Raw genomic sequence first — 137,000 nt, forward strand, 5'->3', positions numbered from 1 at the left:
TCACAGATGGCACTAAGGGTGTATGTTGATTCCTGGATCTGACTCTAAGGGAGTGTGAATTCAATGCTGAGAGTACTAAAAGAAGGTGCAAGTTATTTCAGCTTCCCTTAGATTCAATCAAACTAGCCTCTGAATTTGGTCCTCAGTGTATTCTTACCTAACATGTTGGGGACAACACACAACAAAATGAATGAGTGATGAACAAAACTTCCATGTTCCCAAGGAGAAACACTGACATCTGAAAGACAAACTAACACAGTGGGAGATTATATTGTGGGTTTATGATTTGAAGAACAAATCCAAACCCTGCTTGATGTTCATAAAAGTCACTTTATTTCTATTTTACATAGCACTTTGAGCTGAATATGCTGCTTGATGGTGGTGCATAATGTGAAATATGTCTCAGCCCCAGTTGCATAGCATAGACTGCTCTTAGACTAAGTTAATTAAAAAGGCTTCTTGTTCCTAAAAATGTAAACAGCCGATGGTTTCCTGATGTCACTTACATTTGGAGATGGCAGTGTAAAAGAGTCTTAAAGTGGGTCCAGATGTAATCAGGCCAAGTAGGTAAAACTCTAGTCTTTTGAGTTCTCATGAAGAATTCCAATAACCTGAGATTCAATCATTGTTTTTGTTGCTAACTTTTGAGTTTCACTTATAGAACCAGATGTAGTATCTTGGATTTCCTCTAGACATGTTTGAGGAAGAAGACATTTATTTTTAAGTTGAACATTTAACTGCACTGTTAACCCAACTTCAATGAAGTTGTAAACATATTGGACAAGCAATTTTGTTTAAGAAATAACAGTGAAAAAATTAATTGTGAAAATACTGCCAACGATTTCATGATATAGACATTTTTAATATTAAAAGTAAATTGTAAATGTGTCTTTATAAACAATATGCATAAAATACATCTACTATACTAAAGCTTTCTCTCTTTTTTAAATGGTATTTCACAGTAATTTCTTCGGTATGTAATGTTTTCCCTCAAAGAAATAGTGCAATTTGAAGAACGTACATTATGTCAGCAGATTAGAATTTTTGTGGTCATTAATATAAGTCTTTGTAGATTTCTTGTAGGAGTGGATGAAGACTCATATCTGTCTCAGTTTTCCTTATTATTTGCAACAGCTGCACATGTTCTGTTACAATCTGTCTGAGGTCCGTCATTTTCTGAAGCAACTTTGCAAACAGCTGTGATGATTCTGGGTGATTCAACTTTAGTTGGAGCTCCAAAGCTTGCAGCAAATTGTCTTGTATATCTTCAATGGGTTTCACATTCAACAAACCAGGACGATCTAGGAAAAATAAGTGTGGGGGAAGGAACTAGTGAATAAAATAGTAACTTTGGTTTGGAGAAGAACACCTCAGTCATTTGCTTTCTCAAAGGTTTCTCCAACACACTATCTAAAAGGGGCACTTTTTGAATGCTGTTTGATGATTTCCTATGTTTTTTTTAACAGACTCAGCCTTTTATTAGAGCATTCACAAGGAAAAATAGTCTTAGAAAGGGTACAAGCATTGGTTAGTTACAGATATAAAGGTATGTATGTTGTACACTGCAATGCATAGTCTACTCCAGATTCCCTTGTTGAAGGAACAGTAAGTAAATAAGATACACTTGAAGGACATCAAAGCCTTCACTAGGTAATTCATCAATGGATATCAACATACAGATAACTGGATCTACTAGTGCTTGATACCTCTTTAAAATCTGCAAATGATTCTTCCTATGATGAGGGTAATATAAAAACTTGGATGGGTGCTGAAAAAGCAAACTAATCAAGCCACAAATGTGACTTCACTGGGAGACATGACTGAGGGCCACAGATTTTGGGCCACAGTGTCTTCATAATTCTAACTTGCTGGACTTAAAGATTTTGTGCTTACTTCTCCCCCAAGTCCATACTCCACTTGGTTTTCAAAGAGCTGTTTATGGTTCCCTGGTTCTGCCCCAGCATCAGTTAGAGGGGATCTCAGGAACCTTATGCCAATGGAGGATTGTTGCATCAGTGACACTGCTTCCTTAGAGATGGTGGGGGGGCTGGTGCTGGAGCTGCCTGTATCATGATAGCAGAGAGTTCTCCTCGATGAGGGGAATTCTGTTTTAGATATTTACAACCAGAATTTGAACCCTTTCAGCATATGAGCTATGCAAAGGAACCACAAGAAACTGGAGAATCTGGCCCTTCTTTTTGTTTCAGGCTTTTAATACTGAGACCAATTTTCCATTTTCCCTTCCAATATGCTGTGTCCATCTGGGCTGAAATACTTGAATACATGATTTTTTATTTAGTAATAGCATTCCATTGCGGTGCAATGCTGCTTTCAGACTCACTGTTATCTTGTTCTTTAAAAATAGCTTTGCTTAGATCTCTTATTTCACGTAAAACCATTTGGCAGATTAAATCTTTAATAGAAACATTTGTTCTGCTAATGCCTCCCTCCTCCAGCTCCTTTTATTAGGTGGCGGCCATTATTATTTAACATGACTCATGGCCTTCATGTAATAAAAAATTTGATTCTATGGCCACAGAAGTTAAGGTCATGGCCGAACACTATTGTAATTGCACTAGATTGTCACATTTGATAATGATTGTCAATGACTTGTTACTGCTTAGGTTGCTAATATGTAACCAACTAAACCCACTTTACATGGGGTATGGCCTACATGTGCCCATGACAAAGCAGAAGTTAATAATTTTACTGCTTAGCCAACAGATTAGTCTCACAAATCGATCAATAAAAAGCAGTGCATACATCTGGGCATAATGGAGGTATTTTCTTCTATATGGAGACCTGTCCAGTGTGGAAAGGAGAAGGGGTGTTCTAAATACATTACTGATTAGGCACTCTGTAGGATGTGTGTCATAATGGATAAAGCACTAGACTGGGACCCAGGAGACCTTGATTCTATTCCCAGCTTGGCCCCTGGCCTATAGGGTAATCTAGGGCAAGTTATGTCACTGCTCTGTGTCAATTTCCCCATCTGTAAAATGGGGATAATGATGCTTACCTCCTTTATAAAACACTACTGATGAAAAGCACTAGGTGGTATTATTGCCCGGCAGAAGTTGGGGTTGATAGATGAAGTACCTGTTCTCCAGTCACCAGATTAACTCGGCACTAGCTTTACAGGAATCTCACTTCATTTTCACTTTGCTTTTACAATGTTGCCATATTTTAGGCCTTCTCTAGACTGAGGTTTTTAGCCACCAGTGAAACTAGAACTGATGTAGCTTCCCCCAGTGCAAACCCTTACAGGAGATGCATCACACTGCTATGAAACTCCACTTGTACTGGTGCAATCTGAACCAGGATAAGAAGCATAGCATATATCAGGGGTCGGCAACCTATGGCACACGTGCCAAAGACGGCACGCGAGCCAATTTTTAATGGCGTGCTGCTGTCTGTCATGGACAGCAGCGTGCAATTAAAAATCCTGCCCAGCCTGGCCCACTCTTCTCCGCCCACCGCTCTCTCCTTCCCCCTCTCCCGGCCTCTTCCCCCAGCGTGCAGGGTTCCTGCCCCTCCTCCTCTCCCTCCCTGCGGCCGATCAGCTGATGGCTCTTGCTACGGAGTGGGAGAGGGAAAAGCGGAGCCGCAGGACACTCTCTGCTCCGGGGACCTTGGGGAAGGGGGTGGAATCGGCATATCCCCTCCAGCCTCCTGCCATTAGCCACTCAGGGCAGGGGGCTGGGAGCACCCCCACGACCCCAGCCCACACCCCCAGCCCTCTGCCCTGACCTCTGCACCCCACCAACAACCCCAGCCCTGACTCCGGCACCCCCCACACATATCCAGCCACCCCCTGACGTCTGCACCCTCCTCACACACCCCCAGCCCTGACTCCTGCACCCCCAACACATACGCAGCCTCCCCACACCCCATGCCCTGACTCTTGCACCCCTCCACATCCCCACCACCACCCTGAGCACCAAACGGGAACTCCTGCACACACACACCCACATTCCCACCTGCACTCTCACACCAAATGGCAGCTGCCCAGGTAAGCGCTCCACACCCAAACCTCCTGCCCCAACCCTGAGCCCCCTCCCTCATTCTAGCTCCTGGCCAGACCCTGCACCCCAATCTCCAGCCTGCTCCTTCACCCCCAACTCTGTTCTCAGTGCACTCTCACCCTCATCTCAGTGCAGAGAGAGGAAGAGAATGGGCCAGAACCAGGGAGAAAGTAGGTACCTACTCTGTGTGGACAGGGCCGGGACCCCAGACCGGCAGCGGGCTGAGTGGGGCCGGCAGCCGGGACCCTGGCTGGCAGGAGCCAGCGGACAGAACCCCAGACCGGCAGCGGGTTGAGCCGCTCAGCCCACTGTTGGTTTGGGGTCCCAGCCGCCAGCCCCGCTTAGCCCGCTGCCAGTCTGGGGTTCTGGCTGCCAGCCTCTTACCAGCCGGGGTCCCAGCTGCAGGCCCCACTCAGTCTGCTGCCGGCCTAGGTGAACAGAACCCCAGGCCGGCAGCGGGCTGAGCGGGCCAGCGGCGTAAGATGAGCATTTTAATTTAATTTTAAATGAAGCTTCTTAAACATTTTGAAAACCTTGTTTACATACGACAATAGTTTAGTTATATAATATATAGACTTATAGAGAGAGACCTTCTAAAAAATGTTAAAATGTAGTATTGGCACACGAAAACTTAAATCAAAGTGAATAAATGAAAACTTGGCACACCACTTCTAAAAGGTTGCCGACCCCTGGCATATACTGTGGTTTACACAGATGTAATGTGTCTACATTAGGGGTTTGCACCAGGGCAACTACAGCTACACCAATGTTAGAAATGCCAAGTGCAGACAAGCCAAGAAACTATAGGCCCCGGGAAGCAGAAAATAGTTGGAGTGCACCCTACTCTGGCTGCATTTCCTCTCTGCCTCTGGCCTGTCACCTGGGAGCAGGGTCAGTGTATAGGTCTTAAACCAGCTCTATGCCAGATGGGGAGATTCCCTTTACAGTGCATATAGCCAAGGGGTCATCTTTGCCCCTTTTATTTTACTAGGGTGACCTAAAAGGACCTTAGTCCACTGGAGAATCAGGCCTGGACATTATAAAGGGCTAGATTAGTAGTCCTATGGTTACTACTCTGCAGAACAACCTCGGATTTAGTTACCAAAACTAGTGGCTTGTTATTTTGGTGGATATGGATATGGAAAGGAGAAAGCAATTTTCATCATAATGCAACGATCTCTCCTATATAAGAGCAGTGTTTAATGTGTCATCCCAGTTCTTCTCAAACAGAATCTGAGTATGATGCAGCTGCAGATCAAAATCTGAGCTTTGAAATTCAGGGGCACTTGGATTTGGGGTTTTGTCTCAAGCTCATTTCTAGCATTTACAAGTATATATTTAACACAGCAATTACAAAATCATAAAGAGAGGAAATCATTACTTAAACTGAAGCAAAAATATGTATTATGTAGAGGAAAGTGAAGATTTATCGGCATGGATGTTCTAGAAACTAGCTATTCCTCTTCACTCAGTGTACTACTCACAATAGTAATCTTTTCCCAGAAATCATTATCCCAAATGTTTTAGTACATTTTTAAAGACTGTCTTCCTTTGTTGCAAAACTATAAATCCTGATTTAATTATTAACCTGTGCTTGGCTGGCAGAGGTCACTTACATAAACATATTTTATAAACAAATACCAGTTTACTGGCAATATTAGACTTTTATAACCAAAAATATCTTGTAGTGTAAATATCTGCAAACAGAAAATGAACAATACCTTCTTATTGATTTCCTAGAGGACTTTAGAAATATCATCAAGACTTATTTTTAAAACTACCTACCAGACTTTGGATAAATTGTTAAGACTTATTTTCAGACTACCTGGGTACATTAAAGTCAGCACTATATACATTTGCTCATATCAATCCTTCATAAACCTCCCAACTGGATATTTCTAAGCTGTTAATAATTTTGTCTTTTGGGATGCTATAGCTTTAAATTTCACTGCCTTGCTGAAGAGGAACACTGAACCAGCTGGATATGACTCAGTGCACAGCGAAATACAAGTCAAACAAGCATGAAGACCATAGCTTCTATTTCCCTTGGGATTAGCCTCCATTTTCCCCATCTCTCTTAATGCTGGGAATTATCAAGGTGTGAGATTTTCAGATGTAAAACCCAAATCTAGGCAAATCTCATGATCCCCAAATCTGACTTGCAGGACCTCTGAAGCAAACCCAGAATGTCAGCATCTAGGCTGGGATTTACTAAGGGGCCTAAGTGAATTCAGCATTCAAATTCCACTGAAGTTCAGTGGGAGTTAAGTGCCTGATTTCCTTAGGCTCCTTTATAAAACCTTTATAAAGCATGGCTTTATAATGAAGCACTGGAACTAGGATCAGTGAAACTGGAGATGACAAAGGCCTATCGGATCATAAAATGTTATTTTTCAATAAGCCAGATCCCGAGAAAGGAAAAGTCCTATTGAAGGCAGTACAGATTTTGCCTGAGTAAGGACTTCAGGATATGAGCCATTATTTTGTGTGCTATGCTCTTCTACAAACAGAGGATGACACGATCTCTGTCTCAAGAAGCTTATTTAGATCAGACACAAGACAATACTGTTCAAACCTATGAGACACGAGGGTTGAAGCTGCAAGCTTTACCTGTACAGCTTGAAGTTAACCACACTCACTGTGGTAGAAGAAGATGTGTTTTTTGTGCAGGGATTAGTATGGGAAGGGAGGTGATTCAGGGCACAAAGAGAGGGAGCTCCAGGCAGAGGTGGCACTACAGAAGAAGATATAAGAGTGGGAAATACATATGGAGTCTTTAGTTGGGAGCCTTGGGAAGAGCATAGATCAGTGGTTCTGAACCAGAAGTATGAGTACCCCAGGGGTACACAGAGGTCTTCCAGGGGCACATCAACTCATCTAAGTATTTGCCTAGTTTTACAACAGGCTACATAAAAACCAGGAATGTCAGTACAAACTAAGGCCATGCCTACACGTACATGCTTACAGCAGCACTGCTGTACCGATACAGCAGTGCTGCTGTAAGAGTACTTGTGTAGCTGCGTTATGCCTATGGGAGTGAACTCTCCCGTTGACCTACTAAAACCCGCTCAAAGAGTGGTGGTAGCTGTGTCAGTTGGAGAGCGTCTCCAGCCGACATAGTGCTGTGCACACTGGCGCGTATGCCACTCAGGCACAGATAGTTAGAGGGGGGTAGATAGAAATAAGAAGCAAAGATATGGGCAGGGACAACATTGACATGGCAAGTGAGATGAAGCCAGCATATAGATTTGAAGAGAGGATAGACTAAGCAGTGGGAGAGGTGGATCAGTCCTAGCCACAGCATTTTCACAGACCATAGTAGAAAGAAAGGAGGTGAAAGGGGGGCAAGGATGAATAGGTGGCAATCGTTAAGGTGAGAGAAGATCAGGATGAGAGAGTGGTGACAGGATATTATCTTTAAGCTTATGTGAGTGGGAGGATGGTGTAACTGTCAATGTTACTGGAGAACAGAGCACATTGAGTCCATTCCCTGCAAGCACAGAGTGCAGTGCTATGGAAGAGTTATTAAAGGGCTATCATCCTGGTAACCATCAGTGTTTCCTCTAATTTTTCACACCCATGTGCGGAATTAATTTTGTTATGTGCACCGATATGGAGATCACATCACCTCCATATTGGTGCACATAACAAAATTCATATGGTGGGGTGGGGCTGAGGGGTTCAGAGAGTGGAGGGGGCTCAGGACTGGGGAAAAAGGTTGGGGAGTGGGGGTGTGTGTGAAGCCTCTGGCTGGGGGTGCAGGATGTAGGGTGGGGCCAGAGATGGGGGCTCAGGGTTGGGGTGTGGACGGTGAGGGCTCTGGCTGGTGGTTTGGGCTCTGGGGTGGTGCTGGGGATGACGGGTTCAGGGCTGGGGCAGAGGTTTGGGGTGTGGGGGTGGGCTCTGGCTGGGGGTGCGGGCTCTGGGGTGGGGCTGGGGATGAGGGGTTTAGGGTGCAGTGTGGCTTCCTGGGGCTACAGTGGGGAGAGAGGACTCCCCTTCAGCTCTCTTTCCCCGCAGCAGCACCTGGGCTGGGGGGACAGGTGTCTGTCCCCCGGCCACGGCAGGTCTAGCTTCGGGCTGGAGGAGGGCCACCTGTTCCCCGGCCGGGACTGTGCTGGGTCGGGGCGGGGCACCTGTCCCCTGGCTGTGGCAGGTCTGAGGCTGGACTGGGGCTGGGGGAGGAGCGTCTGTCCCCTGGCCGCAGCAGGTCAGGGGCTGGGCTGGGCTGGGTTCGGGGTGCCTGTCCACTGGCTGCGGCAGGTCTGGGGCTGGGCTGTGTCGGGCCTGGGGAGGGGTGCCTGTCCCCCAGCCGCGGCAGGTACGGCACTGGGCTGGGTCGGGGCCAGGGAGGGGTGCCGCAGCAGGTCCAGGGTTCTGGGAGAGGCATCTCTCCCTGACGCAGCCCTGAGCACCTGCACAACACTTAATAGGCAGCTGCCTGACTGTGCAGCTTAGAGGGAACTTAGGTAACCATCATAATTTTTAAGACTATTTCTTCATCTATGTTACAAAGGTCATTTCAGTTTATTAAAACTGAAAGTATTTTAAAAGTCTAATTTACTTTTCACCACTTGTACTCATTGCTAACTATCTGTCTTTTGCCTGGCTTGGACAATGGAAGCAAACTAGACTATTTCACTTTTTGTTTATTATTGGTTAGTTTTGCTTTCTGGTTCTCATTCATTAGTACAAGTCTATGTAATTTGGTTTGGAAACACTGCAGGACAATGTTTAAATCCAAATAAACTGTCTTCAATTATTGAAAAAAAAGTTAATTAAAATTGTTCTGAGATTTATAGAGTACTTTTTTTCAAAACAACCCCCAAATTTTGGGTCTAAATTACCTGTCTGTATCTGTCTAAAGTGATACTTCACTTTTTCTTAGACAAAAAATAGATTTTACATATTTGGAAGCCTCTTTCAGGCTTGAATGTCCTTAAAATTAACTATATTTTTTGTTATTTCTCACTTACAAAACGTCCATCTGCATGTCTTTATGTTTTATGCTAGCATGCAAAATTACATTACATTTTATGTCTGTAACAACCATCATTAGTCAAGGTCATTTGGAGTTTAAATAGACATTCTGAAATCATAATATGATAAAATACATAAAGAGACATAATGGCTGATTAAACACTTTTTTTCTAGTGCTATTTCTGCTGCAGAGGCAGATATGACTCAGCAGTTTGGGTTTTACTCACCAGTCTGTAACATGCAGTGCACTCGTCAAGTTTTTGGTTCAAAGCCCACAGTAGTTATCTGCAGTTGCTGGTCTGATTAGGAAGTATTTCCTTGTTCTGACATGATTACTACAAGGGTAATTTTTATAACGGTCAATGCTAAAATCCTTGGTAGTATTCAGTGATGAAACCTCAAATTTTTCATATTGTGGTCAAATGATTTAATATAACAGTTAACAAAGAACAGCTATTCAGGGCTCATGAACTGCTCCAAAACATACAGTAGGAGACCAAATAAGTCAGAAGCAGAGATAGGCCAGAACCAAAATCCTGGGTCCGAATGCACTCAGACTGACAGAGTCTGGATCTGGATCCAAACTTTGTAGCTAGACCATTTTACAACTGGACAGACCAAATTCCCATATCCAAACATTCTTCCAAATTTGTGGGCTATTAAGTGGTGGAGTTGGGATCTGGAACCAGACTTACTGCTTGGACGAAGGTTGTCAATTTTGGTTGGACATATTCCTGTAAGTTTCATCACATGACATAATCTTTAATTAAAGATTAATTTTTAATTTCTGGAAACTGCAGGACAATTCTGGAGGGTTGGCAACCCTAGCTTGGCACCATCTATAGTCAGAGGAATGACTATGCAAAAATGACCTGGTAGATTCCCTATTTATTCTGTCTCAGAGACTTCCTGAACAAATTTGCTAAATTTATAGCACGAGTGAATTAAGACTAAAGATGGCTTACATTCTCCAAAACTTCTAGCATCCCCTTCTCCTGAGACAAGTACAGGGGTGAAAGTAAAATTTCTCTTACCAGTATGGTGGGGGAGGGCAGCTTCCTCCACCAGGAAGAGGCAGGGTCTCGGGTGGAAGGGGTGGGGCTAGGGGGGGTCAGCCTCCCCCAGCCAGCCCTCCCGCCCGTGCTGCCCGGGGCTCCAGCAGTGATTTAAATCGCCAGCCCTGGGGTAGCTGCTCCTTTTGCTCCCCCCACCGTCGGCGGCCCTGCCAGTAAGGACCAGGAAGGGCCGCCAATGCGGGGCACAAAAGGAGCGGCTATGTTAAAGCGCTGCCACGACAGTGCTTTAAGCGCAGTACTTTAAAGTCAGCAGTACGGGCTGGTACAGACAGCCACTTTTTACTGGTATGCTGTACTGGGCCGTACCACCTTACTTTCACCCCTGGACATGTCTTTCCCCCAACCCTGACAGACTCCTTGTTCTTTCCTACCTAAGCAGAATACTTCATCCCAGTTTACCCCACAGAGACAGGTTCTTGGTGTATGTTCTCTCCCCAGAGTCAGTCAGGGCTTCTGCTCAGACTCACTACAGTGTAGGAATCCACTCTGAACCAAGGAATCTAGATCACAAGGATCCTGCTTTTAATACACCTCTGTTTACAAGACAAAAGGACAATTTTTCTCTAATATTAAGCCCTACAAACTCAGTGTAGCATCTGATAGTGAAGCTAACTTCTTTTTGGCTGTGCATTATCACCAGTGATGCAGAAGCTGTCATTTTACTGATGATGCATGAGTCTGTATAGACTCCAGATGTACATGCTCTAAACTGCTAATGAGTAAAAGCTTGGTTTGATCAGTAAACTAAGAAAAATCAAATTGAAGACACATATGCTAAGATACGTGCTTTTAAAAAAAGCCATTGTATTTAATATAATACTTTGTAAGCATGGTAAACTCCCCAACATTAATCCTAAAACCACAGGAAAAGCTCTAAAAGATTATTTTTCTCTACAAATTCTAAAGCAAAGTAAATGTGAAAACTTAGTTAAGCATGCATTTTAGTGCTCAATGTGCTATATTGTTGCGGGGGGTGGGGGATGGCTGGGAGAGGGCAAGGTAGGGTGTTGGGTCAATCAGACCCTGATTCAGCAAAACATTTAACCATGTACTTAATCTTCTTAGCAGATGAGCAATATGCCGCAGGTGGCATGTGACCAGGATTCATCACTGAATTTGGTCTGCCAGTTGGATCATGAGCTTCCCTGTCCCGCGTATTGACGTGGAGTGCGATGTGAACACTGATCCATGCCCCCTGTGTACTTAATATTATGGATGGACTCAAGTATGTACTTTAGTGTTTTCCTGAATCAGAGCCTCAGTGTATCAATGTTTTAATTCACCTTCTCTTAATACTTTTCACAGTTGGGATGCAACGTAGTAGAATCAGAAACTTAGTATGCTCTAGTCCTTCATATGTAAAAGTATTTCTATCGTGCTTTCAAATTAATCCAGAAATGGGCATGAAACAGACCACTTTTGAAGTCTAATATTTCCCTTTCAGTCTGCTTGCATTACTTTGATACCTCCTATTAAACACTGAGATTTCTTTCCATTTTGATGCAAAAATATTAGTTTTCAAGCATCATTTCCCCATCATAAATGTTTATATGTGGGACTTTTCTCTTTTGATATGAAGCCAAGCAAGCGGCCTTCCAACTTGAAAGATAATGACTGCCTGTGAAATGAGTAGGGCTCTACCAAATTCACGGCCATGAAAAGTGCATCACAGACAGTGAAATCTGGTCTCCCACCGTCTTGTGTGTGCTTTTACTCTATACTATACAGATTTCACAGGGAAGACCAGGGTTTCTCAAAGTGGGGGTCCTGACCCAAAAGAGGTTTGTGGGGGGGTTGCAAGGTTATTTTAGGGGGCCGTGGTAGTTCCATCCTTACTTCTCCGTTGCCTTCAGAGCTGGGTGGCCAGAGAGTGGCAGCTAGCTCTGAAGGTGGCACTTCGCCAGCAACAGCACAGAAGTAATGGCGAAAATACCATACCGTTCCACCCTTACTTCTGCGCTGCTGCCTTCAGAGCTGGGCGGCCAGAGAATGGCGGCTGCTGACTGAGGGCCCAGCTCTGCAGGCAGCTGCATAGAAGCAAGGATAGCAATACCATATCTTGCCATCCTTACTTCTGTGCTGCTGCTGGCAGCGGCTCTGGCTTCAGAGCTGGGCTCTGGGTCAGCAGCCACCGCTCTCCAGTTGCCCAGCTCTGAAGGTAGCATCCCCGCCAGCAGCAGCACAGAAGTAAGGGTAGCAGTACCGCAACACCCCCCTACAATTACCTGGTGGCCCCCCCCCAACTCTTTTTTGGGTCAGGACCCCTTACAATTATAACACTATGACATTTCAGATTTAAATAGCTGAAATCATGACATTTACGATTTTAAAAATCTTATGACCATGAAATGTACCAAAATGGACCGTGAATTTGGTAGGGCCCTAGAAATGAGCATATAGTTGCAATCCTCTTCCCAGAGAAAAGGTGTCTTAAATCCACCCTTGTTGACAGCCAGTTTAAGGACTTAATGGGTATAAAGCCTGAACTATTCTCTCCCCCTAAAGGTAGCCCTTCTAGGTCAGTGTTGCAGCACATTGGCAGGACTGTAGGGGGAAGCCTGCATACACAGTGCCACAGCTGTTCTGCAGATCAAGGTCTCCAGGGGTATCAATACAGCACTATTCACAAGCTTATTTGCAGGATTTTTTTTTTTTAAAGAAAGAAAATACAGCATTAAGAAACAGTCCTTTTCTCTATGGAACTGCTGAAAATCTTAAATAGTCTACATGCTGCTCCCTCTCAGATCTCCTGTTTCAAGGGCTTCCTCTGAACACACTGTTCAGCTTCTTGGAATGTTTCTCATTTAGTATTACTGTTAAATAGTGAAACCATTTACCTATTGAAGCCAGGGTTGCTTGGATGTCACAGAACAGCAAATACATCTATCATCCTAGAGTTCTTGTTTTTAATGGCCTGCAAGAGGTTGGGGGCAACCTTCAGCATTGATTTCACTGGATCTGAGACCATTCACAGCAGCTGAGGATCTGCCTCTAGGAGTACGTGATGCAGGTGATGACAGGAAGGGAAAAAAACTTTTCTGAAACATTTTTCTAAATCTCATTTTACCAGAATGTGTTTCTCAAAATTACAGTAACTAAAAAAAATGCTCTGATGAAAATTTTACATTGCTAACGGGATAAAAAATGTCTCTTTTAAGAAATGGAGATTATTCTGTTGCCCATGAACAGCAACTCTGTCTCATCAGCATTTTTTTATGTAATTTATTTTTTTTTTGCCTGAATTAAATATTTTCAGTATTCTTTTTAAGCAAAATGTACAATGGCACATTAAGAACAGCTGTTTAGCATTATAATAATGAGCACAGTGCAACATTTGAAATGACTGAAACTGAATGAATCCCACTGTGCTTTGAATGGCTCAGCTAGAACTCAAGTAGGTGACTATGGAGGTGGGATTATTTTTAATTTGTTGCCATTATTGTTAATTTGTCGCTTCTCTCTGTCATTTTGATGTGGGCATTTTGCCGTGGGCATTTTGCCTTGTAAAATAGACCATAAATCCTACTGTTTCAGTCTCAAGAAATGTATAAGTTTTAGAAAAAAGAAAAGGAGTACTTGTGGCACCTTAGAGACTAACCAATTTATTTGAGCATGAGCTTTCGTGAGCTACAGTAGCTCACGAAAGCTCATGCTCAAATAAATTGGTTAGTCTCTAAGGTGCCACAAGTACTCCTTTTCTTTTTGCGAATACAGACTAACACGGCTGTTCCTCTGAAACCTGTCATAAGTTTTAGAGAAACTGTGATAAATTCCAAATGATTTCATTTCACAAACAGAAATTTTTCCTGTGTAATGTTTCAGCTGGAAATATCTCCAGCTCTCCTTTTCTTTCTTTTTCTCTTTAAACAGTGTAAGAGGTACCACTTAAGGAGACAGTGGAGCCAACATTATTTCCCTAGGCTATTACAGAATCACTTACCCAAAAGCAAAGCATTTGGCTGGAGTGTTTTTGTAAGTTTCTGAGAGCAGTCACTAGGTTTTTTCTCCCTTTCTGTGGTATTGCAACATATACCCAAAAGACTTTTTGAGATGGCTTTAACATTACAGTATTCTTTGAGTCAGTGGTCTCTGAATAAAGGTGTAGTGGTTTTAGAACTCATATTTTCAGGTGACACTGGCCTGATTCTTCAATATTTTGGTAGGCTAACTTCCCACTGAAACATCAGCAAGAGCATCCAAAAAAGCAGGGTTTCACTTCCATATTTCGTCAGACCTGTCTGTATTAAATTACCTACTGCAAAGAAGGAATACTGTCCTTCATGTACTCCCACAGAACATATTAATATAAACCACAGCTGGAACGGATTATAAACATTAGTTTGTTATAGGTACAATTTGACTCTGTAGACTAGAGGACATCCCCAAGTAGGAAGCAAATTGTCATTGTCTTGGATAAGGGATGAGCTTTTTCAAAACATCGTCTTTCTTATTTTAAAACAGTCCTGAAAGCAGGTAGAAGGATATCACCTTCAGAAATCTGTTTTCATATCAGAAAACTATAGGCTTTTTATGTACAGTGGCTGGATGAGATTCTGAACTAATTAAAACTAATTAATTAAATTCAAAAAGTGGTTCATGAATCTCGGTTTTCAGATTATTCATGTAAGAAAAATTATTATTGGTTGATTAATCTGGTTCACAGAAGTTAACATTTCTTAGTGGGTTATTATCCTCCTGGGATCCAAAATGTAAGATTACTTACCTCATACTTGTTTCCTCTAATGCAAAACAAACACCACTGAAATTTAACAGACCCAGTTTTGCAGCTACAGATTATGAGTTCCCTTTTTTCATTTAGAAATGGGAGAGCTTTTAAGGGCCTGTTTCTCATCTGTTAACTTTTCTGTAATATCAAAAAACTCAGACTTTATTGGCTCACTTTCTGGAGTGTCTTTTTAAGATTGTATAATTCCATCCCCCCCCAGCCAACCAAAAATGTACTCCTATCATATCTGCTTTATTGAATTAATTCAAAGTCCTCAGGGATCCATTTGTTTGAAAGTCTTGCTCAAGCAAAGGTCTTCTGAGAAAAGTTGTACTTGTTTGAAGTGGATTTAGCTAGTCTAATAGAACATTTTGTGATATTTTCCCTGAATGAAACATAATGCCAGAAAGTAATTTTACATTAATTTAAACGTGATGTATGGTATATCATACATAACAACACACTCCAAACAAAATGTTTGATTTTTGTATGTTAGCATGTGGTGTTTATGTTTAAAGATAATTCAATAAAAAAGCACTCTGCTTTGCTGTGTTGAAGACCTGAATTCAGAAACGTGCACAGGTCTGCCATGACATCTGTGGTGCAGAACTGAGAATAAGTATACAGGCCAGCTGGGCCAAATTCTCATTTGGGTTACAGTTGTAACACTGACGTCAATGGCACCAGCATAGAAGAGCTGACCCTCGCCTACAGTGTAGACTTGATGTATCTGGTTTTCTATGGAAAGAGTGCTGCTTTGGACAGGTGCCTGAAAACTGATCCACAGAATACCAGAGATGTGACAGCGTTAGAAAAAGGCGGGCGATACCAATTGCTTCTTCTAAAGAAGAGTGAAAATTCACTGTCCTCTTTGGCATAAAGTTGAAGATATTGCATACACATTGATGCCTTAACTTCTGTACCCGTTCTGTCCACAAAGCATAGACACTGCTATTAGCCTAGCATCATAGAAAAGGTTGAACCGACCATGAGGGCATGTTTTTTTCCTAGTGTTAATAGGCTCTCACTTTCTTGAGTAACTCATTAATTTTTTTTTTCTTTTTAAGGTGAACAAAACCCTATGTGGGTCAATATCATTGACTGAATTCAAATAACCTTACATTCCTGAGAGTCAAATGCTGAGTACTTATTCATTTGAAATTCTTATTGAATCCAAGCTATTAATATAAAATTAAGAGGCTGCACAAGCTAATTGTAGGTGAAAAAGAATTCTTACTACAGTAGGGTGACTTTTAAATGGTTTTGCTGGTAAGATTCCCACCCTTGCTGTTTTAAGTAAGACCATTCTGATTTAATTTTTTTAAGATGAAAAATACTGCTGACTTAGCAGGCATGTCCAGCTCAATCAGTAACAACAGCACATTTGCATTGGCAGTTTGTGACTGAGACTGAAGGAAAGCAAGGAATATCAAGACAGTAGAGAGCTGATCAAAGGCTACATTTAAGCAATCTGGTCTTGATCTCTTAGTAGTGATCCCTTGTCTGTTTTCACAGGAGTTAAAAGCAGCAACCCTATTATATAAAATTGCATATTAAATAAGGCAGTGCTTACCTCCACTGAGTATAATGACAGCTATAAATATTGCCAGGTCACTATCATCTAGTTCCAGTGCATTGAACTTCACAGCAAACTCAAATTTGGGCTCCATAAAGTCACTAAAAGGTTTTCTCAGGCTCTTCAGAAACTCCCGCGTCATGAATCCTTGTCCATTGGATATGAGAACTCCATCTTTATTCATCAGTGAAGCCAGCAACGTATATATGATCTCGTGGACACCGTATTTCAGGAGAGTTACTTGATCATTCAGGTCAAGGTTCACAAAACCTGGAATGCTTTTGGCAAATTCTGTGATCTCCTGCACTGCCTCCACTGAGCGAAACTGACACCGCTGGAAGATGCGAATTGCCACCTCTTTGTTCTGCTCCTGCAGGGGTGTGACATGTTTGCAATTGATCTGATCTTCACCCATCATTAAGGAGTTCATGTCGTAAATAACGAATGGCTAAAAATAAAAGTAAAAATGGGATTGAGTTTCATGTATCCTTCCTACATACATTATCCTACTGAAAGACTATAAAGGCATAAACCATTGTTAAGAAACCCATGAAAGTTGGCATGGGATGTGTAAATACGCATCAATATACCTAGTAGTTTTGCTTTTGGGTTAAAATCCAGATAAATCCACTGAAGCAAACTTTCTTCCAGCATTAAAAACAGTTCGCAGAAAGGGCCAGTAATTCCCACAGATTTCCTACACTTGCTGGGAACCCACTTCCTGGAGTTTTGGGATTTGGAGAGGGTAATTTTTTAAATAATTCAAGGAAAGCAATTTCTTTTAAAATACAGAACTGATTTTCACTCCTAAAAAGCGTCTATTAATGTTTTTGTCCTCTCTTAGTTTCACAAGTGTTTTACTATAAGAATTCAAAGTTCAGAAAGTTAGTTAATAAAAGAATATTATCTCTTTAACGTGTATTTTAATAGTTTACATCCAATAACATATTACCCTTAAATGTTTAATTTGTAGTTATGTAGGTACAATACTTTTTCTATAGATAGACATAATATGTTCACATTTACATTACTTCATATGCTGTTATGCTCATTTTTAAATACAAGTCCTAGTACGTGTTACAAATAATTGCAACTATTTTACCTTGACTATCTTGTAAATGGCATCTTCTGTTACACTGATATATTAAAGGACTTCAGAGTTTTTTACACTCAAATAACTTGTTAATGAGAAAAAAAGTCCTTGATGCAAAAAATAGTATGCTGTAAACTAGAACAAAGCGAATTCAGGTCACAACAATGAGTCTGCCTGTTAAAAATACCCAACTAGAATAAGTCAATTTGAAAACAAATTAGCAAAACTAATACCAGCAAAATTCTTCTTCTATGATCTGGAAACAATCTATTTCAGAATAAACAGATGTGAGGCCCAATGACAAGATCTGTTAAAAGAAGTGAACAAGTGAATACTACGAATTTATCTTAGGAATGACTATCCTTGGGGCCAAATTATTTAAATATAGTGCATGCATCATTTACCCAGGATTGTATTAGTTTATTTGTGAAAAACAAAGCATGGACCCTCCCAAATATTTGGTAATATTTGTTTTTCCCCCCTGACAATTCACTTTCTCTTCCTTCCATTTTCCCACACATAAGTAATTATCTGTTATTCACCTCAACTGAAGTAAGAAACACAGGGAGGTATTTCTAACAATTTCTAACATGCTTTTTAGCCTTCATGTATTCAACCCATTGACTTCAATGAGCACTGGATCAGGCCATATGTTACTGACTCCCAAAAAAGTAATTTAAACATGCGCCAACAATTGGATCATGTTCTGCTCCTAAGAAACATACAATTTTAATTGTTTAATTGTGAAATTGGATGGAAAACCACAATGTTACATTTGAGAGGGGAGAAGGAGATGTTGATAAGGGAGAGCTACAATTTGTAAGATATCAGCTATCTTTAGTACCACTCTATTGTGTTGCAGCTGCAGAAATATTTCTTCAAACTGAGACCTACGTATTTATCTGTGAATGGTTGATCCACTTCTTATTAAAGCAAAATAAAATAATAAATAACCACAAGGTACTACGTATTTCTATTTGGCATTTACTTTTCTACCTCAATTCTACATATACCAAAGTTTCTGTTTAAGTCTTTGATTTGCCTTTTGGCAAATTCTCTGTGTGTATATAAAGTCTGCTGCAGTTTCCACGGTATAACATCTGATGAAGTGAGCTGTAGCTCACGAAAGCTCATGCTCAAATAAATTGGTTAGTCTCTAAGGTGCCACAAGTACTCCTTTTCTTTTGACACCAGTCATACAAAATTCATAGGTCAGAGATTCCAAGGCCAGAAGGAACTGTGATCACCCAGCCTGACCTCCTGTATAACACAAGCCTTAGAATTTCTCCAAAATAATTCCCCAAAAGAGCATATCTTTTAGAAAAAACATAGAATCTTGATTAGAAAATTACCATTGATTGAGAATTCAAAGGTTAATTACCCTCACTGTTAAAAATTTACAACTTATTTTCAGTCTGAATTTGTCGAGGTTCAACTTCGAGCTATTGGATCATGTTATACTTTTCTCTGCTAGATTGAACAGCCCATTATTAAAATATTTGTTCCCCATATAGATACTTATAGACGGTAATCAATTCACCCCTTAACCTTTTGTTTGTTAAGCTAAACAGATTGATCACAATAAGGCATGTTTTCTAATCCTTTAATCATTCCTGTGGCTCTTTTTTGAACCCTCTCCAATTTATCAACATCTTTCTTGAATTGAGGACACTAGAACTGGACACAGGATTCCAGCAAGGGTTGCATCAGTGCCAAATACAGAGGTAAAATAACTTCTCTACTCCTATGTGAGATTCCTCTGTTTATGCATCCAAGGATTACATTAGCCATTTTGGTCACAGTTTTACACTGGGAGCTCATGTTAAACTGATTATTCACTATGACCCGCATCCTTTAAGTATGGCCTACATTCTTTATTTCTGCATGTATGCATTTACATTTAACTATATTAAAATGCATATTGTCTGGTTGTGCCCTGCTTACCAAGCAATCCAGATCACTCTAAAATATACAAAAAAATACAAAAGTCTGGTGGCAAAAACTTTTAATACCTTTTAAAGTATTTTATTTGGAGTCAGACCTTTAGAAATCAGTCTTGGGAACTGTGCAGTCTCTCTGTGGAACGTATTTGCTATTGTCTTTTTTGATATTTAAAGTCAGCACAAAAAAATCCTGCTATTCTTTGACAATGCTTCCAAAAATAAAAATTTTAACCTCTTTGCAATGTCACTCCTGCAAAATAATTTACATTGCTCTTGACAAAGGACTCAATGCACCTACCTACAAGCCCATCAGACCCATTTGCTTTGTTCTTGGATCTCAGGTTCCTGCTATGAAATAGAAGTAAGATGCCTGAAAATTCTGGGTACTGGCATGTAAATGAGGACACCAAGCATCCCATCTGGTTACATAATTTCTATATCCATTACTACTACAACAAATATCTTTATCTTCCAAACGCAACAAGTTCTTTTCTCTGGGCCAGATTCTGATAGCCTTACCTTGGCACTAATTCTTAAAGACTTACCTTCTTGTAATCTGGCTGCAGAGACTTAAAAGCAATTTCAAAGCTATTAGTAGTAGATGGGGTCCCTGCTCATACAATCCCCCAGTAAGGGTTTGTCTCCATAAGAACATTGTTTCAATTTACTTAAATCAGTTTAGAAGCCTAGTTAAGCTAAACTGATATGAGGCACTCTTAAAACTGAAACAAAAGTATCCACATAAGAGAGTTACACCAATTTAATTAAATCAGTATCTAAACCAATTTAGTTAAATTAGCATAATTTTCTTATGTAGAAAAGGCCTAAAACAAAACTGGCTGTGCCATTATGAAAGTGACCAGCTAGCAAACCTAGCAACAGGTCATTCGTTTCAGTCAAAATACAAGACAGTGTAAGATACATCACTAATTGTTTGCCTACAGTTCTATGACAATCATTTTAATTTCAAGATGTGTGACAGCACATGGTAGGAAAAGGATAGATATGTCTCAAGACTTATTGAACATGTTCTTCCAGTCCTGGCAACAGAGGAATATTTTTCATATAAATAACTGGATGGAATAATGACTCCATGAGTGTAGCCTACTAAACATCTACTTTCATTACTGCAGGGTCACTCTCTTTCATTCCTTCTAGAGATTCCTAGTTGCTCCTCCAGCACCAAACTCGAGAAAAGCATCATGGATAACATCTGTTCCCAGATTACTGTTCTGCTATGCTGATAACAGTACTTCAATGGGGTTCAGCCCACTCATATTACAGAATGAAAAACAAAGAGTTGACAATAGCCAAGAAAATATGCAATTTAAAGGCTCAAATGAACTCTGTAACCTGAAGCTTATTTTGCCATGGCTGGTGAGCACTGTACATTCCAGAAGAGGACTTGTTACTTAGTAATTTTAGATTCCACACACTACCTTAGCATATCCAATCATTTTCAGGTGACGCAGATGCTACTGCAATTAAAAAAGGTATAAATTTAAACTGTGCCCATAGTAAACAGTTTGATGTTCTAGAGCACAAAGTCCATTACAGTACAAATAATATAAAAGTTTTAATCATTATTTACTGACTGAGTGCATCCACTCTTCCAGTGGTATGTAAACATGTCTTGAAAAGTGGTAGCAATTATATAGGGGTTTGTCTATTTATGTATTGTTTTATGGCAAACTCTAGCCTGGTGATTGGTTTAAGTAGAACATCATGTGATGGTACACTATATACATTGCATGAGCATTGCATCAGCATAATATCCAGGCATTACCAAGTCACTTCCAAAGTCCAGACAGTTATTAATTAACCAGCCAACAAAGCATAGCAGTACAGTTCATTCAGATCTCACACAGCTCTGGAGTATTTCTCAGAATGGAAATTGTGAATGTGCTGTCGTACCACAAATTTGGAACAAATGAAGAAGCGTTCACCCCTAAAAACTCCTACCCAAACTTCATACTGGGCCCAGGGGATGCTGGGTGTTTAGGTATCAATCCTGCCAACAGTTTTATGTGAATAACTTTACACCAGTGACTATTACTATTGACCTGAGTGTGACTACTCATATACATAAAATTATTTGTGTGCATAAGTGTTAGCAGGATCAGAGGCTCAGTCAGTGCTGTTTAGATGTCCAATCAGCATGAACACATTAGATAAAGCAGACAGTTGCTTAGTTTAATATTGACTCTAATTGCATCAGTTTAAGTATGTGAGAACAGCTGGTGGGATTCTTAGTACATAAACTCACACAATTTAGAGTCATAAACTCTGTTACATACAATAGTGTAACTAAGGTCAGAATCTGGTTTACAGAGTTTAACATGGAAGAATGAGACCAGTTTTTGAAAAAAAATGTATAAAGATTCCTTTTATAAGGCAAGAAATTGGAAAATCAGCAGTATACATTAAAAAAAGACAAAAACAATATAATTAAGTTTGATCCTGCTCTGAGGGCTTAGATGTTAGCTACTATAACGTGGCAGACCTCTCTTGCCCTTGAGTCAGCTAATTAATTCTACCACAAACATATGAGCAGTGAGATCTGAACTCTTATACAAAACAATCATCTCTCTTTCTTACTCATAATAAACTAACAACCAATTATCTATCAAATAAGGCTCTCAACATCCTTTAGAAATAGGGACAATTCTAATTTGCAACTGGGAAGGGACCTTTGGTCCCCAAAATTTTACACTCTTCAATTATGTAGGATTTAAGCAGTCCATGAAAAATAGTTCCTAGCCCTACTGTTCAGGAAGAAAACCTTCTAGTTGTGGACAAGGGTTGCCAATTTTGGTTGGATGTATCCCTGGAGGTTTCATCATATGACATAATCTTTAATTCAAGATTAATCTTTAATTCCTGGAGACTCCAGGACAATCCTGGAGGCTTGATAAGCCTGTTGAGGATCAGTAGTCTTTGACAGTCTGCAGAGAGACATAAATAATAGCCCCAAGAACTTATTTCTGATCTCAGATACACTGGTGTGTGAATTAAGAGTAACTGCACTGAGTTTAAAACAGAGATAAGAATCAGGCTTTAAGAAAGGTCTGAATTTCCCCTTTTTCTCAATGAGGTATTGATTCTGAAAAACCTAACAATTTAAATGCTGATACTGTTAAATGTTTCACTACTGGTTATTTTAGCAGAAAGATCTGGACAACATCCTTATCCATTGTTGATGAATACAGTGGCATACATAGGATGAGAGAAAATGCAATCAGGAAAGCTGCTCAACTTCCTAATTTAAAAAAAATGGCACTGCTACAAGTGGTGCAGTGTCTCAGATCAGAACTTTCTCTCCATGAAAGAGAAACTGGCTGCCCTGCCCTCTAGTTGAATTCTCCCACCATGCCCAAAGCATGGGACATGAGACACAAAGAAACTACCACTGTGCTTTTCTGCACTCTGTTCAGGATACGGAGAGGTTGGGGGAAAAACTACTTTCCTTTCAGCATTGTCCTTTACCTATGTGGGCTACTCTCATGCCTGAAGAGCAGCATTCTAGAACTGCTGGTGTCTTTTCCCTCCGTTTCTCACTGCTCCTTCTGCCAACTGCTTTCCTGCTCACTGCAGAACAGTGAGAAGCTTAAGAGGGAGCTGAAAGAGAGGCAGCAAGAGCAGCTGCAGAGTGAAGCAGCAGGGCTGGAATTCTCTAGGATGAAAGGAATTAAATACCACATATACACATGGAGAAAAGTATCATATGCACAACTTCTATTCTCCCCTCCAACCCCTGCCTGGGATAATCACTGTACATATGGTACCCCATTCAGAACCAGAATATGCCTAGCATAGCAACAGTTTTCTTCTTGCCAGATGCTGATGATCTGTTGGAAAGGCCAGCTCTACACACATTCTGCGCATCTCCCTCTTTTCTACCATATTCCAATGTGTAAGCCTATCTTCTAGAGGCACTGCAGCTGGCTAATTAGACCTCAAAGGCAAGCAAATACAGTAAATGGAATGTGATATTATTAGGGCTGTAAAAAACTGCAAAATATTGTTAGTGAAATTCTTGCTAACATCATTTCACTTAGTCATATGCACCTGATAGTTTGTACGAATGCATCCGATGAAGTGAGCTGTAGCTCACGAAAGCTTATGCTCAAATAAATTTGTTAGTCTCTAAGGTGCCACAAGTCCTCCTTTTCTTTTTGCAGATACAGACTAACACGGCTGCTACTCTGAAACCTGTCCTTGTACATGCTGTAATCTGTGCAAGAAAGGTGAGACACACAAATGTCTTGGTAAAAGACTTATCTCTCTTTTTTTTCTGATCTTAGTCGTGTGACGTAGGTCAGGGAGAGAAAAAGTAATACCCATGTCACACGGCACAGATCAGTGGCTGCTGTTAAAGTTTTGATGCAAACCTACATGAACTGACTATTTCATGTGTTTTCTTAATGAAAAGATTTTGGTTTCATGATAGGCCCACTTTAGTGCACTAATTTTGTGAAAATAGGAGAATTTTTTATTCACATTACAGTGCAAAAACTTGGCAAACTTTGAGACTCTTAATTTTGTTGTCAATGATTCACAAACCTCTGTTCCTTATAATTATTCATAAAATATGCATGCAAAGCTTCTTAAAGTGTAAGGAGCAACTTGGCAATGCCCATTTTGATGATTATTCTATACCTGACTGGTTTTTATGGGTTTGATCCAAAGCCTAAATACAGATCCATAAAACAGTTCACTTCCCAAATCAGATACATGCATAGAAGCAAAATTTCTACTAAGCATAATAATACCAAGCCAGGTCAGATTATAACTGTTCTCACTGGCTCTTTTGCAAGTTTAGGGTATGTCTTAACTGCAGAGTTAAGTTATCTACACTCAAGTTACTGCTTTTGAGTTAGATTAGCTTGAGAGAGAGTGGGCATATTGCAAAATAACACTTGGGCTGCTATGTCTGACTGGTGTTATACTTATTCATATGTGGCATTAAAAATTCTTAGGGACATATACCATGGTTCTTTGCTTTGCAGGAAGCTGAACTGCTCTATCAATTCTTTCCCAGTGAACTGTGTGAAAAGTTGTCTATCCTGGGCATATGCAGGAAGATGTTGGAGGACTAGCGGCATTACAGTGGAGCTAGTCTGAGTCCACACTACAGAACAGTCATGTTAGCAAGTGACAAATTATGCTTTAGCCTATACCTCTTGAGGGGCCAGCCAAATGGAGTTAAAACACTGCCACACTTGAGTGAAGGATTTTTGTGTGTGGATGGTACCTGAGTTTGAGGCACCACTTGAGTTATAACTCGAGTTAACTTTGCAGTGAAGACAAGCCTTTAGTAGCAATCAAAAAGTGTGAAATTCTTTCCTGCCTTAGAAAATATCAAAGAAAATCAAATCAACTGGCCTTAGTGTGGTCCTAACTCACAAACTCCCTGATACTCAGCCTAAAGAAACACATCAACACCAATAGCTGTTATTTCTGGAAAAGTTTTTATCCCATGTAGTTGAATGATGATAAAACAAAATTCCACTGTGTTTAATAGGATGTCATAGATGCATACTTTTATACTGATTTACAGAGATATTGCTGTATAATAAAAAAAGATCTTTACATGTTGCATTTTTCAAGGGAACCCACAAATACATATACATTTATTACTAACTTACACATATATTCCTATAATGTGTTTCCTTAAAATTTAAGTTCTAGCACCACAGGATACTGAACTAACCAAGATAACTAACTTAAATTCAGGAACACATCATTATATCTTAGGAACAAGCAGTATATTTGTGGGGAGTGGGTGACAGTGCTGGTTCTGTGAATCATTCAACACTTACGAAGCAGGAAACCAAGGAGGGTATGACTATTATCATTTAACTACATGGGTTTAGAACATATCTTGGGTTCACAGCTGGTACTGGTAATAACTACTCTATGGATGCTTGTAATAGTACTGCAGCCTATCCTCTAACAGATAGACCTATTACAGAGATAATGTGTAAGATAAATTATGGTGGAGGACAGGGGAAATAGGAAGAATGGATCGAGGAGTACAAAAAGGTTAAGATGACCTTCAAATTCTTGTACTGATTTCAAGTATTTTACTAGGTGAACTTGGAGATTTTTCAAATTATATTTACTTATCCTATCTAAAAACATTTCCTGTGTTTCAGACACAGCTTGAAATATGTAACTGCCAACAGCAAAGGGTTGGGTTTTTTTAGTGTGTTGTCAATGTGGTAAATCATTTACTTAAAAAAAAAAAACAGAGAAAACTAACTGATTTGTCTGTCGTTTTTCCTGTCAAGATCGCCCTCGCCTTGGCTTTGGTCAGAGGGAAGGACTTTATGTATGAGTCATACAAGTTCTTGGCAAGGGCTCGAAGATCAGCCGACTCTGGGTTTAACTGGTCGATGTCGCTGGAAATCTCTGCCAAGAGCTTCTCCTTCTCAGCTTGTGGCATTCGCCCAAACCTGATAGCTGAAGAAGACAAATTGTTACATTAGTCACAGCTGCACCTGAACACAAATATATTTTTAAAATAATATTTTCTGTCACCTTTCATAATGAGCATTCCAGAGTTTAATTTTCATTCAGAGTGCTTAGACAAGTGGCAGGAAAATGACTTCACCCAATAGAGTAGACAAGCAGTTGAAAGGGTTCAGAGAATTGTCATAAGAACAAAACTAAAGGAGGAAACAATCTGGATACCATACAGTCAGCTAGGATGCCCTTGTGAAAAGGTGTCAAGTTCTAGGAGCCTGCATGGAAATCCAGAGCTATTCTTCTGACTCATCTGTCAGTCAGATCAGGTGAGTCTGATTAATCCCAACTCATGAGGATAAAAAATGGAGAGTAAGTAAAGACAATGTTGTCTGTTGGACCAAGTGCAGGATTAAAAGTCAGGAAGTCCTGAGTTTTAATCCTGATTCCTCATTGTATGATTTTAGGCAAAAAGGGAATGCTTACCTACTTCACAGAAGTGTTGTGAGAATCAATTAGTTAATATCTATATAGTGATTAATATATAAAGTACAATAAAATGTTATTCTGAGAGCAATTAAGGGGTCAAACAGGAGGTCTTTCAGATGAAATCCCTAGAAACAGCAATTTTAGAAGGCAGCTTGACAGAAGGTTGCTAGTTGCCCTTAAGTTAATAATAAAGAAAACCCGCGGAGGGGTGAGATTTGAATGCTAACTCTGTCTGTAGGTGTGCTGGGTTGACAGAGTGGCGAAGGACTCGCCTTCTCACAATACCTCACAACTACCCAACTCAAATGTAAGGCAGGATACAAGGCACACATCTTTACAATTTATAAGTGTGTACCATCCAAAGGACTGTTTACACACATGAGCAATGATTCTGAAAAATCTTTCAAATAAGCCAATAAGATATGTTTCCTAACAGACTATTTTTTTACAATATATAGATTTCAGTAAATGGAATTAAATCTATATGACCCTTAAGAAAATAAGATAGAAAGAGCATCAAGGTGAAAAAGACAAAAAATAAAAAAAAATCCAAGGAAAAAAGTTTGTGGTGTTGGTTTAGGAACAGGTAAAAAAAAAAAAACCTATAAAAAAAGATTTTCCAATTGTCAATGTCTTCTCCCTTTAAAGGTAAAAACATTGTTAGCTTAGTACTTCCAAATGGCTAAACTGGGGACACTTCCTTTGGATTATGCATGCCTCTTTCCTGTTATGAGAAAACATGGAATACTCCTTTTTACACTGGTGTTGTTGGGCCAGAAATAGCACTTTCATAAAACTCAAAATAATCTTTGATGACACAAAAGCATACAAAGCCATTTAGCACCTGTATCACTGACTGACTCTCACTTCATGACTGCTAGAGGTGGCTTGTTTGCTCTCACATTTCCATCACAGTTCCCTTGCAGTAAACTCTATCACCAAGAGAAACATGCTGCATATCTCATATCTCTGCGGGTGTCCCCTGAGTTCACATTTCAGAATAAAATCAGAATGGAAGGGAACCTAGCAGGTCATTAGGGACCACTTAACACATTCTATATTTAGACTTTTTCCTGAATATGTCCCCTGCCTACAATTTCTTCATATGGAAACATCTGAATAATTGCCAATGTATATTTGTTTTGGACTGGAGTCCACGTTACCGTCTTTTTTCCCCCCACAGGGATAGTAAATGGACTTAGTCAGCTACTAGCAACAGTTTCCAGTGACACTTCATTGCCAATCCTCTTGATTTCTTATAGTTTAGGAAAAGCTTTCTCCAAAATCCCAGATTTTAAAAGATTTAAAGAAAAAAAAGTACTATACATGAATCTGAATGACTACAGCGGAAATGATGGCTCAAAGAGATTAACACAGTTCTGTCAGGGTGAAATGCCCAAATCCTGCATAAAAGAATGTGTACTCAGGTTTGGGGTTGGTATCCTGTGTAATGGTTGTGAGAACAAAATCTATCTTTTATCAACCTAGGGACAGACTTTATTGTAGTCTTTGGGGTGCTGCCCCCGCTACATCCCTGATCAGCACCTACCAGATACTATAAACTGAATAAGAATGTATCCAATGCCTTCTTGCCTCACCTGGCCCCAAACAGACATCTTGTTTGTTAGCACATTGAGAGTTGGCCTATAGCCCATCTTCCCAATGCAGAGGGCTTGATTCAAGGGCCATTGAAGTCAATGGGAGTCTGTTGACTTCCGTGGGCTTTGGATCAGGCCTAGGAAGATCAGAGCCCCTTCTGTGTTACTGTTCCATCCCATACTCACATGAGAAGGGGAAAAGTCAGGCCTCTATAGCAGGAGGGGTTTGCATGGGCCTTCTACTGACAAGTGAATTTCATTGGAAGAGACTAGAATTGTGGATGGACAGTAAAGGCAAGTGATTGAAAAAAATTACTCATCAAACTAACAAAAGAATTTAGATTCATACCTAGTGAAAATCCACTAAAGTTACTGAAATATTGAAATCAATGGAGACAATACCAGAGACGAATTCAGTTCAAAGTGCTTAAATAAATACTTTTAATTAAAAGCAGGGACTTTGGTTTTATATTTGAACTAGATACTGCTGATACTATCTGTGTATCAAGAAATCTTGAAACTCTTATTTGTTATTATAAGTTATTTATATCAGGAATCATAAAACTGAGGTTTCGGACAATATGCTAGCGTAGTTTATCCTGAATCACTTAAAGTTTCCCACACTATGATTTTCCTTGTACTCCTCATTTTTGAGCTTTGTAACACAGTCAAGACTTGACATGTTGAGGTTCTATGATCTGAGGTTTTATAAGAAATGTTGTTTTTCTGGCTATTTAAGGACAGCTTTACTGTTAATCACTGACCAGTACTAATGATTTGTTTATATATATATAACAAAGATGTCAATACATTTAATACAGTATTTATACAACGAGACCTCATATTAGATTGTTATATAATGCTTTAGGTCTCACTTGTGCAAATGTGTTGCAGTATTGAGTAATCAAGGCCGCATTTAATAAAAAGGGTCAAATTAGTATAATTATATTACAGGTAAAGTGTAATACTGTGTACATAATACAGATAGCCTTTATACACAAGGTACATTATACCATATGACTTCATAAAAATTGTCATAGGGAAAACCAAATCCAACATGACATTTAAGACTCTTGCTAGGGGCAGGAAAGGCTTATGAAAAGTGAATAAAATACAGTAGAACCTCAGAGTTATGAACACTGTGGGAATGGAGGCTGTTCGTATCACTGAACAAAATGTTATGGTTGTTCTTTCAAAAGTTTACAACTGAACGTTGACTTCATAGCACTTTGAAACTTAACTAAGCAGAAGAAAAATGCTGCTTTTAACCATCTTAAATGAAATGAACATGGAAACAGTTTCTTTATCTTGTCAAATCTGTTTTTAAACTTTTCCTTTATCTTTTTAGTAGTTTACATGTAACACAGTACTGTACTGTATTTGCTTTTTTTTTTTTGGCTCTGCTGCTGCTTGATTGCACACTTCTGGTTCCAAATGAGGTGTGTGACTGACCAATCAGTTCGTAACACTTGTGTTCGTAACTCTGAGGTTCTACTGTACATTTTGAACAGGGAACCAGAGTGCTTAGTGCTGTGAAATTCACATTTTCATTAAAGTCTCCTTGTCCTCTAATAAACCAGGTTACAGGCTTTAAATAATGTCAGAGCTCTGACAATTTGTAGGATTATGTTTTATGATTAATTTGTCCACTTTTTAAACATATTTGTTCATTTTGCAAGAACCTCACCATGTCAGAGAAGAGTCTTGCAATGCTCTGGTGCCTTTTTAGGGCTTTTGCCAACGAGATCGACTTTCCCTGCCCCTCACCTCTCTTTTAAAGAAGGATTTATAAATTGATGATACAGCTTAAATGAGGTCTGGCAGGTTACTAAAGGACATTTTCTAACTCCCAAAAGCCAAAAAAGAGGCAATATTGGTGTTAAAATTAAGGATCTTGGATGCAAAGGGAAATCATAATAATACATTTGTTTAGATCAGTAGTGGTATGTGTAATAGCTGTAGCATTAATCACATATACAAAATATCTACTGTTAGAAACTCATGCTTCAGTATGGATATTGATAATGTGTTCACCACTGTAGTAACTGAGTGCATGTGGTGCCACTGGCTGGATGTACTTAGAGTCCAATTCTGAAAAGTGGGGACTTGAGACACGAATAGAAGTGGAATTCAGAGGGTGTATCTTCACAGGAGATACTCAGCAACTCACAAGAACAGGACCTTAGAGGGTATTTCACCTTCCTATCCAGGGTAGGTGCTGATCACCACTGAAAACAGAATACCAGAGTAGATGGACAAACTGTCCTGTTATGGTACTTCCTTTGTTCCTAAACTATATTGCTATATATGTACACAATACATTCATAACAAGGCACATGATATCTTTAACAATCTGAGAATATCAGATATAAATGCTATGAACTCACTTCCTGAAGCATGCTATTGCCTCGAAAAAATAATGGCAATAAAGCGTGGCTAAGAAATATAGCTCTACTGGATACAAATATTGAGGCCCCATTCCTCACTTACACAAGTAGTCTCACTGGTTTCAATGAGACTATTCTCAGGAGTCAGGGATTGCAGGATCACACTCATGATTTTGAAATCTCACTAACAAAAGTTGTCCTTTTATACAGACTATTTTTATACAAAGGGAGAAGAAAAATGGACACTATAATACTTCCCCTTGGTGAATTAAATATTCACTTAGCTCTAAAATTTTCATACCCTTCTCCAAGATTTTAAACAACAGGATTTAATTTTATTTTATACTAGATAATCCCTCAGTGTCAAAGTTTTTACACCAAATCTCAACTGAAAGTCACTTAATTGATCTTACATTTTAGGGTCTATCCAGACTAGGGAAAGCTACTTTATTAAAGTAGAGTTGCTTAACACAGGTATTTTGATAAGATCAAGCAATATTTACCCTGCTTATACTTTGGTTGTTGGTCCCTTTATAGTGTCTAAAATTTGCGCTCTGTTGTACTTAGATAGGCCTTTGTTTGTAGCTCACTTAAGGATGTGTACATATATTTTGAGATTAAAAGACAACATAAATTCTAGTTCCTAAGGACATGTTTTTTTTATTTTATACAAGTAAAACTCTCTCATGCTCTACATCCAAATTGACTGAGCAGTGTCTCAGAGCTATAGTCAGTTTACGAGTATGCTAGGAAGAAATTAATATAGTTCTTTAAACAAAAAAAACAAACTAACAAGCAAACAAAAACTTAATTGAAATATTAGGATCATTTCAAAATGGAGACTGATTTTCCATGAGAGGATAATTGCTATTAAGCTGTACAAATAATACTATTGTTAAGACTAATAATACTATTTTAAGACTAAAAATAATACTATTTTAAGACTAAAAAAGAAACCAGACTGGAATAAGGACCTTGCTAGAAATTCCAATACTGGTGAATTGGTTAATGCTCATTGGTTCAAGAACATTAATACAAACCAGTATGACACAATTTTTAATTTGAAAATATTATTTTTAGTATGTATTTTTAGTATTATTTTTAGTATTTAAATTGCTATTTATATTTAAAATATTTTTTTCTTTGCAACTTCCAAATTTAATGTGTTTGGTTTCTGCTTCTTTCAAAAATGTATAATTTACAAAGAGATGTCAAAAAGCCTTGTGGAAAATGAAGTTGCATCAGAAATGGTCACTTTTTTCTTTTTTCATAAATTGGAAATTTTGGGTGAGCTTGATTGGTTGTGAACTGGTCAAGGAGAAGTGCTTTATCAAAGTTTTATAAAGGCTGTTTGCATAAAAATCACAAGAAAAAGTACCATAAGGGAGACTCTGTGTCTCTGCTGATCAATAAGGTTGAAGGCCGTTTTTCAGTGTGCCTGTGATTTTATGAATGTGAATGTATTTATGTATAATTTAATTTAGAGTTAAATTCCAGTGGTATAGGGGAAATACATATCAAATGACACATGAGGGAAGCGGTATATAATTTGATATTTATTTTCAAAGAATATTTTGAAGTAGAAAAGACTCAGGTTTCGTATTGTCAGCTTGACTGCAAATATTAAATGTCTTTTTTTAAAGATACGATTAATTGTAATTCCTATTTTCTAAATGAAAACAGAAATAGTATAGCTGGACATACGATAGAATTATCCAACAAGTGATAATTCACTAAAAGGCTTGGGTAGGCTAGGCTTTGTTACTTTGAAACAAAATTAACATACAGAATCTTGTCAGTCAGACTTTTGATGGGAATATCACTGTTCACTTTTTTTCCTCAAACTCATGCATGCTGCATTCATAATTCAATTAAATACAACAAACAACAAAGCCAACTCCTAACATATAGTGTTGTTAGGCTAACATTAAACAAACCAGGACTATCTTCTCCTATTCTCCTATCAGAGCATGTATCAGCTAACCAGTTAATCAAGACAGTGGGCAGGAGCTATCTCCTATTGGCCTGAATGCCCACCACCAGTTCAACAATCCATTGCATAAGGGTTAGTGCCTATCAGACCACATACACATTGGTTCAACAAACGAGAGTATAAAGAGTATTCCTGCTACTATCAGAATTTGTATGTACCAGTTAGGACCCAAGCCTGTTTCACTGGAGTCAATGGCTAAACTCTTATTGACTTCACTGTGAGCACAAGCTGGCACTTATGGTTTTCTGTGCTCTATCTATCTTTGGGACTTATATAGCTGCTCATCACCACAGTACTTGAGTGCCTTCCATGTAAAACTGCTATAGATTAGCAATAGTGAAGTCCATAATGGTCTTCATGGAGTCTCCCCTCTTCCCTCTTGTCAGGGTATAAAAAGTTAGCTTTGGATAAAGTTGTTTTTGTTTGTTAGTAAAAAAAAAAAAAAGTGGAAAAACCAAACTATCTTATTTTTGGGGAGATGGAAGGAACCTCGCTGTTGTGAATGTCTTTTGTTGTTAGCCTAACAATAATTGCTTTTTGCTTTTTTTCTTCTAAATTTGTGGATGCAGCATGGATTGGTAAATATTAACACAATGGACCTTTCAAATAGGGTCCTTTTAAACCTTTAAAAGGGTCCCTATAAATCACAAGTTTACATAAAGACACAATTAATTTAAGTAAGGAGTTCTGGTGAAATTATAATCCAGGAGAATTAAACTCCTTAAACAAAGGATCTGTCACCACAACCTCACAATGCATTTTTCCTGCAGTAAATTGCTGCACATTTTGGTAACAACATACAGTTAGAAAGTTTTGCTACAAAATAGTCTCAATTTACAATGCGTAGTCTAAACTACAGTATTATAATAATATCAGTGACATAGTATCAATAGTTATGAGAGTAAAATGCCACATCAAGATAAATTATTTTTTATTCTCTGTTTCTCTGGACAAAGCTACAATACTCATCCTCCCCTGCCACCAAGTAGTGTTTTACAAAAGAAGTTGCCATATGTACTTTTTTTGTCTCTGACAGGAGCTGACTTTATGTAAATTGTAATTTCAGTGAGAAAGAAAATTTAAGCAAGCTTCTGATTAAAATTACGGGAACCCCTGATGAGAGATACATAGCAATAGAAGATGAACAACTGTGCGTTAAACAGTGTCTAGTGATTATGGATAGAGAAGGAAAGGAAAACAACATCCAAAGCATGAGAATACTTTTTTAACCTCCACTCAAATGTTACAAAATGTGACAAAATGTGGTTAGGATCCTGCCTCCTGAAAGTGAGCTATTCATGAATATCTTCATGACTTGGAACCTTCAGACCCAATGAGTCGCATTCTACATGGGTATAAAATCCAGAGAAATTCAATGGCATTACTCCAGTATATACTGTTGCAAAAGAGATCAGAATTTGGCCCAGTGTGTGTGGTGGCTTCCAGTCCAGTTTTGCATTTCTATATGTCCTCACAGCATGAGGCTTTGTCTTTAAAGGCACAAATTTAATCTTTTATTGTCAAATCTATTTTTTAATTTATACATGGCAAGGTGACCTTCTGCCATGGAGCAATATAAAGATATCCTGCCTAGCAAAATAGGGAAAGATATTACTTAAGAAGATCTGAGTGCTTGAAAATATACACTATTGGCAAAATTCTCCCTTGGACATGCACGTGGCTCACTCTGACATCAGTGGAAGCCATATCCCTCATCTACAAGAGTATCTGGCACATGTCTTGAAAATAATAACAGCAGCTCTCTCCCCCTGCCCCGCCTCCCCCGAGAACATGGTAAAATTACTATAAAAATACCCAGAGAAGTATTTTCAAAATGAGATTTATTTTTAAGAGTTACTGTTGCATCCCAGAAACTTGAAAACCATATTTTCCATTAGGAAAACATTTCCCATACCAATGTATTCACTGAATTCACTGTATTAACTTCAGAAACCACAGTTAAGCTTTCCTCTTGGGAACAGTGCACTAATTTTTTTATACTGAGAATAATGAAAGTCCTAAAAAAAACACAGAGAAATTATTTTCCCAGTCATGTTTGCAATTCTTTACTCTTAGAATTACATAAGTCTCTATGTTATGACATTTAATTCCTGTTTTTACTTGGCTTTGCCAAGAAAAAAGAGTGAAGAATCTTCATATGGCTCTCTCCCTTCGAAGATTCTGAAATAAGTATTTTCAAAGGAATTCAGATACTGACTTTAAAGTTCACAGGGACCTTCTAAATTTTCCTGTGCCACAGAATAGTATCATACTATGTTAGGATTTTAGTGCTATCTGCTTACATAGTGTAAGAGGTTCAACTGTAAAATTGTACACTTCTTTATAGCCTAAGTCCAGAGGGTATACAAAAAGGAAATGCTGTTTGGGATTCACATTTGCGATTAAATTTGCCTATAGGTGGTGGAGAGGCCAGAGAAAGCTCTCAAAGCTCAGGAACTGCAGTCGTCCTGCTAGGTGGTGGGAGGGCATCTCTAGAATGCATGTGCAAAGGAATTCCACACTCCTTCCAAACAACAGTGCCAGCTCTACACATACCAGAAAGAAAGAGAAAGATTAGGGGTGGGCCAGTAGTGTGACCACTTGGTTTGCAATTATGCACATCTAATGTCCTAGTGTGAGGAGACTTTATTACCATTAATGCTACCAAACTTGGATAGGTGTTCTGTGCAGCAAATTGAAATTATTATTATTTACACACTTTTGGTAAGTTCCACACTACACAGAATATATTTTCCAGAATTAAGGTTAATATTCACTGGTTTTGGCCCTAAATGCAAAAGGCTGGTGTGTTAAGGTATACAGCACAATTTAGACAGGAAGTAATACAGTGAAGCAAAGAAAGATAAACAGTTGCACTAGTGATAATTACATGAAGAATGAAAAAAATGCTTCATTAATTTGTTAAGGCCACAAATGATGGAGGATATAAAAACAGTTATCATATTACTGATCATTGCAGATCTCCTCCTACTGTCAACCCTGTTTTCTCTAGTCCTGTAATAAGACTGCAAGCTCTTCAGGGAAGGGACCATCTCTTTGTAATACAGTAGAATCTCAGAGTTACAAACACCTTGGGAATGGAGGTTGTTCGTAACTCTGAAGTGTTCATAACTCTGAACTCTGGTTGTTCTTTCAAAAGTTTACAGCTGAACATTGACTTCACAGCGCTTTGAAACTTTACTATGCAGAAGAAAAATGCTGCTTTTAATTTAAATGAAACAAACATGGAAACGATTTCTTTCCTTGTCAAATCTTTTTTTAAACTTTCCCTTTATCTTTTTAGTAGTTTAGTAGTTTATGTTTAACACAGTACTGTATTGTATTTGCTGTTTTTTTGGTCTCTGTTGTTGCTTGATTGCATACCTCCAGTTCCAAGTGACGTGTGTGGTTGACCAGTCAGTTCGTAACTCTGGTGTTTTTAACTCTGAGGTTCTACTGTATGCTTGTGTAGTGCCTATCACAATGTGGCTGGGGCTTCTAGCAGTACAAATAATAAATAATAATCTAATTTATGATTTTTTTCAGATTAAATACTATATTTTTCAGTATGTGCTGACAATTCATGTACTTACCATTATGTGACATGCCAACTGCAAGGCATTTCTGAAATCTGCAATACTGGCATTTATTCCTGCTTTTCTTATGAATGCGACAATTCAGATCACATCTGTCATAGATTAGCTTTAACCTGATTGTTCTTCGAAAGAAACCCTGCAATAAAAATAAAGGCATGGAAAAGGATCAGTCTAAAATATCTTCCAGTGCCTCTGCCTCATTTGAAAGGCAGATTCCACTGCACTGAATATACTGTAGCTACCTTTACTTTAGAATGTGTGTTAGAACTTTCCCATTTTAAGGTTCTGCACATTTTCAAAATATCAGAACTCATTACCAGACGTAAGAAAAATTCTATGGATCATAGCAAACCCAATCCACTCTCTGAATCCAGGAGTTTAAAAAAGAATGATATGCAAATGCATCTGGATGGGTTGCACACTCTCCAGTTTAAAGAACTACTGTTGGTGCCTCATGGAAAACATTATAAAATATTCCATGAAGAAAGACATTCTACTTCTGCATCATATATTTTCTGTCGTTATTTCCACAGTTCTTTTTACTGCATGAAAAACAGGCCCTCATAAGCCACTGCTGCTTATGCCTCACCTGAACTCATACTTCTCTATTAATTACATTAGAATTTAATTTCCATCTTCCCATTCTTTTAATTCAAGCAAATCATTACCATCCAAGCAAATCATAAGATTGTGGGATAGTTGTTGGTTTAGTTATTTTCTCTAAATACCTCTGCTTCTTCATTATCTTCAAATGTTTTTTATTGTTGGAGGCCCATGTACTTACGGAATATTTATTTTCCTTCATTTATTCTATTTCTTTGGCTGTTTTTATTGCTAAACTATTATTGTAATATTTATTTCCAGGATCTGTTTATGTTTGAAACATTCAGTTTGCTCTTATTGTTTTGAATTTACAGGTCTTCAAAATATACAACCACCTGAAAATTCTAAAATTGATGTGATAGCGAGGATAACTACTTCAAAGTGCAATGTAGCCCTGTAAAGAGACAAAGTTTTGCTGGTCATTATGGAAATTCATAATCATGTATTTTCAGAACACTTTTTTTAACTTGAAGCCTTATAGGGGTTGAAACACAAGCAGAAAAAATATTTTGGTTTACATGGTTGTTTAGATTTTAGCATCCATTCTAAATTCTACAGCTAGATGAAGGTTTTTTGCTTGTTTGGAACAATGTAAATAATATCCAATGAATGCACATGGATGATTTTTTAAAAATCCCATTACATTGCAGCAATAGGACAATCCAAAGGCAGTGTATTTCTTAACAGATTATTGTACTTGCTGGATTAGACTAGGATTATCTTTGACTAAGACCACATGGCATGTGCAATATTTGCCGATAATTAAACTGCTGGTCATATCTCATGGTTTAGAGTTGTATTCTCAGATCATTCATATGCAGTTTATTTTAATAAGGCATGTCCAAGTTTATTACAGTTCCTTCCTTGTTACAGCTAGTTTTTCTCGCAGTTCAGTTGTAAGCACTGTGCTGACTTCTTGTGTATATATTTGACTGTGACCGTAAGTAATCAATAACAGATGTATTGCTCTTCTGGGGATTTCTCGTAGATTCACAATTTAATCCTTTGAGTTTTTGTTTAAAACCAGAGCAGGTCTGTGCCTCTGTAATCCCCTATTACTGAGGATAGTGTAGCCCTACAACACTCACTTATCCTTTTGGTCTTGTACTCTCTAAACATAGCTGGCATCAGTGGGTGCTTTGAAAGGGAGCAAATGAATTTTTAAAGTCATATGGCCTGATTCACCAATGCCCTTCGATCGTGTGTAGCCATTTACAACTGTGCAAAGGGTATAAAATGAAAATCAGAAGAATATAGCCTGAATGTTAAATTGCCTAGAGATTGACTAAAATTTTAAATTATGTAAGAGCCTGATCTTGCTTGCATTAGAATAAATTCAGATTTTATGAGTGACTTCAATGACAGCAGGATTGGGACACCATCTCTTTTCATTGACCAAACTGGGAAAATAAATGAATAGCATAAAAATAAATGAACAGCAGAAAAATAAATCAATAGCATAAATAACAAAAATTAAACTAGATTTTAAAATCCTTTGAATTTTAATATAAAGTTCTGTTTGTAATACATGAAAGGCAATTTGTTTTAAATAAATATTTTTTAACATGACAGTGCCCTTTTAAACAGAACACAGATCTCATATTTTATTGGGTGATTCTTCAGAATCTCACAAGGCCATACTTATGTATCCTTTGTGATCTAAATGATTTTGCATAGAATCCCTATGCATAGTAATTCCATGCTCAAATAATAATATAGCAGCAGGGTTATATTACCAACCACCTGACCAGGATGGTGATAGTGACTGTGAAATGCTCAGGGAGATTAGAAAGGCTATTAAAATAAAAAACTCAGTAATAATGGGGGATTTCAACTATCCCCATATTGACTGGGTACATATCACCTCAGGACGGGATGCAGAGATAAAGTTTCTTGATACCTTAAATCACTGCTTCATGGAGCAGCTAGTCCTGGAACCCACAAGAGGAGAGGCAACTCTTGATTTAGTCCTAAGTGGAGCACAGGATCAGGTCCAAGAGGTAAATATAGCTGGACTGCTTGGTAATAGCGACCATAGTATAATTAAATTTAACTTCCCTCTGGCGGGGAAAACACCACAGCGGCCCAACACTGTCGCATTTAATTTCAGAAAGGGGAACTACACAAAAATGAGGAGGTTAGTTAAACAGAAATTAAAAGATACAGCACCAAAAGTAAAATCCCTGCAAGCTGCATGGAAACTTTTTAAAGACACCATAATAGAGGCTCAATTTAAATGTATACCCCAAATTAAAAAACATAGTAGGAGAAGCAAAAAAGAGCCACCGTGGCTAAACAACAAAGTAAAAGAAGCAATGAGAGGCAAAAAGGCATCCTTTAAAAAGTGGAAGTTAAATCCTAGTGAGGAAAATAGAAAGGAGCATAAACTCTGGTAAATGAAGTGCAAAAATATAATTAGGAAGGCCAAAAAAGAATTTGAAGTACAGCTAGCCAAAGACTCAAAAAGTAATAGCAAAAAATGTGTTAAGTACATTAGAAGCAGGAAGCCTGCTAAACAACCAGTGGGGCCACTGGACGATCGAGATGCTAAAGCAGCACTCAAGGACGATAAGGCGGTTGCGGAGAAACTAAATGAATTCTTTGCATCAGTCTTCATGGTTGAGGATATGAGAGATATTCCCAAATTCTTTTTAGGTGACAAATCTGAGGAACTGTCCTAGATTGAGGTGTCATTAGAGGAAGTTTTGGAACAAATTGATAAACTAAATAGTAATATGTCACCAGGGCCAGATGGTATTCACCCAAGAGTTCTTAAGGAACTCAAATGTGAAATTGCAGAACTACTAACTGTAGTCTGTAAACTATCATTTAAATCAGCTTCTGTACCAAATGACTGGAGGATAGCTAATGTGACGCCAGTTTTTAAAAAGGGCTCCAGAGGTGACCCCAGCAATTACAACCCAGTAAGCCTGACTTCAGTACTGGGGAAACTGGTTGAAACTATGGTAAAGAACAAAATTGTCAGACACATAGATGAACATAATTTGTTGGGGAATAGTCAACATGGTTTTTGTAAAGGGAAATCACGCTCACCAATCTACTAGAATTCTTTGAGGGGGTCAACAAGCATGTGGACAAGGGGGATCCAGTGAATATAGTGTATTTAGATTTTCAGAAAGCCTTTGACAAGGTCCCTCACCAAAGGCTCTTAAGCAAAGTAAGCATTCATGGGATAATAGAGAAGGCGCTCTCATGGATTAGTAACTGGTTAAAAGATAGGAAACAAAGGGTAGGAATAAATGGTCAGTTTTCAGAATGGAGAGCTAAATAGTGGTGTCCCCTAGGGGTCTGTACTGGGCCCAGTCCTATTTAACATGTTCATAAATGATCTGGAACAAGGGGTAAACAGTGTGGTGGCAAAATTTGCAGATGGTACAAAACTACTCAAGGTAGTTAAGTCCCAGGCTGATTGCGAAGCGCTACAAAAGGATCTCTCAAAATTGGGTGACTGGGCAACAAAATGGCAGATGAAATTCAATGTTGATAAATGCAAAGTAATGCACATTCAAAAACATAATCCAAACTATACATATAAAACGATGGGGTCTAAATTAGCTGTTACCACTCAAGAAAGAGATCTTGGAGTCACTGTGGACAGTTTTCTGAAAACATCCACTCAACGTACAGCAGCAGTCAAAAAAGCAAACAGAATGTTGGGAATCATTAAGAAAGGGATAGATAATAAGGCAGAAAATATCATATTGCCTCTATATAAATCCATGGTATGCCCACATCTTGAATACTGCATGCAGATATGGCCGCCCCATCTCAAAAAAGATATATTGGAATTGGAAAAGGTTCAGAAAAGGGCAACAGAAATGATTAGGGGTATGCTGCTATCTGAGGATAGATTAATAAGATTGGGATTTTTCATCCTGGAATAGAGACAACTAAGGGGGATATGATAAAGAGCTATAAAATCATGACTGGTCTGGAGAAAGTAAATAAGGAAGTGTTATTTACTCCTTCTCATAACACAAGAACTAAGGGCCACCATATGAAATGAATAGGCAGCAGGTTTAAAACAAACAAAAGGAAGTACTTTTTCACACAACACACAGTCAACCTGTGGAACTCCTTGTTAGAGGATATTGTGAAGGCCAAGAGTATAACAGGGTTCAAAAAAGAATGAGATAAATTCATGGAGGATAGGTCTATCAATGGCTATTAGCCAGGATGGGCAGGGATGGTGTCCTTAGCCTCTGTTTGGCAGAAGCTGGGAATGGGCAACAGGGGATGAATCACTTGATGATTACCTGTTCTGTTCATTCCCTCTGGGGCACCTGGCATCGGCCACTGTCAGAAGACAGGATACTGGGCTAGATGGACCATCTCTTCAGTATGGCCGTTCTTATATTCTCATGCATATTTGTGTGGACACATAAAGAAGGTATGATTGCAAAAGACACTTGACACCACATGTGAAAGGAGATGAGTATTGGGGTTTGTATATCACATTTTAGCTATTATTTAAACAATGTTTCTCCTTTCCCTCCCCATCACCTCCTTTCATCACTCAGTGCTGGTTTCATAGTGTGGCTTCTCCTTATACTGTATGAAAAACTAATAAAATCATTTAAAAAAACCTATCCAGGCTTGCTAAACAAAAAACCAAAACAAACAAACAAAACCTCTGCTCCTAGAGCAAAGACCAAATGCATGGGAGAGCTAACTGAGAAACGTTGGATTCAGAGCACATTTGGGAAAGGCTCCCTATTTCTGAGAATTCATGCAGAGTTTACAGCTAATCCACATGCTAACTGACATTAATGATAATCACAGGAGAAATCCTGGAGGAATAAAATGATGTACCATCTGTCAGGGTCAGAGAAATAGCTGGGTTAAAACTAAGTTAGCCAAACTTACATGAATTAGGATAGAAAATATACAATTTCATTCCTGGAGAAAAGGAAGACCAATGGTGAATCTACTACTCTACACACATTCAGTGTTAGAACAGTTCTACTTGACACCACTGAGATGTTAATTCCATTGCCACTGGACCTTCAGCATATCCGGATAGTGCTGCTGTCCATTAATATTCTATTAAAATCAGTAGAATGGAATTCTTTTTCTAGGGATATTCAGCAGCACAGCTAAGGTGACCAACCTGGAATACTTGGCAGCAGTCAAGAAATGAGAACGTGGAAATGATAGAATGTTCTTATTTCAGGCAGACACTATTGGGACAACCCACCTTACAACCTTCGCATGCATGCACGCCATAATGAAATCCAGAAGCCTTGTCCCCACATACTCTGCATTCTATAGCCATGAGAGAATTGGAGGTCTCTTCAGGAGGTTTATTGTACAACTGAACTTTTTCTGAAAAATAAGGTGGGGAAGGAGGCTCCATTTTGATTGCACCTGCATATGTAAGAGATTTTAAAAGATTAATTTATCATCTGTTATAAAAGGTACAATAAGATGTCAAGAAATAGTGACCAATACTTTCATTATAACTAACAACCACAGTAAATAGGGCCAAAAATTCTCCGTCCTGTCTAATAATAAAATAATGATAAACAGCTGTAAATATTAGCTCCTTAAAAGGCTACAAGCCACAAGCAGCCATCTAGTAGATTGTGAATGAGGCTGAACTATGCTGAAGATGGCAGGGTCTGGTGCAGAAACGGGGCTATTGATCCAGTCTTCAGATTGGTAGTGCAGAATTGGTTTAGGTTGAGGACCTCATTGCCCTCCACAGTGGGGACTTCTTATTTATTCCCTGACATAGTTATCCTCCATGAATCTTCCTTCCTCCCGCCCTCCCTCTGCAAAGAGTGTGTGGTACTTACTACAAGTCTAGGGCAGCAGTAGCTCTGGGAGGCAGGGATTGGAATCCCTAACAAGGTCTAAAAAACGACGACTCACTTGAGCTACTCAGTTGGATAATTTGGTCAAATAAAGATTGTGCTGGTGTTTTAGAGCCACTTCAGCTCTTAAGAAACTTCACTCTGTATTGGTAAATATAATTCAACCCCAGAGGCTGGTTACTGTTACATCTGACCCTTCTGAAAATTACTAATTAAAGTGCCCTTTATAATTCTAAAAAAGTTCAGCGAATACAAATAAATATGGCAATTCTTCATCAACCTATAGAGTTGGACATAAAAAGGAAGCGTTGACTTTACTAGATTATAAACTCATAGCAATATTACATTTTAGGAATAGGGAAACAGAACAACAAAGCAAGAAAGATAATATAACAATAAAGCAAAACCTTCCTTTTCAGTGGCAAACTCAGTATATGCTGTATGGATTAGGCTCACATTCATCAAGCTAATTCATCAAGCTAAGTTATACAGCTATGAACTGGAGGCAGAAACTATTACTACTTTCTTTCCTAACAGTTACCAAGGCTGTGATAATCTTCTCATAATGGTATATTTCCTATTCTTCTAATCCAATATGCAAATCATCTTTGTGGTATCTTTGCATGAAGCCTTGTCTGTGTGATTCCATTTTGCCTGTGTCGTGTCTTATGTGCTTCAGTGACAATGAGTGTCTATGTTGTGCACAGACACCTTTTATCTGTCAGCTTCTGGTCACTGTGGAGCAAGCCGTTACTTGCTGGTATCGTCCAATAAAAGATGTCAATTGTTTCCCACAAAAGTCAAACAAGTACCTTTTTGCTCTCCCGGCACGGAGCAGACTCATGCCTACTGTTGTTACTTTTGCACTTTACTTTGTGTGTTTATTGTTCACATTATGTAAAATCTCTAGGGATGAATCCAGTCTCCAGTGCCATGCCACAGTAACTTTGACGGGTGCTGGGATGATCAATGGGATGGGGGAGAGAGGAGTAAGAGGGCAGGAGTCCAACCCCAGGCTCCAAAGAGACAGCCTATTGGCTGGAGTATTTCTGCTTCCCTAGCAGGTCCTTCAGAGGAAGTGGAGACGGGCTGAAGGGTGTATGTGTGGAGGGATGAACTAGAGAACATGCACATTGACAAAACTTCCAGTCCCTCCTTCAAAACACCCCATGTGTTGCTGTGCAAAGACCCTTTGGGTGCAAGTCCCTGTGCTGCACAGATGGGCACCCCCCTTTTGAAGACTCCTCCAAATCTTGCCCCCCAGTGCACAGTAGGACTATACCAGTTCTGCTGCCAAGGGCTTTCCAGACTTGCACACTGAGGGCAGGATTTGCCACTTGATAAACAATTAATTATAAAAAGAGAATAAGAACTGCTTATGATCATTGACCATTAACAGGAGTCACATGGCTTTAAGCAGTTTTTTAATACAGTTTTTATGACAGATTTCCAACTCGCCTTATAAACAAAAGAGACAAAAATATATAAATCAGAAACTCTGGATGTTGTTGATAAAGAAGTAAATCATTCTGACATCATTTTAGAGTACCACATGGGGCTGAATCCTAAAGTTCGCTCAGGGAAGTCAATGAACATTTGCCTGGCCCACTGGCCTAAAAGAGCAGTGGTGTGATTGTCAGCAGAAGTGGGGTAACCATGTCCTTAGGAACAAGTCACCTCCCTTCAGGATGGGAAAACTTCCATTTGGGATTTTATTCATAATTGTGAAGCTAGGGGCTGCTTTGTTTACATGCAACAATACAAAGGGAATGCTCACAAAACTCCAAAGGCCTGTCTACATTGGGAATATCTATGTCTAATTTGCTTGGTTTTTAATAAAGCTTCAAGGACATTTTACTCCAAGGGTATCTGGGACAGAGGGAGGTTCTGAAACAAATTCTAAAAAATCTTTTGTGGAGGGTACACTTCCCAGAGAATTAAACAATTCAAATTTGGACAACCTGAAAAGTGAAAAGAATACTTTGCATACTTTGGCATTCCTGGAGCTTGATATCATATTTGTAATCAATGGCTGTCTGGTCAGTTCTTGCAAGAGGAATATCTTCATAGTGTGGTGAAGAAATACTAGAAAAATCAACAGTGGTAAAGGGCTTTATGTCAAAGGAATGGGAGTGATCTTCCATGGCAGACAGATCCACTTGGCTAATTCCAAAATTAATGGGCCAAAACGGCATTTCTGTGTCGACCATTGTAATCCCTGAAAGGAAAAAAAGAAAGAAACAGACATTTTAAAAACTGCTTCTTCTCCATCCAATGGGGACTCAGTAGGTTCCCATAATTCCTGTTACTGTTAGGTGAATAATCTACACACATACACATACAGATGCATAAAATAATTATTTACTTTATATTATTACGAATAGCTAAATGACACACATCCTGCTTTTATATTTTAAAAAATATTTATACCATGTGGAGGCCTTCAAGTTACTTACAAAAATGGATATTGCTAATTTAAAGGAACATGGGACATGATTCTCATCTTTCACCATTTTTTACACCCATGTAAATTCATTGACTTTGGTGGGGTTACTGTTGATTTATACCAATCTACATGAGAGCAGAGTTATGGTGGTTTTGGTCTGCATGGGTTAATTTCTAACATTTTCAGACTCTAAATTGATTTACTAAGTATTCTGCCAGGTTTGAGCTTCCAAAAATCCTAACCATTTAAAAAAATATAATTTTATGCTATGAAAAATATAGTTGATATCAATATTATAGTACAAACAGCAGGCGGGAAGTTTTTTTCAAAAACATTTAAGTGATTAAGTCCCACTGAAGGCACTTTGAAAATTTTACCCTACACCCTCACAACCATGGCTCGAAGAAACTTCTTGTTATAAGTTTCCATACCCCATTATGTTTCTGGGTCTCCATATTTTCTCTTAAGTTTTAAAAAGAAAGGCCCAAATCAAAAGTCTAAATGTGTATAAGTCCCAAACATATTGATATTTAGCTCTCAGTCCAAAAACCTGCAGTTTGTCCTCGTCCTATCATGTGCGGAACCAAATTCCTTGATTTGAACACCGTTGAGTTCCAAAGAAGTTAGAATTCTAATCTGAATTTTGCACATTGGGCCCTAACTCTACTTTTTAGTGAGTTATAAAAAGATCTTTAGATTAAAATTAGATTGAACATTATGAAACTACAATAAAGTAGTGAGCATGGGTATTTCATTTGGACTTGAGACCCATTAAAGTATATAGACTTTAAACTTTTATGTAATATGAACTTGTTTGACTTGGTTTACTTTGAACCAACTAATACTACTCTGTCATGCTGCCAAAAAGGCTGTTGTTACAAAATGGATATAATGGGTGCCACTCTTCAATTTAGAGGAGACAATATGTGTTGCACAGATTGTCATTCTTTGTTGGTGAAGGCTTCTAGATGTGCAGGTCTCACAGAGAACCACCTGTTTGCCTTTCTGTACAGCAAGCACTGACAGTATGTTCATGCTTCTTACTCCTAAACATTAGATGAGAGGGCAGATGGCGTAACAGTAACTGATACAGAAAGAAGTGCCCTCCTAACAGCAGGGGTTCCGGATGAAGTACTTAGGCAACTCCTTAGCAGTTTCCCCAATTCCTTCCCCCAAAATCTTACAAATTTTATGGGACAGATATATGGATCCTGATGCTACTCTCAGTGAAAGCAGGATTGTGCCAATGGTAAACAAAGAATTTCTGATTAATTTCTCCAAGCCAGAAAAACCTTCTGAATATATAGTCCTGGTTGTCAAAATGTTTAATTGATTTTAAATAGTTCCCACAAAAACGTATTCTTCTTTCAGTGCGTAGGGGATCTATACATGGATATCTATCTTCAGATCAATAGAGCATTTTATCTTCATTTTCGTTACACAGATTTCCAAATAAAAGCGTAAAAACAGTCCAGTGAAAAGAATGACCACTTGTTGGTTTGGCTACCTGACATTTTTTCTTAGTTATAAATCCATTCCTTTAATCATTCTTGCCCACCTCAAAAAACCCTTAACACATGCTTAGGGCGCTACCAAATTCACAGTCCCTGTTGATCAATTTTGCGGTCACAGGATTTTAAAAACAGTACATTTTGTGATTTCAGATATTTAAATCTGAAATTTCACCGTGTTGTAACTGTAGGAGTCCTGACGCAACTCTGAAGGCAGCAACGTAGAAGTAACGTTGGCATAGTATGGCATTGTCATCCTTACTTCTGCGCTGCTACTGATGGGGTGCTGCCTTTAGAGCTGGGCACTTGGTGGCAGCCACCACCCAGCACTGAAGGCAGCACAGAAATAAGGGTGGCAATACCACGACCCCCCTAAAATAACCTTGTGACACCCCTCCACGACCTTCTTTTGGGTCAGGAGCCCGAATTTGAGAATCACTGGTCTCCCTGTGAAATCTGGTCTTTTGTGTAATTTTACCCTATACTACACAGATTTCACGGGCGAGACCAGATTTCACGATCCGTGACACATTTTTCATCGATGTAAATTTGGTAGGGTCCTACACATGCTTAACTTCAGCTGCATGCTAACTCTATCTCTATTCGGCAAAGTACTTAAGCACTGAAGATAACGAGACTTAAGCACATGCCTAAAATTAATGGGATTTAAGCACATGCTTAAAATTAAGCACAAATGTAAGAGATTTGCTGAACAGAGATAGTCTTATGCATGTGCTTAAAGCTAAGGATAAGCTTAAGTGCATCACTTGAATCAGGGCATATGTACATAGAACTGTCATCGAACTGTTGCATGCATGATTGAGGCTAGTGTTCAATAGAAGGGATTAAAATAAACTCCAAAGTCTCCATGAACCATTCATAAGCAATGCAAAAATATCCACACAATTTTAAGGGGGGCACTACGTAGTACTTTCAAGCTAAAGAGCTTCAATTTGCAAATTGCTACAAGCTAATCAAATTTAACAGTAGCTATATTTTTATGCTATAACACAGTACATGGGCATCTCCTGAATTTAGGAAAGCAAGACAAGGATTTAGTTTTATGAATGTGACCATTCTCAAACTAAGACCACATGTGCTACCAAAACAGACCAGCTTCTGTGTTTGATGACAATCCTGGCCTGTGTGCCATTTCCTTTTTGTCACATTTTGAGATCTCAATAGGAGAATACTCCTTACTCTTATAAACAGCTCTAGGGTTCATAGACCAAAAAGCATATATGGTTCAAGAAAGAGGCTGCTCTTTCAAAAAATCAAATAAATATGTGATATGTACAAATATTTCAGGACTGAAGATACTGCATTCATGCCCCCTGAATTGCTTCTTTAGTTTTCTTTGTGTGTGTAAAATTTTTCATCCTGCATGAATATGAAGAATGCATTCATGCATTCATGATACACGACTACCAATGCAAACTTACTACTATGTTGGAAAACGCACATGATTATCCACTGACTGGCTGTAGTGCAGTGTTTCTCAATTGGTGAGGATGGCTTCTCCCACCTCTTCAAGGAAAGGTCAAAACTAGGGTGAACATATTTGCCTATGCTGAATATGGGACACCTGGTAAAATTACTCGTATTCAAGCAAGTTCAACGGCAATCAAATCAGAACTATGCAGTACAAACATTCAAATTAATATCAAGTTGACTGAGCCCCTGTTAAAAAAGAAATACTGTGTAGTTGGATTCTTTTTATTTACCTTCTTATCTTTAAGCCTTTAGGATTTACACGGGGAGGGGTGCCATACACACACTACCGTACACCTCTCTCACGCAGCGGGGGTAGCTGACTGACCCGACCCTCCCTGCCCAGCGCTCTCCGCCGGGCTGGGCCCCAGGGATGGACCCGCCTCTCCTCGTACAGGATGGACCCACCTCTCCCGGTACCTGGAGCCATGTCTTCCCAAGGCAACACGTTGCAGGGGTGTGGGGGGGACATGCAGGGTCACACGCCCCCTGTCCCCAGATGTCTGTCAGGGTTCACATCAGAACGTGGCTAGCAGCAGCCTTTCAGCACTGTGCAGCAGGGAAGGGATGGGAACTGCTTCCAGCTGCGGGGGGGTGGGGGGGGAGTGGGGAAGGGATGACCTGGCCTGTGTCTTTGCAGAGTTCATCTCTTCCCTTCCCCCACACCCGTGGCTGGAAGCAGCTCCTGTCCCTTCCTGCCCACACAGTGTCGAAAGGCAGCTAACACCTCCAGGCTGCTGCTGGCCACCAACCTAACCCAGCCACCTCCTGTCCCCTGGCTACAGCACAGACAGGAAGGGGTTAAACCCTAAGGATGCATTGTGCACCAGGGCCCAGGGAACCAGACTGCACGGGCTTCAGCGAACCGGCCCAGAAAGGTGGCTCAGTAGGAGAGAGTGCCTAGGGGACAGAACAGCCCCACACTCCCTGGAGCCAGGACCCAGGGCAGGTTGTTTGTGAAGAAGGTGCTATGGAGGCTGCACAGTTGGGGTGCGAACAAGCTGGAAAGAGGCTTCCCCATGCCAGCACTGTGTGGGGCTTTGGCACATGCAGGGCTTGGCTCCTCCTGGCCAGTGTGCTGGGCTGGAGGTCTTTTGGGCTTTCCCAGGGAGCCAGCCCAGCCAGAGGCAGTGGGGGGAAGGAAGGAGCCTGAAGGCTGTTGATGAGCTGAGTGCTTTGACTAGAGGCTGGTTCTCCGCACATTGCTGGGAGTGGGACGTGCCCCGCTGCGGGGGGATATGGAAGAGCAGCAGGGCTGCGGGCAGTGACGGGGCAAAGCAGGGAGAGGACAGCGAGAGTGGGAGAACATAAAGGGCCGATCGATGGGCAGCAGAGGCGACATGTAATTGGCCACTGCCTGGCGCCTGCCTTCAATCACCAGCCACCACAGCTCACAGCCAGAGCCTGCTGGAAATGGGACAGAGGGCAGGGCTCTGCTGGCCAAGAGCCAGCATGCATTGGGGGCTGCACTGATGGACCAGCAGGAGGAGCAGCCGGCCCCACGCATTGCAGCTTTGCCAACCACCAGCCTTGTACACCCACCCCCATTGTTGGCCACTCGACCTGCCCCACTCACCACTGGTGGGCAGGCGGCTGGCAAGCAGGGATCCAACCAGCAGCAGGACCCGCCAATACTGATGTGGGGGAGACAGAAGATACGGGACAATTTGCCTGTTTTTAAGAAAAAGTCAGGACACCTGCAGGAGGGTTTAAATATGGGACAGTCCCTTTAAAAACATGACGTCTGGTCACCCTAGTCAAAACAAGCTCAGGGAAAAGGAATATGCTTTCTTTCTGTTTATGAGAACTTATGCATAGAAAACTCCCTTTGATTTCAAAAAGAATTACATGCATGTAAAGGTTGTAGGATCAGGCCCCTATAAATTCTGGAGTGGAAACTTGTAGACAAATAAAGAGAAACATTTCTGACAGAAAGCCTAAAAAACCCTAACACTTCTTAGCTAGAACATGTGTTACTTGAGAAACAAAAGTGTTTAGCATTATCCTCAATCTTCATAGCTAATAGGAGAGTGGGTAAAAAAACCTTGGGAAAATAGGTATTTTTCTATCTGCGGGTAGAAGCAGGGATGGTATAGTCAGCATTTTCCTAGCACAGTCTGCCAATACTATCAGAGCACCTTCATAACAAAACATTGTTTCCAGCCCTGAACTGTTAACTTCTGCTTGTTGTATTAACTTTTAAGGTAAGCAATGCAAGTTAAAAGAAGCAGGCATCAATTTTCCCTGAGTATAATGATCATTGAATGGAAAGGTGTGGGCTCCATACAAGCTAGTCTTTTCTGACTATTTGTTCTTTAATTTTGTTTTTGTTTGTAACACACAATTTTCTGTGTGTGTTGAGAGGAGGAGAAATAAAAACTTCAAGATTATATCGAAAGAAGGAATTATTTGTACATCAAGAACCAGAGAAAGAAATTAATAGTGGGTGCAAGGATTGGCTACTATAGGTAGCAATTCCTTTTTTACCGCTCTTATTTTTGCTACACAAGGGCAGTAAAACCTTGAATTATTGGACATTTACATGCACAGGAGCCTGTAAATGCCACACCCTTTGTACGCCAGTAACATATGTTCTGTACTCAAGATTTCTTCATACAACTAGGAGGTTTCACTAAGTCATGCCAATATGCATCTGTATACATATGTTCTACATTACAGTTGCCTCAAAGGGCAATATTGGTTTCTCTGTTGTACAGTAATTGTATCATATATAGTATGTCCAGAGACTGCTGTTTAGATCTAAGGGCCTGATACTTATCTGAAATTGGTGGAACTCCTCACATAAGCAAACCATATTAAAAAGGGTTTGCAAGATCAGGCTCTAAATTTCTTATTCTTCTCCTTCCACTGAACACAGCTAATTTTGTCCACGCCATTAGTTCAAATGAACAAGCCACTGACTTAGCCTAATTTGCTTGCACAGTACCTGCAGAAATGCAGTGTTTCTATTTCTGTCAGATCAAGTGTGCAAGGGTTCATGAGATTAACTGTTGCAGTTACCCACAGCCAGGAAGCATTTATCTCAGGAAGGCAGTATGTCTCCCTGACCTTCCCTATGCTTAGGGGAGAGAACAAACTACTACAAACCTTTAACGGATACATAGGGTGACCAGATGTCCCAATTTTACAGGGACAGTCCCGATTTTGGGCTCTTTTTCTTATCAAGCCTCCTATTTCCCCCCACCCCCGTCCCGATTTTACACACTTGCTGTTTGGTCACCCTACGGATAGAGCATATTCTCCAACAATATGGCCAGCCAGTTCTATTGGCCAGCATACTGGGGAGGGGATGGAGTGGTGGCTTCTGCCTATTTTTGCCTGTCTCCAGTCCATACCCTTTCCAGAGGGTTGTTTCCTGAAGACCATCTTGGTAGCAATCCCTGCACTTTGCCAAGTGCACAGGCTACCATTCTGGCTGACCCTTTTTCAGGCTGGGCAAGGATTTGGGAGTGGCTCTTTACATTCTCTTCCTACTGCATGGCTGTGTAATTAGCCACAATTGACCCCTTTACCATTATGCAGATATGCTGATTTGTGACTTGTTGGATGAAAATATGCAATGTTATCTATCTCAAAAAGTTCAGTGCAGCTAAATGAGTCTTCAGTGCACTGGTATAAAGTATGCTGTACAGAATAAATATCTCAGGCTTCAAATCTATCACAGGAGGCATTTTGTTTTGTGCCCTGCATGGCTGTTTTTGTATTAGAACCACATCTATTAAAGTGTTATGAAAATAAAAAATAGCTAAGCTCTGGTGACCTTAAAAACGTTTCAGAATTATTCACTGTTTCAGATTTGCTCACCATTTTATCTCAAAATCCAAGCACCTGTGAGTTGTTCATCATGTTTCAAAATTAAGAATCCTGTTCACACACAGGAGCTGACCACTGTTCGGTTGTTATTTTAATTGCCCGACGACTTAGTACAAGGATACTCAGTTTATTTCAGTAAAATTATCATTACACATATGAACATTAGAAACAAGGTGAATTCTACCAATCGACTTTTGTCCCATCTCTAAGTTTTACTATCAATGGTAAACTGAACAAAAAATTACGAGTGATAATGTCAACCTCATATTTATATGACCACTGAACTCCAAAATGTTTGTTAGTACTATCTGATATTTATGTTTGACAATTAATTTATGAAGACACATAACTGTATTTAATTTTTCTTACTTTTTGTCTTAATTTTTTTCCAATAAAAATAAATTAAAAAGGGTTTTACTGCAGCCTTTTAAATGGCTCTGAGTCATTTTCCATCAACCAACAATGACTTGAGGACAACTTTATCAGTCAAATCCTTTGGAATTCTAGGGCACTGTCATAAAGCTTACAGAATCTTGTGTGGCTCTCCAGGCAACAGGAATATTTGTCATTAAGTGGTGAAGAACTTCCACTCCACCCTGCAAATTTTGATTTGTAGAAATTTGTTCTCAGCCAGCACAGGGTTACATAAAGTGGTAGCAGAGGCAATACCACTTGCACAAAGACAAATGAAAATGCTTACACATTCAATCATAATAAAGACTAGAAGTGAAAGGGAGAGTGCTATGAAGTAACTAATTTATACACCAGGAAGTAAAATGAGGCACATGAACCCATCTGACATTTGCTTGATTAAGCTGTCAGTCTCTATACCATTAGGAACAGCCTGGATGACAATCTATAGCTGATTTGGTGTGACTGAGGAAAACAGTCATTCACTCACTCTAAGAAATTCCATTCAACAAGAACCACAAATAAAATCAGTTAAAAATTTCTTATTAGGGCAATTCAATACAATTTTTCTATATTAAGCCAACAGTAATACAAGATATAAAATAAGAGATTACCATGGTATGAAAAACATCTTGGATCACAAACTGCCCCTTACTATAAACAATGCTTGCTCTCAGTTAACCCGAAAGGCTTGTTGCACTGCATTCTACACATACTCTTTCCAAAGGGACAAAGCTATCAAAATGTGACCCTAGAGCTGTTTAATGAAGTAGCCAGAACATCCTACCCTAATACAGCTTACACAAAAACAGAAGAGGAAAAATACAAAAAACCTCTGGGACTTGCAAAGAGTAAATTAAAAACGAGCTGGTTGTATATATATATATATATATATATATATATATAAATACACAGACACACACATATACATATATTGATTAAATTAATATAATTGTAATTTTAACTGAAATATATTTCATGTAGCAGCTTGCATTTCACTTCAAATGACTAATACATATTTTACAAAGTAAACGGACAAGCAGCACCCCACAGAAGTAAATGAGAGTTCTTCCAATGACTTCAATAGGAGCACGATTGGATGCTCAGTGAAATCATTTGACATATGTAGGGAGTTACAGTTAAAATGGTCCCTCTTTCTTTATGAGAGAGTCATAGTCATTCTTAGCCTTTAACGAGTACTTAGAGCTGGTGAAAAGTGTAAGTTTGACATCCCTTCAGATTTAATTCTTTAGGCCACACAACAGGAGCTATCCAAGCTTTCACACATCACCCTGCCAACACTTCTCCTGCAGGCACCACCTCCTATAAAGTAAAGGGTTTCATTATTTTCATAGGGGGAGAGAGAATGAGGCAGAAGACTGCAGGAAAAGAAAGGATATTCATGTGGTTAAAGCAGTTGAATGCCACATTCAGTTCTATCCTTGCCTCTGCCATAGAGTTACTATCTGGTGCTGGGCAAGTCACTTAAGCCAAAACATTTTCAACTGTTCACTAATTGTGTGTTTCTTGTTTTCTGGGTCCCTAACTGAGACACCTGGTGTCCGATTTTCAGATGTGCAATGTACGCACAGATACAACCAAAGTTAATGGGAGCTATAGATACAGAACCATGCTGGAAACAAGGTAGTGTAGTCTGGAGAAATGCGTACACACTTGGGAAACAGGTGGTCTTGTGTTCTAATCATAGTTTTTCTACCGAGTCACTGTATGGCCTTGAGAAAGTTACTTTGCCTTTCTGCCTCCATTTCCGCATCTACAAAATGGGGATACCACTATTTAGTATGGGTCTCATTTACCCATCTGTAAAACAGGGATAATAATATCGCTGTTTTCCTATTACTTGTCTTGTCTATTTAGACTGCACACTCTTTGGCCAGGGACTGTCTCACATCATGCATTTGTACAGTGCCTAGTACAACTGGGCCCTGAACTTGTTCAGGGCCTCTAGAAACTACAATAATAATAATTAATAATAATAGTGGTATATAAAGTTGTTCATTGCTGCCTTTTATCAGCATAGCAGGCTTTACCTATAAGGTAATATTTGTACAAGGAAATAAAGGCCTTCAGTTTGGGAAATAGCAAATTACACATATTTTTTATATATCTTGAACAATAAATGGAACATGGTGAAGTATTTAAGCTATAATTTTAAAGCAACTACTGCATGCAATCCTGATTCCTTTTAATTCTAATAATCTGCCATTCTGAAGCCAAGACTAAAAGACTCCACAATAAAGGACCATTACTATTTTGTGCTCTGTTGCTGCACTGACAGTAGAGGGAGCACAATATAACTAATAAACCAATCTAGAACTCTGCTGACACCATCAATGATACAGTTACACAAAAAGAGCCCTCTTGGCTAGTGCTCCATGAATATCAATGTTTCACAAAATCACCGAAGAAAGAAATTTTATTTGTAAAGTTCAGTAAGGTTCAAGCTGCACTAGAAGATCAAATTAAAAGTGAAAAGTTGTAAAGAATACTTTCAAAGTCCCATAACAGGTTTTTACAGTGACTCCTGGATGTGTAAGCATGTGTGTGAGAGAGAAGGGAATCTATTTTTGGATTCATGTGCCCTGTTCATAGTTTTGGTAAAGTAAATTGGAGAGACTGAGAGCGTAATTTACATTGATGAAGTATGTATTGAATTATATTATATTTATAGGTATTCAAAATGGTAATTTAAAGAAGTCTTTCAGCCAGCAAATCACAAGTTAGGAACTGCTATGATTGTGGTGAAAATTAGGTTTGTTTTAGTTAAGCAATGAACCAAGGATCACCAACTTTTCTGCACTACAAACTCAAATGCTCCTGAGAATTCAGTATTGCCTTTTAACATCCCTCCTCCGGAACTGTGTACGGAGTAATGATGAACTCACGTAGGCATGCACCTTAGAACATGTAAGGTGCACTGTTTTGTTGTCTACAGTGGGCTTGCCATTTTTATCATGAAGTGTGTGTTCTTAAATAATAAAATATCTAAGAGACTAAAAAGTGAGGTCACTGAAGAACACAGAAGTCAGATTTTAGGAGGGTTTTCAAGTATTAGGGAAGTTAGAACTAAAGCTAGATGTGACGAGAAAAGGAGAAATAAAGGATTGGTTTTATTTTTTAATTTACTTGCACAACCAACTCAACAAAATGCACACAACGTCCCCTAGCAAATCCTGGGTCAAATTCAACCCTAGCGTAAATAATGACTTCAGCATAGCTGCTTTTAACTCCAGCACCAAACAAAAATCCTGAGAAAAGATCATATTCTATCCTCTTATAGGGCTTGATCCTACAAGGTGCTGAGCAGTATGCCGCCAATCCAGCAAATCATTTTAATCATACACTTTGAGTGCAGTAGTCTGGAAAGACAGTGGTTTTTGAAAGCTAGCTAACAGTACCAAAAGATGCAATGCAGGTACCTTGAAAAGAGAAATAAATATTCCACGTAAAACTAAAGAAGACATACTTTTTGTGCTTCTGGACCAGATAACCCTGTCACATATTTATGTACGGAAGGAATGTAACATATAGAGTTACCAACTTTCTAATCACACAAAACGGAACACTCTTGCCCTGCCCTGCCCCTTTCCTGAAGCCCCGCCCCTGCCCTGCCCCTTCTCCAAGGCCCCGCCCCCACTCACTCCATTCCCCTCCGGTCATTCGCTCTCCCCCACCCTCACTCATTCATTTTTACCAGGCTGGGGCAGAAGGTTGGGGTACAGAAGGGGGTGAGGGCTCCAGCAGGGGGTGTGGGCTCTAGAGTGGGTCCAGAAATGAAGGGTTCTGGGTGTGGGAGGGGGCTCCAGGCTGGGGCAGTGGGTTGGGATGTGGGCTCTGGGGTGGGGCTGGGGATGAGGGGCTTGGGGTGTAGGAGGGGACTCAGGGCTGGGGGGTGGAGGCGAGGGGTTTTGAGTGTGGGAAAGGGCTCTGGGCTCAGGCAAGGGGTTGAGGTGTGGCAGGGGGTGCGAGCTCTGGGCTGGGGATGCGGGTTCCAGGGTGGAGCGAGAAATGAGGGGTTCAGGGTGCGGGAGGGAGCTCTGGGCTGGGGCAGGGGTGCATAAGTGGGAGTGCGGGCTCCAGGAGGGAGTTTGGGTTTGGGAGGGGGCTTCAGGCTGGGGAAGGGGGTTGGGCTCTGGACTCTGGGCAGCACTTACTTCGGGGGCTCTCTGAAGCGGTGACATGTCCTTCGGCTCCTAGGCATAGGGGTGGTCAGACAACTCTGCACGGTGCACTCTGCCTCTGCACACAGGCACTGCCCCACAGCTCCCACTGGCTGTGGTTCCCAACCAACTGGAGTTGCAGAGCCGGTGCACAGGGTGGGGGCAGCATGTGTAGCCCCCTGGCCGCTCCTGCGCCTCAAAGCCAGAGGGACATGTCACCACTTCCAGGTGCCACGTGGAGCCAGGTAGGGAGCCTGACAGCCCTGCCAACTGGACTTTTAACAGCCTGGTCAAAGCCGCCAGGGTCCCTTTTTGACATGGTGTTCTGGTTGAAAACCAGACACCTGGCAACCTTATAAAGCTCTTAAAGGTATAAATACTAGAAGTTTGGTACAAGAATTGAATTGGACAACCCTCATTATGTTCCCTGTACCCAAATAATTTCTACATCCAGATCTATAAGACAGTGAACTTCCCAAATCAAATACATTTATAGAAGCAAAGGGTAAAATTTTGCCCTATGAAGGGGAAGGAGGATAATGTTCCCCTGCCACAAGCAGCATGGCAGAAACCTACGACACCACAGAAGAATTCTAGAAGCTGCTCCACTCACGAACACACAAGACTGCAAACCATTTTCCTAGGAAGGTTTGGGCTGTGAGTGAAGGGGCATACCAAGCCCCTCAGGGGCTGCAGGCATGCATGCTGCTACAGAAGTATGTACTGCTCAATAGGAGCAGGAGAAAGTAAACTACTCCCACTCAAAACAGGAATAAAGAGCACCCAGAAGGGTATTGCCGTGGCCCACCCTGAGCCCTGCAGGATGGTTCTAAAGTGCACAACACATGCAACTGACAACATCCCATTACACATTCCTCCACTTGCATTAAAAAAAGACAGGATTTAATCAAAAATTTGCATATTACAAGAACAAAGCAAGTTTTACAAGGCATTTAATGTCAAGGCAGGTCAGTCAGGTTCTAACTGGCTCTCCTGTTAACTAACACATTCTTTACTTGCAGATAAGAGGCACTTCAGAAAGGTGTGAAATTTCTTCCTACCTTTAAAAACATCAAAGATATATCACTTCCAATCTGTCCTAACAATCAAGTGCTTCCAGATACATATAAGCAAGAGACAATGACATCAGCATCACTAGGAAATGGTTTTTGTAAAATAATATTTGACCCACACAACTGAATGATCATATAAGCAGCAAGCACCAAAAGTACTATCCATTGAACCTACTGTAATCTTTAGTGTGCAGTGGGTAGTGCAATAGAGGACTGAATTGAAAGAAAAAGCCTGTTCTGGGAAAAAATATATATGATTAAAATTTATTGTCTATGCTCTGTTTGTAAAGCCTACACAGAATGAGAAATGGGTGGGATTCTCATTTACACTAAAGCCGTTTTTTACACTTCTCTCTCTGTATAAATCAGCTTTGGTGTAAATGAGAAACAGGCCCAAATATGCCTCTGGGGTTATGCAGATATGCTAGAACTTTTACAAAACTATTTCAGATATTTCATTTAATCAATGTTGTTGTATTCTGAAACTGAGTAGATACTGCTGAGACCTCAAGCCTATTTCATTATATTGGATATGAAAGGATTATTACTTACAAGCATGTGCATAAAACAGAGGTGATAGAAGCGGAGAAGACTGGAAAATGCAGTATGGTTGTGGAAGAAATATTGATTCATATACTAGAAACAGCTTGATGTACTTGGAAGGATTATTATATAGTTTTAAAATTAATTTTATTGTAAGTGGAAGAACAGAACTTTAACAAAAGTTTTAGAGGACATTACTGCAAGGCTGAAAATGATGTGATATCCTGCCCCTGTCAGTAGAAAGCAGATTGCAATAGAAATGACAGTGTTCTACTATTATTCATAAATTTGGCAGGCCTCCAATAGGTACAAATAATGTATTATCTTACCACGCTGTCTCACCAATGACCCAGATGTTAGGTCTGTGGGGAGGAGCTCTCCAACCCAATACAAATTGCCTTTGTAGCTACCTGAACAGAAAGACTGAACACTGTGTCAAACTGTTTTCTGTTGGGGGCAGCTGTAATTTAATTCTGTGTGAAGAGTGTTATGAAACCAAAACTAATTCTATTAAGATTTTCTTCCAGTGCTCTTCATTCTAAAGCCCTAAAAAACCTCACATTCTAAAAATGAAAACCATTGTTAATTCACTATGTTGTAAAGAAAATTAAAAAGCAGAATCAATACAATACGATGCATTCCTCTACTGTCTAATCATAAACAATATGGAAGGGAATATATACAGAAGGGAATCATGAACGGCGAAAAATGTGTGTAGGTATTTCTACCATTCCTAACACAGTGTCATCAGAGCACAAAACTGAATTATTTTGCTTTTGATTGATTTAATCCAGTTTATCCAGCAAAAATTAAAACAATTAAAAAAATCAATCCTTCTCTATAAAACCATCCATGTTGCATTCAGCAATAGTGAAATTATATTTCATGATGTACAATTTAGGCGTTACTCTCTATGAATCATTATTATTTAAAGAAAGATATTGATAGGCTGGCAATGAGTCACGGACAGTTTTGTAATCTGAAAAGCTGGCTTCTTATTGGAGACTTTTGCCCTCTCTTTGGCAAGGAGCAATAGCTAACTGTGCCAAGTTACTAATTTTTTGAGTAGGCCTCCTCTTGTCACATAAGTGGTCTAATAAGATTGCAATGAGTTGCTGATTTTAAAATACACCAACATTCTGTACTGCATATTACATTGCAGATCTTTATGGTCTAGATACATACAAATTATTTTAATTTTCAGAATTGCACTTGGCCCAAAGAAATAATATGAATTTTGTAACTGGCAGTATTTATATTTCTCAGAGGTCTAGTAAAGTTTTGCTAACTACAGGATATCCATATAATGTGAAAACTTCATATATGTGAAGTCTTAAATCTACACTAAATGGTTGGTTCTTTCTTCAGTTTCTTAGTTATTAAATGACCTAATATTTGAGAACAGGAACAACTTCCAAATCCTTTGTTAATTAACTAAATGAGATGAATAAAGGGAATACTCTAAAAAACATCCTTCCCTGTAGTCCTAAGAACTGGAATAAATCAGAAGAAACCCATTCTGTTTTGTTACAAAAAATGACAGTATAATTTTAAAAATCAAGTGATTTTAAAAATCAAAGTTCCTTACCATGTTACAAAACACAGACCATACCCTGAATCCATTGCAGTCACTGCAAAACTTACATCAGCAGGAGCAGGGTTGGGCCTCAACACTTTAGATTATTACAAGTGAGGTATAAAAAAAATTTACTTTTCACTAATTATACTTCATGTTGACTTTTTTGGTTTTCTATTGGCCTGAACAATGAAAACAGATAGTCCATTTTACTTTTATTGTGGTCAGTTTTTAACTGATGATTTCACCATCGGTTTCTGACCTCTAAAAGAGCTGAAATGTATTGCAAATACTTAAGGCCCTACCAAATTCACAGCCATGAAAAACGCATTAAAGACCATGAAATCTGGTCTTTTGCATGCTTTTACCCTATACTACGCAGATTTCATGGGGGGAGACCAGCGTTTCTCAAATTGGGGGTCCTGATGCAAAAGGGAGTTGCAGGAGGGTCACAAGGTTATTTTAGGAGGGTTACAGTATTGCCAGCCACCCTTCTGCACTGCCTTCAGAGCTGGGCGGCCCGAGAGCAGCAACTGTAGGCTAGGTGCTCAGCTCTGAAGGCAGAACCCTGCCAGCAGCAGCGCAGAAGTAAGGGTGGCAATACCATACCATGCCACTCTTACTTCTGTGCTGCTGCCTTCAGGGCTGGGCATCCAAAGAGTGGTAGCTGCTGACTGAGGGCCCAGCTCTGCAGGCAGCAGTGCAGAAGTAAGGGTGGTAATACCATACCATACCATCCTTACTTCTGTGCAGCTGCTGGTGGTGGCCCTGCCTTCAGAGCTGGGCTCCCAGCCAGCAGCCACAGCTCTCCAGCTGCCCAGTTCTGAAGGCAGCGCCATCGCCAGCAGCACATAAGTAAGGGTAGTAGTACCGAAACCTCCACCCTATAACCTTGCAGTCCCCCCACAACTCCTTTTTGGGTCAGGACCCCTACAATTAAAACACCATGAAATTTCAGATTTAAATAGCTGAAATCATGAAATTTATGATATTTAAAATCATATGACTATGAAATTGACCAAAATGGACTGTGAAATTGGTAGGGCCCTAGAAATACTTAAGAGGAACATTTTTTCTCTAGAGTGATTCTGCTGATTTTTTCCCTCTGTTGATCTTAGGTTTTATAAAAGTTATCTTTAACAACACCTACATTTTGGGAAGAATTTGACCAGTGTCCCTTTGATACATCTTTGTACTATGATTTAACAATTTTTTGTTTTGCATTTCTCTATAGAAAGTACATGATTACCAAATGAGAACATCACTGGGATTAATAAAGATTACGGTGAAATGTAGACCATAGAATGCAAAACATATGATGTATATTATAAATCAGGTTTATAATATCTGCTACATGCCATGCATTTAATATTTGTAAACAGAAATTTCATATGCATATCTAAACATTACTAATTCGTGGCAGTGGTTTAGGAACTAATGAAACTCCTGCTCAAGTCAATAGAAAGACTTTTGACTTCAGTGGGAATTGGATTGATCACTTAGGCCCCCAACTAAAGAAAGCACTCCTGTATCAGGGCTTTATTGCTAAACTACAGGTATTTTGGAATATATATAAGAAATTAGGTTCCCCACAAATTCACTCTTTTCTATGCAAAATTTCCATCCACTTCTAGTACCCAATAAGATAATAGCATTGAACTGAAACCACAATCTACATTTTTGAAAAAGGCCTTGATAAAACAGATTCACAACTTTTGAAGTTAATCTACTTAGCCAGGTTTCAGAGTAGCAGCCGTGTTAGTCTGTATCCGCAAAAAGAAAAGGAGGACTTGTGGCACCTTAGAGACTAACAAATTTATTTGAGCATAAGCTTTCGTGAGCTATGAAGTGAACTCAGAAGAACTTATGCTCACATAAATTTGTTAGTCTCTAAGGTGCCACAAGTACTCCTTTTCTTCTATTTAGCTAGTTACCTATACTACATTCACTTGAGATACAGAACTGTTACAGTCTATGAAAAAATTTTATGTGACATATCCAGTAAGTTTGTACAGAGGCTAACACATAGCTTGTTATAATATGAACACTGGCCAAGCCCTCTGTTGCCACATGCTTATTTGCAATCCTACCAAAGATTTAAGAATGCATCACTGCAGTGGTGATGTGAGAACAGTAATGTGAAAAATGAGATTATTTTCAAGAAAAAGCTACACAACCTTGTTTTTTTAAGTTAAATGAGAACATAATCTCAGTGTCTTTTAATAAATAAAATCATGGGCCTTTGTTCTGTAAAAATTATGCTTACTCATTAATTATCAAATAAGTCCCCAATCTGGCGATGAACTCTGTGTGGTTGAACTCCAGGAAGATATGGGGGACAAAGCTGATATTAAACTTGATATTTCATTTTTAAATGTTAATTGTTTATTATAATGTTTACAGTATAAAACTTTCTAAGTTTTTTAAAATTTGATTCTCCTAAATCTGAATGTTTTATGTTATCAGGTAAGAGTGTTTTACATTATAAGGGATGTTATGTAAATAACTACATTATACATGATCTTTCATGGTATAAAGATTTTCTCTAATGCAGGAAATAAACTTCTGGGGTGAAATCTTGGCTCCACTGAAGTCAATGGCAAGTCACTTCAATGGAGTCAGTTTTCTACCTCTGGTTACTTTTTCCATAGATTGTCCTGAATATATTATCAAAACTCTCCACCTTTTAAAAAGTCAAAAGGCCTTTTGTAAGAATCAATGGATCTTATTATTCTCAACAGATACTTTATCAAATAATAGGTTCTTAATACTCATAGGACAGGCATCTTAAATAATGTTTCCAAGAAATGACCTAAAGAGGAATATGACTTTAAGAGGGTAAATCGCTAATATCATAGATGCAATTTCCTGCCATGATCGAACTCTGAATACTCCCACAGGAGGAGAAGGAACAACTGCAGCATGAGTTGAAGCTCATTCCTTGAATTAAATCCCACTTTTAAAGTCTTCCCTGGCAGTTAGAGTATGTTTTAAGTTATTCATAAAAGTGCTTTTGACATATCAAAATGAATTTGTTTCATCACAAAGCAGCCATCTCCTAAAATTCTCAAAAATGAAATATTTACTTGAATATGTATAAGATCTGAAGTGCCTACCTATTTTGATAAGCACAGTGAAACTAGAAAATGCGAGGGTCATAAATAGTAATGAAGGGGGTAAACATGTATCATTCCCCTCTTCCAAAAGCAAAAGACAATCCACTGCATGCATTAAATTTTGCACAGTCCTAACCTCACCTAGGGTATCACATCCCATTTAAGGCAGGCCCTATTGGCAGCCATACTCAGGATTCTCTACCCACAGCACTTCCAAAAGAGCTCAACTTCTGAAGAACTGGGGTTGGTGGTGCACCCAGGGACAGAGTGGAGGCACAAAACCTATGCCTGGATGACATTAGGGCAGAACTAGTGTCTATTCTATGATGGGAAGAGATGGGCAAATCCCACACACCGAAATGTGAATACATTTTAGTTCTTCTATTTTGGACAAAATCAATGCATCCTTCTTTAATTTATATTCTGTATTCATTTATACTGTTAATGCTTCACAAATTAAATTTTTATGTACAGCCAAATTCTGTACTCACTTACATATGTGCAAACTTTGTCAGCAACTGTAAGGGTTTACAGCTTTTTCCCATAGTACCTAAATGTGCAATTCAGGTATTCATCATTCTAAAGTAACATATTAATAAAGCTAACAGTCTTTGTGCAGCCATAATCTGATGTTCTTTAAAAGCAAAATTTACCTTTTAATTTTTCTTTCAATAACTAAGTTACTTTTTCATGTGAACAAACCTAAGAAATGTATAACCTGTCTAACCACTTTTCAGTGATAAACCAATCTCTTTTCACACTACTGCACTTTTGAAAAAAAAACTACATGGAAAAACAAGTAATGTCTAAATGAAGTGGACGGAACGGGAGGTATGGGATCTGATCGCTGTATGGGGAGACAAATCCGTGCTGGCAGAACTCCGTTCAAAAAGACGAAATGCCAAAATATTTGAAAAAATCTCCAATGGCATGAAGGACAGAGGCTATAACGGGGATCCGCAGCAGAGCCACGTGAAAATTAAGGAGCTCAGGCAAGCCTACCAAAAAACCAGAGAGGCAAACAGCCGCTCTGGTTCAGAGCCCCAGACATGCCGCTTCTATGATGAGCTGCATGCCATTCTAGGGGGTGCAGCCTCCACTACCCCAACCCTGTGCTTTGACGCCATCCAAGGAGTGGGAGGCAACATGGAAGCAAGTTTTGGGGGCGAGGTAGATGATGAGGAGGAGGAGATTGTAGATAGCTCACAGCAAGGAAGCAGAGAAACCGGTTTCCCCAACAGCCAGGATCTGTTTATCACCCTGGACCTGGACCCAGTACCCCCCAAACCCACCCAAGGCGGGCTCCCGGACCCTGAAGGTGGAGAAGGGACTTCTGGTGAGTGTACCTTTGTAAATATTATACATGGTTTAAAAGCAAGCGTGTTTAATGATTAATTTGTCCTGGTATTCGCGGCCAGTACAGCTACTGGAAAAGTCTGTTAACGTGTCTGGGGATGGAGCGGAAATCCTCCAGGGACATCTCCATAAAGCTCTCTTGTATGTACTCCCAAAGGCTTTGCAAAAGGTTTCTGGGGAGGACAGACTTATTCCGTCCTCCATGGTAGCACACTTTACCATGCCAGGCCAGTAGCACGTAGCTGGGGATCATTGCAGAACAAGGCATTAAGCTTATGGTCCCGGTGTTTGCTGGCATTCAAACAACACCTGTTCTTTATCTCTCTGTGTTATCCTCAGGAGAGTGATATCATTCATGGTCACCTGGTTGAAATAGGGTGGTAAGCAGATATTCAGAGGTGCCCGTTCCTGCTGGGCTGTTTGCCTGTGGCTGAACAGAAATCTTCCCTGCTGTTAGCTATGTGGTGGGGGGAGGGGTGAAGCCATCACCTCAGAGAATTGGGTGTGTGTGGGGGGGGAGGGGGTTAGTTGGGTTTCTGCACCCCCTCCTTTTAAATTGCCAACCCATTTTTAATGGCCAACCCAACAGCTACTTCGTATGGGAAATGAGGGCACTGCTGTTTGAAACCATTCCCACATGTTATGAAGGTTAAAGAAGCCAAAAGACTGTGGCTTACCATGGCTGCCTGCAAGCCGAATTCTGCTGCCCGGCCCTGCATGAGTGATCTCTCACACCAAACCAGCATACCCTCAATAAGAGGCAAAGTGCGACCTTGTAATGAAAGCACATGTGCTATGTAATGTTAACAGCAAGGTTTACCGTGAAAGAGTGTACCCATTGTTCTATAAAATGTGTCTTTTTAATTACAACTCTCCCTTTTTTTCCCCTCCACCAGCTGCATATGTTTCTCCTTCCCAGAGGCTAGTGAAGATTAGAAGGCGAATAAAATGCACTCGTGATGAAATGTTCTCTGACCTCATGCTGTCCTCCCACACTGACAGAGCCCAGCAAAATACATGGAGGCAGACAATCTCAGAGTGCAGGAAAACACAATATGACTGCGAGGAGAGGTGGCGGGCTGAAGATGGCATGGTAGGTGGCATCAGCTTGCTGAAAGAAGGCAGGAATCAATGCTCAGGCTTCTGGAGGATCAAACTCATATGCTCCAGTGTATGGTTGAGCTGCAGGAAAGGCAGCAGGAGCACAGACCGCCGCTACAGCCCCTGTGTAACCAACCACCCTCCTCCCCAAGTTCCAGAGCCTCCTCATCCAGACGCCCAAGAATGCGGTGGGGGGGCCTTCAGCCACCCCACCCTAGAGGATTGCCCAAGCAACAGAAGACTGGCATTCAATAAGTTTTAAAGTTTTAAAGTGCTCTGTGGCCTTGTCCTTCCCTCCTCCACCACCCCACCCAGTGCTTCCCTCCTCCACTACCCCTCCCGGGCTACCTTGGCAGTTATCCCCCTATTTGTGTGATGAATAAATAAAGAATGCATGAATGTGAAGCAACAATGACTTTATTGCTTCTGCAAGCGGTGATTGAAGGGGGGAGAGGAAGGTGCTTAGCTTACAGGAAAGTAGAGTGAACCTGGGGGGGGGTCCCATCAAGGAGAAACAAACAGAACTTTCACACCGTAGCCTGGCCATTCCTGAAACTGGTTTTCAAAGCTTCTCTGATGCGCACCGCGCCCTCCTGTACTCTTCTAACCGCCCTGGTGTCTTGCTGTGCGTAATCAGCGGCCAGGCAATTTGCCTCAACCTCCCACCCCACCATAAATGTCTCCCCCTTACTCTCACAGAGATTGTGGAGCGCACAGCAAGCAGTAACAACAATGGGAATATTGGTTTCGCTGAGGTCTAACCGAGTCAGTGAACTGCACCAGCGTGCTTTTAAACGCTGAAATGCACATTCTACCACCATTCTGCACTTGCTCAGCCTATAGTTGAACAGCTCCTGACTACTGTCCAGGGTGCCTGTGTATGGCTTCATGAGCCATGGCATTAAGGGGTAGGCTGGATCCCCAAGGATAACTATAGGCATTTCAACATCCCGACGGTTATTTTCTGGTCTGGAAAGTAAGTCCCTTGCTGCAGCTGTTGAAACAGACAAGAGTTCCTGAAGATGCGAGCATCATGTACCTTTCCCAGCCATCCCACATTGATGTTGGTGAAACGTCCCTTGTGATCCACCAGTGCTTGCAGCACCACTGAAAAGTACCCCTTTCAGTTTATGTACTTGCTGCCTTGATGCTCCAGTACCAAGATTGGGATATGGGTTCCGTCTATCGCCCCACCACAGTAGGGAATCCCACTGCAGCAAAGCCATCCACTATGACCTGCACATTTCCCAGAGTCACTACCCTTGATATCAGCAGCTCAGTGATATCAGCAGCTCAGTGACTTGCATCACAGCAGCCCCCACAGTAGATTTGCCCACTCCAAATTGATTCCCGACTGACTGGTAGCTTGGTATTGTCCGCAAACTTTATAAGTGTACTCTCTATGTCATTATCTAAATCATTGATGAAGATATTGAACAGAACCGAACCCAGAACCGATCCCTGCGGGACCCCATTCATTATGCCCTTCCAGTATGACTGTGAACCACTGATAACTACTCTCTGGGAATGATTTTCCAACCAGTTATGCACTCACCTTATAGTAACTCCATCTAGGTTGTATTTCCCTAGTTTGTTTATGAGACGGTCATGCGAGACAGTATCAAAAGCTTTACTAAAGTCAAGATATACCACATCTACCTCTTCCCCCCATCCACAAGGCTTGTTACCCTGTCAAAGAAAGCTATCAGGTTTGTTTGACACAATTTGTTCTTGACAAATCCATGCTGACTGTTATTTATCACCTTATTATCTTCTAAGTGTTTGCAAATTGATTGCTTAATTAGTTGCTCCATTATCTTTCTGGCTACAGAAGTAAAGCTGACTGGTCTGTAATTTCCCGCGTTGTCCTTATTTCCCTTTTTATAGATGGGCACTATATTTGCCTTTTTCCAGTCTTCTGGAATGTCTCCTGTCTTCCATGACTTTTCAAAGATAATTGCTAATGGCTCAGATATCTCTTCAGTCAGCTCCTTGAGTAATCTAGGATGCATTTAATCAGGCCCTGGTGATCTGAAGACATCTAACTTGTCTAAGTAATTTTCGAGTTGTTTTTTCCCTATTTTAGACTCTGATCTTACCTCATTTTCACTGGCATTTACTATTTTAGACGTCCAATAGCCACCAACCTTCTTGGTGAAAACTGAAACAAAGAAGTCATTAAGCACCTCTGCCATTTCCACATTTTCTGTTATTGTCTTTCCCCCCCCCCCATTGAGTAATGGGCCTACTCTGTCCTTGGTCTTCCTCTTGCTTCTAATGTATTTGTAGAATGTTTTCTTGTTTTCTTTTATGTCCCTAGCTAGTTTGATCTCGTTTTTTTGCCTTGGTTTTTCTAATTTTCTCCCTATATACTTGTGTTATTTGTTTATATTCATCCTTTGTAGTTTGACTGAGATTCCAGCTTTTGTAGGACTCCTTTTTGAATTTTAGATCATTGAAGATCTCCTGGTTAAGCCAGGGTGGTCTCTTGCCATACCTCCTATCTTTCCTACGCAGTGGGATAGTTTGCTCTTGTGCTCCTAATAATGTCTCTTTGAAAAACTGCCAAATGTCTTCAATTGTTTTTCCCCTTAGACTTGCTTCCCATGGGATTTTACCTACCAACTCCCTGAGTTTGCTAAAGTCTGCCTTCTTGAAATCCATTGTCTTTATTGTGCTGTTCTCCCTCCTACCATTCCTTAGAATCGTGAACGCTACTATTTCATAATCACTTTCACCCACGTTGCCTTCCACTTTCAAATTCTCAACCAGTTCCTCCCTATTTGTCAAAATCAAATCTAGAACAGCCTCCCCCCAGTAGCTTTCTCCACCTTCTGAAATTAAAAAAAAAAAAAAGGTCTCCAATACATTCCAAGAACTTGTTGGATAATCTGTGCCCTTCTGTGTTATTTTCCCAACAGATGTCTGGGTAGCCATGTATGTCCCCCGATACATCTTACCAAAAAAATCATATTGACTTTGAAGTGACTTCAGAATGCCTGTACAGACAATGTCAGATCAGGACATATGCATGGGAGCTTGCTATTGAGACTGAAATGTCAGTATTCTGCAACACAGGGAGAAATACCTAAAGGGAGTCAGTGACTCAGTTATGAATTGTGCACTAACATGAAGCTAGCTCATACAGTGCCACTTCTGAATATTTTGTTGAGTTCCAGAATAGAATATCTTCCCCCATTCCTGCTTCTTTTGGGCTGTAATATAATTACACGATAACATGCATTGTACTCTATATTTCACCCCAAAAGAAAAATATGCTGAAGTTTTTCTTAGGAAAATTGTGAAGATTAACTACCATAAACGAGAGTCTAAGAGTAATAGTAACTTAGCATTTTTCAAAACCTGATTATGACTGAATACTAACACTTTGGGAAAAAAATATACCATTAATCACTTGACACAGCTGTACTAGTTATAAAAACAATCTGTTACTTTATTTTAGAAAGAATTAACACAAAAAAACCATCTTGAAAATTCACTTTTATGGTAAACATATTTTCTTATGTTGAATTCACAACTTTTTGCTCATAAAAAATTTCTTTGGGCCAATTTTTCACTTTTTTCACTTACTGTATCCCTTGCCCTTTACAGAAATAGTATGGTTAGGAATTTTCTACTTCTTTTTTTTCAAACGGCTTCCTGCAGTGCATTTCAGACAAGACCAGGAAACTATAGTAATTATAGAACAGAAAACACAGAACAGAATTATAGTAACTACGGAACAGAGATTACCCAGAAGCCCTAGAACAGATCTCACCTGTACAACAGAAATGGATAATACAAAATGGACTGAAATTGCAGGGAAATCATAGAATCATAGAACTGGAAGGGACCTTGAGAGGTTATCTAGTCCAGTCCCATGCACTCAAGGCAGACTAAGTATTATCAAGACCAACCCTGACAGGTGTTTATCCAACCTGCTCTTAAAAATCCCCAATGATGGAGATTCCACCACCTCCCTAGGCAATTTATTCCAGTGCTTAACCACTCTGACAGTTAGGAAGTTTTTCCTAATGTCCAACCTAAACCACCCTTGCTGAAATTTAAGCCCACTGCTTCTTGTCCTAGCCTCAGAGGTTAAGAACAATTTTTCTCCCTCCTCCTTATATGTACTTGATGTATTGTCACTTTGTGCTCGCTCCTGTCAACATCTAAATAGACCTGCACAGTCATACAGCACTCTCCATCTAGTAAACTCGGATCATTCCTGCTTGGTAATCCACTGTGCTCCTGCATTCTAGTGTAAAAAAATAACTTCCCTTTCCCCTCAAAGAGAACCATGCCCTTATAAACAAATGTACATATGCTGCCCCAACCCTAATATTCTGTAACAAACCAAAGAAATGTCACTGTGACACACCCAGAAGTTATTTGAGTTATTTGAGGCCATTTTAAGCCTGGTGTCACCCAAGCCTCCTTGAAATTTCCACAAGCAAATCCCCTTTTCATAGAGGCTTCTTTGAGAGCAGTATAGAATTTAGCTAGATGCAAATCTGTTCAAATTTCCTATTCAGAAGAAGGCTTTCTTTCAGTTATCTTTACTAAACTGATTTAATAAGAATGCTACTTGTGTGTGTCATTTTATCTCTCTTCTCTCCTAAGGGCTGATATTTCTGTGTGCTAAGTGCACAGACAACTAGGATGACCAGATGTCCCGATATTTGGAGCTTTGCCTTACAACCCCCTGTCCCGATTTTTCACACTTGCTGTCTGGTCACACTACATAAAACATGGAAAACCTCAGACAGGAGACACAGGGTAAACATTTCAATATAAAATACTGCAAAGTCCTTACCTCGTTACAAATGTACACATTTACAGTATTCTGTAGCAATAAATCTTGCAATGTTCCAAGCTTGCTCAACATCCATGCAAATTAAAACAGAACAGAGTGCTTTTCATTTTAATTTGTAGAATGTTTATTATGTTCTCTCTTGGATTTTTCCTTTTTTCTATGGCAGTAAGCCACCTGCCCCTCCCTCTGCTCCCCTCTTTCCCACCCTGAACTATTTCTCCGTGGGTCTTGCCTTGATTTCCCAATTCCTTCATTCTGGAGCCAATATTTCTAGTTTTTTCATCAGCAAAAAATTGCATGTATAGTGCCTTGCCTCGCACAAAACCCTTGCCCTGTCCCTGCCCCGCCCCTCCTCCGAGACCCTGCGCCTTTTCTGATGCCCGGCCCCCTGCTCACTCCATCCCCACCCGCCCACCCCCCGTTGCTCGCTCTCCTCACTCTCATGCACTCACTCATTTTCACCGAGCTGGCTCAGGGGGCTGGGGTGTGGGAAGGGGTGAAGGCTTTGGCTGGGGGTACAGAGGTTTGGGATATAAAAGGGTGCTCCAGGATGGGACAGAGAGGTTCAGAGGGCGGGAGAGGGATCAGGGCTGGGGTAGGGGGATGGGGCATGCGGGGGGAGTGAGGGCTCCAGCTGGGGGTGCGGGCTCTGGGGTGGGGCTGGGGATGAGGGGTTTGGGATGCCGGAGGGGGCTTGGGTAGGGGCCTGGGAGGGTGTCAGGAGTGCAGGCTCTGGGCAGCGCTTACCTCAAGCAGCTCCCGGAAGCAGCAGTATGTCCCTCCTCCGGCTTCTACCTCCTACATGGAGGTGCGGCCAGGCGGCTCTGCGCACTGACCCATCTGCAGGCACCGATCCCGCAGCTCCCACTGGCCATGGTTCCTGGCCAATGGGAGCTGAGGGGGCAGCACTTGGGACGGGGGCAGCATGTGGAAACCCCTGGCTGCCCCTATACATAGGAGCCAGAGGGGGGACACGTCAGCTGCTTGCTGGGAGCTATGCAACATGGAGGCTAGCAGGGATTCTGCCAGCCCTACTGCGCAGTGCCACCAACTGGAGAGTCAACAGCCTGGTCAATGGTGCTGATCAGAGCCGCCTGGATCCCTTTTCAACCGGGTGTTCCAGGCGAAAAACGGACACCTGGTAACCCTAATTGGTGCAGCTGACTTTCCCCTTGTCCTTCCACCTCAGTGGTGTGTCACTCCAGCATTTCCCAGGAACACCATTCAGCCAGGAAGTAGATCAGAAGAATTTTAAATAATATTATCAGCCTGGCTGTAACCAGCTCCTGTTTTTGTACCTTCAGTGCTGTTGCTTCATTTGGTTGCACCCACATTTTGTAGACACAGAAACGGAGTCCAGCATTTGAAACATTGCATATAATGTTCTTCAGGTATTAACTACAGAGGATCCTGAGTCCCTATGCAGTCCCTGTCCAGGGCAAATCTCCCACTGAAGGTAATGGAAATTTTACCCTGCACAGGGATTGCATAATCAGCTCTGTTAAACAATGATGGAAACTGCTTAATATTCTCTGACAATCAGCTTCTGCCCTTCTGGAATCACAGTGATGTCAATTTTCAGCACAATGGAAAATTTGGAATTTTAATACCCAAGAACGATGGGCCAGTTTACTAACTGTTGCAAGCCTAGAATGTCCATACTTTGGACAATTTATGTAATGTATTTACCATATTTTGTAAATTCCTTTATTTTCAGCTATAATTAAAGAACCTGCATGAGTCTGAATCTAACATAAACTGTGTTGCTAACCTTTGCCATTGGAAAATCATGAGTCAGACCCCCCACAAAATCACAAGATTGGCTTAAAAATCATGAGGATTTTTTAAAAATGAAATGTGAGTTCTCTTTACTTTCCTTCCAGTTTCTGAGCCTTTAAAGTGCTCTCAATTCACATATCTGGCTGACAGCAGGAGCCCCAGCCATCCAGGGCTGACAACGGGAGCCTCTCCTCGAGGGCCCTGTGAAGAAGGGCTCCCACTGTCATCTCCAGGTGGCTGTGGCTCCCACTGTCAGCCCCAGCCACCCGGGGCTGGCTGAGAGCAGGAGCCCTGGCAGGCCAAAGCAGGCTGACAACAGGAGACTCTCCTCGCAGGGGCCCCAGGAGGAGGGGCTCCTGCTGTCCTCCCCAGGCTGGTCAGGGCTTCCACTGTCCGCCCAGGGTGGGCTGACAGCAGGAGCCCCGGCTGTCTAGGGCTGACAGCGATTTCTAAGTAAAATTATTAAAGTGATCTCAGTTTAAAACTCCCAAATGTCAGGATATTTGTTTTCAGCCACAGCTGGAAAAAAAATCTGACATTTCGTTCTATCACGAGATCATGAGTCAGGCTTAATTTTACTTTAAAATCGCATCTCTCACAATTAATTCAGGTGAGTTGGCATGTCTTCATAAAATACATTCAAATGACTCTTTGTATTGTGTATATAAATATTGTAGGGACTCTGAAATGTCCCTCAACCCTAACCTTGGATAGAAAAACTCTGCAGAACCGTTCAGTCACCATGCCCATTTTCATCAGGGGACTCTCCAAAGCCACAAAAGAGAGGTGGATACCTGCCTATAGGACTAGGACCACAACCACTAACTTTTCATATAGTGAATCAAACAGCTATTAAGGGTAATAACTGTCACTAGCAGCCTGTCAGGATTTGTATCAGTGGCCTTGAGGTAAAAAGCTACGTATTCTGTTACCAGGTCCTTGAACCATCCATCTTCCTTACCTGGATTTCTTAGAAAATATCCAAAAGATACTAGTCCACTTTAAGTTCCTTCTGTTTTCTTTAAAGATACAAACAACCAAGTTTCAGAGGAACAGCCGTGTTAGTCTGTATTTGCAAAAAGAAAAGGAGTACTTGTGGCACCTTAGAGACTAACCAATTTATTTAAACAACCAAGTATTTGCTTACCGGCTTTGACTTTATTTGCCACATTTCAACCCAGTGAAAAGTGTTATAGTCAGATTCTAACTCCAGGAGATTAGGAATTAATGATTAAGTGGTGATACAACATTAACTATAGTGGTGCAAACAGAGTTGTTACACTGAATTTTAGCAGCAATAGAAGGAGAGAAAAGAAACAGATTGGGTAAATTTCAGTTTCCTTCCCTGTATCATGTGCTCTTGTCATCTCCTTGCCCCCTTCTATATTTAAAATTGCATTAAAAATTCCTTTTATAAGTCATCCAATAAGACATATAACAGCAGATCTTTTAGCTTAATCTGCCATGATACCTGGAATTATATAAAGCACATTTTGAGATAAATATGTATGGCTGCCTATACATATTTATTGCAATAAAAAGCTTAATCACATTTTCATGTTTTTCCAGAAAGTTTATTAAAAGAGGGTAAGTCTGCATATAGAAAAAAATCACATTAACATTTTCTAGATTTAATCACAATTAATATCAATAGACATTCTTTATTTGAACAATTAAATATGAATCCATTACCACAATCTTGGTAAGTCTGTAACTTTTATATTGTTTAAATTCTGAACGATAAATTGGAATGTGGTCCACATAGTCTGGAATCCTTAGGAGCTAAAATGTTGTCGTTTTAAATCATTTTCCTCAGTTCATTTTGGAATAATTCTTATAGCTAAGTATGCAATAAATTGTGTTGTCATGCTTCAGTAATTTTACAACTGGATTTATTTTCTAGGTAAGCAAGTACCATATGAGGAACTAAAAGTTTTTATTGTGACTTTTTGTAACCCCTGAAACATGCCTATGAACAGCTAAATATCATGTGGTTGGTGGGATATATTACTACACTCGGGATGAGTTACTGTGGCTTTTTACTGTTCTGAAATAGTTCAAAAACAGATTTTTTTCCTTCTTTGCTCCTGTAGTTATTCCCAATCTAAACAAAATCAATAGTTTGCAAGTTTCAAATTAATCTGAACCAAAATCACAATGCAAATGACTGAACTCTAACAAGACTGAATTTTACTCAAAGAACCATTATCAGATTACAATATATTTATAATTGAGATTATAGCAAAAAAATAATTCATAACAGACCTCTGGATGACAACAAATGCAATATACTGTAAAGTAGAGCTAAATGTCAGGAATAGGACACTTACTGCATTCTTTTCACATGCAAAACTCCTAATTTAACTTTTCTGAACTATCTCAAATCCAAAATTGGGTCTTTAGAAGCAAGCTGCCCCCCAAACTCCGCACAGCCTGTCCTTTGGGTAGTAAGGCCAGTGCATCTGGTCTAACTGTATTACCTCAATTCACACACAGAAATTCCACAAGAACAGATTTTTTTGCAGTAGTTTAGCTGACCCCACACCAGAAGGATTGGGTCTAGTGTAGGAACAAGACCAGGAGCACAATAAGAGCAAGGACAGAAATGGTCAAACTTTACCCCACCATCTATGACCCTGAGAGCTCCGCAATACCAACTGTTAGAGGGCACATCATACCATGACTCACATCAGGGCTGTGCCCTAAAATACTGTTATCACAATATATATCACAAAGGTATCATGTAAGGTATAATATATAAACTAGTGACATGCTGGTCCCAAAAATAATTGTGTGATGTATGTATGTATTCTGTACAAAGAGTTATAGATGGGTGCTGAAAATATGTTCTTAAAATGTGTTTGGGAGGCAGTGCATGTAGAAACAGATTGACAGAGCCAGAAGAGTACCCAGAAGTCACCTACTACAGGACAGGCCCAACAAAGAAAATAACAGAACGCCACAAGCTGTCATCTTCAGCCCTCAACTAAAACCTCTCCAACGCATCAAGGATCTACAACCTATCCTGAAGGACGACCCATCATTCTCACAGATCTTGGGAGACAGGCCAGTCCTTGCTTACAGATAGCCCCCCAACCTGAAGCAAATACTCACCAGCAACCACACACCACACAACAGAACCACTAACCCAGGAACCTATCCTTGCAACAAAGCCCGTTGCCAACTGTCCACATATCTATTCAGGGGACACCATCATAGGGCCTAATCACATCAGCCACACTATCAGAGGCTCGTTCACCTGCCCATCTACCAATGTGATATATGGCATCATGTGCCAGCAATGCCCCTCTGCCATGTACATTGGTCAAACTGGACTGTCTCTGCGTAAAAGAATAAATGGACACAAATCAGACGTCAAGAATTATAACATTCAAAAACCAGTTGGAGAACACTTCAATCTCTTTGGTCACTCGATTACCAACCTAAAAGTTGCAATTCTTCAACAAAAAAACTTCAAAAACAGACTCCAAGGAGAGACTGCTGAATTGGAATTAATTTGCAAACTGGATACAATTAACTTAGGCTTGAATAGAGACTGGGGGTGGATGGGTCATTACACAAAGTAAAACTATTTCCCCATGTTTATTCCCTCCCCACCCCACACTGTTCCTCAGATGTTCTTGTCAACTGCTGGAAATGGCCCACCTTGATTATCACTACAAAAGGTCCCCCCCCCTCCCCCCCTCCCGCTCTCCTGCTGGTAATAGCTTACCTTAAGTGATCACTCTCCTTACAGTGTGTATGGTAACACCCATTGTTACATGTTCTCTGTGTATATAAATCTCCCCACTGTATTTTCCACTGAATGCATCCGATGAAGTGAGCTGTAGCTCACGAAAGCTTATGCTCAAATAAATTTGTTCGTCTCTAAGGTGCCACAAGTACTCCTTTTCTTTTTGCAAATACAGACTAACACAGCTGCTACTCTGAAACAAAGGAATGTGTGTTTACCTGTCTTACTGACTTGCTTATAGGCACAGGAGAATAGAAGCATATATTCATATAAAGTAAACAAAGCCATCAAACTAAACAAGCGGGGAGAAGCCTGTTTAATAATAATGCCAGGGGACAGAATCTACACCCCAGGAAGCCTTCCCAGCTCTTGAGGCAGAGACAATGGACGTTGAGCAATATAAGGGAAGCAAAAAGAACTTTTAATTATTCATCACTGTGGGGACGACAGGGTACATCATGCTCTGAGCCTATGAAAACTGAATCTTCGTGGCCTGAAAGGCAAGAGCTGCTGGAAACTTGATGTAAGTGAGAAATCTGCTTAGATAAAGATTGTAACTTGCTGAAATGAAATTTCAGTCAGTAGAATGTATTGTATTTATTTTGTTTACTTGTAAACATACATTTCTTTTATTCTTGCTTAGTATTACATAAATCTCTGTTGTTTGTTAATAAACGTATTCTTGTTTTATTACAAAACCACCTCAGCACTGTGTATTAAAGTGAGTGTGAGTCCTCAGCTAAACCAACAGGTTTGTAGGTATTCTGTTTCTTTGGAGGCAGCAAATTTGATCATTTCTGTGAGTGTCACAGTGAGAGAAACTGGACAATTCAGAGACATATCTCTGGGGAACTCAGCAATTGGAATTTGCTGTTTATTATCTTCAAGTCAAAGTTAGATTGGCAGAGTCATGAACAGTTTGCTGGTCTGTCAGGGAACTCACACACAATTTAGCAGCAGCAAAGCTCTCACTCTTGCTAAGTCAGAGTGGTAACACAGTCAGGCTCACAGTTCTGAGTATCCTGGGTAAAATGTCACACCATCCAAACTGGAATAGGTTTGGAATTTAGGGCCTGGTTTTGGTCCATCTCTCATGCTTACCTTCACTTACTACTTCTGAATATTTCCCCTAAAAATGGGAACTTGGAAAGGGGCCTAATCCTAATTTTACAACCCCTGTCCACCAAACAGAGACTCCTGCCTTCCCCAAGTTCACAAAAAGACACTTCTCATGTATCCACTTGCCCTCTTCATCCAGGCACCCCTCATTTGTACTAGATGAGCTTGCAGAGTGTATGCAATAACATAAAATTGTTTAGTACAAATGACACTCTTCCCCATATTCAGAGAACATCTGAACTATGGGATTGTCTTCCGCTGGTGTAAACTGGCATAGAGTCTGGCCCATAGTTCAGAAGTATATACTACATTACACAGCTATATATCGTATGTTCACTTATTCAGACAAGACAATAATACACTTGGGGTGATATCCTGGCTCCACTTAAGTCAATGGCAAAATCCCCATTGACTTCAATGAGGCTGAGATTTCACCCAGTGTTTTTTATTGCTTAGGAAACTTGTGTACCTTTTGGTCAATACCAGGACATACCATATTTAAACCCTAATGGCCAGCACAGCTAGGCATATCATGGGCCTCCTCCACTGAATCTCTGTTGTGAGCCAATGGTTAACCACTTTGACAAAAACATTCCTGTGCAATACCAGATGTGAGAAAAGGCTACACATGTATTGATACCAGCTACACCAACTATGGTGCATGGCATTCAGAGAACTGAGTTCCACATCTTCAGATATCTTTCAGGGAATAACTTACACCCAAGAGATTAAGTTCACCTCACATCTTTTGAATTTTTCCAATTAACCTGAATTGAGTGAGGCAGAATGGAACATTAAACCCATTGTGCTGGAGTTAAACTTAAAGGAAGAGACAATATATCAGAAACAATGAGAGAATTTAAAAGTAAATATTGCCATTTAAATCAACTGAAGTCATTAAAGAAGGTGATTATGACAGATACAATTAGTTTGGTACTTATTCTCAGATCTGTGATAGCACAGAAACAATGGACCATAAACTGAGTTTTTACACACACAATTGCAAACAAAGTCTCTTTAGGAATCTTGCAAGTCTTAAAACTCACATTGGTGGTGTACACCTAAAAACAAAACAAATAAACAACCCTCTCTATAAGAGCTTCAACTAGTTATGTATGAGTGCCAAAACTTGAGGAACTACCACACTAATACACCTCACAAAGCAAAGCAAAAATATACATGGTAGATGCTTAAATCAGAAGCACATGGAGAGAGTTTGATACATACGAGGAGGTGATCAGCCCTGCCCTCACTGTGGACCTCTGCCTGTAGAGAAAAAGAAAATGCATCTCAAAAGAAGAGCACCTTGATGTAAGCAGGATCATCTTACAGTACGATTGAAACTATTTGATTGGAAGGGTTAGGCTGGTATTTCCAGTTTGGGCTACACGATAACTTCCTTACAAGACTCATCCTCTCAATTAAAGTAAGAAAAGTTGCTGCTGATTCCATTATTTATGCTAGAATGCCTTGTAGAATGCCTTTCTCATTTTCTTCTGTCAGATAAAGAGACACATATTCCACTGACTTCAACAGCCTTACACCAGGACTTGAAGAAAGCTAAAGGGGCTTCGGGCAGTTATCTTCATTGGAAAAGAGGGAAGAGGAAGACAGAAATTCACAGAAATTCTAAAGATAAAAACCCAGAATCATCAATGGGAGATGCCCAGATAAATCTAAGGGCAGACTTGGATGCTATGTCCTGCCAGTCAATCCTATCTTCATTTCACTTATTGTTCTGGCATGCTAAAGACACTCACTGGAAACTGTTCAATAACATATTGTTGGAAAATTGTTAGTGCCCTAGTCATTCAGCATCATTTTGAAGCTCCATGGGAATTTAGGTATGCAAAACTTATTAGGATATGACCTTTCCCTTAGATTTCTTATTTTAAGATCAAGTTACTATGAAATGTCCCCAGTGGGAGTTACTGTGCTTCCTTCACAGATAAGGAAAACAGCAATGGCAAATTACAGAAAGAGGACTTTCATATATTTGTACAGAACAGACAACATTGTGGTCTTGAGAGACATCCAAAGCATTCTCGAAGTCAAGAGGAAAGTCATGCGATATGTTACTAACCCCGCTTTCCCCGAAACATAACAAGAGTATTTCCTTAAATCTTTTAAATGCCCCTCCCACCCCCCCACACACACTTTTTTTTTTTTTTTTTTTTGCACTGCAGTACCTAAATTGCTTGACATTAAGTTTTCATTAACTTTCTAGGCTTCTGGGCTCCTTCTATTCAGGGGGCTGAGGCTCTTGGTTGTCAGACATTTTTGGTATTCATTGCTCTTTCTGAAAACCCATTTTATGACGGTAGTCTGAAGTGGCTATTATCATCTCCATGTTCTCCAGTACCACTCTTTTTTTCTGTAACATGGACTTTGCCACTCAGACCATATTTATGCTCTCAGTACTTCCATGCTAATGGATTACTGTAATTCACTCCTAACTGTGAAACTAATCTGAAAGCTTCAGGACTTAGAAAATTCAGCTTCCCAATGCCTCTTTTGTTTTGCGAACAAGGAATTGGTAAAATCCAGTTCCACTGACCTACACTGATTGCTGATCAGCAAATGAATTCAATTCAAGATCCTGTGAACATAAGAACGGCCATACTGGGTCAGACCAAAGATCCATCTAGCCCAGTATCCTGTCTTCCAACAGGGGCCAGTGAATGGTGAATTAATTTTTTAATAATCTAGGTCAATTGTACTGAGGTGACCATCTCTCATTTTATATCTCTCAAAGATTTATGAAGTCTGCTATGGTGTCCTTACTTTGCATACTGTGTTTTTTTGTAAATTATGCCAGGGACTTTCAGTTCAATGATTCATATGAAAAACCTCCCTGACTGTAGGTACAACCTACCTCCGATTTAAAGCCAATGGAGTGGCTCTTTGCAAAGACTTCATTGGAAATTGGATCAGACCCTATGTCTGCACTTTCTAGCTGTCTCCAGTGTTTTGTGTAGGGTATTTTTATTTGAAGCAGTTCATCTTTGGCCATTTTGTTTTATTCTGATTTTCACTGTGCCTTGTGTTAGGCACTGTACAAACAGGATTATTTTTCTTTGCTTATTTTATGACAGTGTGTTTACCCTCCCTGGGCCACTGGGCCCAACTTTATTGTAATCACTATTGATTTTAAACTTTTCGGTAGAACCCATGTAGGTGAAGAAATAAATGTGAAAGAAATTTAAGTTTAAACGGTGCTGCTTATCTCAGAAATGTCTGTATTTGTAACCTATTTTTTTTTGCAAATCAAGATTGTAAAATCTAGCAGCTCTTGATCATTCGGATTGTTTTTCAGGATAGAGTAATTTGCTTGCTGAAAATAAAATCAGCAGGTCAATAAAAGAATAGCTAAAAAAAAGATTAAATATTTTGCCTTTTGGGCATTCAGGGCACATAACTGTTCTCTCCAACCATAAATACCCTGCTAAGCAAATAACATAAGATACGAAATGGTGAAATATAGTAAATGCTTAACTTAAGCGTTTAATATCCTGGAATAAGATTGTTAAATTAGTACACTAGCTATGAATCGCCTCCTATCTCTCAAGGTATTTATTATATATACTCGACTCTATATCGGAATATTGTGGCAACACTGTAATTAGCAGAAAAATGGAAGAATTCTAGTCCCGCCTCAGAGAAGTTTAGAGAAACCCAGTCTGTCTCAAATGTCTGAGACTCTCTAATTGATGGGGCTGCAGAGTGCCATTTAAAGTGTGTGTTTGTGGGCATAGATTTGTGCCTTCCACCCCACCTGACTCTCTTTCCCTCAGACCCCCTCACTGCACTACCAGCAGCCTGACGTTGTTGGCCCATGAGCCCCTGCACGCACCCTGTCCAAATTTGAGTGACCAGTGTTGCAACCTGCATACAGGGTTGTGGTGCCTCAGTGTTGCTGCAGCAGGTCACAACATCACTCTCTCAAATTTGGCCCAGCTACCCCACCATTATGGCCAAAAAGTGGCCAGGCCATGGCCTACGTGACCCCTCCACTCTGCAGCCTATGAATCATTGGGAAAGTTACAATTAGAAGAATATGTGAATTTCCACAAAACTGCATATTTGAGTGAAATCCTTCTCTCTTTAGTCATGTGAGTTGTTCTACTGACTTCTTGTGTGTTTAGAGCAAGCAGGGCTTGGTCCCTTAAAGCTTTCTTGCAACTACAGTTGGACTGTGGGTCTCTTGGCTAATTATATTTGCTTTTCCAGAAACTGCCCTTCCTCTTTAAATGACTGACAAGAGATAATAATTTACTGCTGTAAGAATCAAGTAGCAGGCAGCCCTTAAAACAATTTGGATTGCAGGCCCTAGGAGTTAATTGACCTGAGGCCAATCTGCCTCCCTTGGGTAAATAAAGAGTCATTATGTAAATTAGTGGGTTAAAACTCTCTAATAGAATATGCAACACAGGCTAAATAAATCCAGCCTTGTGTGATTCACTAAATGCATCTCCATGGTACACTGATGTCATATGTATCCTGAATTCAACTTGTTAGTTCTATTCTATATAGGTTTTTATACCACACTCATGAATGTAGTATCTGAGCGCCTCCCAATAGTCCATTAAACATAGTGACTACACATCTGTCATATGTTGTTTGTTCTTTCATCCTCTCCAGAGAGGTTCAATGGAGTGTTTTGTTTTAGTAGGTTTTTTTTTTTAATTTATTAAATAAATATACCTGTTGCTATGTGTTTATAAAAGGCAAGGTCAAAGAAATGCACCTTGCACTTGGAGTGGAAGGTGGTGAGATTTATGATGGTCCTTAGTTCCCGGAGAAGTTCATTCCACAGTCTTGGACCACCCTCAAACAAGGCACCCCAAAAAAAGGTTGTCTCCTCTTTGCAGTTTCTAGAAAATGCTAATAATATTAAATGAATTAAATCCAAAGTTGAAAATCACCAGCCCACAGAAAGGAAAAGCCATCTGTTGGCTAACCTCATTTCTAAGAAGAAAAGGAGTACTTGTGGCACTTTAGAGACTAACAAATTTATCAGGGTTCCTTCCCCACTCTGAACTCTAGGGTACAGATGTGGGGACCTGCATCAAAACCTCCTAAGTTTACTTTTACCAGCTTAGGTTAAAACTTCCCCAAGGTACAAACTATTTTACCTTTTGCCCTTGGACTTTTGCTGCCACCACCAAACGTCCAACCAGTATTATTATTAGGAAAGAGTCTGTTTGGAAACATCTTTCCCCCCCAAAATCCTCCCAAACGTTACCCCCCCTTTCCTGGGGAAGGCTTGATAAAAATCCTCACCAATTTGCATAGGTGACCACAGACCGAAACCCTTGGATCTTAAGAACCATGAAAAAACATTCAGTTTCTTAAAAGAAGAATTTTAATAGAAGAAAAGTAAAAAGAATCACCCCTGTAAAATCAGGATGGTAAACTCCTTACAGGGTAATCAGATTCAAAACATAGAGAATCCCTCTAGGCAAAACCTTAAGTTACAAAAAGACACAAAAACAGGAATACCCATTCCATTCAGCATAGCTTATTTTTCTCAGCCATTTAAAGAAATCAGAATCTAACGCATATCTAGCTAGATTACTTACTAAGTTCTAAGACTCCATTCCCGTTCTAGTCTCAAAGGTGCCACAAGTATTCCTTTTCTTTTTGCGAATACAGACTAACACGGCTGCTACTCTGAAACCTCTCATTTCTAAGAATATTGTACATCTGCCGGCACGTTCAAAAAATTATTCAGCCCAAGTTATATCTCTGTTCCTACTGTTGTGACATTGAGTTTCTGCAAAGGAGCACAGTCTAGGTGCTAAGAGTTTATTTACAGAGGGCAGGACTGAACTTTGCATGTGAACACATACAGAACATGATAAAGATCTTTCTGTCTCATTAGTAATTTACAGAATTGTGATTTGCTACTCCCAACACACCTATAATTGAATTCCTTAGTCATAAAATCACTGGGACCAAACAAGTTCAGATATCTTTTATCTGTTGGTTTTTTTTAATCATACGTTAACCTATTTCTTATAGAGCTTTTCTTCTTTTTATAGATTCATTTGCTTAAGTTATAAATTAACCCCAGTACTTACTCTCCCACAGGCCACATACTCCAGTTTTTTTATGCTTCTTGCAAAAATTTCAAGCTTTATAAGTTTTATGGTTTGGAGTCACTCTGAACAATAGTTGGTGTTTAAGGTATAGTAAAAAGTAAATCTCAAAAGATTCACTGAGCCGTTATTCATTGATCCATTTGGATCCATTGATCCAAATGTCCAAAAGTCGAGATAGTGCTCTATTCCTTTCTGGTCTAGAAATCATGCTAGGCATATCAAAAAGGGAAAAGGTTCTCTTGTGAGACTTCTGGTACTTCCTGGTGATGTTGACTAATGCAAGGCCCAGGCCTGCAAACTTCTTACTCAGGACAGAAATCCCATACGCTTTAATGGCATCTGAAGGGGCCAGCACATCCCAAAATGCACTTAGTGCTTTTCAAGATTGAGCCATAACTTCATTTTACCCATATTAACCAAACATAAACATGTATTAAACAGACTGATTAAAAACAATTAAAAATACAATACATTTTCATTAACTTTTTTTTGTATGTTCAGACAAAACATTCATTTCAGCAGCTGAGATAATACACAGACTATTTGCCTTATTGTCTCTCTTTTCCCCACCCGAAACCATTCAAATTCTGGAACTTGTCTTGACAAGACCTTGCACAATAAGTATAGCTTTTTCTAAAGTTTCATTCTTGTTCTTACTAAGGTTTTTCATAGGAGAATGTGGAGCACTCTGAAAAAAAAATTACTTGGGGATGATTCAGGGATTGGCAATGTGACTTAAAGAACCTTGCATCTCTAAGTCACTCTTTCAGATCCAGCTTAGACTAGCTGTGACCATGACTGACGTGTATATTGCATATACTTAGGTGGTGACTTAATACAGTTCCTGGGGATGTGCCCACATCATCAAAATACAGTCACAAATGGCACTGATTTATTTTAAAAGTTATTTATTTGGACTTTCTGATTTCATACATATTTATTCTAATATAAAGTATACGACAAAGGGTTTAGGAACTTGTAAATTGCATTTTTTATGTTTACATGGTTTATTTTTCATACAGCAGGTTCCCTCCTCTATTTTCTTCTCCTAATCTATCTCAAAGGCTCATCTGTCCTTCCAGACAAGGAGAGCTGAATCTTGCTCCCTCCACAGTATAATAATTCTACTCCTGAGGTTGCTTGATGGCCGATTGAAGTTAGTATTTTAACATTTCCACATTGAACTGAGTTTGTGTCTCTAGTTTGTAATACTCTATATTTAGCAATAATCCCCATTACATAAATCTGTGACAAGCATTCTTTTAAAATGTTGTGACAAAAGATTTGTTCTCAGACACTTCATCTCTTTTATTATTTACAGTAGGTCATTGTCCTATCTTTGTTTTGTCTTTGCAAAATTTTGTATTTTCTGCTCTTTTAAAACAGAATCGATAGCAACACGGTAGAAAGAGCTTTAACAGTCAAAATAAAATATCTTTATCAACTTTACAACAGAAGTAACTTTTCTTTGCTACTGGAGTGGCTTTCCTGTTTAAATACATACTATCGAATATCTTAGGCCTTAATTTTTCATGCTTTTTACAATTTAAACTTCAGTGAGCAATTTTTTCCTGGTTGTACAAATCTGTTTGGTTTTAAAATTGCTCTTGTTAATTCTGTGTAGTTAAAAAAAAGTCCTGTGTTCTTATTGTAAATCCCAAACATAGGCCCCAGTCATGCAATGGAATCCAGTTGAGTGTAGTCCCACTGAAGACAATGGGAGTCTAGAGCGGTGCGCATAAATGTCAGCCTGCACATATCCCTCTAGAGAATCAGAGCCTTAAACTGTGCATATGTGCCATCTATTATCAGGCCTTGGGTACCCAGCTCATAACTTTAATTGCATAGGGGACTTTCACTCAAGTCAGAAGGAATTTTCTTTACAGAGCAAACAAAATCTTATTTATTCTTTCAAGGTGACCAGGAAATTTAGTTATATATAAATATGATATAATGCTTGACATATACCGAGAGAGAGAGAGAGAGAATCTTTTGCAGACAATAATGTGTCTATAACATATATGGGGAAAACATGATGATGTGATGTGGTATAAGGGTTTTATCAACTTGAGTTTGAAACAGACGTATAACTAAGGGGTGAACTGTGTAGGTCAACCCAAAAGGGCTCTGATAAAAATCATTATTTCTTACCATCCCTCATAGACTATAAGGAATGCACATATGTCACAGAAAATGTATTTTAGAAATCTTTTTATAGTGGTTTTTAAAAAATGTATTGCATGTTCCTCCACCTGAAAAGGCAAATGCCCTAGTTAGTATGAGTCCAACTTTACAGGAATCTGTGGAGAACATAAGAAAAGCCAAATTGAGCCATACCAATGGTTCATCTAGCCCAATATCTTGTCTTCCGACAGTGGTAAGTGCCAGATGCTTCAGAGTGAATAAACAGAACAAGGCAATTATTGAATGATAATCAAGTGATTTTTTGGCACAAAACTGTCTAAAAATGACCTAAAATAACAGGCTTTTTGTATAAAGAAAAGCTATCTCAGGCCCTTCCAAGTGTTAGATATAAAACTTCCATCTCTGGCGCTCAGTGCTTGCAAGATATCAGACTTTAAATCATACAATTTTTAGGTCTAGAAAAGCTATCATTGGAACTGCAGTGGAACTTGCTCATCCTGGCCTCAGGCAGGGAGAAGTTTAAGAGGAAATTCCACACTTTTCAAATTCAGGAGTGTCTTGGGCAGTAGAGCAATAACTGTGAGTTTGGTTTTTTAGTATGAAATAAAATTTTTCAAAAGCCCCTAAGATCACCTAGGTGGTTTTGAAAATTTACCCAAAAAATTTAATTTTTACGATATTTTCCCCTCAAAGGTAGCTCCACTTCCTGGCTGTAGCACCATGATACATGGGCTGGAGCCCACTTGTCCACAGGGAGTGGAGGCTTACAGTTCTGAAAGGTTTTAAAGAATCTAAAAGTGAACAGCCTTCTAGACCACCTCTTCAAATCTCACCAAAAAATATGTTTCCACCACAGTCCTTAATGATAATCTGTCTAACATTTTTTCATCACCGTTAGCATGAACTCTCATCAGACACCTCTGAACTATTTTGTCTGTTGGGACTAGAGTGCAGCCAGGACCATGCGTATGTACGTTTGGACAGCACAGAGTACATTGCTGGTAGTCATTAAACAAAAAGATTCACAAGGTATCAAATTCCAGTAATTTCCCAAATATGTGGTCAGTGTTCCAAGAGCTAATCTAAAAGGAGTATTTGCATATTTACATATCACATGAAAATGAGGTTGGGGGGGTTTCTTCCAGGTCCCACAGCACAAGAACATACAAATCGTCACCCACAACCAGACTTGTGGTCCATCTACTATGCACTCCAGCAGAAGCTGGACAACTCTGGCTCTGATGCCAAGTTCCTGTATGCACATGACGTGATGTAGCAACTACCATGGAACCTGTGGGTACTCTTCCCTCTTACTTTGTATCCAAGCCTCCATGAGCTACAATAAACCATGTGGATATAGTACTAATATCCAAGCTATGAGGTAGACTAAATAGTAGACTGATTCTGTTTTAGGGGATTATGCAGCTTCAAATGGCATAGGTGAAATTGGTATACATAAAATGAATCACAGAATCATAGAATATCAGGGTTGGAAGGGACCTCAGGAGGTCATCTAGTCCAACCCCCTGCTCAAGAAGACAGTGATACAAAAGTCCTATTGGGTCAGTCGATCCTGCCAATGTAACATTCTTCCCCATAGTACAGTTTAGTAGAGCCCTGCAAATCCGCAAGTATCCGTTTTGTATCAGCGGATGTGACTATCCGCAGACCATTTTTACGGATTGCAGCACAGATGCGGATACAAATTTTGTGTCCACACAGGGCTCTGCAGCACACATTCAACAAAACTGAGCAGCTGTCAGTCAGCCTGCAGGCTCCAGCTTGGCTCTCTGAATCACACAGGTGGGATTGTTCTTTAAATGAGCAGGTGGCAATGGCTGCTTGCATTAGAGCTGCTGCAACTTGTTCAAGCCCCCCATGGGGAGGGCGGAACTGCAGAGAAGGTCCCAGAATTGTAGCCTCTCTGCCCAGAGTGGGGAAGGAGGTATGGCAGAGGCGGAGTGGGTGGCAGGGCAGGAGGTCTCTGGGGAGAAGTGGGGCTGGGGGAGGCAGCTGGGGGCTTGACACAGCCCTGCATCACTGCTGTACAGTGACCTGTGGAGCTGTTTAGATCCGTGCAAATCTGCGGATATCTGCAGACAATTTTTGCAGATCGTAGATTGGATGTGGATACACCTTTTTGTATCCACGCAGGGCTCTACAGTTTAGTGTTTTCTCTAGTCTACTTTTACAACTCTCATCTTCTACCATTTCCGTTGGGGAAACTGTTCCATAACCTAATACATGCACTGTCAGGAAGTTTATTCCTGGTATCCATCCTAAAATTGCCTTAATTTCATCCTTTAATTCTTAGCTATACCACCATGTACCACCCTAAGTTGGGGTTTTCAAAGGAGCCTAAAGGAATTAGTTATTCAAATCCTATTGTCCTTGAAAATCCCAGCCCTAAATTTCCTTTTTCTCATTGTTATTTACACACTTCATATATTTGTAGGCATGCCTCTTAACCTAAGCCATAAATACGTAACTTTTAATTAGGGCTGTAAAGCGATTAAAAAAATTAATCGCAATTAACCATGCAATTAAAAAAAATTAATCATGATTAATCATGCAATTAATCGCACTGTTACATAATACTAGAATACCATTTATGTAAATATTTTTGGATGTTTTCTACATTTTAAAATATATTGATTTCAATTACTACACAGAATACAAAGTGCACAGTGCTCACTTTATATTTATTTTTGATTACAAATACTTGCACTGTACGAAACAAAAGAAATGGTATTTTTCAATTCACCTAATACAAGTACTGTAGTGCAATCTCTTTATCATGAAAGTTGAACTTACAAATGTAGAATTATGTACAAAAAATAACTGCATTCAAAAATAAAACAATGTGAAACTTTAGAGCTGACAAGTACACTCAGTCCTACTTCTTGTTCAACCAATCCTTCAGACAAACAAATTTGGTTACAATTTGCAGGAGATAATGCTGCCTGCTTCTTGTTTACAATGTCACTTGAAAGTGAGAACAGGCATTCGCATGGCACTGTTGTAGCCGGTGTCACAAGATATTTTTATCTTATCTGTTGCTCTTCTCTGGTCTCCCTCCAGTTTGTCAATCTCTTTCTGGTAACATGGTGCTCAGAAATGAGTATTACAGGTGTTGTGTTATATCACTTTGCAAACTCATGTCTAATTTGCTGTCCTTGATCACCACTGGAGTCTCTCTCAACATTACTGAGGCCCTGCAATCCTCTGACCCCAAACAATCCCCTTCCCCAAGCTCCTGTGGAAAGGTCCAGTAGTGGACTGTTAGCTCCACTCAGCATATGCTAGAGATAATTAGCATGTTCACTATTCCTCCATCTCACACTGCCAGAAGAGAGTTACAGATCCATTTCCACTCCTGCATCTTCAGGGAGCATCTGTTTCTCTCTCTTTCTAGGGGGTCATTGGTTCTTCTTTAATCTTTGCCTCTCACTTGGTGCTGGGGTGACTCAGGGTTTTTCCTCTTAGTCTCTTCCTCCCAGGCTAGAGGGTGAGGGCCTGTGTTGGTGACACATCATACGTGTTTCTCTCCTCTTCTTTCTCCCCCTCAACTATCTCACCTCAAATGTAGACCTGGGAAGAGGGAGGTAGACATTGTCCACCTCATCCATGTTCTGCTCTCCCTACTTGATTATTTTTACACACTTCCACAACATTTGGAGGATGTTGACAGTTGGTCTGGCCAGGGGGCGGACTGCTGACTTCAGCCTCCCCACTATCTCAGCTGGTTCTCCTCTCTGTTCTGCACTCAAACACATCAGCAGAAAGCTGTGACTAACAGAAAGGGCAGGCAGTCAGCAGCCATCCTCCTGCTAAAGAATCAAACTTCAGCAGGAAGTTTAAGGTTGCCACACAAGCTGCATGACTCTATGCTGTGCTACATTTTCTGTTGATTCTGGGAAGTGGGAGAGAAAGAGGGGAACCAACTGAACAGCCTAAATCAATGAATACAGTCAGGCTAGACTACAGCAGCATCAGTGCTGTGTGTAAAAGCTATTTCTTATTAGTTAAATATGTTACCCTAACCTTACCTCAGACTTCACTGAAATACACTTTCTTCTTTGCTGTCCCTAGTGACAGAAGACCTGGCATTCGTCTTTGTGCATCAGACAATTCAAGTTCCAGCATGATTAATGAGAAATGGGACTGGATTTAAAACCAGGAGCCTTTTTGGACAAAACAGAACTGGCAGGAATGCCAAAATACTACAAAAAGACTGTTCTTATAGCACTTACAGCATGTCCTAAACAAGGGAGTGCCAAAAATCTCAAAGGAAGCCAGATATAGATGGGCTTCAAGACCAACAGGTTCAACTAAGAATTTTATACTTGAAGAAACAGATCCTAACCAAATGCCTATACTTTTAAAGATTTCCCCCCTTATTAATTCTTTCCTTTAACTAGCACCACAGGATAATTATGACTTAAAATTCAGGCTCTTTAAAATAATCATGCACCCACAAATTCTTCCTCACAGTCCTCCTGGGACTCCCTGATTTCCTTCCCTAATTCTTTCTTGGTTTCCCCAGACTCTCTTTTTTACTGGGCCTTCACAGAACCCTGGGCTTGGATCCCAAGGATCCTGTCTTAATCCACCAGTGCAAAAAGCATTTATGTAAAATATTCTGAACTCAAATAGCCCTTTATTTTAGATTAAATATACTGTAAATATTCCACAATACATTAGATACAGAACATGTCACAGCCTTGCAAAATTCTCCAAACTATCCTGTGCAATTTTTCTTCTGGGGATGTTTATGTTTGTAAAAATCAGGAGAACACAGTGTTTATGACAACAATTTTATTATTTTTTAAAACAAGGCTGATAATCCACACAGAGCAATTTTCTGAGTCTTCATTTGATCTCTCACCTACTTAGAATTGGCACCCTGGTGACCTAAAAGTGAATGGAAAGAAGTGCACATGACTTTCACAACCACAGTATTACATCATTAAGGAGGAAACAGTGAATGATGTATAAGTCAGCAGTATGATGTGACTTATGTAACTCCTTTATTCTACAGAAAACGGCATTTCTAAACAAAACCAGGAACCATTCAAAAAAATGACAGCAATTATGGTCAAACAGGATATACCTCAAGAAGTGAAAGGAGAATGGTGATACACAAAACAGTTTAAATAGTGATAGACACAGCATGGTAGTAATGGCTTCATATAGGGAATACTGATGACGTAGTATTATAGAAATTTACTTGTGTGTTTTATAAATAAGTATATAAATTATGAAACACCTGTGAATGTTTTCCCTGTGATGATAATATTTAGATTTTTTAAATTTATTGCTTTACCACAAAAAGTTTTCTAAAGGCTATGTCTACAAAAATGGATGCTACTTACAGGAATTAAAAGACTTAGCACTATAGTTCTATTCAGGCTTCCTACAGTATAATTTTTTTCTGATCAGTAGTAAAACCAACCCTGCTGGAGATGTGTGTAATTACTTGTTCCTTAGAAAAGTAATAAACTTGTTACATTTTTTAAAAAATTGCTGGTGCACCACAATGGGCTATGGATGCCGTAAGATATGTCATAACATGATAGCTCTGTTCTAACCTGAATATAATCCACAACATTGCAGTGATTCCCTTGCTATTAGTCATCTACTTTTTATACGTGTTAGACTACTATAGGCAACAAAATACTCCAGATTGTCTGAATGTAATTCATATTTGCCACTTCCTAACAAACTGGTAAATTAGCATATATGATCAAGAGGCAGGCCCAAAGAACGAATCTTTGACTTCTATAGGCATATTCTCGGGAAACTTTTAAGAAACATGTTAGGGTCTCTCATTCATGGTGCCACTGAATTTTTCTTCTCTTCGCAAATATCACTAATCAGCTCAGTGCAATTGGCAATCTTATATTGTAAAAGGCTCAAGATGGTAAAAGCATGGGTGTTGCATAAGACTGAGGTGGAATACAAGAATTAAGCAGAGGAAGCACACACGGAATTTGTTTGTATAATAACACCACTCTCTCTCTTTCACAAGTACCAACATCCAAATATTGTAAAACAACTGAGAACAACTAATTAAGCTTCCATAACTGTTTTTTAAAAGTTACACTTTTGCACTGGTAATAGCACTGATAGTGCTAATAATGAAGACAAATACTTTTAGTCATTGTTACAGAAAACTAAATGAAATGTCCTGCAAACTGCATAAGGACACCACACCAAAGTAACTGCCCCGTGTTTTATTGCCACTTACTATTTTGAAGTCACAAGTCACTGACCTTTTATAATATTAATCTTCAAACATAATCTACAGTTAATTATAACAACTCCTGGTTTCTTAGGCCTGGTCTACACTTAAAATTTTGCCAGCGTATCATTATCAGTTAGGAGCCTGGAAAAAAATCAAACCCTTAACATAGCTATTCTGGCCAAAGCCCTAGTGTAGATGCCGTTATACTGGCAAAATAATCCTTTATCTTATTTTGTTCAGGGCACTGTTATAAACGATATTATCAAAATAGCTCTGGTATAAACTGCATCCACTGTAGACAAGGCCTGAGAGTTTATTTCATTTGTCTTCTCAAAAGCCAAGACCAGTGCTCATGGCTGAAAAGGAAATCATATTACTTGAAATGAAAGTGAGAACTTATGTTTCCATACTTTTCAATACTGGTATAAGCAAGCTTTAAAGACAAAAATCTAAAAACAGGCAAACATGGGCAGGAGCAACATATTACAAAACACATTGCCTCTTTTTATGTTGGGACAATAATAGACATTTAAAGCATATAAAGCACTGAAACATGTTTTACTAAATATATATTCCTTAAACCATCATCACAAATATATATCATAACATATCACTGAGTTGGAAAGTAGAGGATGATTAAATGTAGATGCAAGTGAAAGACCTAAACTACGCTAAGACCTGGTCTACACTAGGAAATTAAGTCGGTATAACTACGTCGCTCAGGAGTGTGAAAAATCCACACTCCTGACCGACAGTTAAACCAACCTCAGCCCCGGTGTAGACAGCGCTAGGTCGACAGGAGAATTCTTCCTAATTCAAGCTGTAATCGAGTGAGGGAAACCTACCCATTATAAATTAGTGACTTTTGAAGCAATGGAGGAACACCAGCACCATTAGCCAATTGTAAAGGCCTTGTTCCAGGGCACAGATGAACCCCAGGAGTGAGGCCAAAAGAGATCCCCCATTGTCCTACAGAGAGCCAATACCCCAGCCTTCCTCAGAATTTCCCATATTTGGGCTTCAATAAGATGCAAATCCCCAAAACCATTTTCAGCACAGATTTCCAGTTTATGGAAATGCAGAGAAATGAGGTTCTGCCACACATGTTTCTAAATAAGATTATAAAACACAGAGAAAACTTTATATGTCTCTGAGGCCTGGTCTATACCTACAACTTAGATCAACCTAGGTATACCGCTAATGGCTGTGAAAAATGTTGTGCCCTGCGTGACATAGTTAGGTGGACCAAACCACCTCTGTAGATGCAGCTAGATGGACAGAAGCATTCTTCTGCAGACGTAGCTATTGCCTCTTGAGGGGGGTGGATTACCTACATCGACAGAAAAAACTCTCCTGTTAATGTAGGAAGTATCTACACTACAGTGCTGCAATAGCGCAACTGCAGTGTCATAGCTGTGCTGCTGAAGCACAGACGTATCCTAAAATTTTGCTCACAGGTACACCCATGCATGTCCTTTGAATTCCATGGGATTGCACACAAGGAAAGGAGGGCAGAATTTGGCCCTCTATTTTAGAAATTATTTGCTATGGTTAGAAGTCAATTTAGTAACACATATTGTACTATGCTTCTACAGAATGAGATCTGAGATCCCAGCATAAAATCCAGCAGCTGGAAAACCACTGCAGGTGATAGCAAGCACTAACTAAGTAAAATGTATTCAAGATTAAAGGATAAGCACTTCACTTTTAGTTACTGTGGACATCAAAAATGACAGTTCCTAAAAGTTAATTCTATCATAGGAAATCATACACCTTATGAGAAGTAATAAATAGAAGTGGTTGCATTTTCTCCAAGCTCTCCAACTAGATAGTACCACAAAGCTCCAGCTCTTAAGTAGTAAAACCTGTTTTTCTGACCACCCCTACTAAAAGCTCCTACTCACTAAAAGATCCTACTCTGAGTGTTAAAGCCTGTAATTAACATTTTTCTTTTCCTATCTCTTCTTTTGGAGTAACAAAATAACTCTTTGGATATTCTGATATCAGTTTTAAACTACCATGGTTGAGAATTTGTTTCTCAGGGACATAAAAATATCCCAGCTAACAAATACTGAAAATGATTAAAAATGCATAATTGATCACTATGTTTATATAAAAGTATATCAAACTTCTGAATTGCTGCCAAAATAAAAAAATTATTTCCCCTCCCTTCATACACACATTTCATTTTGTTTAGTATTATTTTAGAATCCCTTTTTATTCTTACTTCCACTGAAGAATGTTATATATCTTGTGTTTCTATGTTAAGATTTACAGGGCGGGTGGGGGGGAAGAGGCTGGGAAAAAATACTGCAATATTGCCTTGAGGATTAACCATATTACTTTTTAATATAAGATATATTTTCAAACTGAAGGTCAAATGGTGTGCACTTCTCAAACACGAATGTTCAGATTGCAACTCTCAATAAAATACTAAGAGAAAACTGTTAAACAGTAGCAGAATTACATTTCATTCCACGGTTAGCTGCTATAGTATTTACACAAGTGATGACCAATATGTTCAGAAGGTATGTATAAATACACAAGTTATGTACTTTGCACCTGAAATAAAATACTATGCTATGAAACAAAATACTATTTTATGGAATACAGTGTAATTATATGTCATGTAAAGTAGTTTAAGAGCAGATTGTAATCCTGGTCAGGGCTATTTTAAGCGACTATGAGTCTCCCTTCAAAATCATTAAATTGGACTCTTCAGCTGAAAGGCCCAAGACTCAGTATGTAACCTTCCTCTCTATCCCCACCTGCTCCAGATGCCTGTTCCATGACAGTTGTGAGAATTCATTCTCCTAAAGGGAAATAAATAATGTGTCCAGAATTGTGGTATTTGTGGAGGGAAAGTAGGGGAACATTAAGTAGAGGTTTCCTGTTAAACAAGAATGGGGCGCTAGAGTGGAGGGACTCTGTAATGTGTCACAGCCACATGCATGATAAAGAGGAAAGACATCTTAATTCCACACGGGACGCATGCTGTTATCACAAAAGAGCTGCAGAACTGCATGAAAAGCTAATTCTCTTCCCCAGGCATAAGCAGACAACATTACACTAGCGGCTGGTCTGTATGACTTTAGTTTGATTTGAATGAGCAGCATAATCTCACCTGCAAAACCTGTATAAAATTGTTTACATTTTGTTTAAATCTAAAGCTCAACTACAACTATAATGAACTAACCACATTAGCTCCAGAACATAATACAGAAAAATATACCACTGTTTATTTCAAAGGCATTTCTACAACAATGTCCTTGATATATCATTTATTTATGTTTATCTAGCTTTCGCCATGTAGTCTTGCTGAGCAAATAAGAACTCACTGAGGGCTTGATCTGGTATTCTCTGCACACTCAAAATCCCCACTGGATTCAAAGGGAGTTTTGGATGCATGTGAAATGCTGGAGAGAATCTCTAGAAGTTTCTAGTGCCTAGCTAGTCTTAGCGTGAAATCTTGGCTCTACTGATGTCAATGGCAAAGCCCCCATTGACTTCAGTGAAGCTAGGATGTCATGCTTAGATTTTGTGTGTGTGTGTGTGTGTGTGTGTGTCTTATAGTGCAACTCTTGCCTGTATTTTCTTTTGGTGGCATGTATTAGGTTATGTGTATGCCTCTCTGCTTGGAATGCCAGCATATGATCATCTTCAAAATGATTTTGGGTGGGATTTCCAACATCTCCCAGTATTGGTCTAATTCTACTTCCATGGAAGTTAATTTACCATTTAATTCAGTGGGAGCAGAGTTAGGTGACCTCGGCGTGCTTTTGAAAATCCCACCATTTGTCCCTTCCAACATGTATAGGATAAGACACTTCTTACAGAGTGATGGGAAGGTGTCAGATATGCTGCTCATGGAAACCGCAAAATGCTTCTGTGTGAAGTGGTGTGTAGCTGATATCTATCACTGGCCAGACACAGAAGGGGAAGGGAGGGAAGAGGGCGCAAGGGGCTTCCTCTCTCACCTTGTTCTTCTGGGCCAAGGCCAGTCAAAACACAGCTGGGAAGCAATGCCACTGCTCCACAACAGTGACAACAATAGCATCTCCAAAAGAAGAGGGCAGGGTGAGGATGAGAGAAGGCTTCATCTTCTGCCCACCCACTGCTCTAGCAAGCAGAGCTGACCACATAAATTGGGGAATGCACATTGCACCATGCACTTTTCGCAAGGGCCCTTTTGGTGAATTACCTCAAATCCCTCCTGCTCCTGCTCCAGCCCACGCCCTCCACATTCTCTTGAAGCATGAACTATATTTATTTACAGCATGGGCTGTACTGTGTGATTTAAACTGTAACCTATCCCGATGAATTCTGACCCATATTTCTGTTTTATTAAGGTTAAATAAAATTTTAAAAAACCTAAACCATAAAACAGTGTTAAGTACAAAAAATCTGAAATAGTTCCAATGCTATTTATACCTTAAAAAAATTTCCAGACAGTCTAATAGTTTTTACACTGAGGTCTCATGTTGTTGCATTAGAGGTCTGGAAAGAAACTGTCCCAATGTTCTTATTTAAAACTCTCAGGGTATTATTATTGCAATTACATTAAATCAATTAATTATTACTTATTTAGTATTACTAATACAAATGACAACTAAAGGTTTATATATGCAGCATTTCTACATACGGAGGATGTTATTCCATAACACTGAAATAATATGTACATCCTGTAGTCTAGCTATACATACATAGTGTACATGAATGTTTATGTACTAATATATACAAAGCATACACTTGTTCCTGAACATACATACGCATAAGTACCTAAGCTCTGTTTTTAAAAATTGCTAATTATCAACCAGCAGAGTAGCAAGTTAGTAGTTTGTTGTTCAGCTAGATGGGACTTTGGGATTCACAGACTTGAATTCATAGACTTTGTCCTGAATATGCAAACTGCATGGCATGCAGGTGATGTGCTTAGTCATGAGGGAAGAGGGTGGCTTATGCATGTCTACAAAGCATCACCTGTTAGTTGATTCCAGAAATTCATGAACTGGATTTTGAGATAGCTGCTTATCTTCTCTTGTTAAACAGCAGTTATTTTGCTATTATAGCCAATGCCAATGAAACAAACAAATGAAGCTAAATATGCTACATATGGAAAGCATCATCTGTAAGTCCAAGTTTCTGCTTAATGATCCCACCATTTCATTGTGTTCCCCGTGTTTGTTTGTATCTACTAGTGCTCTCGCCTCAGAGTTTTAGAACATAAGATCATTGGAATAGGCACTGTCTTTTCCTCTATGTGTGTACAATGCCTCACCCAATGGGCCCTGATCCTTGATCAGGCCATTAGGCACTACTGCAATTCAAGTAACAAACAATTAATAATCATAACTATGTAGTTCACTTTAAAGAACTTTAATCTGGGGAAGGATATCATTGTTTTGTTTGGTTCTTTTAATGGATTTAGGAATCCGTTAATAACTGGGCTGTGGAACATACTGGAAGAAGAGGGGAGATAAAGATTATGAGCCCAATCCTAACTCCCATGAAAGCTTTGCATATGCAAAGTCTGCAAATCAGGCCTTAAATGTAGCTAATTGTTTGCTAAATACTCTGTTGTTAAAATACTAGAGTTAGGGCTAGATTGCCTCTGCATGTGGGTTGTATGCAAGGGGACTCCATTGCAGCAGAAGCCCTGGAGGAATTCCGGGGCTCTGGAGGACCATTTACTGCAATGGAAACTCAGCAACTCTTTAAATTGGTACCATGTGCATTTCCCCCCACCCTCCATCAGCTGAGAGTGGACCACATCCCCATCCCACTCCACTCCCTTTGAAGACACTTGTGCACTCAGTAGCACAAGCCTCATAGATGCCCATATTATTATTGGCACCTGACTAGGAGCACAACTGGTCTAAGGGCCAGCTATGCTTCATAAAAAACCCAATCAGTTAAAAGAAAAGGAGTACTTGTGGCACCTTAGAAACTAACAAATTTATTTGAGCATAAGCTTTCGTGAGCTACAGCTCACTTCATCGGATGCATTCAGTGGAAAATACAGTGGGGAGATTTATATACATAGAGAACATGAAACAATGGGTGTTACCATACACACTGTAAGGAGAGTAATCACTTAAGTTGAGCTATTACCAGCGGGGGGGCGGAGTGGGGGGGCGCGCAGGGGGGGAAACTTTTGTAGTGATAATCAAGGTGGGCCATTTCCAGCAGTTGACAAGAACGCCTGAGGAACAATGGGGGGTGGGGTGGGGAATAAACATGGGGAAATAGTTTTACTTTGTGTAATGACCCATCCACTCCCAGTCTCCTCTATTCAAGCCTAAGTTAATTGTATCCAGTTTGCAAATTAATTCCAATTCAGCAGTCTCTCGTTGGAGTCTGTTTTTAAAGTTCTTTTGTTGAGAATTGCAACTTTTAGGTCTGTAATCAAGTGACCAAAGAGATTGAAGTGTTCATACATCATAACTGATTGGTTTCAGAGTAGCAACCGTGTTAGTCTGTATTCACAAAAGAAAAGGAGTACTTGTGGCACCTTAGAGACCAACAAATTTATTTGAGAATAAGCTTTTGTGAGCTACAGCTCACTTCATCCGATGCATTCAGTGGAAAATACAGTGGGGAGATTTATATACATAGAGAACATGAAACAATGGGTGTTACCATACACACTGTAAGGAGAGTGATCACTTAAGGTGAGCTATTACCAGCAGGAGAGTGGGGGGGGGGGAACCTTTTGTAGTGATAATCAAGGTGGGCCATTTCCAGCAGTTGACAAGAACCTCTGAGGAACAGTGGGGAGTGGGGGGTAATAAACATGGGGAAATAGTTTTACTTTGTATAATGACCCATCCACCCCCAGTCTCTATTCAAGCCTAAGTTAATTGTATCCAGTTTGCAAATTAATTCCAATTCAGCAGTCTCTCGTTGGAGTCTGTTTTTGAAGATTTTTGTTGAAGAATTGCCACTTTTAGGTCTGTAATCGAGTGACCAAAGAGACTGAAGTGTTCTCTAACTGGTTTTTGAATGTTATAATTCTTGATGTCTGATTTGTGTCCATTTATTCTTTTACATAGAGACTGTCCAGTTTGACCAATGTACATGGCAGAGGGGCATTGCTGGCACATGATGGCATATATCACATTGGTAGATGGGCAGGTGAACGAGCCTCTGATAGTGTGGCTGATGTGATTAGGCCCTATGCTGGTGTCCCCTGAATAGATATGTGGACACAGTTGGCAATGGGCTTTGTTGCAAGGATAGGTTCCTGGGTTAGTGCTTCTGTTGTGTGGTTTTGGTGAGTATTTGCTTCAGGTTGGGGGGCTGTTTGTAAGCAAGGATTGGCCTGTCTCCCAAGATCTGTGAGAGTGATGGGTCGTCCTTCAGGATATGTTGTAGATCCTTCATGATGGATCTATACCACCCTATACCGGAAACCTTCTGACCGCTATTCCTACCTACATGCCTCCAGCTTTCATCCAGACTACAACACATGATCCAACGTCTACAGCCAAGCTCTACGATATAACCGCATTTGCTCCAACCCCTCAGACAGAGACAAACACCTACAAGATCTCTATCAAGCATTCTTACAACTACAATACCCACCTGCTGAAGTGAAGAAACAGATTGACAGAGCCAGAAGAGTACCCAGAAGTCACTTACTACAGGACAGGCCCAACAAAGAAAATAACAGAACGTCACTAGTCATCACCTTCAGCCCCCAACTAAAACCTCTCCAACGCATCATCAAGGATCTACAACCTATCCTGAAGGACGACCCGTCACTCTCACCGATCTTGGGAGACAGGCCAGTCCTTGCTTACAGATAGCCCCCCAACCTGAAGCAAATACTCACCAGCAACCACACACCACACAACAGAACCACTAACCCAGGAACCTATCCTTGCAACAAAGCCCGTTGCCAACTGTGTCCACATATCTATTCAGGGGACACCAGCATAGGGCCTAATCACATCAGCCACACTATCAGAGGCTCGTTCACCTGCCCATCTACCAATGTGATATATGCCATCATGTGCCAGCAATGCCCCTCTGCCATGTACATTGGTCAAACTGGACAGACTCTACGTAAAAGAATAAATGGACACAAATCAGACGTCAAGAATTCTAACATTCAAAAACCAGTTGGAGAACACTGATCGCCGTATTTGGGGTCGGGAAGGAATTTTCCTTCAGGGCAGATTGCAAGAGGCCCTGGAGGTTTTTCGCCTTCCTCTGTGGCATGGGGCATGGGTCACTTGCTGGAGGATTCTCTGCTCCATAAAGTCTTTAAACCACCATTTGAGGACTTCAGTAGCTCAGACATAGGTGAGAGGTTTTTCGTAGGAGTGGGTGGGTGAGATTCTGTGGCCTGCGTTGTGCAGGAGGTCCGACTAGATGATCATAATGATCCCTGCTGATCTTAGTATCTATGAACACTTCAATCTCTTTGGTCACTTGATTACAGACCAAAAAGTTGCAATTCTTCAACAAAAGAACTTCAAAAACAGACTCCAACGACAGACTGCTGAATTGGAATTAATTTGCAAACTGGATACAATTAACTTAGGCTTGAATAGAGACTGGGGGTGGATGGGTTATTACACAAAGTAAAACTATTTTCCCATGTTTATTCCCCACCACCCCTCACTGTTCCTCAGAGGTTCTTGTCAACTGCTAGAAATGGCCCACCTTGATTATCACTACAAAAGGTTCCCCCCCACCCCCCCCCCACCCCCCGCTCCCCACTCTCCTGCTGGTAATAGCTCACCTTAAGTGATCACTCTCCTTACAGTGTGTATGGTAACACCCATTGTTTCATGTTCTCTATGTATATAAATCTCCCCACTGTATTTTCCACTGAATGCATCCAATGAAGTGAGCTGTAGCTCACAAAAGCTTATGCTCAAATAAATTTGTTGGTCTCTAAGGTGCCACAAGTACTCCTTTTCTTTTGCGAATACAGACTAACACAGTTGCTACTCTGAAACCAATCAGTTAAAAGAAAAATAAGGGCATATCAGTCAGTACAAGAATTAATATCAGTACCCTGTTACTGTGATTCTTATTAATGTTAATCCAAATCAATTTCCATTCAGTCTTCGAAACCCCCCATTGAAGCCAAAGGGATTTTTCTTGAGTAAGAACATAGTGAAGATTGAGTAAGGCCCTCAGGAATTGTCTTGTTAATAGGAAGCACATGCATGTATTCCCTTAATGATATTTCAGGGTGTATAGTTATATAGAACCAATCACAACACTGATTTTCTACTACTTAGTGATTTGTTGCTTTTTTAAAAATACACAGAAAATTAACAGAAACATTCAGAACAGTTGCAATAAAATGACTGAAGAATAAGAACCTCCTGTTAAAGAAAAAAAAATCAGCATAAGAAATAAAGATTTATCAGAATTCACCATCACTTATAATATTACAGTGGGGAACAATCTGCTTTCAATAAGTCTAGTATTGACTTTAAAAATAAATTAGTGGGTATATCATAACAACACAGCAAAATAAACTGTTTGAAAATAAAATGGAAAGCATTGTGCCCATGACGCCTCAACAAACTAGCTTGGAGAATCCTGCGAGTATTTGTTAAGATTTTTAAGCTAGTTAATTTAGATTGTGTTAATATGCTTTTTGTGTTTGCTTTCCATGAATACTCTAGAAAAGTATTCAGCACAGAAACACGTGGAAATAGTAAATTTAAGCAAATATTGGAGAATTTTCATAGAAGGTGAATTTTAAATTTACAATCCTGAGTAGCTGCACTGGAAGCCTGGTTTATGCTCACCACAATTGAGAACAGAAAGAAAACCCTGTGACCTATGTATCAACCAAAAGTAATTAAAGTCACTCAAATTTCAAATACCAAATATTCAAAACTAATTACTGACAACTGAGTTACAGAACAAGAAATAGCTAGTGAAATTATTCTGATTTTTTTTAATAGTGAATACTTCAGAAAAAATCAAAAGGTGCTTTCAGTCAGTTCCAAAACATAAAGAGGCAAAAATCATTAAGTAAATTATTTCCTGTGAATTATTTGCCTAGCATTGTACAAAACATGGGTTTTGCTTCTACTTATAAACTATTTCTGGCTTTACTGATTAAACTGTTGGTTAAAATCATTCAAGCACCGACTGCTATAGAAATACATTTATATTGATTGAACTGGGCCTGAATTTAGGAACTGATCTATAGGAACTGAAAGAAAAGTCAAGTAGAAAAAACTCAGATTCAGCAGTAATGTCAATGTCAGTATCATAAAGCAAAAGTTAAAAACTGAAGCTATAGTATTGATCAACTTTACCATTGTACAGGCGTTTGTTGTGGTGTCAGTATGTATAATAGATACTTAAATTGGAGGAGGAGAATAATTCTTTATGGAAAGAACATACTATGACAAACTTTTCATGATACACTGATATCTGGTACAGGGCCATATACTTTTCAGATCAGGTATTATCAAAGAATGGATGCTGTCTACTAGGGCTACTCTCAGGAATATATAAAATATGTAAACCAATAATGAAATATTTTAATAAACTGATGTCTGAGTAGATTCAAATCTGACAGCAGCTCCTATAAGAATACCTGCCAAATATAATTCTGATGTTTAGCTGCCAATTTCAACATCCATGTCTAACCATTTGATCAAATATCTCCCCCACTGACAATAGTCTATATTTACACTGTGCAGAATTGTTTAAAAATGATTCTTCATAGTCTCATAATTAAATCTCTAAGTAATTTTCACATTAATCTTCAGTGAGACCTAAAGAGATTAAAAATGTTCAACATAACCACACACAGGGAATTCTAATATCAACCAGGGTACAACAGACAAGACTAATTTGCAAAAGACAAACTGAATACTGCAGGTCATACAAGTTCCAGTGTACCTCATGGGCCACACTGGGTCCTTTTAGCTAACAAATAATGCATTATTATCATCTTTAAAAAGTTACTCTATGCATATTATTACAGACTGATTGCTAGGGAAATATATATTTTTGAACATTGGTTACTAGACAGAACATTAGTGTCATATTCCAGACAAACAACCCTTTTGGAGATGGAGGAAGTGGGTTACAAACAAAATTTATCAGTCCACACCCTCACTTTTAAATGTCCGGGCAATTAGAATTGATCCTTTTAATTAAGTTAACTTAAATATAACAAGACTATTAAATCAGAAGTCCAAGGTACATAAAAATTAATTATTTCTTGATAACTTCCTGCACTTATCTCCAAAAGGCTACACATAGTTATCAATCTAATGTCATAATATAATGTTATAATAATACTATCACAGCATTGTATCATGTGCATATACTGCCTCAAAGTTACAACACTACAGGAACTTGCAGTCCTCAGCTGCCAAGTACCCTGGAGAGAAATGACACCAGGAAAATTACAAAATGCTCTTGAAAACCTAGGGCATGCCACCCATATATTTTATATATTTCAACATAGTATCTCTGCTGTGGAATGACTAAAATCAGGGCTCGCTGACTTTTCTTGGTTGAGAAGTCAAAAAGAAAATGATGCTTTTCATTCATTACCAGGTATGCAAAGTGAGTAACACTCCCTTCCCATCTCCCCTCTCCACATGTTGTACCAATGGACATAGCCACCTATAACTATTACAGAATACCAATGGGCACAGTTTACTGTCTATCTCCATCAATATCACACATGTAGCACCAATGGACATACATCCCCATGTGTATTCCACCATCCCCATACAGTAACCATGAACACTGTCCCTCTGCTTATCCCCAAACCACTTTACATAGCCCACATGAGATCCAACCCCTCCAGTACAACGCACCTCTGCAACACAGCACCTATGCTGCTAACTCCATAGACCACGCACACGTAAAGCCTTCTGTGTACCTCACTGCCCCTAGATGCCCCCATGGACGCAGCTCACCCTGGAGCTCCCATGAACAAATTCTTCATTCCTCCCTAAGCCCCTATGGGAACAGCGCCCTGCTCAGAGAGCCCCCATGGGCATTAGCCCCATCCTGGCTCTCTCAGCCCTCGCCACCATGCCCACAACCCCCGCACTCCATGAAGCCTCCCCTTCATCAACAGTCCTCTACCACCACCCACCCCCCCACACCCCCGCCTCCTGCCTGCACCCCAAAGATCCCCCAGGAGCACAGCCCTCCTTTCTGCGCTAGGGGAAATACCCCTGTCTGCCCCACACAGGCACAGACCTTTCTCTCTCCCCCGGGTACAGCCCCCCTGCCTACCTCTACTCCAAAAGAGACCCCTCTCTCTCCCTTAGATCCCCACGGACGCAGCCCCCTGACGGTTCATGCCCCCCACAGCCCCTTCCTGCCCCCAGAGAGCCCCCTGCCGCGCAGGGGGATGGTCCCCGCAGCAGCTCACACACTGACCTGACGCTGTCAAGCCTCAGCAGGAGAAACTATTCCCTTCTAGTGGAATAAACTCCCCCCGCCCGGCCCGTCCTCCCGACGGGCACCGCCTCCCTGCTCGGCAGGCACCGCCTCCTTGCCCTGCTGCTGGCCCTCCCAGAGCCCGGGGCGCCGGGCCGCGCTGCCCGCTGCCCTGGGTGGTGGGCCTGCCGCGCGACTCGCGGCGAGCGTCAGGGCCGTTGGTCTCGGGCGCTGGAGCCTTGGCGGGAAACGGGGCACCGAGGGGGATGGGCAGACAAAGGCATGAGACGCGTAGGGCATGGGGTGCGGGACACAAAAGAGAATATGGCATAAAGAGGGCTGGGGAAGGAGATGGCATAGAGGGGAATGTGGGATCCAGGAACTAGGGAGTATGTAGGACGTGTTGCTTCTCTTTCCTCTCACCCCACCTCCACACTCTGAGGCGAGTTCAGCCCATGCAACCCTTAGTCTTAGTGAAATTACAAAAGTGTAATTGAAGAGATATTTTGGCCCATAAGTTTCTGAAGTGGACCTCGAGTTTGAAACCTGAATTCTGCTGATCTTTTCTGAAATGTAACTGACAATGCAGGTTTTCTGGCTTCCCAATCAGTATCCACTTTCTCTTTCCCCTTTCCAGTGCTGCCTGGAGTTTTTGTTTTTGTCACCTCAGGTCATAGTGTATTCTTTGACAGTGGGATTAGTTTGAAAATTTGTGATATAGCTATCTTTTGTTTTTACCTCATTTTCCTTTTGTTTTCCCTCTGTATATTATTATTTTATTTTGTATGCTGAATTAATGCCAAATGGCCTCAATGAAGGGTCAGAGGCCTTTGTGCTAGGCACTATAGAAACAACACATAAAAACAGTTCCTGCACCAGAGAGCTCACAATCTAGGATTATGATAAGATGCTACAAGTGAATAAGCAGACAAATGTGGAAAGGGTAGGGAGGTATGTAACAGTACAAATGGGTGCATTTGCATGAATTAGTAGTCTCTGTGGTTCTATAGTCAAATCATATACGAAGTAATGGTTTATGCTCATTTTTTTTCAGATTTATACTCCCAAAGGAGGCAGTGTGTGAATAGAAAGATTATTGCAGGAGGTAGGACATACAAGTTCCACTCCTACCTCTGACATTACCTTGCTGAGTGACCTAACATAAATCATACAGGGGCATGTTTTCAGAATAATTCAGCTACTATTTAGGCACCTAAATGAAATGGCCAGATTTTTTAAAGAGTTCAGCACCCAGCAGTTCCTATGCTTCTTTGCCTAATGTGTCACCAGCAGAATTAACCATGTTCTCAGTGGGAGCTGGGGGGGCTGAGCACTTTTGAAAATCTGGCCATTAGTATACACAACTTTTAAATTAAGTATCAGAAGGGTAGCCATGTTAGTCTGGATCTGTAAAAGCGGCAAAGCACAACTGGTTGCTGAGCTCTGTGATTTTATCCTCATGCACAATTATTTCAAATTTGGTGACAATATATACCTCCAGACCAGTGGCACAGCTATGGGCACCCGCATGGCCCCACAATATGCCAACATTTTTATGGCTGACCTGGAACAACGCTTCCTCAGCTCTCGTCCACTCATGCCCCTTCTCTACCTACGCTACACTGATGACATCATCATCTGGACCCATGGGAAAGAAACCCTGGAAGAATTCCACCGCTATTTCAATAGCTTCCACCCCACCATCAACCTCAGCCTGGACCAATCTACACGGGAGGTCCACTTCCTCAACACCACGGTGCAAATAAGTGATGGTCACGTTAACACCACCCTATACCGAAAACCCACCGACCGCTGTGCCTACGTTCATGCCTCCAGCTTCCATCCCGGACACACCACATGATCCATTGTCTAAAGCCAAGTGCTGAGGTATAACCGCATTTGCTCCAACCCCTCAGACAGAGACCAACACCTACAAGATCTTCACCAAGCATTCTCAAAACTACGATACCCACATGAGGAAATAAGGAAACAGATCAACAGAGCCAGACGTGTACCCAGAAGCCTCCTGCTGCAAGACAAGCCCAAGAAAGAAACCAACAGAACTCCATTGGCCATCACATTTAGTCCTCAGCTAAAACCTTTCCAATGCATCATCAGTGATCTACAACCCATCCTGGACAACAATCCCTCACTTTCAGAGGCCTTGGGAGGCAGGCCAGTCCTTGCCCACAGACAACCTGCCATCCTGAAGTATATTCTCACCAGCAACTACACACCGCACCATAGTAACTCTAACTCAGGAATCAATCCCTGCAACAAACCTTGATGCCAACTCTGCCCATATATTTACACCAGCAACACCATCACAGGACCTAACCAGATCAGCTATACCATCACCGGTTCATTCACCTGCACATTCACCAATGTAATATACACCATCATGTGCCAGCAATGCCCCTCTGCTATGTACATTGGCCAAACTGGACAGTCCCTACGTAAAAGGATAAATGGACACAAATCAGATATTAGGAATGGCAATATACAAAAACCTGTAGGAGAACACTTCAACCTCCCCGGACACACAATAGCAGATTTAAAGGTAGCCCTCCTGCAGCAAAAAAACTTCAGGACCAGACTTCAAAGAGAAACTGCTGAGCTTCAGTTCATTTGCAAATTTGACACCATCAGCTCAGGATTAAACAAAGACTGTGAATGGCTAGCCAGCTACAAAAGCAGTTTCTCCTCCCTTGGTGTTCACACCTCAACTGCTAGAAGAGGGCCTCATCCTCCCTGATTGAACTAACCTTGTTATCCCTAACCTGATTCTTGCTTGCATATTTATACCTGACTCTGGAAATTTCCACTACATGCATCTGATGAAGTGGGTATTCACCCACGAAAGCTTATGCTCTAATACATCTTTTAAATTGTGCACACAGAGCAGTAGCCCACCTCAAACTGGATTGGCATTTATGCACATATAATTAGGAATATGTACCTTCAACTATGTGTATAGGGCCCTATACACATACAACCAACTTAGAAAAACAACAAACTTTCAGGGTTTAGTTCAACTGCATGAGCAAACTGCAGGCATATCCAACTCCTGTTCAGACTGGTTCCAGAGAAATCAACCCACCAGAGCTCTCAGAATATTCAGTTACAAGTATTTCATCATTAGAACAAACTTATCCTTTGTACAAGCACTTTAAAACATAGAAGTGCTTATTATCATTGGCTTATGTTCTGAGGTCAGGACATTGTCACCTAGTAACTACAAGGAGCAATTAGTTTTTTCTATAAGCATGTAGTTTTATGGATTCATAGATTTTAAGGTGAGAAGGGACCAACAGACAATCTAGTCTGACCTCCTCTACAACAGAAGCCACAGAATTTCACCTGCTTACTGCTATATTGAGCTCAATAACTTGTGTTTTACTAGAGCATAGATTCTAAAAAGATACCCAGTCTTGATTTCAAGACATCAAGACCCACCATTTCCTTGGGTAGTTTGTTGCTATGATTAATCACCCTCATTGTAAAAAAACCAACAACTTTATTTCTAATTTTAATTTGTCTGGCTTGGTTTGCCAACAAAAGCTTGGTTTTTTACTTGTGGCAGCTGGTAACTGTGTGGTCAGCCACTTCCTACTGGGAGGCTAATACTTTATATGCATATTTTGTATTCTTTATATTAAGAATGTAATGGTCATGGATAAGTCATCTAATCTCTCAGTGCCCCTGTTCTCCTCCATCTTTTGGAACTTTTGTCTAGATTATACAATTTTTGGTGGCAGAGACTGTCTCATACTAGGTGTATGTAAATATTGGGGCTTCTAGACACAAGTATAATATAAATAAGAATGAAATTTTGGGCCCAATTCCCACTGAAGTTATACCATTAATTTCAAAGGAATCAGGAAGAGACCCATTGTCATCAACGCTAATTTTGAAATTAGGTGGTAACTATCATTCATAGAGAGATCTATTTTACTTTGCTATTGACAAACGTTTGTAGGATGTAAAAGCTGTAGGTATCTCCAAGATATTCCTTATAGAAGCGTTTCCATTTTTCATGTAAGAGAACTACAGTCCATATTAAACTTCAGTAATACCATTTGACGGTTGAAAGAGGGAGCGATTTCTTTCTTTATTGGGTCGAAATCAGTTGTTGATTTTAATAATTAAAAAGGAGATTTTGATATCCTTGCACTGAATAGTACCACATGCAATAAGTAGTCCCACTGAAATAAACTAGACTACTTTTGAACTAGACTTCACTAACCAGGCCTTTATAGTTTGATTTTAGGTCAGAAATCACTTTGAATATTATTTCTTAGTTTTAGAATTATATCTGTAATAAGGAGCCTCTGTGTCTTGTGATCTAGTGATTCCTAGAATTGGGTTGAAAAAGATTAGAAATCTTATAAAGGTGAAAGATTTATACTTCTTCCTTTATCTGTAAATATTCTATCTCCAATTTCTGAATTGGAGATAGAACATTTACAAATATAGTTATTTAGTTATATCGATTTTTTCTGTTGTGTTTATGCACAAAGTCCCTAGGTGCATTACAAAGGTTTAAAAGCACAAATCACAGTGTATCAACCTCTATATTCTGGAAAGGATGAAAAATTATCTAGCCAATCTTTCAGTATCTAGAGGACAGTCTTATACTCTGGCAGTCCAACTATAAATCTAGTGGTCAAAAGAACTGTTTTGAATATGGAAAATATGCTGATCTTAAAGTAAATATGTCAAGTAGCTACTGTATGGCTGCATGTGTTACAATAACAATATAGTATCCATTACTTTTTGCTGTTGTTGGAAGCACATTACTTCTTGCTGTTGTTGGAAGCACATATTGACCAGAGAAAATAAAATAATGTAGCCTTTCTGTGATAGCCTTCTACTTGAAATTTTCATCTGCTTATTTGGTGTTAACAATGGATAATGGAATATTTTAAAATAATCTGTCTTTATTGCTAACTTTTTGGCTGCAGAGAAAATAACATGTTTGTAAAAAGGGTTTTTATCTAGTTTATTTACTCCATCTTTCCTTCTTTGACTTTTCTATACTCTTCATATTTGTTTCCATTAAAAGGAAATCTGATGTGCATTAGAGCTTTATAAAGATAGGGAGTGAATTTCATGGAATAGGGCAAATTTCCTTAAAATATTGATATGGGATTCTGGTCCTTGTTATGACTTTAACTTTTCTCTTTGGTGACCACACTACCAATATTGTCAACATTCCTGTACTATGGAATCTGTAATCATGGAACCAGCAGAAGCAATAAAAATAGGTATGATATATGTTTAGCATACATATCTTTAGAGCTGACCAACAAGAACATTTTATCTAAAAGTGATCCTCCTGCCCTGAACTTTTGGGTTTGAATAAAATGAGATCAACATTCAAACCATTCCTGGCTTTATTTTTATGAAACGACACCATTTTGTCTATCTCTAATAACAGTATGATGAACTGTGTATCTCCTCTGTTCCCTCTCCCTCTAGACTTTTCTCTTTTTCTTTTATTTTTGGAGCCAACAGCGGTCCCTTTAGAATTGTGGTCATAGAATCATAGAATATCAGGGTTGGAAGGGACCTCAGGAGGTCATCTAGTCCAACCCCCTGCTCAAAGCAGGACCAATCCCCAACTAAATCATCCCAGCCAGGGCTTTGTCAAGCCTGGCCTTAAAAATATCTAAGGAAGGAGATTCCACCACCTCCCTAGGTAACGCATTCCAGTGTTTCACCACCCTCCTAGTGAAAAAGTTTTTCCTAATATCCAACCTAAACCTCCCCCACCGCAACTTGAGACCATTACTCCTTGTTCTGTCATCAGCTCCCACTGAGAACAGTCTAGATCCATCCTCTTTGGAACCCCCTTTCAGGTAGTTGAAAGCAGCTATCAAATCCCCCCTCATTCTTCTCTTCCGCAGACTCAACAATCCCAGTTCCCTCAGCCTCTCCTCATAAGTCATGTGTTCCAGACCCCTAATCATTTTTGTTGCCCTCCGCTGGCCTCTCTCCAATTTTTCCACATCCTTCTTGTTGTGTGGGGCCCAAAACTGGACACAGTGCTCCAGATGAGGCCTCACCAATGTAGACTAGAGGGGAACGATCACGTCCCTCAATCTGCTGGCAATGACCCTACATATACATCCCAAAATGCCATTGGCCTTCTTGGCAACAAGGGCACACTGTTGACTCATATCCAGCTTCTCGTCCACTGTAACGCCTAGGTCCTTTTCTGGTGAACTGCTGCCTAGCCATTTGGTCCCTAGTCTGTAGCGGTGCATGGGATTCTTCCGTCCTAAGTGCAGGACTCTGCACTTGTCCTTGTTGAACCTCATCAGATTTCTCTAATTTGTCTAGGTCCCTCTGTATCCTATCCCTACCCTCCAGCGTATCTACCTCTCTTCCCAGTTTAGTGTAATCTGCAAACTTGCTGAGGGTGCAATCCACACCATCCTCCAGATCATTTATGAAGATATTGAACAAAACCAGCCGAAGGACCGACCCTTGGGGCACTCCACTTGATACCAGCTGCCAACTAGACATGGAGCCATTGATCACTACCCATTGAGTCTAGTTCTCCTGTCATGGATGTCATCTTCAGCTCTCTAAAACTTTGCTTTTTTTTGTTTGTTTGCCTCCATGTAAGATATATCCAGTCTGACCACCCATGCCCATCTCACACACTCCATATCTGGAGAGTTAGAAAATCCACTGTAGTAAGAGAATGTGGTGAAAACTGCACTGCACACTACTGTCTGCCAGGCCACTCTATCTCACTTTAATGTATCCTTAAAGATGCCACTACTATTATGGTGACCTTCATTTAAAACTATCAGTGTTTCTTGGTCCTTTGTGTGGTCAAATTGAGACAGGTTTGTTACTGTAGTGTGTTGTCTTTTTAAAAATTGAGATCACATTGACAGTTGTAAAGGTTTAGAATTCTTAAATAAATAACTGCAGGAATCTGGACTTAGTGCTGTGCCAGCATCAAGAAGGCAGATGGTCTTATGGTTGAAGCAGTGATACTCAGACTATACCACAGGCTATACCACAAGTAGCTCTTTAATGGGTCTCCTGTGGCTCTTTGCAGCACATGATATTAAAACACTGTGTGATTTAATTATTAACCTAAGTTATTAACCAATCAAGATGCTTTTACTATGTTATTAACCAGTTAAATTATCAGCTTGCACTAAGTTATTAACTTATTTGCTGTGAGAATTATAGATATATAGATAGATATAGTACTAAAGTAAATGAAACAATGAATTCACACTACTGTGGTTCTTTTGCGTAATGTTGATTGCTAATTTGGCTCCTGAACCACTGAGGTCTGAGTATCACTGGTTTAAAGCATGGGACTGGATGCTGAGAGATCTGGGTTCTATTTCTGGTTGTGCCACAGACTTCCTGTGGGTAATTGGGTAAGTCACTTAACTCTGTTTTGTTTTCGTCATCTGTAAAATGCAGCTAATAGTTCTATAATGGGTAAGATTGAAAGCATTCTACAAATACTCATGTATGCTCTGATGGAAGTTCATATATAATTAGAAGATGTTATAATGAAAGGGCCAAAACAGTGGTGCTCCTTATTCAGTCTTAATGTAGTTTGCTATTCATTCCAAGCAACTAAGACTCACAGGGTTTGACCCAAAGATTTTTAAGGGGTTTTGTTTACAGATTCAAAATAACTTCTTTTTTTTAAAAAAGAAAAATCAAGTTCTCTTTGTAAGAGTGTGAAGAAGGCGGTTTTATGACATTTACTCCCTGATAATTGTTACAAAGGATTTAATTTTTTTCACTCACTGTTTGTTTTGGAGGACTGCTCTGAAGTCTCTTGGTGCTCCCATTTCCTGTAACCTTTGTCTTGTTTTATAGTTTTTATACATTGTTATGATAGAATTAATGAGAAATACTATTTTTAAAATCCCTACTTTTGCATATTTTACTCTAATCTCCCATGTAAAAATACTGTAGTCCAGCTAAATGGCAGTTCTATAAATGTACTTGTAACCTAATAATCCCATTGAAAGTGTTGAAATTGGGATGGGGCATGGTATGGCGTGAAGGATTATGTTTTCCAGCATTTCAATTATTGTGCCATGCCTCCCAGGCTGATATATTACAACTTCACTTTCTACTACTGGTAGAAACTATAGAGAGTTGTTAAAATTAAATTAAATATTTGCCTTTGTTATTCTGTTAAAAAAAAGTGAGGGGAGGGTTATGGCTGAAATCCCCACCTGCAGTTAGCTTTTTAGCTAACATTTTTGTAGCTTTTAGATCAATTTTTTTTTAAAAACAAAAACAGTTCTTTAATCTCTCCATAGGTTTACACATTGAGGTAAACTTTTTTTTAAACTTTATTTTTTAATATTTTAGTTTATAATTATCTTCTACATAATTATACACACTAAAATTTAATTATTATGCAGTCAGAGAACAGGCACCATTGAGCAGATCATACATGTTTAATAATTATCCAACCAAAATAACTTAATTCGAGTCTGTTAAGTTTGTACTGCAGTTGTGTCCCTAATTTTTCAACCTCTAACCCGCTGCCAAATTTTGGAGAACAGCAGATGAACCAAAGAAAAATCAGAATACTCTGTACTATTAGCTGCAAAAGAATAATCATAGTTCTAAAATTCCTACATTTATATCATTTAGTACTATTATCTCTGTGGGATTGTACCACAATAAAAAAACTAAAATCACAGGAAAAGCAGCATCAAATTAAAATTTGAGCACACCATGCTGCAGGTGTAAACCAGTGGTGTGTGTGTATGAGATTTCTTTTGTGCACAGTCCACAGAGGTTATGAGTCTATGACAACTCCACCTAAAAACCTTTGACTCTTTTGGTTAAGTTGAAGCAGCAGCTCATGCTTTTAGATCTGGAGATCCCTTGTTGACTCCTTGGTGTGTCAGCCAAGATGGCAGTCGTCACACAAGCTGTTCTCGTTTGCTCATCTAGGCAAATCCCAACTCGCACAAGCCCAGATACTGCAAACACTTATGCACATGATGCACATAGTAGTCCAGCATGGGACTATTCATGTTAGTTTACAGGTTCGGGCCACCAAGAACGACGTTTGGTTGACTTCAGTGTAAATGTACACAGGTGCTAAGCCCTTAGATCAGGGGTGGACAAACTACGGCCCGGGGCCGCATCTGGCCCTCCAACATTTTAATCTGGCCCTCGAGTTCCCACTGGGGAGTGGGGTCCGGGGTTTGCCCTGCTCCGGCACTCCAGACAGGGAGCGGGGTTAGGGGCTTGCCCCACTCTGTGCGGCTCCTGGAAGCAGCACCATGTCCCCCATCCAGCTTCTACATGCAGGGGCAGCCAGAGGGCTTTGCACGGTACCCCAAGTGCCTGCCCCAAGCACCTGTGGAGAGGGCAGCATGCCTTTGATTCAGTAAGGCCTCAAATTTCTGAGTCAATTTCCATTGTTCACTCATTCTCTATTAATTTTTGTGGTTGAATCTTCAACAATGACAGATATTCTTATCTTACATATTTAGCTGAGTAAACAATCACCATTTTTATTCTGTACAGATCATTGACGTTTGTTTTACTGCAGTACAAGACATTAAACTTTGGTCAGGGTATCCAGTCTGAAATAGATATTAGATAAAATTCTTCTTGTTTTACCCACACAAGAGTCCCATTGGCTTCTCGGCTGCACATATGGGTTGTCTCGCTATGGATTTTATAATAAATAACCCTTTTATATTGTATCTTAAGCACCTTTCTTAAAAATAAAGTTATTAGCCAGTTTTCAGTCTCCACTAGCCACCAGGAGATACTAAGTATCTTTAACAGTGACTCAGGAGCTATTTTAGGAGAAAAATATTTCAATAATTTGCAGGAAATAACCTTTTTGTTCCAAAACAGATGTCATTGAACACCATTATATCTACAACAATTAAAATTATCTTTGGTAACTTTTAGTATTTGGCATTGCTCCATTATTGTTCAGTTAAATATTTTTCAAGTATGTTAGGACCTCTGCCCACTGTGTGCTTGCAACCCCTTATTGTCAATGCAGAAGCCACTTCTCACTTTTTTGACATGACAGTCTCTCTTCTGGAAGGGCCTATATGATATCTTACATAAAGACAAAATACAAGGTCCAAGAATTTTATTATAACTATATCAGAAAGTCTACAAGGTAATAACAAAAAAAATTCATAGCTGAGGCATTACTTTTTAAGGCAGAGTGGTAAACGACAAAAAAAGTAGTTGAAAGTATTAACCAATATTTCAAGTGCATTAGGAAATATTCACAGACATCCTGATGAATTTAAATAGCTGGTTGGATCAGAATGGAGGAAAAATGACATTGGAACAGGAATAACACATAAAGCAGCCGAATACTTGTCTCTCTCATTTAGGCCGTAAATACTCTCTACTAAGGAATTATTTGTTACTTATAAAGTTGAACTTATGCAAAAAAGATTGTTTGGCGGGATGTTGCTGCTGGACTCTAGGACTTTAATCTTCATCAGACACTAATTGTATGTTCATCAGCACAGGGATCTACACTTCATACTTCTCTGTAATGCACCTAGCACGCAGTTGCTGCCCCATAAATAGTAATATTAGTGCTTCAAAAAGCCAGAACTATCCTAATTTCCCACATGTAATATTATAATATATTATTGGTATTGTGGTAGTGCCTATAAGCCCCACTCATAGACTACAATCCCATTGTGCTAGGTGCTGTATGAATACAGAGCAAAAAGATGGTATTTTCCAGTTGCTGGCTGGTGCTTTAAGGTAAAAGGCCAGCTCACAGACATAAGAACAGCCATACTGGGTCAGATCAAAGGCCATCTAGCCCAGTATCCTGTCTTCCAACAGTGGCCAATGCCAAGTGCTTCAGAGGGAATGAACAGAACAGATAATCATCAAGTGATCCATCCGCTGTCGCCCATTCTCTGCTTCTGGCAAACAGAGGCTAGGGACACCATCCCTGCCCATCCTGGCTAATAGCTATTGATGGACCTATCCTCCATTAAATTATCTAGTTCTTTTTTGAACCCTGTTATAGTCTTGGCCTTCACAACATTCTCTGGCAAGGAGTTCCACAGATTGACTGTGTGTTGTGTGAAGAAATACTTTCTTTTGTTTTAAACCTGCAGCCTATTAATTTCATTCTTGTGTTATGAGAAGGAGTAAATAACACTTCCTTATTTACTTTCTTTATACCCGTCTTGATTTTATAGACCTCTATCATATCCCCCCCTTAGTCGTCTCTTTTCGAAGCTGAAAAGTCCCAATCTTATTAATCTCTCCTCGTACGAAAGCTGTTCCATACAACAGTTATTTTTCAGACAGCCTGGAGGAAGACTGGGAAGAAGGATCCACCCTAGAGAGAACCAGACTGCGGGGAGAGAACTGGACGGAAGAAGCCTTGAGGATCTGTAACTTGGGTTGGAGCCAAGCTTCCAGGGAGAAAATCTGTAAGGCCAGCACTCCAAGTGAATGGGGTGGTAAGGCAGCACCACAGCGGTGGAAGACCCTTTTGTTTTATGTTCTTTGGACTAGAAGCAGCAACTTGATAGGTTGTTCCTGAGAGAAAGTAGGCAGGGCTATTGTTGGGACTAAAAGGGAAAGAGAGACAGAGCCACTTCTGCATTGTGCCACATTGGCTCACAAGAGGACTCAGGGGGGACATGTGGCCACACTATCCCAAAGAACTTACAATTCTATGTAACATTAAAATGCTTTATCAGTAGCATATTTTGGATTTGTGCAAGATCATATATGAACTAATATGAAAATGCCTCCTTTTAATATTGAAGTCTGGACACATAACATATGTATTATGAGATGCTATCAATGCATAGGAAACACGCCTTTCTATATAGACGGATGCTGTGAATTTGTTAAGTGGTAGGGTTTTCTTCACACAATGTGCATTATTCTGTAATCAATAATGAAGTAAGTTTGGGAGTACAGATGTGAAATCATTATCAGTGTTGTCTCAGGACTGAGATATGCCATGTATTTTATAGATAAATGCAGTTTTTAAAGAATAAGCAGTGGAACAATAACCTCCCAACCTTCAGTTGTTATGAGAGAGCTGAAGTAATTTTAACTTGCGCTCCCATGGTGTGTACTTTTAAATATATAAAATTTGGGCTAGATCATCCATTTTGTATGCATTTCTTTTCCTGTGAGTGGACTTTACATAGAGCACAATACAATGCTTCTTAACCCATTGGTTCACAGAGGAAGAACACAGGCTGCTAAAATAAGGAAACCAGGAACAGAACACTGGGAAGCACAATCTGATTCAAGTGGGAAATTATGAATAAAATGTTATACAAAACATTTTAAAGCATTTAGGTTTTCTCTGAAAAGTTTACTCTGTAAAAATGGCATAAGGGAGCCCCATATTGCGTGTCAATTGCTTCAGATCAAATTTGTTTAATTAATAAGTATTCACATTCACAGATTTATTTATAGAGTATAAATCTGGCTGCAGTAGCTCCTTTACCAGTGTATTTTCTCTAAAAAAAAATATAGAAAATTCAGCCTTCATTACAAATCAGTGTGGCAATTTTTCATCAGGGCAATTTAGCTAACTAAGCATATTTAAAACTACAACATCTTTTTTCAGAAGAAGTATAACAGTAGTTATAAAAGATAAGCCTATTGACTTCAGTTCTGGCCAGATTCTCCATTGTTTTGCACCTTGGTTGGTCATTTACACCAGTTGCAAATTAGCACCAATTTAGTGTGAAACACCACCACAGGTGTGAGTGAAGAGTTCTGATTTGGTAGCATTAAGCTGTATGGAAAAGAAAAGTCATTTAAATCATATTGTATACTTTATAGCTCAGAGAACTTTGTTCTTCAAATTTCATTTTCAATTTTGGTAATCTAGAAGGAAGGAGGTTATTCCATGATTTTAGCGTTCACTGTGATCATTGTGGCAAAAACAGTTTACAAAGGCAACTTCACTAGGTGAAGCATATGTCAGGCAGGTTAGCAAAAATACAAAAAAGAGCTAATACTCTAAACTCTGTTCCTCTGGATCAAATTATTAAAATGACTAATTTTACCTCAGCATTTGCTCTTTTATTGGTCCACAAAGAGAATTAGGATACTTCTATTCTCACATTTGGTCCCAAACTCCTTCCACTCTCTGTTCTGTCTTTTGTTTCCTGTTTACTCATGAAACAGCTCCAGGTTCACTTTTTCTAGAATCCTTTCCATACATAAAGACACCTAATTTCCCTAGTGCTTCCTGGTTAGCAACCGACTTGGTTCCATTAGTATAGAACATTTTTACATCAGCTTTTACTGTTATTTAATATTTCCATGTATATCATCATGTCTGTGTGATTTCTTTTGGTCTGATTCATTCACCAACTCAGATTCTAAGGCTCACAAACCTTATTTTAAATCTGCATTCATCACTTATGAGAAACTGTCCTTTTAAAAACATTTTTTTTAGCTGGCAGTTTTTTCCAAAGCAGAGTTCACCCTACTGTATTTTTCAGCTGTGCCAATTTGCATCTCTAGTATGCTCTGCATGAACCTCAAGATCACTTAACCTGGGGGGATGGACAATGATATTAAGCCCTGGTCAACACTACAGGGTTAGGTCGAATTTAGCCACATTAGGTCGATTTTATAATGAATCCGTCTACGCAAGCAATCCTGTTCCGTCGATCTAAAAGGCTCTTAAAATTGACTTCTATACTCCTCCCCGGTGAGGGGACTAGCGCTAAAATCGACCTTGCTGGGTTTGTGCAGACGCAAATCAACATTATTAGCCTCCGAGAGCTATCCCAGAATGCTCCAATGTGACCGCTCTGGACAGCACTTTGAACTCCAATGCATTAGCCAGGTACACAGGAAAAGCCCTGGGAACTTTTGAATTTCATTTCCTGTTTGGTCAGCATGGTGAGCTCAGCAGCACAGGTGACCATGCAGTCCCCCCAGAATCGCAAATGAGCTCCAGCATGGAGCAAACAGGAGACATTGGATCTGATTGTTGTATGGGGAGAAGAATCTGTGCAGGCAGAACTGGGATCGAAAAGAAGAAATGCTAATATATATGCCAAAATCACACCGGGTATGATGGACAGATGCTACAACAGGGACACACAGCAGTGCCGTGTGAAAGTCAAGGAGCTCAGGCAAGCCTACCAAAAGACAAAGGAGACAAATGGTCGCTCTGGGTCAGAGCCCCATACATGCCGCTTTTATGATCAGCTGCATGGCATTCTAGTGGGGGACCCTACCACTACCCCACCACTGTCCATGGACACCTTCAAGGGGGGAGTCTCACGCAACATGGAGGAGGATATTGTGGAGTAGGAGGAGGAGGAGAATGCGCAGCAGGCAAGTGGTGAATCCATTCTCCCCTGCAGCCAGGACCTTTTCATCACCCTGGAGCCAATATCCTCCGAAGGCGGGATTCCCCGACCCTGAAGGCAGAGAAGGCACTGCTGCTGAGTGCACATTTGTAACTACAGTACAGGGTTTAAAAGCAATAGTGTTTAATGTTTGATTTGCCCTGAAGACTTGGGATGCATTCGCGGCCAGTAGAGCAACTGGAAAAGTCTGTTAACATGTCTGGGGATGGAGCGAGAATCCTCCAGGGACATCTCCATGAAGCTGTCCTGGAGGTACTCTGAAAGCCTTTGCAGAAGGTTTCTGGGGAGGGCTGCCTTATTTTGTCCTCCATGTAGGACACTTTACCATGCCTAGCCAATAGCAAGTAGTCTGGAATCATTGCAGCACAAAGCATGGCAGTGAATGGTCCTGGGTTTTGGTCACATTCAAGCAACATTTGGTCTTCATCTTTCTGTGTTAGCCTCAGGAGAGTGATATCATTCATGGTCACCTGGTTGAAATAGGGGAATTTTTGTAAGGGAACAGTGAAAGGACCCCATTCATGCCGGGCTGTTTGCGCTTGTCTAAAAGGGATCATCCCATAGCCATGCAGCAGGGGTAGGGGTGAAGGGCTCATCCCAAATAGCCACGCGGAGGGGTAGGGGGAGGTGTGTGCTGCACATACACCTGAAAACCACAGCCCCTCCTTTTAAATGACAAACCCAACCAGCAATCCTTGCTATGGGAAAGGAGGACTCTGCAGTTTGAAAACATTCCCATATGTTATGATGGCGTTAGAAGCCAAACCCGCTTACCCTTTGGCTTACCATGGCTGCCTGAAAACCGAATTCTGTTGCCCAGCCATGTGTGATGTGTCACTATACCGGCAGGCACTCAATATAAAAGGCAAAATGTGACCTTGTACCTAAAGCACATGTGCTGTCTGCTGTGAATTGCTTAAGTCACTGTGAAAGAGTCTCCCTTTTGTTCTCAGAAATGTATCATCTTAAATTTTACTCTCCCTTTTTATCCCCTTGCAGGTGCAAATGTTTCTAGGCTCCCCCTATCACCTCTGTCCCGGAGGTTATCGCAGATTAGAAGGTGAAAAAAATGCACTTGCGATGACATGTTTTCCGAGCTCATGCAGTCCTCCCTCACTGATAGGGCACAGTTGAATGCATGGAGGCATTCAGTGGCAGAGTCCAGGAAAGCATTAAGTGAGCGTGATGAGAAGAGGCAGGATGCAATGCTGAGGCTAATGGGGGAGCAAGTGGACATGCTCAGGCATCTGGTAGAGCTGCAGGAAAGCCAACAAAAGCACAGACTGCCGCTGCATCCACTGTACAACCGCCTGCCCTCCTCCCCAAGTTCCATATCCTCCTCACCCAGACGCCCAAGGATGCGTGGGTGGGGTGGGGTGGAGGCTCCGGGCACCCAGCCACTCCACTCCAGAGGATGGCCCAAGCAACAGAAGGCTGTCATTCAAACAGTTTTGATTTGTAGTGTGGCTACAATAAGCAATGTGCCCTTGTCCTTCCCTCCTCCCCCACCCCACCCGGGCTACCTTATCAGTTATCACCCTTTTTTAAAAATTAATTAATACAGAAAGAATGCATGGTTTCAAAACAATTCTTTGCCAGCTGTGATCGAAGGGGGGAGGGTGGTTGGCTTACAGGGAATTAAAATCAACAAAGGGGGTGGGTTTGCATCAAGTAGAAACACACACAACTGTCATACCGTAGCCTGGCCAGTCATGAAACTGGTTTTCAAATTCAATTTCAATTCCTTAACCTCAGACAATAACTAGTGTGGAAGATCTCCTTTTAAATACATTATAATTCCCCTCCCCCCATATTTGAAATATGGCCCTAGACCCTTGTTTAAAGCAGAGAGTTATGCTACACAGCTTTGAGTTTCCAGGAATCCCTCTTAAGTGAAACAAGTCCCAATATAGTTTTGGCATCTGTGTTTTGCTTAATTGGCTTTGGGTCTTTTTAACAACTAGGGTTCAGCTAAGCAGGAGTTCTCAAACTTCGTTGCACTGCGACTCCCTTCTGACAACAAAAATTACTACCAGGAGGGGGGACTGAAGCCTGAGCCTGCCTGAGCCCTGATGCCTTGTGGGGTGGAGGGAAAACCCGAGCCCCACTGTCCTGGGTGATGGGGGGCAAAGCTGAAGCCCAGGACTTCAGCCCCAGGGCTGAAGCCCTCTGGTTTTAACTTCAGCCACAGGTGGTGGGGCTCGGGCTTCAGCTTTGGCCCAGGGGGTGGAGCTCAGGCTTTGGCCCCAGCCCCAGCAAGTCTAAGCCAGCCCTGGCTACTCCATTAATATGGGGTCCTAACCCACAGTTTGTGAACCACTGAGCTAAAGAGAAACTATCAACCTATCTATGCCCCAATACTAAAACTACTCTAAAATAGGTGTGAGGAGGGGGAGAATGGCCTGTGGGTCTTAAATATTTAGGCTTTTGAAAAACACTGCTTTACGCATTTGCTTTTATTAAAAAGACAGCCACATCCCTCCTTGGTGCACCCACAGCAAAGCAAAACAGGTCAAATCCTGCTCTCAGTCATGTGCACACGTGCGATTGCATTGGGAGTTGCGTGGGTGTTTAAGGGCAGAATTTGGATCAAAGCATGCAGTGCCTGAATTAGCACTCCCTTCTACCAGCACAGGACTTCACACAAGGTCCAAAAAAGGAAGAGAGTGCATAAGTTTCTGCAAGTGCACAGCTGGACTTCTAGGAGGTCTGTTAGGAACCCTCAGTGAGCTGGCTTTCTGATGAGGAAACAAGAAAAGGAAAATATATTAAAATGTAGTAGATTAATAATATGGCTGTGTGCATGAGGGGATTAGTCAGAGATTTCCTGTATTGGTGAGCAGCTTTTCTAGGCTTTTTCCCCCTGACCCCATTGTTGCGTTATCTAGCATGGAAAAGATAAGCAGCAAAGATGAGGAATTGCCTTCATTCTTTTTCTATGAAGTGGACTGGCAGGGAATTAGGAGGACTTTTTGTTCTATAAGTCATGTGTATCTTGCAACAGTGATTGCAGCAAGTCGAATATACCTTTAACAGACACTAGGGGCATTAGCCAGAAGTAGTTTTATTTTACCTCTCTAGATTCTCCCTATAATTTCAACTAGGCACAGATTTCTTCTTCACTTACTGGCCTAGATTGTTGCTGTATGCTATCAAAGCAGGGGTCACAGTTTACCACAAATCTTAGCTAAAGAAAAAAAAGAAAGCCATCCTTCTTTTAGGGTCTTCCACAGTTATTGACTAGGGTTCAACAAAAAGAAGAAACCCCGGTTGTCAGAATCTTGACCCATGAGACCTTCCAGAGTCTATGGGTTGACCACTGGAAAATTAAACAGAAATAACATGCTGTCTATGGAGGCTTGAATGAGGTGCAAAACCCACAACCAGTTTAAGCATAAATCTCCTGTTAACGTCCCTCTTTTTGGAAAGCATTAGAACCTTTTGTTTCTAAGCCCCTTGACAAAGAAATAAGCTGCAGCTGCTGAAAGTGACTCAGGGTGCAGTAGAATTTAGCTATTCTTTCTCGGATTCTCTTCCTTGGGTTCTAGTGCCTTCTGGAACTTTCTTGTACAATTGTTTAGTTAGATGATGCTTCCTATGACAAGAACCCTTTCAGAATAACAGATATAGTTCTTCAACATCCCATTTGTCCCAATAACAAAAAGTGACTGTCTGAAAGGTGGAAAGCTGGCACTTAAAGGAATAATTCCTTCAAGAGCTCAAAGCAACAATGGTGGCATCAGGGTAGCTGCAGTTAAGGTTAATCACCTTCTAACCAACCAGTATGTTGGAGTGGGCTGCTTGAAAGATGAGAAGATGAGGGAACTTTCCAAGGTATGTGCCTTTATTGGTTTATTTTATGAATGTTTTAGCATAGGTGGCCTAAGACCAACTACCTGAGGGCTTTAAGAAAGAGGCTTTTCTTTAGCATTGGCTTTTAAACAGGTTTTATTGTTTTTCATGCAAAAATGTGTTTTCTGTAGTTTTGTTGAAAGAACTCTGAGTCTAAGATCTGTTATGTTATCCTGTCACTGGGAAATTGGGATGGGATGGAGACATATGGGAAGATATAGAAGGATCTGTGTTGCACATTCCTTCAGGTGGGCATATTTCACTGTTTTCTCTGAAAGATTATTATGAAGTAATGATTAAATTCGAACAACGTATTCAGTGCTGTATGCAATGAATGGATAAATGATCTGTTTACATAGCTTATTTTATTAAAGAATATGCTAATTAGCCTTGCTATAATTAAGTTTTAAAACACCTTCCATAGTAACCCCTGAATCTGCATGCTGATAGCTCTCCAAAAAGTCACTGCCTTAGCTGAAATAGCCATCTCCTCAGGATGGAATTTTTTGAGAGTTTGAGGAAAATTATTTTAGCCACTCCTAGGTTATGATAGCATTGAGAATGATGAGGTGAGAGAAGGAGTTGCATAACTGAGCCTTATAAAGAGACAAATTGAGTATTTGCCCAGTTTTGTAAGGGTACTTTGCACGGATGTCTCTGTTTTCACTTGAAATGATCTTCCAAATTCCACTCCCAACCCCAGCCTTCCCTACATTACTAGTCTTCTAAGGAGGTGGCATTTTGGTCTTTGACATTTTTTAAGTGTTAAAGATACCTTACTAGTCATGGGAAGGGGATTCCTGCTTCATTCGGCCACACACCTGGGCTCCTAATTGGGCTCCCTCTTGATGTCTCAGGTAGGGTGACCAGATGTCCTAATTTTATAGGGACAGTCCTGATATTTGGGGCTTTTTCTTATATAGGCTCCTATTACCCCCACCCCCGTCCCAATTTTTCACACTTGCTATTTGGTTACTCTAGTCTCAGGTTACGTCTACGTTGCAAAAACAACCAAGAAGAATAAAAAAACTCTGTGGCAGTGAGTCTTAGAGGTCAGATTAATTGATTTGGTCTCATGGAGCCTATGAGTTGGTGGAGCTCCATTAGAGTCCATGGAATTATGCTGATTTAGACAAGCTGAGCATCTCACCCAGTAGCTTTAGCAGTAACCCTGCTATAACAACTAAATAACTCTGATGTAGAGAAAATCTTGGTTTCCTTCTGTTGCTGTTTTTCCCAGTAATGCACTTTCTCAGTAATTCTTGAGAATCACCACCTCTTCACTCCTCATATAATGTGCTATATCTAGCAACTAAGGTGAACTCAGTTGTACCATCTAGGATTGAATGGGGGCAGTGGTCACATCCAGTCTTGGCAGCTGGCTTTAGTCTTGGACCCGGTTCCTTGCATCCTGAAGCTGAGAGTTCTGTTTACTACTGTTTTCACAATAGGATTTGGGAACGAGCACTCTGGGAATACAATAGTATACCTCCAGAAAAGTTGCCAAGAGAAAAAAATCTTGGCTTCCTCCTTTAGCAGTGGTAGGGTATAGGTAAGGCTGAGCAAAGGTTCAAGAAGGGTATAACAGCATATTTTGATCAAATGGCTTCCAGGGAAAGGGAGCATAAACTGTTTTTCTTGTTGGGTTCAGGGAAATAAGAGTATTTGGATTTTTGGTAGTATAGGTAATTGCAGCACTAACGAAGGAAACAATAGTCATGTTATAATTCTCAATCTCCCATTGCCTAAATGCATGACAAGGGACCCCATCCAAAAGAGCAGAAAGTTGCAATGAGCATCCACTATAAATAGTTGCACTACATGTAAATTGGCAATGTGTCATAAATGTTTACTAGTAATATCTTAGACTGAGAGAAACAGGTAGTGATGTCACAGGTACTTAGGGAAAAGATTTTCGAAGTATTGGAGGCAGATGGAGGGTTGTGAGCAGGAGAACACGGGATTCATTATGCCTCCTAGCTAAAATGCTGCCTGACACCCCCCCCCCCCCTTTTCCCTGATTGTCCCCAGGGTGTAAGAGAGAGAAACCACCAGGGACATCATCTTTCTCCTATTATCAGCGAGGTAGCCATGTTACTCTGTATCCACAAAAAAATGAGGAGTCCGGTGGCACCTTACTGGACTCTTCTTTCTCCTCTCACCTTGGACATTGAGAGGGAGGAAGAATGGCATCCCTGGCCTTTGAGGAGAGGTGAAGAAGAATCTTTGAGCCTGGAGAACAGAGAACAACTCATTGAGGCAGCTGTGTCCTCTAGAGCAGTGGTTCTCAACCGGGGTATGTGTATCCCTGGGGGTATTCAGAGGTGTTTCAGGGGGTACTCAACTTATCTAGATCAGCATTTATTGACCTGGGGCTTGCAGCCCTGACAGTGGTCATGAGACAGGTTTAGGGGGGTTACAAATGCAGGGCCAGCATTAGGAGGTGGCAAGCAGGGCAACTGCCCGGGGTCATATGCCATAGAGCCACTCCTCCCCTCCCCCGGCCCCGCACAAAGCCAAGTTACATGCTTCAGCCCTGGGCGGCAGGGCTCAGGCTCCAGACAAGACTCACAAGTGAAAAATAGGCTCAAATATCACACTGCAATTTAAGTACAATATTTATATTCCAATTGATTTGTTTTATAATTATATGGTAAAAATGAGAAAGTAAGCAATTTTTCAGTAATAGTGTGTATTTTTTTTTTTGTATTTTTATGTCTGATTTTGTAAGCAAGTAGTTTTTAAGTCAGGTAAAACTGGGGACACTCAAGACAAATCAGACTTCCGAAAGGGGTACAGTAGTCTGGAAAGGTTGAGAATTACTGCTCTAGAGTACATGATGAGGAGATCCACACTGGCGCCAGCTGGCCATTGTTCCCTTCCACTCATGCCATATAGGGCAGAGAGTTGGTGAGGAGATGAAGGAAGTAGGGTAGAAGTGGGAGAAATTTACTGCTGGGGATAAATATGGGAGAGGTAGGGAAGGAGAGACTCATGAGGATGGGACATGCTAGTATCCATAAGCCAACCAATCAGTGAGGCTTCTCATGTCCACAGAACAAAAGGTAACACCAAAGTCTCTCGAAATAAAAGTTGATGCTTGTTTTGTATGCGCTATTATGTATTTTTTTCCAGCGCTGATGCTGGTTTGGAGTGGGCTAACTATAGATAGTACAGTAATTTTACAATGTTGGCACTACTTTTGTGAAGTCTATTATATATAAACTTTTGTTTTTTAAAACTTGGTATTAGTTTTGTTCATCTTTAGTTGCACTTTCATGATGAAAATTATTCAGGCTTCCATTTAGCTAGAAATACATGTTTTTTAAATTAAACAACTTCTACTGAAGAACAAATGGATTTAAATTACAGGAAAAAATGTTTCATAAAATGCAGAAAAGTTTAGTGCAGCCCAAAACTTAAAAAAAAAAAAATTCTAGAGGTTTGGCAAAATCCCCAGCACTACTAGGTTCTCACATTCCTCATCTGTATACAGCTAAAGCTGAGATTGTGATACCATCGGTTTAACTCCCAGTTGCTCTTAAGGCTACTTGAAATGATGTGGCATTCATTTCTTTTTCAAATCTAAAGCTTTCTGTACCATTAAGCATGTCTAGTACCAGTGTTACAGCACTAACAATCAGATAGGAGATGGAAATACATCTGGTTCTGGAATGAGTGATGTCCTCATAACAAGGTATAGGTGACTATATGGTTCATCTGCAGGGCAGATGTACCACAGGTAAAGCACATTGGGAACTTTTGTCATGCTCTATTGGCCAGAAGCAGTGATTCTCTGGAGAAGGGGAGGATGAGAGAATGAGCGTGGGTGGTGCTCAGGAATTCACTCTGGTTGGCTGAAGGCTCAGCTTGAAGTAGAAATATGCTGACTTTTGAGTGTGTGTGTGAGATAAATGTGTTTTAAGAATACCAGTGATTTCTTAATCTAGTTTTGCAAGTACAAACAATTACAATGATTTGCAAAACAGCTGCTCAGGTTCCATAATCCTAATGTAACAAAGATTAAAATGCCTTTCAATGTTCTGGTTTGAGTGTTTCAGTTTTACTTCTGACAATGCAGGAGTTTGAAATACAGTGTCTAAGGCCTGGTCTACACTACGAGTTTATGTCAGATTTAGCAGCGTTAAATCCGAATTAACTCTTCACCTATCCACACAACAAAGCCATTTTTTCGACATAAAGGGCTCTTAAAACCGATTTCTGTACTCCACCCCAACGAGGGGATTAGCGCTGAAATCGACATCGCCGTTTCGAATTAGGGTTAGTGTGGACGCAATTTGAAGGTATTGGCCTCCGGGAGCTATCCCACAGTGCACCATTGTGACCGCTCTGGACAGCACTCTGAACTCGGATGCACTGGCCAGGTGTACAGGAAAAGCCCTGAGAACTTTTGAATCTCATTTCCTGTTTGGCCAGGCAAGCTCTTCAGCACAGGTGACCATGCAGAGCTCATCAGCACAGGTGACCATGCAGTCCCAGAATCGAAAAAGAGCTCCAGCATGGACCGAACGGGAGGTACTGGATCTGATCGTTGTATGGGGAGGGGAATCTGTGTTATCAGAACTATGTTTCGAAAGACGAAATGCCAAAACATTTCAAAAAATCTCAGAGGCCATGAGAGACAGAGGCTACATCAGGGACGCAACACAGTGCCACATGAAACTTAAGAAGCTCAGACAAGCATACCAGAAAACCAAAGAATCAAACGGACGCTCCGGGACAGAGCCCCAGACATGCCGCTTCTACGCTGAGCTGCATGCACTTCTAGGGGGGGCCGCCACCACTACCCCACCCCTGTCCGTGGACTCCAATGATGGGGTACTCTCCGCCATGCCTGAGGATTTTGCGGATGGGGAAGATGATGATGAGGAGGACAAGCTTGGGGAGAGCACACAGCACACCGTTCTCCCCGACAGCCAGGATCTTTTTATCACCCTGACTGAAATACCCTCCCAACCCAACGAAGCCAGAGAAGGGACCTCTGGTGAGTGTACCTTTTTAAATTTAATACATGTTATAAAAGCAACCATTTTTTAATGATTAAGTAGCCCTGAGGACTTGGGATGCATTCGTGTCCAGTACAGCTACTGGAAAAGTCTGTTAACATGTCTGGAGATGGAGCGGAAATTCTCCAGGGACATCTCCATGAAGCTCTCCTGGAGATACTCCAAAAGCCTTTGCAGAAGGGTTCTGGGGAGAGCAGCCTTATTCCGTCCTCCATGGTAGGACACTTTACCACGCCATGCTAGTAGCAAGTAATCTGGTATTATTGCATGACAAAGCCTGGCAGCATATGGTCCCAGTGTTTTCTGGCATTCAAGCAACATCCATTCTTTATCTCTCTGTGTTATCCTCAGGAGAGTGATATCGTTCATGGTAATCTGGTTGAAATAGGGTGGTTTTCGTAAGAAGATATTCAGAGGTGTCCGTTCCTGCTAGGCTGTTTGCCTGTGGCTGAACAGAAATCTTCCCTGCTGTTAGCCACGCGGTGGGGGGAGGGGTGAAGCCATCATCTCAGAGAATTGGGTGTGTTTGTGTGTTGGGGGGGGGGTTAGTTGGGTTTCTGCTGCACATGAACCCGGAAACTGCAGCCCCTCCTTTTAAATTGCCAACCCATTTTAAATGGCCAACCCAATGGCTACTTCATATGGGAAATGTTCTTACTGGGCTGTTTGCCTGTCGCTGAAAAGAAATCCTCCCCGCAGTTAGCCATGCGGTGGGATGGGGGGCCATTGGCGCTGAGCTGTTCGCGTTTGGCTAGCAGGGATCTTCCCTGATACCAGCCAGGTGGTGGGGGGAGGGGAAAAGCGATCATCCCAGAGAATGGGATGGGGGGAGGGGGTTATTTTGGTTTCTGCTGCTGCACGTTAAAACAGGAAAACTGCCGCACTAAATGGCCAACTCAACGGGCTTTGCTTGGTATGGGAAAGGAGGGGGCTGCTGTGATGAAGGTTGCAGAAGCCGAAAGACTATGGCTTACCATGGCCGCCTGCAAGCCGAATTCTGTTGCCCGGCCCTGCGTGTGTGATCTCTAACACCAAAGCCGCAGGCACTCAACATAAGATGCAAAATGCGACCTTGTACCAAAATCACATGTGCTATGTAATGTGAATAGCGTTGTTCACCGTGAAAGAGTATAGCTATTGTTCTGTAAAATGTATCTTTTTAAATACTTCACTCCCTTTTTTTTCTCCAGCAGCTGCAAATGTTTCAAGCCTCCCTCCTCCGTCCCAAAGGCTATCTCAGATAAGGCGTCGAAAAAAACGTACACACAATGACATGTTCTCTGAGCTCATGCAGTCGTCCGGCACTGACAGAGCTGTGTGGAGGGACACAATAGCAGAGTACAGGACGGTGGCCGATGAACGTGAGGAGAGGTGGCGGCAGGAAGATCAGAGGAGGCATGAGGAAACGCTGGGGCAACTGCGGGATCAAACGGACATGCTCCGGTGTCTGGTGGAGGTTCATGAACGGCAGCAGGATCACAGACTGCTGCTGCAGCCCCTGCTTAACCACCCTCCCTCCTCCCCAAGTTCCATAGCCTCCTCACCCAGACGCCCAAGGACGTGGGGTGGGAGGCTCCGGGCACCCAACCTCTCCACCTCAGTGGACAGCCCAAGCAACAAAAGGCTGTCATTCAACAAGTTTTAAAGTGGCCTTTTCCTTCCCTCCTACCCTCTTCCCACACCCTACCCGGGCTACCTTGTGAGTTATCACCCTATTTTTATGATCAGTTAATAAAGAATACATGTTTTTTAAATGATAGTGACTTTATTTCCTTTGCAAGCAAGCTGTGATCGAAGTGGGGAGGGCGGGTGGCTTAAAGGGAATTTAGAGGCAACCAAGGGGGCAGGTTTTCATCAAGGAGAAACAAACAGAAGTATCACACAGTACCCTGGCCAGTCATGAAACTGGTTTTCAAAGCTTCTCTGATGCGCAGCGCTTCCTGCTGTGCTCTTCTAACCGCCCTGGTGTCTGGCTGCGTGTATTCAGCGGCCAGGCGATTTGCATCAACCTCCCACCCTGCCATAAACGTCTCCCCCTTACTCTCACAGAGATTGTGGAGCACATAGCAAGCAGCAATAACAGTGGGAATATTGGTTTCGCTGAGGTCTGAGTGAGTCAGTAAACTGTGCCAGCGACCCTTTAAACATCCAAATGCACACTCTACCACCATTCTGCACTTGCTCAGCCTATAGTTGAACAGCTCCTGACTACTGTCCAGGGTGCCTGTGCATGGCTTCATGAGCCAGGGCATTATGGGGTAGGCTGGGTCCCCAAGGATAACTATAGGCATTTCAACATCCCCAACGGTTATTTTCTGGTCTGGGAAGTAAATCCCTTCCTGCAGCCGTTTAAACAGACCAGAGCTCCTGAAGACACGAGCATCATGAACCTTTCCCGGCCATCCCACTTTGATGTTGGTGAAACGTCCCTTGTGATCCACCAGTGCTTGCAGCACCATTGAAAAGTACCCCTTGTGGTTTATGTACTGCCTGCCCTGGTGGTCTGGTCCCAAGATAGGGATATGCGTTCCATCTATAGCCCCACCATAGTTAGGGAATCCCATTGCAGCAAAGCCATCTACAATGACCTGCACATTTCCCAGAGTCACTACCTTTGATAGCAACAGCTCAATGATTGCACTGGCTACTTACATCACAGCAATCCCCACAGTAGATTTGCCCACTCCAAATTGATTACCGACTGACCAGTAGCTGTCTGGCATTGCAAGCTTCCACAGGGCTATTGCCACTCGCTTGTGAACTGTGAGGGCTGCTCTCATCTTGTATTCTTGCGCTTCAGGGCAGGGGAAAGCAAGTCACAAAGTTCCATGAAAGTGCCCTTACGCATGCGAAAGTTTCGCAGCCACTGGGAATCATCCCAAACCTGCAACACTATGTGGTCCCACCACTCTGTGCTTGTTTCCCGGGCCCAGAATCGGTGTTCCACGGCATAAGCCTGCCCCGTTAACACCATGATCTCCAAATTGCGGAAGAACGCGGTTATAGAGAAAAGTGTGTTCATGTCCTCATCACTGCACTGCCGTCGCCTCCTTGCCTGGTTTTTCAGGTGCTGGTTCTGCATACACTGCATGATAATGCACGAGGTGTTTACAATGGTCATAACTGCTGCAGTGAGCTGAACGGGCTCCATGCTTGCTGTGCTATGGCGTCTGCTCCTGCTCGGGCAATCCGGGGAAAAGGGCGCGAAACGATTGTTTGCCATTGCTCTGACAGAGGGAGGGGTGACTGACAAGATGGCTTACAGGGTTGGCTTACAGGGAATTAAAATCAACAAACGGGGTGGCTTTGTGAGAAACAGAATGGCCCCTTCAAGGATAGAACTCAAAACCTCAAGGATAAAACTCAAAACTGGGTTTAGCACGCCGTTGATTTCACGGATGGAGGGAGGAGAAAATGAATACAAAACAAATCTGGTCTATTTCTTATTTTGATCCACTTCATCTATCTTTATACATCTTGCTGGCAGCAGACTTTGCAGTACGACTGCTAGCCATCGTCATCTCCTGGGTGCTCGGCAGAAGACGGTGCAGTATGACTGCTGACCATCATCTTCTCCTGGCTGCTGATTAAAAGACAGTGCACTGCCTATAGGACTGAATTGCCATGAGACGAAACTTAAAAGGGAAATGACCTGGCTGAGTCACTCCCATGTTTGTCCAGGCGCCCCTGACCTTATAGAGGTCAGTTAAAAAAGCACCCTGGACTCCGTCAACGATGGCTACCAGTCATACTGCACTGTCTGCTGCCAAAAGGCAATAAACTGCTGCTGTGTAGCAATGCAGTACCGCGTCTGCCAGCACCCAGGAGACATACGGGTGACCATTAGCTGAGCAGGCTCCATGCTTGCCGTGGTATGGTGTCTGCACAGGTAACTCAAGAAAAAAGGCGCAAAACGATTGTCTGCCCTTGCTTTCACGGAGGGAGGGAGGAAAGGGGGGGCCTGATGATATGTACCCAGAACCACCCGCGACAATGTTTTAGCCCCATCAGGCATTGGGATTTCTATCCAGAATTCAAATGGGTGGCGGAGACTGCGGGAACTGTGGGATAGCTACCCACAGCGCAACGCTCTGGAAGTCAATGGTTGCCTCGGTACTGTGGACACATTCCACTGACTACATGCACTTAGAGCATTTATGTGGGGACACACACAATCGACTGTATAAAAACGCTTTCTACAAAACTGATTTCTATAAATTCGACCTAATTTCGTAGTGTAGACAAGGCCTAAATTTAATCTCTGTACATGAATGTGTGGGAAAATGTATAAGAAACGGAGTCTGGTACTGTCCTGTCCTATATTAGTTGACGGCAGTGAGCACCTATGATTTTAACAAAGTTGCTATTTTGTATTTTAAACTGGACATGAGACTTGTGGGCCACTCAATACCTGTTTATTGAAATTGAAACAGGAAAAGAGCCTGGGTTACTGAGGATGAAAGAATCAAGCATTAAGTGTTTCACTCTTTAACATTAATGATAGGATTTTCCTGATTACATCAGTCTTCATTATACATGTGGGAGATTAATGTATTACTTTATGCAACTATGTAGCATGTCTGATTTACGCTTTTTCAAAACTATTATGACACTTAACAAGCCTTTGGTGCCCACAGAAACCCATCTCTGGGGCTGCAGTTAGAATAAGAAATGTACAGTGCTGAACTGATCTGATCCTAAACCTAGTCCCCAGTGACCAGTGCAGTACTGTCATTTTTAAAATGCACACAAAATAAATCAGCATGACATGACATCATTGGCAGGAATTCTTGCTGAGGCTAATCCCCATGCTGCTCTGGCACGTGCTGATTGAACTGTCTCTCATCCCAAGAGTGAGTTATTCCTGTATCTTGGGTTCAACATGGAACTGTTTATCCTTTTAAAATATGTCTTACAGAAACATTTAAGAAATAAAAACAACCAATGGAAATGTTTAAATTTTTTTAAATAAGTTGCTGCAATGTTATGAAACCAATTGCAATAGTATTGCACCAACCATTGCATATAAACAAGAAAGTGAAATTCAATGTAAACTTGTGAAGTCAGCCAAACAGACCCAACAGGAAAAGTTTCCTTGCTAGAGTTTTTCTCCCAAGTGTGTTGTAGGATTTTTCCATTCAACAGATTTCAACAATAATGCCCATCCACCTCATAAGGGACTTTGAGGAGACAGATATCAAATAGGCTATGCTTGGGCTACAATTTACTGCTTCTTGTAGAGAACAGTCTCCCTACTAGTTGCAAATCTTCTCTCTTTTTGTGAGCTTTTTCTACAGGCTCATGATTGTCATAAGTTTATTATTATCCTGGGTTATTTTCAATCCTTTCCATTTGTGTGAGCCAAAAGTACTAAGGAGAGAGTTAACTCCGTAGTTGCCATATCCTGGCCTCTGCATACTATCCCATGGACTATAAACAGAGGTGGAACTAAGTCTAGTTTCAAGGTCCAAGCCATGTGAAATGCAAAGAAGTAAACAGTGCAGATGATCAGATGTATATTTGATGTTACAGTTCAATTTTAACAATATTGGGATTCTTAATTACTCGAAGTAAGGTCTTCAAAAAGAAACCTATAACAAATTTATGGTAACCTAAGACTTGATGGTCATAATTATAACAGATACTGTGATCATTTGGCTGTGGGGAAAGAACTCTCCGATTCACCTGATCTGAAAGCGCAGGCCTCTACTACTTGAATAAAGGAGAATCTCCATGAGTTTTTAAAAGTAAAGGGCCTATGCTGCATAACTAAGCAGTTCTGATCCTGTTCATTAGAGAGCAATGGGATATATACACCCTTGCCATTTCATTACAATTTTCTTGAGCATCCCTTTAAAATTATTCAAAAAGTACATCATGGCAAATACATTTTGTCCATTCAGAAGAAGTAGGATTTCAATTTCCAGCATTAAAAGGGAGCTAGTAGCTATAGTAGATAACACCATTTAACTTACCTCATATGTGTGGTGTTCTTAATCACAGAGAGCTTGTATTTCAAAACTAAATGATTTTTATTCAGCTTCGTGTAACTCAGTAAAGAAAGCATGTTGTAAGCTGCAACCACTCCACAGTATGCCTTTTTACAGAGAATACAATTTGAATTCAAAATGCATTAAAAAGTGACCTAAGAACATTCATAGGTCCATAGAGCAAAACTGTTTAGTATCCATCTCTGACAAAAATATGTAGGGCAGTAGTTCTGCAGAGGGGGTATGCAGAGGTCTTCCAGAGCGTATAACAACTCATCAAGATATTTGCCTAGGTTTACAACAGGCTACATAAAAAGCACTAGCGAAGTCAGTACAAACTACAATTTCATACAGACAATGACTTGTTTATACCACTCTATATAGTATGCACTGAAATATAAGTACAATATTTATATTCTAATTGATTTATTTTATAATTATATGATAAAAATGAGAAAGTAAGCAATTTTTCAGTAATAGTGTGCTGTGACTCTTTTCAGAGGAACAGCCGTGTTAGTCTGTATTCGCAAAAAGAAAAGGAGTACTTGTGGCACCTTAGAGACTAACCAATTTATTTGAGCATGAGCTTTCGTGAGCTACAGCTCACTTCATCAGATGTATACCGTGGAAACTGCAGCAGACTTTATATACACACAGAGAATATGAAACAATACCTCCTCCCACCCCACTGTCCTGCTGGTAATAGCTTATCTAAAGTGATCAACAGGTGGGCCATTTCCAGCACAAATCCAGGTTTTCTCACCCTCCACCCCCCCCCACAAATTCACTCTCCTGCTGGTGCTAGCCCATCCAAAGTGACAACTCTTTACATAATCAAGTCGGGCTATTTCCTGCATAGATCCAGGTTTTCTCACATCCCCCCCACCCCCATACACACACAAACTCACTCTCCTGCTGGTAATAGCTCATCTAAACTGACCACTCTCCAAGTTTAAATCCAAGTTAAACCAGAACATCTGGGGGGGGGGGGGTAGGAAAAAACAAGAGGAAACAGGCTACCTTGCATAATGACTTAGCCACTCCCAGTCTCTATTTAAGCCTAAATTAATAGTATCCAATTTGCAAATGAATTCCAATTCAGCAGTTTCTCGCTGGAGTCTGGATTTGAAGTTTTTTTGTTTTAAGATAGCGACCTTCATGTCTGTGATTGCATGACCAGAGAGATTGAAGTGTTCTCCGACTGGTTTATGAATGTTATAATTCTTGACATCTGATTTGTGTCCATTTATTCTTTTACGTAGAGACTGTCCAGTTTGACCAATGTACATGGCAGAGGGGCATTGCTGGCACATGATGGCATATATCACATTGGTGGATGTGCAGGTGAACGAGCCTCTGATAGTGTGGCTGATGTTATTAGGCCCTGTGATGGTGTCCCCTGAATAGATATGTGGGCACAATTGGCAACGGGCTTTGTTGCAAGGATAAGTTCCTGGGTTAGTGGTTCTGTTGTGTGGTATGTGGTTGTTGGTGAGTATTTGCTTCAGGTTGCGGGGCTGTCTGTAGGCAAGGACTGGCCTGTCTCCCAAGACTTGTGAGAGTGTTGGGTCATCCTTTAGGATAGGTTGTAGATCCTTAATAATGCGTTGGAGGGGTTTTAGTTGGGGGCTGAAGGTGACGGCTAGTGGCGTTCTGTTATTTTCTTTGTTAGGCCTGTCCTGTAGTAGGTAACTTCTGGGAACTCTTCTGGCTCTATCAATCTGTTTCTTTACTTCTGCAGGTGGGTATTGTAGTTGTAAGAAAGCTTGACAGAGATCTTGTAGGTGTTTGTCTCTGTCTGAGGGGTTGGAGCAAATGCGGTTGTATCGCAGAGCTTGGCTGTAGACGATGGATCGTGTGGTGTGGTCAGGGTGAAAGCTGGAGGCATGCAGGTAGGAATAGCGGTCAGTAGGTTTCCGGTATAGGGTGGTGTTTATGCGGCCATTGTTTATTAGCACTGTAGTGTCCAGGAAGTGGATCTCTTGTGTGGACTGGACCAGGCTGAGGTTGGTGGTGGGATGGAAATTGTTGAAATCATGGTGGAATTCCTCAAGGGCTTCTTTTCCATGGGTCCAGATGATGAAGATGTCATCAATATAGTGCAAGTAGAGTAGGGGCTTTAGGGGACGAGAGCTGAGGAAGCGTTGTTCTAAATCAGCCATAAAAATGTTGGCATACTGTGGGGCCATGCGGGTACCCATAGCAGTGCCGCTGATCTGAAGGTATACATTGTCCCCAAATGTGAAATAGTTATGGGTAAGGACAAAGTCACAAAGTTCAGCCACCAGGTTAGCCGTGACATTATCGGGGATAGTGTTCTTGACGGCTTGTAGTCCATCTTTGTGTGGAATGTTGGTGTAGAGGGCTTCTACATCCATAGTAGCCAGGATGGTGTTATCAGGAAGATCACCGATGGATTGAAGTTTCCTCAGGAAGTCAGTGGTGTCTCGAAGGTAGCTGGGAGTGCTGGTAGCGTTTTTGTGTTTATATGTCTGATTTTGTAAGCAAGTAGTTTTTAAGTGAGGTGAGACTTGGGGGTATGCAAGACAATTCCTGAAGGGGGTGCAGTAGTCTGGAAAAGTTGAGAGCCACTGATAGAGAGGAACAAACTTCATACAAACCATGACTGGATCCATCTTGAATTCAGTCACATTTTTGCCCAGTGTAATGCTCAGAGGCACTCTGATCACAGTGGCTGGGCTACGCGATTTAAACAGATGGTGTAACACCATCACTTCTTTTAATGATCAGTGTAAAAGTAGGGAACCTGGGAAAGAATGTGGCTGACAAATGACCATACCAGGCTGCCACATCCTCCTTAAGAAATACTAATTTAGAAATTCTGAAAATGGTTTCCATATGTATATTGTATAATATGGGACAGCTAGTACTATGTCCCTTTTCTATTTTAGCAGTCTCACCAGTAGTATTGGTGAATTTGTCTACCTAAGAGATGTACTGACAGCATAAAGGAGAGAATGATGCTCAGATTTGACTATGCAAAAGAATTTTTTTGTGTGTGCAAAGCTCAGAAAAAGGGGGTTGGTATTTACCCTTCCTCCCACCCCACTTTCAGAAATAACAGTACAGAAAAATCCCTGTGTATACACATAGTTTCTGAGAGCCCTTTGTGTTCACAATTTTTTATTCCCATATTTACAAAGATAAAATAGCAGTGTCTCCTCCAATGCTGGCCATATGGGATAAAATTTCAAGACAGTGCTTGGGAGATGTATGTAATGACTGAGATAGGCAGTCAATCCAAACCAAGAGAGCACTGCATTCAGGGTCTAGGATATGTGCAGATCCATTTTTTCCCCAGTGGGCATTCCTAAGGGTATGTCTATACTGCAACTGGGAGTATGCTTCCCAGCATAGGTAGACAGACATGCTTGAGCTAGTGTGCTAAAAATAGCAGTGTAGCTGGGAGTAGCATGGGTGGCAGGTCAGGCTAGCCACCCAAGCATGCACCCAGGGCGTCCAGGCAGGTTTGTACTCAGGCAGCTAGCCTGAATTGCGTGCTTCCCCCACCCCACTGCACCAGCTACTCTACTATTTTTAGCATGGCAGCTCAAACAGAGCTAGTGCTTGTCTACCTGATCTGTGAAGTATGCTCCCAAGCTGCAGTATCGACATACCCTTTGAATGCTAACTTAATTTGTGTGTCGCTGAACAGACAGAGGCCTTCTAAATGATGGAAACATCTTAAGTCTGACAACCACCTTCCTGCTTGGAGCAGCTCTTTGGTTATTTGTGTTCTGGGGACATCTGCTCCAAAGCATCTTAAGATATTTATAGCAGACAAGTTCTACTGGAGCTATACTCCTTATTCTCAGTCTCTCTCCTGTGTATGATATTGGCTATAGGAAGACAAGGCCAATACAGAGCTATAGCATGTCTGTGAGCAAAAGGTGGCTATGGATTTTGAAAAGTGACTTCTAATCTGGTGTACGGAGTGGAATGGAAGACCTGATTTCTTTAAATGGGCTTTCAGTGTGCATTTTTTGTGCACAATAATGAAAGGATTCCTTCATGAATAGGAATATATCAGAGTGCAGTCATACATGAATCATGCACTTCATGTATGGCTGATGTGAACTGTGTATTGACTTTGGTTATCTGGAAAGCATCTCTCTGGAGCAAGATATACAAAACTAACAAACATTGCCTGGGCTACTGGGAAGATTAATATACGTATACAGTATTTGTAACAATGTCTCATTGTCTAGAGAACCCCTCTTAATGGTATAGATTTTTGACACTGTCTTTGGGCAAATCTTAACCCACAGGGCATTTAAAATCTGATTGGAACAAGCGCTGCCCTGTTAGGTGAAAGCCAGCATTGAGGGAGCCAGTGT

At 40.5% G+C, this 137,000-nt stretch overlaps 2 protein-coding genes across 6 annotated transcripts; one reads left to right on the plus strand and one right to left on the minus strand.

The window, feature by feature from the left end:
- Positions 1-310: 310 nt before the first annotated feature.
- On the minus strand, positions 311-103,480 carry PPARG (peroxisome proliferator activated receptor gamma). 5 transcript variants are annotated; one of them, XM_075130557.1, is made up of 8 exons: positions 103,387-103,442; positions 77,725-77,763; positions 44,381-44,608; positions 41,772-41,941; positions 35,948-36,086; positions 25,685-25,884; positions 16,381-16,831; positions 311-1,301 (listed from the first exon to the last, which is right to left on the minus strand). In XM_075130557.1, exons 3-8 carry the CDS (start codon positions 44,598-44,600, stop codon positions 1,054-1,056), a joined length of 1,428 nt encoding a protein of 475 aa, XP_074986658.1. In that variant the 5' UTR covers positions 44,601-44,608; positions 77,725-77,763; positions 103,387-103,442; the 3' UTR covers positions 311-1,053. The 5 variants fall into 5 exon arrangements, with proteins under 5 accessions (XP_074986658.1, XP_048714585.1, XP_048714583.1 ...); XM_048858628.2 differs by lacking the exon at positions 77,725-77,763 and having other exon boundaries at positions 103,387-103,480; XM_048858626.2 differs by lacking the exons at positions 77,725-77,763; positions 103,387-103,442 and adding an exon at positions 71,144-71,282.
- On the plus strand, positions 63,361-65,401 carry LOC125640260 (uncharacterized). The gene is made up of 2 exons (XM_048858630.2): positions 63,361-63,908; positions 64,825-65,401. Exons 1-2 carry the CDS (start codon positions 63,383-63,385, stop codon positions 65,289-65,291), a joined length of 993 nt encoding a protein of 330 aa, XP_048714587.2. The 5' UTR covers positions 63,361-63,382; the 3' UTR covers positions 65,292-65,401.
- Positions 103,481-137,000: the final 33,520 nt, after the last annotated feature.

This window comes from Caretta caretta, chromosome 7 (assembly GCF_965140235.1).
Source record: "Caretta caretta isolate rCarCar2 chromosome 7, rCarCar1.hap1, whole genome shotgun sequence".
Lineage (NCBI taxonomy): Eukaryota > Metazoa > Chordata > Testudines > Cheloniidae > Caretta > Caretta caretta.

What these genes read in the sequence shown, in the direction of transcription:
- PPARG (XM_048858628.2), bottom strand. Translation starts at nt 44,600, where the DNA reads ATGGTCGACACAGAAATGCCGTTTTGGCCCATTAATTTTGGAATTAGC. An exon ending in AGTTGGCATGTCACATAATG is followed by an intron (nt 25,885 to 35,947) that starts GTAAGTACATGA and finishes TGTCTTCTTCAG; the next exon opens with CTATCAGGTTTGGGCGAATG. An exon ending in TGTCATTATACTCAGTGGAG is followed by an intron (nt 1,302 to 16,380) that starts GTAAGCACTGCC and finishes TATTTTTCCTAG; the next exon opens with ATCGTCCTGGTTTGTTGAAT.
- LOC125640260 (XM_048858630.2), top strand. Translation starts at nt 63,383, where the DNA reads ATGAAGTGGACGGAACGGGAGGTATGGGATCTGATCGCTGTATGGGGA. An exon ending in AGGTGGAGAAGGGACTTCTG is followed by an intron (nt 63,909 to 64,824) that starts GTGAGTGTACCT and finishes CCCCTCCACCAG; the next exon opens with CTGCATATGTTTCTCCTTCC.